Raw genomic sequence first — 115,139 nt, 5'->3', positions numbered from 1 at the left:
GGAGGCGGGGCCAGTCAGAGGTGGTATTTACCGGTTCTCCGAACTACTCAAAATTTCCACTACCGGTTCTCCAGAACTGGTCAGAACCTGCTGAATACCACCTCTGGTTCAACTCTTTGTGACCCCATGGACCAGAATACACCAGGCTCCCCTGTTCTTTACTGTCTCCTGGACTTCGCCCACATTCATGTTCAATGACATCAATGACAGTATCTAACCATCTCATCCTCTGCCATCCCCTTCTCTTTTTGCCTTCAATCTTTCCCAACTCAGAGTCTTTTCCAATGAGTCATCACTTCTCATTTAGTGGCCAAAGTATTTGGGGTTAAACTTCAGTATCTGTCCTTCCAAAGAACAGTCAGGGTTGATTTCCTTTAGGATCCATTGATTTGATCTTGCAGTCCAAGGACCCCTCAAGAATCTTCACTTGAATTCTAACCAATATTTATAGTCTAAATTATTGTCAACCTTTCCTAATTAGTACCTCATAGAAGAACAGATCCTGACCTAACTGATGGATTGGTGAAGCCTTATAAACTATAAAATCCCACTATGATAAGATACAGATGTCAGGGCAGAAAAGTTTCTGTTAGGAATTTTGTGTTGTTTCCCTTAGGTATATTTTAAAATGGGCATACAGGTGATCCTGGTATAATGATGCTAACTAGAACTGGAAACTCTTACATTAAGCAACATGATCTGATTTGAAACATTATTGCAATTGTTGTTATAATGTAACTTTTTGGAAGTGATACAAAAAATGATTGAATATACTGATGATTTAGTGTAAAATCCAAAACTACCAATGTTTATTCAAATGTTGATGTTGTTTCTATTTTTCTTTGTAAAAGTTGTGAGATTTGGGGGGACTACTTTCCCCCGCATGATGCTGTCAAAATTTTCTATACCTTTTTTTAACCCCTTTTCCCTGAAAAAATTTGTAAAAACCAATAAAAACTTGTTACAAAAAAAAGCAACATGATCATATGTTAAAAACCATATAACTGAATCACTTGGTGATGTCAGTTCCAGTTGCCATTGTTAAATGAGGACAACACAAATGTTAAGCAAGGACCTCAAGACTATGATTTTCCTGCAGGTTTCTCCATTGCCTTTGCTTGTGGGAAATTCACAGGGAAGGTTGCAGATCATGGTTACATGACTATATCCATAACCTCAAGGTCAGGTCATTTCTACTTGTTCAGTGATGTCACAAGTTTGAACAGTCACTGAATAAGTGATTGTTTCATTATTCTTTCTACAAATGAATTAGAGAAACATTACCTATATAAGTCAAATATATTATACATTTTATTATGTCTTAAACATTTTATTAGAATAAAGAAGTGGCAGTAGGAAGGTATTCTGCTGTTATAATATAGCAATAAAACACAGAATTCAGCAGAGACTATCATGTGTGAACCAATCGCGCTTCTGTCACTGCCTTGATGACAAAGAAAAAGGAAAAAGGGGAGGCATTTCTCTATGTGTTCATCAAATACACTCATGGAAGAATGACGGTGTCATACCCAGCAGATGGCTTGTGTAGTAGATTATCTTCACTATCTGCATTTCATTTTTTAAAACGCATATCCTCTTTTATTATTCCCTCTCATAGTCACATATTCTCTCTCTCTCTCTCTCTCTCTCTCTCTCTCTCTCTCTCTCTCTCTCACACACACACACACACACACACACACACACACACAGAGAGATTTGGTCTATTCTTTTCACTAAATCAGAATTTGAATGGCTGTATTTGACAATTGAATCTAATCACAGTGATTTCTAAACTCTAAGGTCTGAATCCAGTCAGTGTGAGTTTTTGAACAGACTTCAGTCTAAAAAATCCTCACACTACTTGCTCTCCAAGTATCTGATGGACTAGACTGCAGCCTTAAAAAGTTTATATATACAGATAGTTGGTATATGTTATTTCCTTAAAGATCTTGGCTATGCAAGTAGTTATGTTTTGTGTGAATTCACTTTATAAAAGATGAAAGAGGAATGCATAACTCAATTTTTTTTAATGTGGTACAGAGTGACTGAAAACAACATGACATAGATCTTTTGTTCTAAATCTTTTTTAAAAATGAGACTACATAGTTTACTGGCATAACAATATTGGATAGAAATTGTAACATTCCCTTTTTTATTCATAAAAACCACATGGTCAACTTTGCCTGTGTTTGAAACAATTTACATATTGTTGCCCAAAAAAATATATATTGTGTCCATAAAATTCTACGTGGAGACTTTATTTTTACATATTCACTAATACAATTTTGGCCTTAACAGATTTGTTTAGGCAGTTTGTTTTTCTTTATGGTTCTTAAAAATAAATCCATTGGTTTCTTTTGGATCTGTGCTGCTAAGAGGTAGTTATTATCAGAGTTTAATTTTCAAATAAACAGAAACAACTAAGCAAGATTATTAAAATATATATAAACAGAGATCACTGGAATATTTCCAGGCTAAAGCAACAAGACTTGGAATCCAGTAGACTGCATAATGGGATGACCTGCTGTTTCCACCGATTACATTTTGTTGCAGTGCATTCAAAACTAAAAATACCTAAAACCTGACAAAAAGCTAGAGGTGTCAACTGATTTGAGAAGAATGAATACAAATGCCATGCTAATTTCATACCAGTAGAAGGACTAGCTAGGAGGACTAGGTTCAAGGAGAGGTAGTTACAGCTATTCTGACCAACTCAAAAGAGTTATTCAAGAGCATACGCAATGAAAAGCAAATTGCAATCAAAAATGCTTGAACCATAAAATCTAGAATAATGTTGCAAGAAAATTCAACTAGTTTGAATTGGTAGTGCCCCAAACTTAAAACAAGTGAATACAAAATAATTAGTTATTTAGAATACAATAAATCTCTTTTAAGCATCTTGCATTCTTTTAGGCTCTCATCCATTTGGTAAAAGGATGTATCAATAAATTTGTTCATGTCTCTATAAATAAAATTATTTTAATTACCGTGATTGGCAATGTTCAGGAAGAGGAACATTCACATTGGAAGTCTCTGTATGTCAAAGTTGCAAAGTTGGTTCCTTTCCAGTTAGAAATTAGACCTAGGATGTCTTCCTCTTATTTAAATAATGAGCTAAACCTGAATTTCACAAGTCTTGTTTACATGAGATGCTTTAATCGTCATCATTTGGTGCATAAGAAAAACCCAGGAAAGCATTTGTTGCACTGGAACTGCTGGTAGCAAAATCAGTTTGAATGATGGAACTGGGAACAGTTTCCTGAGTGAATTCTGGGTCAAAATGTCGTAGATCAGCTGGCCCAGCCTTAAAAAAGAACAATATTTTTTTAAAGTTTCAGGCAATAGCAACAATAAAGTAAATAGTCAGTCTTAAAACCAGAGGGTGTAGAAGGAGACAAACACAGCACATGTTTTGGGATTATGCTGAATTCTACTAGTCCATTCAACTTGTTTTGGGACTTGCTGTTCTCTCTTATACTGAATTGAGTTTATATTAGGTTATGTTACTTTTTTTCACATCAAACATCTTCAAGTCAGTCAAACATTCCTGATTACAGATCATGTTTCTGAGACAAAGTGAGAGAAAGTCCCTGGGTTATTTGTCTGGGGAGAGATGTCCCAATTATTTTCCATTCACTGGTGGAGGGGAAGAGATCCGATAGAGGAAAGGAAGCTATTTTTTTGTTCTATTTTTTTGTGAAGAAAATTTATATTGCTTCCCAACTCACTCACAGTGACTTGGGGAATCTTGCAGGAATTAAAAGATTACTATTTGTTTTATTCTACTATTAAGTACATTTTTTCCTGAAACATACATTTAGCACGATATGTATTTAGATTTTTAAATAGTTCTAATAGGCAAACTGAGTAAACTGTGATTTCTCTAAGCCATCTTTACCTAACAACAATTTCCAGTTTTTCTTTAAAGGCAAATTGCAGTATCCCAAGACAAAATGTAAATCATGTGAAATGGCTCACTATTTTACATGTCAGGAAAATCCATAACAAATTATAAAATGTAGATCCATAATCCCTCAAAGCACCCAGAATGGTTAACTTTTTCTAATATTACTTCACAATTGCACAATGATTGCTTACAGCATAATAAACCACTTACCACCTTAGGATCAAATGGAGGAGTGATCTTCTTATTATACAAATCATCCCAGTTTATTGGAGCGAAGAACATATGGTTTTTTATTTCAAGCTGTAAAAAAGTAAAATAAAGTTGAGCTGCTATTTGCCAGAAGGATTTCCAAAACTGTGCTGTGCTTATGTTTATACCTAGCTGCAATGAATCATTGATCTAAATTTACTTACTGTAAATAGTTTCCTAAAATATGTTTGCTAATTGTAAAGATAAACAATTGTAAACAATTGTAAATTGTTATACAGAGGCTAATTGTACCAGACGTGTACACAATTAAACCCTGGAATGAATTCAGGCTCAAGCCTACTCAGTAACAATAAGGACAGCAAGCTGTCCGTGTTCCTCCCATAGGTTATCAAAAAGTCAGACCTCTGGGAAACCACAGAAATGCCCTCTCATCAAGTATTCTGTCTCTGTATTGCAAAGATGTATGAAGCAAAAGCTCAATGCTTCCAAATTGTCAGGAAAATCCCCAGTCAATTCCCAACCCTCAATCCCTTCAAATCCCCATCCTTCTGGTAACTCCCAGGTTCTAACAGGCTCCTAAAATGGACCATTCTACTAGGTCCCTTGCTTTGGCAGAGGTCTAGGAAAACTAAAATTCTCAGTCTGAATAGAAAGTGATCTGATCATGATAAAATAAAGACCATATCAAATATCTTATCTATCTATGTACCAGATCAAATATCTTTCTTTCTTCTTTCTTTCTCTTTCTTTCTTTCTTTCTTTCTTTCTTTCTTTCTTTCTTTCTTTCTTCCTTTGTATCTATCTATCATCTATCTATCTATCATCTATCTATCTATCTATCTATCTATCTATCTATCTATCTATCTATCTATCTATCTATCTATCTCAGAGCTGTAATTCACTGGAGGGTAGGGACTTACATCATTTTTTAGGTAATGGAAGTTGAAATCATCCTAAAACGTATTTCTTGAAACTGTCTCTCATCAGCCCTAAGGTCCAGGAGCTCACAAAGGGCCATTGAGGCAATCAGGACACCCAACTTGTGTCTGCAGCAGTAGGCCTACTTTGTGTCTGCAGCACAACCTAACATACAAGCACTTGGAACTAATCACCTCGCTGACTCAGAATTCTTTAGGGATTTCATAAGCTTCACCTTCTAACACCACCCAAAATTCTTTACTTTAAAAGTGGCACAACTTTCTGAGCACACATTTAACTCTTTGCACAAACTCTCAAACCAGTATATTAACAATAATTTAAGAAGAGCATAATGTACAAAGTTGTGCTGAAAAGTGCACTGAGATATCAATGTAGATGCAGAAGTACATTTAAGTGTGCAATGGAAATGACCATTAGTTTTCCTTGTTCTGTATACTGTATGCCCACCCTTAAAATTGATATAGCAAAAATATGAAAGTTTCCACTAATCTACTGAATATATAGCCCAATCTAGTCTGCTCTTTGCACTTCTTAAATTCCAAATTGTTTAGTTATTTAAGCTGTTTGTATTACATATTTATTAAGCAACAAACTATATTTGTAGCATTCCAAAATGCAGAAAGTACATTTTATAAAAATAAAAAAATTGTGCTTCGATGAAAGTGAAGATAGTGCTAAAGGAGTAGCAGTGATGGGACACGGTAAATAACAAAAATAGTACAAAGAGTTGTTAAATCTCACACACACACTGCTACAGATTTAAAAGTAGGATCACGTTTTTAGCAGGACAAGATGCCTAGGGTTCCAAGAATAAGCAGTTATCACATACAAAATCGGTCTTGGCTCCAAGCCTCTTCTTCTGATCTTTATGAAGAAGTCCTTGTAGGATATCACAAGCTGCTATGGTCTTGGTTCCTTGAATCTGAAGTGGTTTGTGCAGGATATTCTCATACATCTGTGACATATCCCGGCTGTAAAATGGAGGCTGACAATGAAAATAGGAAAAGGTCATTAGCATAAAGTACAATGTAAATTTGTATCATGTTTAGATAACATGCAATTCATGCTGTTTCTTGTATAGGTTTAATGGAAGAAATGTATGCTATTATAGTTTGTTTAAAATAAATTATTGAATGAACAATTCAAAACTTGGACTACCATATTTGTCTGAAATGGTATAGGGCTTCCTGCCTAAGTAGGGGGCTGGACTAGAAGACCTCCAAGGTCCCTTCCAAATTATATTCTATTCTATTCCTATTCCTGTTCCTTTTGCTTTTCTCTATTCTATTCTATTCCATTCCATTCTATTCTATTCTATTTTCATTGTAGGTGAAAAATGTAGGGCAACCACTAGATGGCAGCAAACGTTTACAGGAAAAGCACAAAAACTATATGTTCAGTTTAGCTTTAATAGTCCTAAAGAATAGCTAACGAAAGATTAAATGTGTGTGCTCCACAATCAGTTCAGTTGTATTTATATAATCCTGCTTCCAAACATACAATCATCAGCATGGCTGATATGCTGACAGACTTAACATATGCAAGAACTCAGGCACACTTTAATTAATTGATCAAGCACCTGACAAATGATTTGAAGACACTGTTATCCAAATTCCACCTATGCTGGAATATGATAAACTTGGCTAATTATACTAGCGTACAGGGATAAGCAACACAAGATAAGGTTCTAATAACACTCTAAGGCAACGTTTCTCAACCTTGGCAACATGAAGATGTGTGGACTTCAACTCCCAGAATTCTCTAGCTAGGTTGGTTAGAGAATCCTGGAAGCTGGAAGTCCAGACATCTTAAACTTCTAAGATTGACAAATAGCGTGCTATGGAATTGAGCATCATATATATTTTCCAATATTGCCATTCTAATTAAGACGACTGATAGGCTTTGATATTGCCTCCCAAACCTGATGATATTTCTTGTCCCTTTGTCCAAAGAAATCAGCTTTGTTTATACATTAGGATGAAAAGCCATTCCCAGATCATGTTAGCCTCCACTTCAGAAGTAAAACTTACCAAGCCAAATAGCATTTCATAAAGCACGGCTCCAAGGCACCACCAATCAACAGTTCGGTCATAAGGCTGCTTTTTAAGTACTTCTGGGGCCAAGTACTGTTAAATATGTAGAAATTTTAATAATGTCATTATATACACAAAACATCGGACAAAGGATTGCAATTACTTTTGCAAAAGCCAAATTTATTTTCTTTATTGGAAGTAATCATTCATCTATATGAGTATTTCTTAAAGTTTGTCCCCATGACCCCTAAGGATCTCTCCAAGACCCCCTCAGAGAGATAAAAATTTGAAGATATTTGCAAAAATTTTAAACAATGCCTCTCGTTGTTATTTTTTATTTGTAAAAAATATGAGCTTTTCATATTTTTTTTAAAAAAGTAATGTTAATATCTAATGGCTTGAATACTGCCATGTTTTCCCCAAAATAAGACCTGCTCTTATTTTATTTTGGGGGAAACACGATTTAAGGGTGATGAGCCTGGCTAGGTGCCCTGCCTACTGGCGCATATACAAGAGCCAGCAAATACACAGGAACTGACGGTATCCGGCAGCAACTGCAGCCCTCCAATCTCTTGGTAGGCGCACTCTGGGGCTGCGTAGAGCAGAAAGCGTGGAGCAGAAGGCAGGTGATCCCAATGTGCCACATGGACTGCAGGCAAGCTGAGAGACGCAAAGATGAACCTCCTTGCAGCTGGCTGTTGCTCTGGCCCACCACTGCTCAGTTTTCCTGTAGCCTACGCAGCAAGACCATATCACCTGCCCCTCCCCCATGCCTCTGCCTCTTCCTGCTACCAGTGTTGCCATGCCAAGGCAAGCCACCCGCAGTCACCCACTGCTCCAGCCATCCGCCGCTTGGCTTTTCCAAAGCCCACACAGCGCATCTGGATTGCCTGCCTCCCTCCGCCTCTGCTTCCACCTGCTGCTTGCACAGGTACTCAGCTCACCTGTGCTGCATGGGCTGCAACTACTGCTAAACACAGTCAACCCACTTGCATTCACTGCCTCCTATGATGGTCATGCCAACCCCCCTCACTAGGGCTTATTTTTAGGGTAGGGCTTATATTAGGTGCACATGTAAAAAACCCCAGGCTGGGGTTTATTTTTGGGGTACTTCATATTTTGGGGAAACATAGTATTAATTTACATGCTTCAATAAATAAATATTCTACATGCATCAGTTTTTATTTTTGATAGAATAAATATTAATAAATATAACCTACAGACACAAGCTCTTTTGGGATCCTCCCTAATTTTTAAAAGTGGGGCAGGTTCCTGAAAGTAAACAAATTAAGAAACACTATATCATACTTCTGGTGTGCCACAAAAAGTAGATGTTGTTTCTTCTGGCTCCATTCCTTCTTTGCAAAGTCCAAAATCTGTCAGAACAATGTGACCCTGAAGGATCAAAGAGAAATTTCAGTCTTCTTGGTGTATTTCAAAATAGACAACAAAACAAATAGGCTTTTCTATTCTGGAGCAGGTAATATTTTCCTTTGTTCTTTTAGTAATATTTTTATCAAAACATAACCCAGGCTGTGGGTCCTGAGCAGAAGTCCACAAGCAAAATATTAGTTACTAAAAACTAGCAGCTTCCACCGCAACTCAGAAGCAGTAACTCAAGAAAGCCTAGGCCACCACTTCACAAGTCACTTCTCACACGTGGCATCCTCTTAATTGTACATCTCTCATACTTGACACGGCATGCAAATGTTTCATCATAAACTACTGGAAACTACAGGAGGTAATTGTTAGACATTATTAAACCTGGTCGCTCTTAACAATGGCAATTGTAAATTACAATTGTAATTTTCTCCACACACCAACACTAATAACATACCTGAGAATCCAAAAGAATATTTTCAGGTTTCAAGTCCCTTTTTTTAAAAAAAAAGGAGAGAAAGAAATTGATGTTTATATGGTACAAGAGGGATAGACAGAAAACAGATCCATATCTCTTGCAGCAACATATAGATTCCCATTCAGCCATCCCAAATGCAGTGGTGCGACAAAAGAAACCTTAAGGCAGCCTGTCCTAGCTTTCAAACTTCTTGAGGACATCCTTAATGTATTCTTTCAATATGCTAGACTTCAATTCCCATAATTCCTATGCAACATAATCACATCATCTGAAGGGATACCAAACTGGGGAAGACAATGTTAAAATGATTGGTAAGTTCCAAATTATCATTTTCAACTAATGATTTCAATTGACTCAGATGTCCATCTTGTGGTAAAGTGATAGTGTCTCTTTCTCTCTGTATCTTTCTCTTTCTCCCTCTCTCTCCCTCTCTGTCAGATTTTTATTCCTGGTAATTGCCTAGACAAGTCCCATTGGGTTTTTGGCAAGATTTCAGAAATGGTTTGTCATTCCTTCTTCCTAGAACTGAGAAAGTCATTACCCCAAGGTCACTAAGCTGGTTCCATGCTTAAGACAGGAATAGAACTCCCAGTCTCCCAGATTCTGGTCTGATGCCTTAACCACTATACTAAACTGGCTCTGTATGGCATGCTCTTAGATATCCAATAAAGTAACACTTGGATTTGTCAGCTGGTCTTTGGGGCTTTTCTAGGACAAATATATTTCTAAATACATGCCAAAATCTCAGAGAAGCTAGCCCCATTTTATTTTGCTCACAAGCAGCCAAACCTACCTATTCTGTTAACATTGATACGTTTTTCAGAAATCCATAGGATCACTGCCTGCTCTGATGCCCAACATAATTTACCTGTATATGATATTCAATGAGTGAAGGTAGCCAACCGCACTGGCCATTTCTGCTGCATAGAAGCGAGCTCGAGGTTCACGGAAACAGCGCTCCCTTTGTAGGTGGAAGAATAACTAGAAACAGACAAATAAAAACTTAGGAAAGGAGCACAATGTTTCATAAACCCTCTTTTTATTTAACAGAATCGAGAGATAGCAATAGCACTTAGACTTATATACCACTTCCAGGGGTGAAATGCTACTGGTTCTGACTGGTTCGCCCGAACCAGTAGTAAAACAATGCTACCAGTTCGGGCGAACTGGTATTTCTGTGACGCACGATTTGTATTAGCTAGAAAGCAGGATTTCCTGCTTTCTAGCTAATCTAAATCACATGGCATAGCGGATCCCCCCCCCTTGCTGTTCGCTTACCTTTGCAGGCACGCTCGGTAGAAGGCTCTACCCACCCGCCCAGATGTCACCACATCCATTTTTGATGCTCTGTGCATGCTTGGAAGGTCCTGCGTATGTGTGGAGGTGGAAAGCACGCACACTCACATTTGCGAACCGGTGACAAAGGTAAGTAGATTTCACCCCTGATCGCTTCATAATGCTTTACAGCCCTCTCTAAGCAGTTTACAGAGTCAGCATATTGCCCCCAACAGTCTGGGTCCAGTATCATACACCCTGCTGAAACAAATTTAGCAGTTTCATTTAGGCATTCCCACTTGGAAAGTTGGAAGAATTGTTTTCCACACTTTTAAATGAACTGATTTTGCTTTCATTAGTAACTTTTAATATCCTGGGGAGTATCAATATTCATCAAGGGGAAGACTAGAGCCTAATTCCTAGTCCAGCACTTTAACCATTCTACCTTGATGGCTGCAATTTTAATGTATTCTTTATTATGAGTTTGGTTGTTGCTTTCATTGTAAACTGTTTCAAGATGCTTTAGGAACTAATACGCATATGTTGTAAATAATAATAATGAGTTATGTAAACAGATCACTGCCTAATTTTAACACAATTTCATAGGAAACTGCTCCAGTATTTTATAAAGGTAGTTGTCGACTTACGACTGATCGCTTGGTGACCTTTTGATGTTATGACAGACTCCCCAAAGATACTTACAACGTGGTTCTGAATGTCTGACAGCCACTCTCTCTTGCAATCATGTGACTGCATTTTGAGTGCTTGGCAACCAGTCCCCATTTATGGCTATTTTCAGCGTTGTGCAGTCATGTGACCATGATTTGTGACATTTTTGATGAAAACTGACATTTATTTCCAGGTTTTGGCAAAAAAAAACTATAGTGAACATTAGAGTCACTTAATGACCACAGCATTTGTTTGATGACTGAAGTGTTTGCTTCATGGCCATTTTATGACTGCTACAAAAAAGGAAGCAAAAGTTGCTGATCTGTTTTATGGCCGTCAAAACTTATGACCATAATTCTAGGATGAATTAAGGTTGTAAATCAAGGACTACCTTCAGTTTTAGTCTTCTGTCCAAGGTTGATTCAGTTATCATCCAGTCATGCACTGAATCATTCATAGGAGTGAAGGAGAACGTGTCAATGCAGTTTAGATTGTAAATGAAATCTTCCAATGTTTGTTTGTTTGTTTGTTTTATTGGATTTATATGCCGCCCTTCTCCCAAAGGACTCAGGGCGGCGTACAACATTAAAAAACACACATCCCAAAAGTTAAAAAGAAATTAAATACATATCCCAAAAAAAAAAAAAACAACAACCCGAATTTATAAGACAATACATTTAAAAATGAGTTAAAATTAACAGGCCAGGCCGGCTTGCTGGAAAAGCCAACTTTTTAGGGTGCGTCGGAAGGAGATGAAAAGTTGGGTATCATCAGCATATTGATGATACCATACCCCAAAACCATGGATGATCTCACCCAGCGGTTTCATGTATATGTTGAACAGGAGGGGTGACAGAACCGACCCCTGGGGCACCCCACAAGTGACGCGCCTCGGGGTCGATCTCTGCCCTCCAGTCAACACAAACTGCGACCAATCCGACAGGTAGGAGGAGAACCACCGTAAAACAGTGTCCCTCACTCCCAACCCCCCGAGTCGTCGCAGTAGGATACCATGGTCGATGGTATCGAAAGCCGCTGAGAGGTCTAATAGGACCAGGACAGACGAGCAGAGGAGATCATCGACCAACATGACCAATGCCGTCTCCGTGCTGTACCTGGGCCTGAAACCCGACTGAAACGGATCCAGGTACACGGCTTCATCCAGATACTGGGGAAGCTGACGTGCTACCACACTCTTGACAACCTTCGCTACAAACCGAAGGTTGGAGACCGGATGATAGTTGGCTAAAGAAGCTGGGTCCAGGGAAGGCTTCTTAAGGAGGGGCCTCACCACCGCCTCCTTCAAGGCGGTGGGAAAGAACCCCTCTCTCAATGAAGTGTTGGTAATCGCCTGGAGCCAGCCTCGTGTCACCTCCCGGGAAGCTGAAACTAACCAAGAGGTACATGAGTCCAGCACACAAGTGGCAGCACTGAGTCTCCCCATAATCCTGTCCATGCCTTCGGGGGTCACAGGGTCAAACTCATCCCAGATTGTCTCCTCAAGTTTCATCCCCGTCGGCTCGCCCGAATCTACCCAGTCAGAGTCCAAGCCTGTCCGGATGTGAGCGATTTTATCCTGCGGATACTGAACAAATTCTTCAGCCATACCCTGCAAGGGGTCTTCCCCAGTTCCTTGGTTAAGTAAGGAGCGGGTCACCCTAAACATGGCGTCTGGGCGGTTATCTGCGGACGCGATAAGAGCGGGAAAATATTGCCGTTTTGCCACTTCTATCACCACTAAGTAGGATTTAATATGAATTCTTACTAGTGTTCGATCAGATTCGGACTGGCTGGCCCTCCATCCGATCTCTAGGCGTCTTTTCCGGCGTTTCATCTCCCGGAGCTCTTCGGTAAACCAGGGAGCCACCCGGGATCGACACCGGGTCAGAGGCCGCAAAGGCACAATGCGATCCAAGGCCCCAGCAGCAGCCCCATCTCAGGCTTCCACTAGGGCTTCAGTCGAGTTGTGAGCAAGGGATTCAGGAAAAGTCCCAAGCTCCATCAGGAACCTTTCGGGGTCCATCAGGTGCCTGGGCGGAACCATCTAGTCGGTTCTGCCTCCCTGTGGCGAGGGGTAGCGATATGGAAGTCAAGCCTGATGAGGAAATGATCAGACCATGACAAGGGTTGAATAGAAATATCCCCTAAATCTAGATCATTCATCCACTGCCCAGAGACAAAAATCAGGTCGAGCGTGTGTCCCACATTATGGGTGGGGTCTTGAATTAACTGAGTTAGGTCCATAGCTGTCATGGAAGCCATGAACTCCCGAGCTGACTCGGATGTCTCGCCAATGGAAGGCAGATTGAAATCCCCCAGGACCATGAGCCTGGGGAAATCAACCGCCAATCCAGCTAACAAATCTAGCAGCTCCGGCAGGGCTGATGAAACGTAGCAGGGAGACAGGTACGTAACAAAAAGGCCCACCTGAGCTCCAAGGCCCCACTTCACAAAGAGGGACTCACACCTGCCTATCTGAAGCACAGTGACCTCCTGAGGTCTGAGACTTTCCCTAATAACTACCGCCATCCCCCGCCCCTGCCCTGGGCTCTCGGCTGGTGAAATGCCGGGAAGCCTGGTGGGCATAGTTCGCTAAGGGGCACACCCCCCTCATGGCCCAACCAGGTCTCCGTAATGCACGCCAGGTCCGCTCTACCCTCTTGTATGAGGTCGTATATCAGGGGAGCCTTATGTACCATGGACCTGGTGTTAAGCGACACCAGCCGGAGACCAGGGTCCTGTAATCCCGAGCACCCGGAGGTGCGAGAAGGGCAATGAGGGTCGGAATGCGCGATCGCTCTTAAACAGCAAACCCGCATCCTCCGAACATCATTTGGCCCTCGGCCCCCACCATATCTGCCTCCCACAAACAGTAGAGATGGTGAACCCCCCAATGGAATGGATTAATGTCTCCCCTGGAATCCCAACCCTTCCTAGCCCTCCCAACTCGCGCCCATTAGTTAGCTCTGGCCTGTGCCCTGGCAGACTCCCCCCCAAGCCTGTCTGAGCCATCCGAATCAACCCACCCCTCTCCCCCTTAAAATTTGGTTTAAAAGCCCCTGTAAAAAACCCTTAAGAAGTCTCTTCTTTGCATGCCACCTCTCGGGATCCCAAGATCCATCATTAAGGAAGCGTCTTGATAGATCCGAAGGCCATCCCCGAGAAAGGGGGAGTTCCCGAAGGGAGTAAAGTTCTGTCACAGTATAACATAGAGGAGAGTGTGGCATCAACCAAATGGGATGACATCATGGGGAGATGGAATGAGGAGATGACATGTCCATGGGGGGGGGGCAGCCGGCAGTGTTCGAGGGGGTAGCAGAAAGCTATGTCCATCATAAAAATAGTCGGTGTTGGGGACAATATGTAAGGGTAACGGACAGCTGTCCAAAATCGCAGCAGATGCTAGCTTGCGAGGTGGTAAAGCGGCCAGTGATGGCGGCAACGAGGACAGCAGCGGCATCGGCAGCTGCTCCAACTCCGACTCCAACAGCTAAGCTCCGCCCACACCAGCCGCACTCACATCCATCGCCAGGGCCTCACTCCGTTGACCCAGTCCATAATATCACAAAGGGGGGGGGGCAAATGGCCAAATGGCACAGTACGGTGGCCCAGGCAACAGCGGTAATACCGGGGGGGGGGGCACAATGAAGGACCCCCCACTCCAACCGCGCCCACGCCAACTCCCGAAGCCATCTTCCGCTGCCGTTTGTATCCATGCCAGCTGCCTCAGCCCCTCCCCGCTGATCTAATTTATCATGTTCATAAGCAAGGAGGAGGGGGGAGAGCAACCGGGATAACACCACGGCGTGGGGAGCGGCAGCTGTAGAGACCCCAGTCCGGGCATCCCGCCGCCACCACCGACCATACCCACGCCGGCTGCAGAGACCCCAGGCCGGGCGTCCCGCCCCAGCTGCTGACCACACCCACACCGGCAGCTGCCAACGCGCTCCATTCTCCTTTCATCGCTAACCGCCCCATTTCACTCACGATAGTCCGGCTATAAGGCAGGACATCGCAGCTCAAGGGTGTCCCCGAGGTCCCAGGAAGTTCTCATAACTGGACCTGGAACCAACAATGGAATAGGGTATCCCTGCAAGCCCCAAAAAGGACAATCATCTCCCCGAAGCTCTCCTCAAACCCGACAGGACACCATCTTGGGCATGCGTAGTAGAAGGATGCTAGGATTTTGAAAAACAGCACCAACAGGTACTTGCCTCTCCTCCATTTACATAATCCAGTACAAAGTAGAGTTTCTCCTTGGTCTGGAAAGAATAGTGGAGCCCCACAAGGAAAGGATGTTTCACATTCTTCAGGAGCACATTGCGTTCTGCCATTATGTGGTTTTGCTATCAAGAGGCAAGAAGGACAAAAAAAAGCAAATATGCAAGTTAAGGTTTTGTTTTTTTTAAAAAAAACAAAAAGAATTACAGAAATTGGGGGTGATTTGAAGGAGGGATCACTCAAAGGTTTTTCTTGCTATTTTCTGTCAAATAGCATTTTAGCAGAGTGGTTTTTTAAAAGAGACTGTAGAAAGGAAGAAGGAGTTAATGTAGTATACCTTCAATGGTTTTTTTCTTTTTTTGTTATAAATGGAATATATTAGAAGAATCCACTAAAGGCATACAAATGACATGGCTTTCAATCCAAGTACTGTGTACAATCTCCCAACTATTCATAAGGTTCTATATGCATAACTCACTTTTCCTCCATTTTGTTGTCAGCTTTACCTCAGTGCCTTAGAAACAGAACAGAAGAAAAGCATACAGGAAAGCCCATTCTTTCTGCTAGGGAGGGTTAAGAAGGAAGTGGAGGGCAAATCTGGTTTTCAGTGGTTGGGGTTTTTTTGGTGGTGGAGGGTGGGTGTTGCTTGCAATGCAGTGGTGGGATTCAAAAATGCCACCTCTGTTAGAATGAGCTTTCACTGGATGGTAGCATAAGAGCATGAGGGATCATTCCAGTAACAAATGCAGGAATTTTCTTATGCATGATAGACTTGATGGATAGATCAGGTTCCTAACTGGATCAGAAGACAGTAGTATAAAATAGTTCCTAAGGCCTAGAAACTATCATCATATATTGCTACTTAATTCTTTATAGAAATATACACATGCAAACTTAAATTTTATATGTCTACCAACATGACTGTTGCACATGCTAAAATATAATCAATATCTTTCATTTGGTTAAAAAACATGCTATAGAGGAAGGCAGAAGTGGCAAAATATTCTGTACTCAATGTAAACAAAATACAATATATTTCAAAATCTACCTCTTTTTTCTTAAGGATGGACTTTTTCTGCAAAACTTTTATAGCATAGAATCTTCCATCAGACTTGTGTTTGGACAAAAGGACCTGCAATAGAAATGAGAGCTCAAGAAGCTTCCACTGTAACAAAAAATTGAAGGCAAAACCCAATACTTAATTGAAAATATTTGAGATTATAATCTAGGAAAATAACACTAATTTATGACTGGTTAATCTATTCCATTTATAAGTGCTTATTGTTTTCAATAAGACAGGCTACACTGAGATATTCATTTTAAAAAGTAAAATAAATACTCTGGAATTTCTAAATAGAATTTAGGAAATGGGACTTTTAATATGGAACTATAACTATGTCAGCCAACTGCCTTTGCATACCTTCATCTGCTATGCTACCTGGGCCAGCTCTGCTGTGTCCTAGATTGGGAAGTATTTTGGATAATCTCTCACAACCTGTTCACCTTGCAGCTTGACTACCGCAATATACTCTACACGAGGCTGTCCTTGAGGACCATATAGAAGCTTCAGTTAGTCCAGAATTAGTATCAACAGTGATGGTCTGGATTCTTGATTAAACAATACAATCTATTGAAACCCCAGGAGTGCATCTTCTCTCTAGCAGTGCCTGCCCTCTGGAACAAGGTTCTCCCCAAGATCTGGATGGCCTTTACCCTATTGGTGTTTCAAAGAACCGTGAAGACTTAGCTCTTCACCCAGGCCTCTTGCAAGGGTAATTGAAGCTCCTTTCTGGGCAGAAAGTGGGAAACTAGAGTAATCTGGTAGACATTGTAGGAGGAAAGCTGAGTTAGCCTCTTGTGGCAAAAAACAAAAATCAGCAGTCTGGTAGCACCTTTTCTAACAAATTTTATTAAAAGGCATAAGCTTTTGTGAGATGCATCTGATGAAATGAACTGCTACTCATGAAAGCTTATGCCTTTTAATACATTTCATTAGCCAGAAAAGATGCGATCAGACCACTGATAATAATCTCAGTGAACCCAAGCTGGCAGCAACAATAAAATCATTTCACTGGAGTATTGATCTTCTAGTAGATCAATAATACTCTCAGAGAAATAGACGATTGAAATGTCTAGGTCAAACACCATCACCACTATTCCAAAAATGCCTGTCTGAGATATCAGAAGAGCTGATTTGAAATACAGAGCAAAGGATCTTAAACCAGAAAGCTCTCAGTGTTATTGTGCTTATGGATCTTTCCTGCTTTTTGTAGTCCTGAGCCAAATACAATTTGATCCTTTTTTCAAATCAAATCTTTATTGTGATGGTAGATCAGCTTAAGGTGGCTAGGATAGAAACAATTAATTTTTTAGAAGCGTTGGGGCGGAGCCTCCCGCCACCACCACTACCGGTTCGCCCAATCCGGCCCAAACCGGGAGCAACCCACCTCTGATACACACACATGCACCCACCCACCCACGCCCACACACAATCTTTTACCTTTTAAAATTACTAATTGTTTGAGTTCCACCCTGATTGTGTCCCATCCTTATTGGCAAATAAATTTAATAAATAAGTAAGCCAATGAAAGATGTCTTTAGGCAATTTCATCATCTAGGGATGAGAGAAGCAACATAATAAGAACATGTCCTTCAAAAATGATTGGTAAGGCATTTACACACCATTGCAAATAATATACAAGGATGAACCAAGAGATGCATTTCTAGACATTTTGAAATTCTTTGATGCTTTAAAGATATACTCTCATCTGAATTAATATAGTGGCAATTTGAAAGATTAGGAGCCGCAAATAGTGCCTTGTTATATGGAAAAGCTTCACTGAAATGCCAATCATCATAATCATTAGTAGCAGAAGCAAATTCACTGCTTTTTTTTTGTAAATATGGGAACAAGTTTGGCTTAAGGCAATTTGCTATGAGTAGTTGAAAAATAAATTACATTCCTGCCCATTCACTCTCATTATTTTTTACAACGTTTATATACTGTTCATACAGCTCTAGGTGTTGTGAGTTAAAATTGGTTTATTTTATTACTGAAGGAAAAAAAAATTCCCAGAAGCACTTTCTGCCCTGCTTTGCAAGGAATAATTTAATAGTAAGTATTTCTTATGAATAAATAATAAGAAGGTGCTATGTTTCACGCATACAAAATATATGGCCTAAGGCAGTGGTTGGCAAGCCGCGGCTCGCGAGCCACAAGCGGCTCTTTACACATTTTAATGCGGCTCTTCTGTGTGCTGGGCGCGCGCTCCCCTCCCTCCTCTCGGGCACTTCAAAACAAGCGCCCCTTTCCCTTTTTTCTTTTCGATCGACAATGATTAGGGAGGATCCTGAAGTCGGGCGGGGACGAGAAGCGAGGAGGCAGAAAAAGAAACGGAGGCTAAGGAGCTTCCCCCCCCCGCCTCCTCCGAGCAAAAATCTAACCGGGGAGCTGGGCAGGCAGTAGCAAATTAGCCGATCACGCCGCGTGATCAGCTAATTTGCTACTGCCCGCCGGCTCCCTGATAAGATTTTTGTGGGGGGGGGGAGAAGCTCCTTGCCTCCATCTCTTTTTCTCCCTCCTCGCTTCTTGGGGCTCCACCAATGGGGGAGCAAGGCCCGCCCAGCGCCAGGCTTTGGGCTAACACAGAGGTTTGCAAAGTTGGCTGTTTTAAGACTGGTGGACTTCAATTCTCAGAATTCTGGGAGTTGAAGTCCACCAGTCTTAAGAGCCAATTTTGCAGATCCCTGGGCTAATATGATTGATGCCCTTGGTGGACTTCAATTCTCAGAATTCTGGGAGTTGAAGTCCACAAGTCTTCAAGCTGTCAGGTTTGAAGACCCCTGGGGTTTTTTTTCCTAAAGGGTTAGGGATGCAAGGATCTTGTAACTTGACAGCTTTAAGACTTGCGTGCTTCAAATGCCAGAGTTTATTGAAACTAAAAACAGTGTACCATCCTATGTATTTTCGGTTTTAAAAATGTGGCTCTCAAAATAAATTTCAATCGTGGTTTTGGCGAGATTTGGCTCAGTTGAAAAAAAAGGTTGCCCACCACTGGCCTAAGGGATCCATCTCACTGTGCCTTATGATTGGACTATTCGGACTGGGAAAATAGCACGTGCAAATGCTACATTAATTCCCAAAGATCAAAAGCTATGAATGAAAAGCCATTTGGATCAACAAGAGGTCCACAAGAACACCTCAAACTAGAGTACTTACTTTCCCAAAGCTTCCTTTGCCAATTATTTTTAGGAAGTCAAAATCAGTTGGCTTGGCACTATTAGCAGGGGGGAAAAGAGACAAAATAAATACATGAAAGGCCTTCTTCAGTATCAGTTAGAACTTTCTCCTCTACCTCTAAATCAATCATAATACATTTTTGCAGCATGGATCAGAGGTGGTATTTAGCAGGTTCTGACCAGTTCTGGAGAACCAGCAACGGAAATTGAGTAGTTTGGAGAACTGGTAAATACCACCTCTGACTGGCCCTGCCCCCATCTATTCTCTGCCTCCCGAGTCCCAGCTGATCAGGAGGAAATGGGGAATTTCCAGTAAGCTTCCCCTGGAGTGGGGTTAGAATGGAGATTTTACAGTTTCCTTCCACTGAAGTGGGGTGGGAATGGAGATTTTACAGTATCCTTCCCCTGACATGCGCACTAAGCCATGCCATACCCACCAAGCCATGTCGAGAGAACCAGTAGTAAAAATATTTCAATCTCACCACTGCCGTGGATGATAAAATGAATCTACAAAGGCTGGCAAGTTTAGAGTTATATTTTACTTTATTTTGCGTCCCAGTGTCATTCATTCCATGAGGGCCTATTTAAGGGTCCAGGACTCAAGGCACATTAACTCTTTCTACTAACACATCCCCCCCACTCTCCAATAGTTTCTCACTTTCCCATAATCCGCTGCTCTAGTCTGACAAATGGTTACCCCGACATGGGTGCTCTCTTGCCCAAAAGCAAACAAAGAAATTCAGGACATAGAGACTTACTTTCAACTGTGAAAGCAAATGTTTATGTTTTATTGGCTGAAATGTATAAGTTTTGTCTGTGAACTATTACAATGCAATTCCAAGGGCAAAAATTAATAATGAAGCCCACTACTGGGTTTAAAGTAACCTTTGTGTAAAATATTAACACAGTTAACTTTTTCCTCAAGGCTGCAATTTCATTCTGCCTGTACCCCTTCCCATCATTAGGATGCACTGTGGTCCCTGCACGTATTTCTTGCTTGTCCTACCAATAAATTATTGGCAGCCTATAAGGGAACGTTTTGCTGGAGTTTGAAATAAGTAGCTTTATATTATGGAATGGAAGGGAAGGGAAGAGGAAGAGGGTAATAGAGTTGGAAGGGACCTTGGAGATCTTCTAATCCAACCCTCTGCTTAGGCAGGAAACCTTATACCAGCGATGGCGAACCTTTTTTGGCTCGCGTGCCAGAAGTGGGGGGAGCGCAGGGGGGTCATGTGCGGGCGTGCCGCACCCATAATGCAACGTGAGACCCACCCAATGCGCATGCGCGCACAATGCGCAACCCCCCATTTTTACATGCTTTTTTTGCCCTCCCCAGGCTCCAGAGCTTTATAGGAGCCTGGGGAGGGCGAAAAGAGCCTCCCCCGCCCCCCCGGAGGCCCTCTGGAGGCTTCAGGAATGGTCCGGAGGCTTCCCTAAAGCCTTCGGAATGCTTAAAACCACCCTCCGAGCAAACCGGAAGTGACTTCCCCCCCCCCCAGAGGCTTCAGGGACCGTCCGGAGGCTTCCCTGAAGCCTTCGGAACGCTTAAAACCACCCTCCGAGCAAACCGGAAGTGACTTCCGGGTTGCTCGGAGGGTTGTTTTAAGCGTTCCGAAGGCTTCAGGGACTGTCCGGAGGCTTCCCTGATGCCTTTGGAACGCTTAAAACCACCCTCCGAGCAAACCGGAAGGGATTTCTGGGTTGCTCGGAGGGTGGTTTTAAGCATTCCGAAGGCTTCAGGGACCGTCCGTAGGCTTCCCTGATGCCTTCGGAGTGCTTAAAACGACCCTCCGAGCAACCCGGAAGTCACTTCCGGTTTGCTCGGAGGGTGGTTTTAAGCGTTCCGAAGGCTTCAGGGAAGCCTCCGGACGGTTCCTGAAGCCTCCGGGGGGGGGGCAGGAGAGGCTCTTTTCACCCTCCCCAGGCTCCTATAAAGCCTCTGGAGCCTGGGGAAGGCGAAAAATAGCTTTTAAAAAGGTGAACTCTGTTTGACAAATGGCTCCGCTTGCCACTTGTGGCACGCGTGCCATAGGTTCGCCATCACTGCCTTATACTATTTTAGACAAATGGTTATATAATCTCTTCTTAAAACCTCCAGCGTTGGAGGATTCACAACTTCTGGAGGCAAGTTGTTCCACTGATTAATTGTTCTGTCAGAAAATTTCTCCTTAGTTCTAGGTTTTCCTTGATCAGTTTCCATCCATTGCTTCTTGTCCTGCCTTCAGGTGCTTTGGAGAATAGTTTGACTCCCTCTTCTTTGTGGCAGCCCCTGAGATATTGGAACACTGCTGTCATGTCACCCCTACTGCTTCTTTTCATTAAACTAGACTATAATTCTATAATATAGAAAGAAAAGCATCCATTTCTTTGTATTCCATAGTGCTATGAATGGTCTTTTCTGTGATCTTACTTGGGATTAGCAAAGGGTCCAAGGTTGATATTGTCACTTGGTGATGAATGCTGTAGATAGAAAACAAAAGTCATGAAGTTGAGTAAGAATTATTCACAGGCAGACCTTAACCAACAACCATTTGTTTAGCGACCATTTGAAGTTACAATAGCACTGAAAAAAGTGATTTACTACCGGTTGTCACACTTACAACCATCATAACATCCCCATGGTTGCATGAGCAAAATTTCTGTGCCTGGTATGTATTGCAGCATCCCAGAATCATGGGATTACTACCTTCCCAGCTAGCTTCTGGGAGCAAAGTCAATGGGCGAAGCTGGATTTGCTTAAGGACCACATTACTCACTTAACAACTGCAGTGTTGCTTAACAACCATGGCAAATAAAGGTCATAAAATCATTTAACCACTGCCTTGATAAGCAATGGAAATTCTGGTCCCAAATGTGGTCATAAATCGAGGACCACCTGAACACTGGCTAATGCTGCCACATCTATGAATAAAAGACAAAAGCTACCTAATTGCAAGGAATGGTAAATTTGCAGAAAAAACCGTAGCAGGATAACCCAGCAGCCTCCCCAATTTGATATTATCTAGATGGGTTGGGTCTCAGCTCCCATAATCACTAGCCAGCCAACAAATCGAAAGGGACTACATTTGGACAGATTGGCCTGTGATGGATGAAACTATGTAAATTGTAAATTGTTTTTCTCTTGGCTGATCTAAGACAGCTAAGAAACTTTGCCTTGTTTTCTCTTTGTTCAAAATGGTCCCATCTCCAATCCTTTTAAGGAAGAGCTCAGCCCTTACCTGGCTATTGTGCTCCGGGCTTCTAGAATGGTCCATTAAAACAGCTACTCTTTCAGCACTGAGGGTTAAAAAGACAATGATTAACTGAGGAAAGTGGAACAAAGCTGAGACACTGAGACGCCACCATTACGTCACAGTTCTCATTTAAACCCTGGGGGGTTAATTTGGCTGCCATGGTGAAGAAATAAAACTTCTTATTAAACCCATAACCCAACAAGGCCAGTACAGAGCTGTTATTTGTGATAACAGTTGGAATGGCATTTAGCCATTTCCTGTCCTATTTTAAGTGAGGATTAATTAAAACCTTGTCAGCAAATTAATCTATATTTTTCCTGCTTTTATCACAGAATACTTAGAATTGTAGGGGCAATTTGTATACTTTACACACTTTTACAATTAAAGCTGTAATTAGATCTTTCAATGTCTTTTTGAAGTTTTCAAAGCCATCTCTTTACTATTTTCCCCACCCAAAATCCACCTCCAAGTTGCAATTAGCCCTTAATAGATACTCCTGTTGTATATTTCTCCTCCTTGTTCTCTGTGAAATTATTAGCAGGCTACATTGAAAGAATGACATTTTGTAACAAGGAAACATTAAATATATCTGCATACTCGGATTCCTAACATTTTGGAGCAAACTCCCACAAACCAAACATGAGAGATTTTCAGACGTAATGCTCCCCAACTCTCTTAGCAAAGGCCAAAAAAAAAAAAAAAACATTTGGCAGCTCCACGCTGGCATATCTCCTTATTTCTTAAAAGCAAAGACATTAAATAAAAGCACCACATTTCAAAATACCCCCTACAAACCCTAGAGTAAAGTCTCATTTTCAGGTATCTTGGTTAAGTCCCTTACTTACATTTGCCGGATAAAAAGCTCTCTTTAGAAGCGGAGTAGTGTAACAAAGCCATATTGAGTAACAAATCCCAGTTTGTGCATATCGTGGTTGCCTCTGCCTCATGCCTGTGCCAGTCGGCTCAATTCACTGCTTATTCCTGGTAGGAGGGCATCCCGAGGCTGAGTTTTAAAGGAACAACACCCCATTGACGGAAAGAAACAGATACTCACTAGGAGCACAGCCTGGAACCGGAGGCCTTGATGGTCTGTTCCAATTTCTCTCGACCTTGTTTTATGAAATCTGCAGAAAAAGGGAGTGGGGAAGTAGGGAGGAGGAGTGGAACTTAGCAAACCAACTAAATGCTTCAGGTGGCAATGCAATCACAAGAAATATACACAGAGGCACATTTGTTCTGCAGTGACCTTGCCCTTCTCATGCATCTATCCATAAGTCAAAGTAAGCAGTCTTCATGCGAAGCAGAGGCAGATCTGTTTGCTCTAGGAAGGAGTTTCAACCTTACTCAGAGAACAATGCAGAAACAAATTCTGAAACCAGGAAGAGATGATGTCCTAGAATCAGTAGCCTCCCACCTCCCTGTTCCTGAATATTACCAGAACCAGCCTGCTTTTCTGAGTAATACATATCACACGATAGAAGAGCCACTCTTCTATATACACCATACCTGGCACATATCCTGTGCTTCTCAAACTTTCCAAGCATTTTGTGAACACAAATGGACCAATGTAAGACCACCAAAACAGTGGTGAAATCTAATTGTTTTTGCCACCGGTTCTGTGGATGTGGTTTGGTGGGGAGTGCTGGGTCAGACAAAGAGTGGGGAAGTGATTAACAGGAGGGGGGGAAGAGGGGAAGAATGTCAGAGCATCTTTTCAGATCATTAGGGGAGGGGCGAGCAGAATTGACAGAGCTCAAATCTGTGGCTGATGAAAAGCTCCAGAGATGCTATGGCTCTTCCAACCTTTGGATGCAGGCAAGAAAAGGGGGGATGTTGATACCTCCCCTCCCCAGGAGATTCACTTCCCTCTTGCCCTCCCCACCCCTTCCTAGAGTGGCAACTTTGCACCGCTACTGCTGCTGCTCCTAGTCTATCCAGCTCCTTACTTAGAGCCGAGAGCTGTTTCTCCCCCAGCCTGACACCTGCAACTTTGGAGGGAGAGAAATCCTCCCTGGAGCCTGGTGGCCAATCCGCTCCTCCCAAGACGGGCTCCCCCGCCACCCCCTCTGTAGCACCCACCTGCCTTGTCCAGCTGCTTGCCTCCCTTACAGAGAGGTTCCCCCTTGCAGCTGCCTCAGGATCCTGCATGGGCTCAGAATCCCAGCAACCACTGCCTGCCTCCTCACCCGCGTCTTCAGGCTGCTCTCTTCAGTGGCGGGGAGGGAAGAGGCGCAGGGAGCCGTCCGACCCACTTTGCTCGGCATGAGAAAAGGCAGCAGGAGGGGAAGGGACTCAGGCGGCCAGCCTGCCAGGGGTGGCACTGCCCGACTGGGCGCCAGGGAACGGGGCAGGACACGGGAAGGATTCCCCATTCAGCCTCGAGGGAAAAGAAGCGCATGCTTGCTCACTTTGAAAGCTTCCGCCAAATGGAAAAATGCCAGGAACAAGCGTGCACTTCTTTTCTCTTGAGGCTGAATGGGGGAATCCTTCCCACCAACCCCTGCAAACAGGAAGCAAGACACCCCCCACCCAGGCAAGTCAGGGAAGACCCTGAGGAGGTGCTAAAGAGCTGGTGAATCAACCCTGCCAAAGTTTTTAAAAAAGGTTCTGACGATCGTGCGACATTGTCACAGCTGATTGTTGGAACCTTTTTTCACTACCGGTTCGGGCAAACAATAGAATTTTTTGCTACCAGTTCGGGAGAGCCGGTCCGAACTGGCAGCATTTCACCCCTGCACCAATTCCTTTATCTGAAAAGGTGATAACAAGTCAGTGAACAATTCCCAAATCAGATAAGTTTTATTTTATTTCATTTAGTTTGTCAAACATGTGCAAGAAAACAGGTATAAGTATAAACATGGACATGAGCACAAATAAATGGGGACAGTAGGACAGGGATGGTAGGCACGCTGGTGCATGCACCCTTATGGAACTCTTAGGAATGGGGTCCAAGGTCGACAGTTTAAGGTTGAAGCTGTGGAGGTCAGAGGATGCAACAAATGAGTCAGGTAAAGCATTCCAAGCATTGGCCACTCCGTTGCTGAAGTCATATTTTTTGCAATCTAGTTTGGAGTAGTTTACCTTGAGTTTGTATTGTTTGCCTGAGTATTATTGAGGTTGAAGCTGAAGTAGTCGTTGAAAAGTAGGAAGTTGTAGCAGACAATTTTGTGTACTATGCTTAGGTCGGATCATAGGCTGCATAATTCCAGGTGGTATTGCTGGAATACAGATAGTCCTTGACTTAACGACTGTAATTGAGCGCAAAGTTTATGTCTCACTAAGTGAGACATTTAAGCAAGGTTTTCCCCATTTCATGATTTTTCTTGCCATAGTTAGGTGAATCATTGCAGTTGTTAAGTTAATAACCTGTTTGTGAAGTCAATCTGGCTTCCCTCATTGATTTTGCTTGACAAGCGGTTGCAAAAGTTGTTTACATAAGCGGGGGACACTGCAACCAGTTGCCAAGCATCCAAATTTTGGTCCTGTGAACATGGGGATGCCGCAATGGTCATAAGTGTGAAAATGGTCATAAATCACTTTTTCAGTGATGCTGTAACTTTGAACAGTCACTAAATGCGCTGTTGTAAGTTGAGGGCTATCTTTACACAGATTTTTCTAAGCTCCCTTTCAAGATAAAGACAGCCAACAATATCACAGACATTAGAAATAAGAAAATCGACAGTCTTGGTAATATACTGCCATGTTTTCATAAAAGCGGTCATTTCCAGTTTGCTATGACCACCATGTGTGCCTGTTGGATGGTATCTTGCATCTTCCATTCATGAATCTGGTTGGGGTTTGTTTTTGTTTTAAAGTTGGTTAGAAAATAAACAATAGGCATCGAACAAAATAAGCCACTGTCACAGATGTTGACAACAGATACACAGGGTTTGTGCAGAAACTCTCGAAAAAGGATTTGGGATATTGATTGGCTCTCTGGAAATAATCTAATCCAGTTTGGGCTGCTTCTGAGTAAGTCCCTTCTTCCTGGACCTTGAGCAAGATATTCTAAATATGGAACCTCATTGCCCCATTGCCTTATATAGCTGTCATGTTACTATTTTTTTTAAAGGAATAGGATGACCTTTACACAAAAGCTAGACTTTATAAGGAGATCAAGTGTGATAAATGTCATAGACAGTGCTAGCTGGAAGTCTCATCAATTCTAGAGAAGTTGGTTATAGACATTTGCCTCCAGAGTCACAGCTTTCATTTCCCTTGTGATAGCTGCAAATTTAAATTAATAGTGATGAACGTAGAAGGAGGAACAGGAAAACATTCTTGCTCCCTAAGAAAAGAAAAGCAGATATTTAAAAGGTTCTCCCAATCCTATATACAAGTATGCAATAAACCATGAAGAAGAATTTGAAAAGTAATACAAAGAGGAATTTCAGCTCTCTCTTTAAAGATGTGGTAATTGGCTGGTGGACCTGCCAGTCAAAGAATGGCAACATTGGTCACCGCCTCACAGATTATATTCCATCAGGAGAGGGAGCCATGAGAGAGGGTCTTGGAAAGTTATGTTCTGACCTAACCTTCCCCAGCAGCACGAAGCCAAGTCCTCATCCCGATAAACCCCTTTTATTTAATTTACAATGAATTCCTCTCCAGCAAAGTCATGGCCCACAGTCTTTCAAAATAGTTCATAACTGCCAACCTTTATCAGGCTTGGAGAGTGGTCAGGCCGATATCTTTCAGACATCAGAATACTTGGCAAGAATGCAGGAATTAACTAATTGTCTCCTGCAAACACTCCTCCCTCTTTTATTCCCTATGGGAGGGGCCATTCACCGTCCACCTGTGGCTTTACTCCCAAGTCGACCCTTGTCTGTTCTCTTCATCTGGCAACTTTGCCCATCCATGCGCATGCTGGGAACAGGCTCCAGCTATTCGTCTGCCTCACTGATGTCTGACTCCAAAGGCAGCTGATAACTGTCAGATGGCCCTGGTCCCATCTCTGCCTCCAACGCAGAGCACTCGTTAGAGCTTTCCCCAGACTCCAGGACTGTCCCATGTTCTTTCCCAACTTTCTCACTGTCCGAATCTGCTGCCAGCTCTGCTGGTGGGCCACAACAGGTTAATGGAAGGACAGATCTAAGGAAGGCTCAGAGGCTAAATCTGGAATTCCTGTTCCCTCAAATCAGGAAGCCCTTCTGTAGCTATTTGGCAAAAGACAAGCTGTCCTTTCTTCTTTTGCTAACTACACGACTGTTATGCTGTATATTCCCACATTCGACACAACTATGTGACTTTAAACAACACAAACACAAAAATTCTAAGCCCTCAAAAGCATTTTTCAATGTCAACAGGACAAAAGAATAATAAAGGAAAGACTTTACAGAGCAAAATATACATCCCACCAAGTCATAATAGAATCTCCAATTTGCATTATTCAACATCCTGGAAACTGGATTGGGTTTTTTGTGGGGGGAGGGGTGTTTAGTTCAATAGAATTTTTCCCAACATGATTCTTGGTAAGATAAATCTGGATCTAACCCATAAAAAGTGCAATGAATATTTAAGAAATATAACTTTTATAAGAAATAAAAATCTTCTTTAAAAAGCTTAAAGTACATCAGTTGTAGAATTCATGTTTAATAGAATATGTCTGCTGAGAGGGACAAAAGCCAGAAAAGCCATAACATACAGACACATTCAGATAACATGTATGCTTTGCTTGTCAACCTTGTCTCCTGAACAATGTGTCTGCATTCCTATTATTTATGTGAACCTTTGATATTTGTAAAAACAAAATGCATTTAATGTTTCATTTGTTTGCCCATCCTTTTCAAAATTAACTTGGAATTATATCATTATTTAAATGGCAACCAAATGTTTCAGGAAAGAAAAGACAAAAGAATGGATTTTGAGAGATATTCTAAAGGATTTCAGTCCACCCCAAAGAGTTGGTATTAGAATGAAAGAAGAACCATGCTTAATTTAATTTATAACATTTAAATTACCGTAAATGAAATCAACATGGTTACTTCCCCAATATTTAAATATTAAATTCCATCTTTCGGTCACAAACTGGTAGATTTTCCATGGTTCGGGAAAGATAAGTTTGATGAGTCCTTATGGGGTATACAATTAGTAATTGCTATAATTTAAACTTGCACACACATATACACTCCTCCTTCCAGGTTCAGCAACTCCTAGATATTTTGGGATTGTATTAGTTCCTTAATCCCCGTGATCTGATACTTAAGATAGCACTGGTAAGGTGAATCACTACATCTGTTATCCAAGCAATTGTATTTCTGTAAGTACTCTTACCATTATTATGTTTAAAAAAAAAACGCAACCAGAAAGATATGGAATCATTGAGGTGAAAAAATCTACCTGGTTTTCAAATGGGAAACCTCCCATTCAACAGTATTAGAACTGTATTGACTGACACTATTATTAACACTGTCGGTCAATAGAGAAAGGGCACAGGGGAAAAATCCAGGGAAATGTTTTATTGCCAAAGTTCTGCTGCATTCCTATGCAAAAAAAATTACATCAGAATGGCAATATCACAAAATAATAGTTTTGTCTAAACAGATCAAAATCAGGGACCAAATGCAAGGAAAACAAATGACTCTTAACTACAATAGTATTGTCTGATTCTTGGCTCTGATTTCATTTTTCATGGTCATGGCATGACGATGGGATTGCTCAAACTGTGACTAACATACACGTGACTTACCAATTTCCAAACAAATTGAAATGTTTGGCGCCAGTGACAAGAAGTCATCCGCAAGGAAGGCGCTGATCCATTTCAGTGGAATAAATTTGTGTCCAAAAACATGCAGTAAATAACTAGCAAACTCCCCTGAAGGAGAATACTGGGTAAACTTTGTTTAGATCAGTGGTTCCCAAACTTTTTCAGTCCACCGCCCCCTTGGTGCTACAAACTGATCCTCAGGGGCCCCCACCCAGTGGTGGAATTCAAATTTTTTTACGACCGGTTCTGTGGGCGTGGCTTGATGGGCGTGGCTGGGGGAGTCATGTGACTGGGCGGTTTGCATGAAGGAATAAAAACAGTAACAGTAAAATTCAAAACTGTAACAATTAATTGCACATTTATTCAAAATCCAATTTAAAAACCTTTGTAGTTAGTTAACTCAACAAAATTGTTGAACATGATCTAGTGATACCAGGTTTTCAAAGTCTGATAGTCATTTATCAAGAACCTTAGTAACTAGTAACTTAGTAAACTAAGTAAAATGTAGTAACTACTTCACTGTTCAGTAAATTCTTAATGTGATAGATGAGCTTGATGAAGTGATACCAGTTTCCCAATGTCTGGTTTTAAGTCAGCAGGAGTCTTAAATCACCACATTCAGTAATCTGGAGTCATTTTCTTTGCTTGGAGAGAAGTTGGATGACCACACTGAAGCCACGTTCCACCAAATATGATGTTGGAAATGCAACAAGGAGCTTCTAAACCATTATCCATAGTGCAGGATAGCGATCAGAAATTTCTTTCTGTAACCAAAACTCTTGGTACGATTTCTTGAACTTTGGCTTCAGCTCAATGTCACCAACATTTGCTTGAATTATTTGATGAGATTATTGCATGGTACCTAGAAATTCCCAATATGGAACATTTTAACAGATCTATATATTCTTGGGTTATAATTTTCACTAAAGAACCATGGGGATGGAAAGGGAAATATAGACAATGGAGTCCAATCCCCTTCCTCAACAGTTTGGAAGCAAAGAATAACTCTAGCAAAATGTAGCCTTTTGCCTCTTTGGGGAATTATTATTATTATTATTATTATTATTATTATTATTATTATTATTATTATTATTATTATTATTATTATTAATTTTTCCCAATACAACTCATGCAAAGGGTCATCCACAACTACATTACATTTTCCACACTCATATTTGTGATTCCTTATAACTTCTTTAAACTAAACATTTTTAGTACAAATCAACGCATTGACATATATATCACTAATCCAGTTTCCTATCTCTTCCATTGACATAATTAACACCTTATGTATTGAATACAAGTATATCAAGTATAGGTTAAATTGAATTGAAAAACATCTAATTCAAATGTATAAGATGTGAATTTATTATATAATCACAGGCAGACATTGCACTTATGCCTAAGTCCTCTACCCATGCACAAAACTATCTTAGCTGGCTGTTGTAAATATTACTCTGCTAATTCAACAAGAAATGCTACTGCATGAATCCTTAATGCAGAACACAGCTAAAAGTGATTTTAGCAATTTTCTTCCCAAGTTAATTCAAAATGTATATCCAAATGTTCCTCTTATTTTTTCCCCAAGCACTAGGGAGGATTATATTCAATACCAGACACTTTTGCTGTGTGTGTGTGTGTTTGCTTGCTTCTGGTCTCCAGAGTCAGAAGGGCCGGTTGGGACCCTCAGAGGTCATCTAGTCCAACCCCAGACAGCGCCCCCCCCCGCCCCACATTCCCCAGCTCCACCTCCTCTGGGAAGGCTCCAGTGGGGTGGAATGCGGAGCCCCCACCCCTTCTGCTGCTCTTCCCCACCCTTCACTCTTACTCCCTCCCTCTCTTCACAGGCCGGGCGGCCGCAGCGCTACTGGGACAGTGAGCATGGATGGGCCGTCGCCCTGGGGAGGGGAGGTCTGGCCGCCAGCAAAGGGCTTCCGCCGAGGCACCCCATGCAGGCAAAATAGCAAGTGAGCAAAGGAGGATCAGGCAGGGCACCGAGGCCCCTTCGCCTCCCACTTTGTCTTGATGAGGTCGCTGCAGCTTCCGGGTGCGGGTGGACGGAGGTAGCCAGAGCGGCCTGGGCGGGCAAGCGGGCAAGCGATGGAGGATCAGGCAGCTCTCTTGCTCGCTTGCTCACCCACCCCCCGGGTTTCCCCGCCGCTCTGGCTACCTCCATCTGTCCGTGCCCGCAGCAGCAGTGACCTCATCAAGACAAAATGGGAGTGAAGGAAGGCAAAGTGGCCTCCCTTTGATCACTCGCTCCCCCCGCCTGTCCGCACTATGCTACCCCTGTGCTCACTGATTGGATGGCTCACCAATCATCCCACCCACCTCTAAGAGCCCTATCTATAGAAAACCAAGCAGAAAAAAAGATAACTGGGTTTAGATAGGGCTCTTAGAGGCGGGCGGGGTGATTGGTGAGCCAGCCAATCAGTGAGTGGGCAGGGCTAGCCTAGTGCAGATGGGCGGGGGGAGCGATCGATCGAGCAGCTTCTGGATGGGCGGGGGTGAGTGAGCAAACTGGTTCTGAATGGCTTGCTAGAGGAGGCCACCTCCAGCAATACTTTGCCGCCCCCCTTACCTCTTACCACCCCCCTGCTGCCCCCCTTGCCTCTTACCACCCCCCTGCTGCCCCCCTTGCCTCTTACCACCCCCCTAAGCCATCTCACCGCCCCCTGGGGGGCGGTACCGCCCACTTTGGGAACCACTGGTTTAGATCAGCATGAATCATTTGGTGACACAGTGGTTAGAGTGCAGTATGGCAGGCTAATTCTGCTGTCTGTCAGCTGCCAGAAGTTCGGCAGTTCAAATCTCACCAGGCTCAAGTTTGACTCAGCCTTCCATCCTTCTGAGGTCGGTAAAATGAGGACCCAGGTTGTTAGGGGCAATACGCTGACTGTATAAACACTTAAGTGGTATATAAGTCTAAGTGCTATTGCTAAGGGGAATAACGTGACCCATGGCTGCATGCTATGAGCATCACAGAAGCTGCAGAAGAATAATTTCTCATGAATCACTGAACCTCACTTTCTCAGACTTCTCTAATTCACATCTGTTTAAGATTCCATCCCATTAAAAATCATCCCTATCACCAATTAGTCTCCTGTCATGCAGCTTTAGTACACCTAAGTATCTTTAGCCAAACAAATAATATTTTTTTCTATTAGATAAAAATCTTTAAAGCAACGGTCCCCAACCAGTACTGGTCTGTGGCCTGTTAGGAACTGGGACACACAGCTGGAGGTGAGTAGTGGGTGAGCAAGTTAACCCTAACCCTAGTCAAAAACCACCACCACCACCCCGTTCGTGAAAAAATGGTCTTCCACAAAATTGGTCTCTGGTGTCAAAAGGTTTGGGGGCCAACTTCTGCTTTCAAGTACATCCAATCTAGTTATTGATGAGATGAATAATCTTTTTGGGGGGAGGGTATCACCACCCACAGTCCTTCATTAATAATGCAATGGTTGGGGCTAAAGAAACAGTGAATAGAAGAAGAGGCAAAAGGAATGGGAACATCTATTCTCTTTCTGAATCTTCTTTTACCTTCTTTCCAGCACTCTTTTTTGTTCCAAGATGCACCAAAGGTCAGCAGTCTCAATTTGCAGAGTTTTTGAAATACGGTCAAGCGTTGTGTAAAATTAGCATAAGCACTGGATTTAGCATAAGGACAATGGGGCCCTGTCCTATGTAGAATCAATTCAAAATAGTTATGATTTGCAGCACAGAATGCAAGTAAGTCCAGATATCCTTTCTCTTTAGTTTTTTCTTTCTTTTTTTGGCAGGTTCATGAACCGGATAGGATGGGGGTGGACCAGTCTCACATGCTCCTGCCTAGTACTGCCAGCAATCATGTTGACACTGTCATCAGGCTGCTGCTGAATAGTTCAGTTTCAAATATGCCATGACTCAGAAGGAATTAGGAAGCAATGCTTTATGGTCAACCAAGACAAAGCAGTACAGGCTGTTCTGCAACATAACTAAATCACCAAAGACCCTTGTAAAAAAAAGAACCTTTTAATGATGGAAATAGCTCCCTCATTAACAACTTGCTCCCGTAATCATGCCACCTTTGTGACAATCTGAAATGGTCCATTTAGAGCTCTGGCAAAAGGAAAAATCTGTACCTGATCCACTGACCAGATTAGCAATCTTTAACAACAATAAAAATTAAGAGCCCCCATATGGGCTTTCTGTAATTCTGATTGTAAAGGGAATCTATATTGGTTTACACTTTGTGATATGGTTAGGGCTATAATGAAAATCAGGAAATAACACGTACAATAAATCCATGGCAGTACTACTACACCCATTCACTGTTTCATGTCATTCATGGGAATTTTTTTTTTATCGCTGGCTGCTGTAATAAATCCTGAAAATGTCCCTCTGAAGGTGCTGCTTTAGAGGGATTCCACAATTAGGGCTGCCTAGAATCCCTCTATTAGGCTGGACAAGACCTGGTAATTAGTCTCCTGGGAGAGAGGGGAATTCTTTATTTCTTCTATATTAGAGAAAACTGTTGCTGTTGTTCACCAACTTCTCCTTGTTTTAGCCTCTCTGGAAACCATCACTCCCCAGATTGTCTAGTCCAGTTTATGTGACTGGTCCATCTCCTTTCCCCAGTCAGCAATATTTGAATACCACGTGGCTTTTCATCTGCACTAATTTTTATTTATTTATTATTTAGTTAGTTTGTCAAACATGTACAAGATAACAGGTATAAGTATAAACATGGACATGAACAAAGGAAATGAATACAAATAAATGGGGACAGTAGGCCCGCTGTTGTGCTTATGCACACCCCTTTACGGACCTGTTAGGAGTTTTTGGTATATTTTTGATACGTTTTTGGTATACTGTTTAGCTGTGCTTATGGCTCCTTTGATAGGTGGCTTGCAGTTTGCCGTGGCAGGACTTGACTATCTCCTCTGTTCACTTCCTGAATCCTGTTCCTTAAAAAAATATTTTCTGTCCTTTATATGTAGCCATTGTGACAGTGTTCTCAAAAGCTGGGAAAGAAAAGGGAATGAATAAAATCAGGCAGTGGAGAAGCAGTTGGACATTTTAACCTTATCTCTTAAGCCTGGAGATTCAGACAGGAAATCTAGGAAAAAGAAATTCAGACAACTTAAGAAGTCTACTTTAAAGCTGATTTCTTTTGTTTGTTTGTTTGTTTCCAAGTTTCTGTATGCTAACCTCTTTTTCCTGACATTACATTTCATAACTGTGAGAGCATATGAATTTTGCTTCCTTGGACATACGTTGCTGTAAATAACATTATTAATGTTGGAAACCCAGTATAGTATTTTGTATTCTAGATCTAGATCATGGCAACTGACCCATAGGGAACACCGTTGAAGGCTGAACAGGTTACTAATAATCCTATACTCCCTCCTTCTTCCCAGAAGACAAAGCTAAAGGGTGATTGGATTGGATTTATTGGATTTATATGCCACCCTTCTTCCAAAGGACTCAGGGTGGCATACAACATTAAAAAACACATATCATAAAAGTTAAAAGGAAATTAGATAAGTATCCAAAAAAACAAAGCCAATTAATATAACAATAACATTTTAAAAATTAGATAAAATTAACAGGCCAGCTTGCTGGAAAAGCCAACCTTTTAGGGCGCGTCGGAAGGACCGGAGGTCGGGGATTATGCGAAGCTCCGGGGGCAGCTCATTCCAGAGGGAAAGCGCTCCCACAGAGAAGGCTCTCCCCCTGGGGGTCGCCAGCCAACACTGCAGATACTGAACAAATTCTTCAGCCCTACCCTGCAAGGGGTCTTTCCCAGTTCCTTGGTTAGGTAAGGAGTGGGTCACCCTAAACAGGGCGGCTGAGCAGTTATCTGCAGATGCGATAAGAGCGGAAACATTTTGCCGTTTTGCCGCTTTTATCGCCACTAAGTAGGATTTAATATGAATTCTTACTAGTGTTTGATCAAATTTGGACCGGCTGGCCCTCCAGCCATCTCTATGCGTCTTTTCCAGCGTTTCATCTCCTGGAGCTCCTCGGTAAACCAGGGAGACACCTGGGATCAACACGAGGTCAGAGGCCGCAAAGGCACAACGCAATCCAAGGCCCCAGTGGCCGCCCTATCCCAGGCTTCCACTAGGGCTTCAGTCGAGTTGTGAGCAAGGGATTCAGGAAAAGTCCCAAGCTCCATCTGGAACCTTTCAGGGTTCATCAGGCGCCTGGCGCGGAACCATCTAGTCGGTTCCGCCTCCCTGCGGTGAGGGGTAGAAGTATGGAAGTCAAGCCTGATGAGGAAATGATCAGACCATGACAAGGGTTGAATAGAAATATCCCCTAAATCTAGATCATTCATCCACTGCCCAGAGACAAAAATCAGGTTGAGCGTGTGTCCCCCATTATGGGTGGGGTCTTGAATTAACCGAGTTAGGTCCATAGCCGTCATGGAAGCCATGAACTCCCGAGCTGACTCGGAGGTCTCGCCAATGGAAGGCAGATTGAAATCCCCCATGATCATAAGCCTGGGGAAATCAACCGCCAACCCAGTTTACACATGCAGCAGCTCCAGCAGGGCCAATGAAACGTAGCAGGGAGACAGGTACATAACAAAAAGGCCCACCTGAACTCCAAGGCCCCATTTCACAAAAAGGGACTCATACCTGCCTATCTGAGGTAGTGACCTCCTGAGGTCCGAGACTTTCCCTAATAACCACCGCCCCCCACCCCCCACCCCTGCCCTGGGCTCTCGGCTGGTGAAATGCCCGGAAGCCTGGTGGGCATAGTTCACTAAGGGGAACACCCCCCTCATGGCCCAACCAGGTCTCTGTAATGCACGCCACGTCCACTCTACCCTCTTGTATGAGGTCGTATATGACGGGAGCCTTATGTACCACGGACCTGGCGTTAAGCGATACCAGCCGGAGACCAGGGTTGTGGAATCCCAAGCACCCGGGGGTGCGAGAAGGGTGATGAGGGTCGGAACGTGCGATCGCTCTTAAACAGCGAACCTGCGTCCCCGCCCTCGGCCCCCACCAAAGCTGCCTCTCCCACAAACAGTAGAGATGGTGAACCCCCCAATGGAATGGCTTAATGTCTCCCCCAGAATCCCAACCCTTCCCAGCACTCCCAACCCGCCCCCATTAGTTAGCTCTGGCCTGTGCCCTGGAAGACTCCTCCCCAAGCCTGTCTGAGCCATTCGAATCAACCCCCCCGCCCCCTTTTAAAATTTGATTTAAAAACCCCTGTAAGAAACCCCTAAGAAATCTCTTCTTCGCATGCCACCTCTCGGAATCCCAAGATCCGTCATTAAGGAAGCAACATGATAGGCAAGAAGGCCATCCCCGGGAAAGGGGGAGTTCCCGAAGGGAGTAAAGTTCTGTCGCAGTATAACATAGAGGAGAGTGTGGCATCAACCAAACAGGATGACATCATGGGGAGATGGAATGAGGAGATGACATGTCCATGGGGGGGGGGGCAGCCAACAGTGTTCAAGGGTGTAGCAGGAAGCTTATGTCCATCATAGAAATAGTCGGTGTTAAGGACAATATGTAAGAGTAATGGCCAGCTGTCAAAATCGCAGCAGATGCTAACTTGCGAGGTGGTGAAGCGGCCAGTGATGGCAGCAGCAAGGACAGCAGAGGCAGCAGCTGCTGCTCCAACTTCAATGACTCCAACAGCTGAGCTCTGTCCACGCCAGCCGCACTCATATCCATTGCCAGGGCCATACTCCATTGACCCAGTCCAGTGTCACAGGAGAAGGGTCCAAATGGCCAAATGGCATAGTACGGTGACCCAGGCAATGGCGGTGATACCGGAGGGGGCCACAATGAAGAACCCCCCCACTTCAACCGCGCCCACGCCAACTACTGAAGCCATCTTCCGCTGGCATCAATATACATGCCAGCTGCCTCAGCCACTCCCCGCTGATCCAATTTATCATATCCATAAGCAAGGTGGAGGGGGGAGCAACCGGGATAACACCACAGCGTGGGGAGCGGCAGCTGCAGAGACCCCAGGCCAGGTGTCCCACTGCCACCACCGACCACACCCACGCTGGCTGCAGAGACCACAGGCCGGGCGTCCTGCCGCAGCTGCTGACCACACCCATGCCAGCCGCCGCCAACGCTCTCCATTCTCCTTTCACTGCTAACCGCCTAATTTCACTCACGACGTTCCGGCTACAAGGCAGGACATCGCAGCTCAAGGGTATGCCTGAGGTCCCAGGAAGTTCTCATAGCTGGACCTGGAACCAACGATGGGATAGGGTACCCCCTGCAAGCCCCAAGAAGGACAATCATCTCCCCGAAGCTCTCCTCAAATGTGACAAGACACCATCTTGGGCATGCGTGGAGATAAGTTGTTAAGTGAAGAGTGAAGATTTTATTCTTAGGACAGAAAGAAGTCTTAAGCCCTGCCTTCTAACTAGAAAAGGTAGAGTTCCTAATAACACCATCTTCAGTGATCAAGAACAGAGTTTACATTTGTTCCCAAATATTCATGAATCCACATATGGGAAAGTTCTTTGGAACAATTCTGTTATTCGTATCTGATTATTTTGCAATAGTTTTAGCTTGCTGCTCAGACAAAGCTTTTTTTTCTTAAGTAATTATCCCAACTAACCCAACTCTTGAATATTTGAGTTATAAGAGATGCCATTCTGTTAATCACATTCATTATAGCTGCATGAAAGCCCCAATACTTTCCAGAAACTGCATGTAATGGTAAGAATTGATGGGTAAAACTATTCAAAATTTCTGCAGGAATTTTGACAAATGACAAATAAGCTTTACATTACAGATAGCAGAGTTAATAAGTGATATACTGAATGTAATCAAATAGATAGTATCTATCCTGGCATGAAATTAATTTTTACACTGCCTCAATTGCCATTTGAAAAGACAAGACCATCTTCTTGGTGCAATTTAATTCAATGTATGCATTTGCACAAGTCTCATATTAATAGTCTCATATTTCATCAACAGCAATTCACTACTGTGAAGAATATGAAATGTCTCTTTTTCCATCCACCCATCCATCATCCATCCATCCACAGGTAGTCCTCAGATAACAACCATTTGTTTAGCTACTGTTCACAAGTATGATGGTACTCAATAAGAGCACTTATGACTGGTCCTTGAAGTTGCAACTGTTAGGAGAATTCCGTAGCAATGTTATTGCAGTTGGTTGCAACCAACTCATAATTATGAGCCAGGGTGGTGCAGTGGTTAAAATGCAGTAGCATAGACTAATTCTGCTGACTGCCAGCTATCTGCAATCTGGCAGTTTGATTCTCACTGGCTCAAGGTTGATTCAGCCTTCCATCCTTCCAAGGTGGGTAAAGTGAGGACCTAGATTGTTGGGAGCAATATACCGATTCTGTAAACCACTTAGAGAGAGCTGTAAAGCACTGTAAAGTATTATATAAGTCTACATGCTATTGCTATTACAATGACAGTTGCTGCAGTCACATAATCACCATCTGCCAACTTCCAACAAGCAAAATCAATGGGGAAATTGGGAGGTAATTGAAAATGGTGATAATGTGATGTTCTTAACAACTATGCAGGATTTGCTTAATGGCAGCTGCAACTTTCATCATTAAGACAGCATAGTCATGTGATGTCACACATTATCACCGCTTTGCTTAGTAATGGAGTTTCAAATCCCAATTACTTCATTAAGTGATGACTAAGTGTATCTTTTTCCTATTTTTCACAAAGAGGTAGCACCTGAAGCTGATTTCCCAGTAGTCACATGTTCAATATTGTCCACCTCACTATGTCCTCTAAGCTTTATTGTAACTACAACCAGATGCATTTCATTAACAACTTACTAAAGAAGTAATAATTCTAACCTCCAGATGATAAGCAGGGAGACATTTCCCCTCTAATCCCAAAGGGAGCACAATCCATCCAAATTGTAACTGCAGGCAAGAGTCTTGTGACTATATATTTAAAGGCCAGGGGTAAAAAAATGTTCCAAAAGGCTCATGTTCCTGCAATCACATTTTTATGAAAATGATTGACCTTGAGCATCTTCAATGGTACATCAAATGACAAAGTTATCTCTTGCATTCCAGTTGTTATTAAGAAGAATATACAGCATGTATTTTCGCATCATTTTTATCTTGGTGTCAGGAACTTATGGGCAATGCGCAGCCTGAGTTTTTTTGCAAGATGAAAACACTGCTGATAAAGCAGGGCTACAGTTACTGTGTTTATAAATGACATACATCTACCACATGGTGTATAAAAGTCTGCATATCTCTGCCTGTTCTCATATCACTGTATCATTATTTTCCTTTTATTGTTTATTCTATTTCTCCTTTACTACCGTTATGTTTGCACTTCTTTTCATATCTTCATTTTTATTTGCGTAAGCCACCTAAAGTAGTCCCATGGCGAAATAGATGGCGAATAAATTTAACAAACAAATAAATAATCCTCTAAAACAATTAAATCTATATGTAACAGCCCAACCTAATACTGGCTTCGGTATGAAGTGGCCATGTACCAATTCATAAAATCACGATTAATAAAATCTTAATAATTTCATTAAAAGTTCCATGGAAGAAATTGGTGCTAGTAGCTCTCCTGAATACCACAAATTCCCATTTTAATTATATCATAAGAATAAAACATAATCAACAATAGTAACAATGTGTTTTTTCACTCCCCTGATGTTACATGGGATGGGTCATGTACTTCCAGTACCTCCATCCACACTTTATATCATTTCTTAGTTGCAGCCAACAAAAGGGAGACAAAGATTGAAGGTCAGACAATACCTCGACCAGGAGGACTTTCCTAAAGAAGCCATTTCCTGGATGGAGCCACTCACTCGCTCACCCAACCACTCATATATCCCATACACATACACACATACTACTGTATACATGTCAAAGAAGCCAGATGGAGCATGAATATAGCCCATTGTTAGGATAAAGTTTCAGCTTTTATTATAGGGGTCCCTAGATTAGAGGTCCCTAGACTAGGGATGCGGAGGCGCAGGGGCTAAGATGCTGAGCTTGTCGATCAGAAAAATCAGCAGTTCGGCAATTTCAATCCCTAGCGCTACATAACAAAGTGAGCTCCCATTACTTGTCCCAGCTTTTGCCAATCTAGCAATTCGAAAGCATGTAAAAATGCAAGTAGAAAAATAGGAACCACCTTTGGTGGGAAGGTAACGGCATTCCATATACCTTCGGCATTTAGTCACATGATCACGGAGACGTCTTCTGACAGCGTTGGCTCTTTGGCTTTGAAACAGTTATGAGCACTGCCCCCTAGAGTCGGAAACAACTAGCACAACCTTTACCTTTACGTTACCCTAGATCCGGGATGGCGAACAGGGCACGCATTTCAGCTGACTTCAGCCGTTTTTAAATCCATTTTTCGCCCTCCCCAGGCTCCACAGACTTTATTGGAGCCTGGCGAGGGCGAAAACAGCCTCCCCCTCCCCCCCGAGGCCCTCCGGAGGCTTCAGGAGCTTCCCTGAAGCCTCCCAAGTGCAAAAAAACAGCCCTATGGGCAAACCAAAAGTTTGGGAACGGATTTCCGGATTGCTCATAGGGCCAGTTTAAGCCCTCTGGAGCTGTCAGGAGCCTTCCAGAGTCTTACCTGAAGGCTCTGAAGGACTAAAAACGGCCATTTTTCATCCTCCGGAGCCTTCAGGGAAGCCCCCAGAAGGCCCCTGAAGGATCCAGAGGGCTTAAACCAGCCCTATGAGCAAACCGTAAGTCTGTTCCCGAACTTCCGGTTTGCCCGTAAGGACAGTTTTTTGCACTCTGGAGGCTTCAGGGAAGCTCCTGAAGACTCCGGAGGGCCTCCGGGGAGTGTGGGAGGCTGTTTTCGCCCTCCCCAGGCTCCAATAACACCTCCAGAGCCTGGGGAAGGCGAAAAAAGCATGCAAAAAATAAGGGGGAGTGCCTGTCATGTGTGCATGCGCGCATGCACGCTGGGGTGTGTGTCGTGCATTGCATTATGGGTGTGGCATGCTTGCACACGCCCCCCTGCGCTCCCCCCGCTTATGGCACGAGAGCCAAGAAAGGTTCGCCATCGCTGCCCTAGACTATAAGAGCATATTATCTAACAAAACTCAGTGGAAGACTCTTTGGGACTCTCTTTCATAGACTAGTCTTCTAAATATTGTATCTTTAAATCTTCAGAAATTGTCTTTTCATACTCCTTTCAATGATATTACTGTGAAATTCTACAACTTTAAACAAAACCTTGACATTTCTTACACAAAAAATGTAACAAATCTCTCTGAATCAACCCTTCTAGGCTAGTTTTTGGAAGATTCCGGAATTCCATTTAACAAAATCCATATTAGTGTTGAGGAGGACAAAGTTGAATTGAGGATATGCTTTTATGAGTCTTACCTTTTTTTTTTTCCTAATGGGAGAGTAAATAAATTAATTCCAGCAGGTAAATAAATATTTGAGCTGTTACTGCTATTCCTGTACACTTACTAAGGAAACTGTCCAATCAAACCTCATCTGAAGATTTACCACAGTGCGGAGAGTATTTTAGAATGCTGAACATTTTAAAATATTTCTTAATATTAGCTGCTGAGATATTTGGTAGGAGGAAAAGCTTCTGACTCCATGCTTTGTGATAGATTACTCAGAAGCATATTTTTGGACACAGTTCTAAAAACCAAAATAATTTATGCTGGGTTAGATCGGTGTAATTGAACGGAGCTACTGGTACAAGTAGGAGAGATTCTCAACTTGTAAATATAATTTATACAGATGCCTCTTTTCCATGATTTCCATCTGCACAGCTTGTTTGCTTCTTAGGAGAAAAAAAGTAAAAGAAGCCATTTTCCAAAGCAGTCACGCAAGCTGAAAAATGGGCTGCTGTAACAAGGTAGGAATGTCATACGTATTTGCATTACAAAACAAATCTTTTGAAGGCTCTGTGCAGCCCAAAGATATGATAACTGAATTCCTTGCAAACTAAGATATTGATAGAAGTTTAAAAAGCCTCTGATCTGCCCCCTTTCTTTTAATAGTCCCCTGATCTGGAGTCAGAGAAACCCATCTCCATTTATAAAATAGAATGTTTCCTTAAAGGCAATTGATCACCCACAGGCAGGAATCTAATGCTGGAACCAGAGGTGGGTTTCCGCCAGTTCACCCCAAATTGGGTGAACCGGTAGTGGCAGCAGCGGGAAGCTCCACCCACCTGGTCGCTTCTGCGCATGCATAGAAGTGTCGCACGCGCATGAGCAAACTGGTAGTAAAATAGATTGAAACCCACCACTGGCCGGAGCCAATCAACATTTCAAAGGCTTTGGAATTTAGCATCTCTGGCTGGCCAGGAAGATCTTTCCTGATGAAGGAAATGAGACAAAATATTTCCTACTTTCCTCTAATCATAAAAAAAGCCATGTGTTTTTCCCCCTCCTAGTCATAAAACCATATATTACACTCTATATCTTTCACCAAAGATTTGGAATCCTATAACAATCTTGCTGGCGTGCCAATTTAGTGTCAGCTTCCCTCAAAAGTAAACTTTGTATTGTTTTGGGAATAATTATAATAAAGAAACCTCCTTTCCAAAAACAGCCAGCCTCCTCATCTTGATTGCTACCTGGCTTGCAAGGGACCCAGGTAAATTCTCCCAGCAATATATAAAATATCTTCTTTTGTTGCTATGATAATTTTAATCAATATGATTTTTTCCTGGCTGGCTTTCTATGGACATGATCCCAGAAGAATATATGCTGGATATAAGCATATGACAACAGGGTGCAAAAAAGTGCTTTGGGGAAGGCCTAGGTATGCTATTAGGGTTCTCTTTAACCTACATAGTTATTTTACCACAATGATGCCTTCACCCTATGAGCCCCCCAAAAAAGCAACTTGCTAAAGTAGGTACTAATTCTTTGGTGTTCTCTAAGCTTGGTTGTTTTTGTGTTAGCACTGATGATGTTACCTAGTTTGGGTAGTGTAAATGTCTACAAGAAAACAACCAAGCTCAGAGACATCAAGGCCCCCTCACGAACAAGTATGGTGTGTGTACTCATAAAACTCCAATGCGGCTTTTCTGTTTTGTAACTGAAGTGCTTCACACCCCTATCCCCAGGGAATGCTTGTGCCCTAGGCCAGATTCAGAATCTGAAAGAAAACATACCAGAAGAAAACAACGGCAAGCCACTTTTGCATTCTTACCAAGAACTGTCTATCAAATTACCAGGAGTTGAGTTCAGCTCAAAGGCCACACTTACTTGCTGCTCTGACATTTCATCGTTAACTTACATTACTTAATAGGACATACTTGTTAAATGAACTGGATTTTAGGAAAATATTATGGGTATGTACATTGAATTTGGCTAAACTCCAGACTACAAAGAAAAACAATTCACATCCAAATGTTGGTGCACTAAAGTGGAAAAGATCAGTCTGAATTCTGGTCTTGATTAAATTCCGATAACGATTATACTTCCACAGCATTGGAATGTTTTTGAGATTTACATAAAGGCTATGGTGGATTGGAAAGACAAAGGATCACACCGCACATCAGGAGAAGTGGTAGGAAATAGCAAGATATAAAAAAGCTACCTTCTTTGTCAAATTATTGAATATTTTACAGAGCATAATTTTTATAGGGTTCTTTTTCAGGTTTGGGCACAAATTTTAAACTTCTCTACATTCATCCTCACAGTTGAAGTAAATAATAAATGGAATCCTTCCATGTCATTCTTTCGTGTTTTATTCTTTAAAAATCTATTTCCAAAACTTTCTTTTTAGCCACATATCTGTACATATTGTATATTCACCATGATAATAGCAAGAGCAATGCTAGGATTAATTTCCATTGTAAGTCACCAGAATTCAGCCTGGGGAATAACCCCAGCATGCTAAATGAAGCATAATATTCACTGTTTAGCACGATTCAAGGTCATGACATAAGGCTAAAAACAGTAGAACCTGACTAGCAACTTTTCTCAATATCTCAAAACCCATTCCAAGTCTAGTAGTTGGTAGTAGTTTTCCTTCCAATGTCATCCGGTACACAACAATATGAAAGAATTCTGATGGATACCAGGCATTATACTTCTAGGGAGGACTAGAAATGACCATTTAATTTGCAATTAAAAGAAATCATGAGTTCTCCACACAGACTTAGCAATTGATTGGATTAATGGTCACCAAAATTTATTGAGTTCTATTCAATGGCAGTAGCTACTTCTATGAATCATTTTTCTAGGGATACACTTAGAATGATGATCAAAATAAATGTGGAATTGTCCCTATGGACCTCTTTTCCAAAGGGGTATCAAATACTTTATTGTAAATTATTTGCGACTGGGGAAAGAACAGGAAAAATTCCATACTCAAAAATCTTCCCCAGCCCCCACACATTAATTTGCAACAATAAAATCAAGCTTGCTATAAAATGATGTTAAATTCATTAATAAGGGATTGTGAACTATTAGGTTCGTAGAAATAGGAGCCACATACTGGCCACATGTTTAACAGCTTCTGCTGGAAGATAAAATGAATAAAGTAGACTGAAATTTTGGTTGCCCAGAACACTGGACATAAGTAAATCAATACTATTAAGGGACAAAAAGATGAACATCTCAGATCAACCAGATGTACAACATTTCTACAAAGCAGCTAAGGAGGAATGCATGTAGCTAACTTTCTATCGTTGATTGTTACAGAATACCTTAGTTAACTGGACAGAGCTGAAACGTTTTATTTAAATATGCCATCAGTTTTTGATATGTTAGACACGGGATGGATAATCTACAGTTCGAGTGCAGACCATCCCAAATACTTTTTATGCAACCCTCAAGATAATACTGCTGAAAAGTGGCAGCAGAATTCTTTCCCAATGTCTCTTGGGGAATTAAAAAAAAGGTTTTGTAAAGTTATATGATACTATAAAACATGGCACTGACTTTTATTATACTGAATTCCTAAAGATTATTCTAGAACTACCTCTGTCACAGAGCATTAAGGAGAAAACAGATAGTCATTTAGCCAAACTAGCACGATCAACAGAACTTGGTGGGAACACCAATTTAATCCATTCATTCTTTCATGTCATGTCACTTTTTTTGCTGAAAGACACTAAGACTGTGTTCTAAAAATATTAAAACAGCAAGGTGCTGAAGATAATTCAACAAGACAAGTAAAAAGGTGCACACCGTGCTATAGACTTTTAAAAAGGTTTAAAGGTTTAAAAACGAAGACTAGAGACCTATCTTAGCTCTGAAGGCAGTGCATACAAGATGATGGGTTTATTATTTTATTAGATTTGTAAAGCCACCTAATCATCACATTACTCAAAGTGACATATCGGATGAGTTAAAAACTCATCCGATATGTCAGCTTGAGTAATGTGATGATTAGGTGGCTTCAGAAAAGTAAAAACAACAGTAAAACAGTAAAAAAACAAGTTTTTAAAAAAGTTTGGTTTACAAAACCAAAATGCATCAAATAAAATAGGTCTGTGAAAAATGCCTATCTAAAATAGTAAAACTGATAGTGGAGTTATTTTAAAAAGGGTTTTTTTAAGCAGCTATTAATTATTTTCATTATCTATGCATCTGTACTCTTAATAACTCAGAATAGAGTGAGTAGCAGGTAGAAATGCCTGCCTCTGTGTAAACTTTCTGCTGATTTTCTGCAGATAAAGCTATCTTTAAAAGCAAAGAGCAAGGCTAATAGGTTTTTTCCACACTGTTGCCACTTTACAAATCCTATCACTTTAATACCCCATTTAAATGCATTGGAGTTTAATTACCAGACTTTCTCTTATAAATTAAACCCTATTTCATTAATAAACTTATACTAAAATAGTAGAAATCAAGCCATTTTATCATTCTTAAGCATCTGTGAAAATAAATTATAAGGTAACTGTTAACCCAGCATTAAGTGCTTGAGATTAAAGATTATATCAGATAGTTCATCTTTCATTAGTGGATGGTGAAATCTGGTGTACTTTACCTTTTGTCTTTCCCAATGTTGTGAAGAGGGCTTGTGCCCCGGGTGAGTGCATGGAGTCAATCTGGGAGGGTGGATGTACAACTTGAAGAAATTCTTTGACAAGTTTGTCTGTTTGCCACTATCCTGTTAACTAGGAAGAGTGTTGTAGCATGAAGCTCCTTTAACTTAGGTCCTCTTGCAAATGTTAAGAACAGCTCTCCTTCAGTAGGAAATGAAGCAAGATGTTATTATGCATTGGCTAGATGCCAGCAACATTACCTCTACACAGGTGGACTTTCACTGCAATATTAGAACACCCATTTTAGGTAATTTACATATTTTTTTAATAAAGTCACCTTCTGCCATGCTTCATCCAGAGGCTGAGTTCCTGAAGAATCCTTAGGAATACAAGAGGTGCAGAAATTTGATCACATGGGAGTAAGTTGTTACTCATAAGTAATTCCTCTGACTGATTAACCCTGATAATAGCAATTGGTAGTCAGTGGTAACTTTGAAGTTAGATTTGTAGAACCACCCAGTGGGGCTTCTAGGATACCTGGCTTTTATATTCCTGATCTTGAACTTCTGTAGCCTCTTTGTCAAATCTCTTTAATAGAACATGCTGAGATCGTTCTTGTTACCTGTTGTGTCCTCATAGCAGGAGCTTTTTCTCATCCCAGCTGAAGAAGCTTAATGTTGTTTTCAGCTGTTCGGGTGTTAAAGGAAGGCTGTAATGAGAACAATCTTGAATACCTCATTGGTTATGCAGTTGCTCATGTAATGGATGGTATCTGACTACTTTCTATTGACCATTAGGCTGCTGCAAAGCTGCCCTTCCCCTTCAGGCATTGGGAACTGCCTTCCAGGGCCATTAAGGCTTAGGTTTGAAGATGGACTGGACACCTGACTTCCACAGCTGCATGACCTATAGAATACTGGCATTTTCTGAACTGCTTGTTAGGTCTCTCTTGAGAGCGAGCAAATCTTGTGTGATACTGAAGCCAGGAAAAGGAGCCAGAATTGATCATTACAGATGTCAATTCTGATACGTTTTCTACTTCTAGAAACATGGGACTTTATGTGGACACCTTTTGTATTGTTTATTACTTTAATGGTGTTGTTTGGGCCATTTTGGCTGTTCCTATGCCATTTTCATTACTTGACAATTTCTGGTACTGTCAGCCATAGAGATTCACCGCCAGCACTGCAGTTCCTTTTTTAGTGTCCTTACTATATTATCAATTGCTCCCTGTTATTTCACCTGTCCTCTGTGCTTGTGACCTGTCAGCTGGGCTATTTTTGGAGGCAGATTTAACAGTATTTCAGAAGAACACTAGGCCCTCGCTCAGAAATAGCTAACAATAATTGTCAATGGGGCACCTCTGCACCTGTTAATGTGATAGATTGCTAAACACACTGTTCTAAGATCTACTGATAATTTTTTTTTGTAACCAGCTGTTGAGGCTTGATGAGAAGGAAAGAAAACTGGAATCCATCAATTATATTCTGACTTATTCTGCATTAAAATTGTAAGGGCAGTGCCACTTACTAGCCTCATGACTAAGCTTCTATAGTTGCTGACTTGATTGAGGCCTAGAACAGGGGTCCCCAACTCTGAGCCATGGCTCACTACTGGGTTGTGACCTATTCGCAACTGGGCTGCGTGAGTGGCGGGCCAACTCAACTAGTGCGTGCAGCGGGCCAGCACATGAGTGTATGCACATGCAGCTCAACTTGTGAAGTCAAGCTGCGCACAGATGTGCATGCTCGCTGGCCTGCCGCTCCCATATTGAGCAGCAGGTGCTTGCGTGCTGGCCCATCGCTTATATGGCTCAGTTCGCCTCTCCCCCACCCGAGGACCGGGCAACCAAGGGGCAAAGGTTGGAGACCGCTCACTTAGAAGACCAAACTTTTTGTTTTGTCACTGGTTGGGTGAACTTGTCTGTTTCAGTTTTTTGTTCATTTGGTTTTTATTGTTAAGCCTTCATGGTTTAATTTCCACATCAGTCTGACATTTTTGAAACATTTTTCATAAAGATGATGAATTTTGTGCATATCTGTCTTAATGACCGTACGTATGTGCATTGTGCAAGCCAGTTATATAATATTTGTATTTTGTGAAAGCATTTCCTGTTCACACATTTTGGTCTTATTTCCTCATTTCTTCCTTAGCAATTTGTGGAGAGTTGAAATAAGAACTCAGGTTGACCCAATTAGTAATTATATTCAATTATATTGAATATAATTAAACATACGTATATAGTATTGTACTGTTTCTTTAGTCAGAGATATGTTTATAACTAATAAGTTGAGATTCATAACTATCATGGGTGTCTGTTGGAAGTTCTGTTGTGTATATCATGCATGTAACATCATTTCCCCCCTTGTAGATTCTTACCAGTGCTACACTGTTGTGCAAGTGCATGTTAGAATTTATCTTAGTAAATAAAATCAGCATATCCAGGCTAACCATCTGCCCTCACTGACAAAAAGAAATAAAGAATAGAATGTCCAACTACGAATCTTTCCTCCATCCTATTCCCAAATTCAAAGTTCAAAGCGCTCCCACTAATATAAATTACAAGGCCTCAAAAGCCAGTGAATATCAGGTTATTAGCACTAAAGGGAGAGGAAGAAAACCTTGCCAAACCAGTTCTACTAGTAAGGCGACTAAGTATGAAATAAAGTATTGTTAGTTTATCATTTATATATGCTATTGAGCTATATATTTGATTATTGAAATGTCATGGAGACAAAAATAAAATAGAAATATGCCTGGTCGATGAATGGAAGATAAATACGTAAACACAACTCAAGATTCAGTCTGATGTTGGCAAAAACCATAGGAATGGTAATGCCCTCATAGTATTGCAGATTGCTAAATTGCTGTTTAGCAAAAGTTTGACCTTTTTCCACACTAAATCTAGTGAAGTAACTGTCCGTATTTTCTAGGGCCTTGTAAAATAAGGAATGTTCTTCTATTGGAGATATATTAGGAGGTTTGCATTGCAAGAGATAAACTGCAGCCTATAACAAATTCCTTGTTTGCAAAAACTAAACAACATGCATTTTTCCCAGTACAAAGTGTGCTTTTAGTGCACAGTGTTATAACTAAGACTATGTTGTTACATTTTAAAAAAAATATTTGGACTTCCAGTGGTTTGGGGACAGATATATCTGCCTGCCCTCCCTGCCACTATGCAGAGTTTGGCGGATATTGTTGTTACTTGCCACTGAGATGTTTACTTTTTATTCATAAGAGCAAAAGAATAAGATATATCGAGTGAAGAGAAAGGGGGGGAAAAGCAACAGGAAGAAAAAGGAAACTACCAAAGAGTTCTATTCCATCAAATCTAGGCTAGAAGTTAACTCCGAGTGCCAAATAAAACATGTTCACTAAGTATGTTTATACATTGGAGCAAACATTGGTGCATGTTTCTGCATTGGTGCTTGACTTTTGAACGGCACACCAGGTAACTACAGTCCTCAAAATAGGGGACAAAGAACCAGATAGCCAGGACCAGACGGAAAAAAAACAAAGGAACATTGGTGAAATTAAAACTAAATCAAATTCAGCTATTACGATTATTTCTCAGGCAATATGAAACCCCTTCTGTCAGAGTAACATTTCAAATTGTATTTAGGGCTTCCACTGTTTATAGGCAATCTTAATCCTTCACGTTGGGTTTGCACACTAGCCACAAGTGTTCTCACATATCCTGGAATAAAAATGCAGGTTTGACCTCATTCCAGGTTCCTTTTTTTTTGGCAGTTGTGTCAGAAGCACCAAGGCATTTCTGGGTTGAAAGGATTAACCAATGACATCACCATTGCCCAGGGGCGGTCAGTTGGTGGCTCCCTTCATATGCCCGGCAGGAGCTGGAGCAAAGGACAAGAACTCACCCTGCCCCATGGCAACACTCAGGTCTCAAACATGGGCACGCTAACCTCCAACCTAGCACCCTACCCACGAGAGCCCCTGTGATCTCAACACCGACTGTCTTATCTATATACATTAAAATTAGCGATGGGAGAATTCTCAATATAGAAAATAAGCTTGAAAAGTGACTATACAAGTTATGTCAAGAAGATTTAGATTACAATTCCATTTGTATTTACCAAGAAGGAAAGGCACAATTCCGTAGATCACAGCACAGGTAGTCCTTGACTTACAACAATTTATTTAGTAACCGTTCAAAGTTACAACGGCCCTGAAAAAATGATTTATGACCATTTTTCCAAGTTATGACCTTTGCAACATCCACATGATCATGTGATCAAATTTCAGATGCTTGGCAACTGGTTCATATTTATGACCATTGCTATGTCCATGGTCATGTGATTACCTTTTGCCACCTTCTGACAAGCAAAATCAATGGGGAAGCCAAATCCACTTAACAACTGGGCTACTAACTTAACAACTGTGGCAGGAAAGATCATAAATTGTTTCACTTATCTACAGAAATGTTGGGCTCAATTGTGATTGTAAGTTGAGGACTACCTGTATAGATTAAAATCCATGCTGGTGCAGTTCTGCTCTTAGGATAGCCAACAAGAGGCAGAGAGATGAGAGGATTCCATCATATCAAGTTTAAGCCCTAAGCAAAATGCAGGGATGAGGAGTTGGGGAGTCCTGTTGTTCAAATAAATGGACATGAAATCCAAAAAAATCATATTGTCAGATCTAGGTGACATTACAGATAGTCTTCGCTTACTGACTGCCAAGTTCAGCCACCACTGAAACTTACAGAAGAGCTGAAAAAAGAGATTGATTGGTCTTCAAAGTCATTGCAGCATACCCATCATCACTTGGCCACTGATATGTATTTACCACAATTGCAGCATTCTGCGTTCACATGATCATTATTTGCAAATTTCACAGCCAGCTTTTGATAAGCAAAGTCAACGGGAAGCCAGCAGGAAGTCCCAAACTGCAATCATGTGAAATCGCACTCAACTATCACTAGCGCACTGCTGATTTGCTTAATGACTACAACATAACTGATGTCACAAGTCAGGCACGGTCATAGGTTGCTTCACTTGACAAGTGCATCCATTAGTGACATAGTTGCTGGTCCCAATTGCGCTTACTAAGTGAGGACTCTTGTTTTCCATTTGTTACACTATTGAATTGTCCATAACTTTTGTTCCTTTTTTTTAATGTAAATGCTGCAACAGTATATTTTGATGCCTAATGCTGGAAACAGCATTAAACTGCATAGCAGAATATAACTCTCTTGAGATCTAAAACCAGTTTATTAAATTGTGGAACAGTTATCAGAATTACAATCTGAATTCAAGCAGCTCAGTTCTAAGTAACTGCTTTCCATGATTTTAGAATTAGTTTTTCCAGACCTATTACTTTCTTAGATCTTCCTCCAAAATACATAAATATGAAATAGAGATAAATCCAAACCTTACCTGCTTATGGAGATACTGCCAGAAGGCTGGTTTCTCTGTGCTTTGCTTTCTAAAAGCAAAATAATTCCATCTAACTATTGTGCTCTGGTTGTGTCCTCCTTTCGTCATGTTTTTGTTTTTATAAATTAGTCTGAAGGTCAGGAGAGTATGAGGAGTGGCTTATGCTGGGAAGTCAATTATTACCCTGCTATTGGCTCTGAAGGGGATGAAAATTGAAGATAATGGTGATGGAGGAGGATAGCTGTTCTCACTGTAAGATTACAGGACAACTCATTTTATTTCCTGGGGAAATGAAAAATATTTATGGAAAGTTTGTTTTCTAGAAGCAATTCATATCATGAAGCTGAGCTATTAAGATATGTGCTTCTTTTTAAATGCCACATAATGGCAGTCTAGAGCAATGTTTCTCAATCTTGGCAACTTTCAGATGTGTGAAAGTTCAGAATTCCCTGGCCTGGAATTGAAATCCACACAAATTGAAAATTGCCAAGTTTAGAAATACTGGTCTAATATTATAGGTCAGCGATGGCGAACCTTTTTTTGCTCGCGTGCCATAAGTGGGGGGAGCGCAAGGGGGTTGTGTGCAGGTGTGCCGCACCCATAATGCAATGTGTGACCCCCCCCCTGCGCGACCTCCCATTTTTACATGCTTTTTTCGCCCTCCCCAGGCTCCAGAGGCTTTATAGGAGCCTGGGGAGGGCAAAAACAGCCTCCCCCGACCCCCCGGACGCCCTCTGGAGCCTGGGGAGGGTGAAAAATGGCTTTAAAAAAGGGTGAACTCAGCTGGCCAACACGCACATGTGTGCTGGCCAGCTGACAGGGCAGCGCCTCGCGTGCCCTGACAACTGGCTCCGCGTACCACCTGTGCACGCGTGCCATAGGTTCGCCATCACTGTTATAGGTTTTGAGACCATGATTGGTATAAAGCAGGGGTGTCCAAACTTGGGAACTTTAAGACTTGTGGACTTCAACTCCCAGAATTTCCCAGCCAGCTCTGCTGGCTGGGGAACTCTGCGAGTTGAAGTCCACAAGTCTTAAAGTTCCAAGTTTGGACACCCCTGGTATAAAGGCTGTACTACACACTATAAGCAGAAATACGTTATTGTCTTGATAAGCAATGATAAATTATGCAAGCTGAACTAGCTTTATAATGTGTTTGTGATAAAATTGAGTTCAGGTAAAAAAGAAAGAAAAATACTTTCTGCCTCAGGTAAAAATAGCTACTGGTTACACAATATCTAGAAAGACCTATGTACATTTTGAGGAAACTTTGACAGTATGCTGTACTTCAATGTTCTAAACAAATGGCTTAACTAAAACAGAACAATATGAGGGGATTTTTGAATAGAACAGAAATGTCAAGTCCACGTTTAAGAATGAATTTGCAAATACTAGTAAAAGGTTATCTGTATTCTATTGTCATTTGCTCTTCTTTCAATTCCTTACTTGCAAGACGTACTATGCAAGGTGTACTACAAATACTTGCAAGACTTGGGGCAAGTGAAGCCAGCAGTTCCAGGCCAGATATGTGTATTACACAAACATGTAACAATTGTTTATTCTGAAAAATAACTAAGAAACATTTTGCTATGTACTGTATCCATTAATTTGGAAGAGCAGAAGGAAGAAATCTCATAATTTAAACCCTCAGAATATACTGTGTCTACATTTTTGCAATAGCAATGGACATTCAACTGTCCTATATGACTTCATTCTTTTTTTCTGATTCGAGCTGAAGACCTGGTTACAATTCCCAGCTATTCTCTTCATTATCTTTATATAGTTGTACATCCTTACATGCCCCCAATTTGTGATTCTGCCTTTTTATCCCAATAGTTTCCCATTGTAGATATATTTCATGTCCCCTCTCAATTTTTCAATACCTTGGATTAGATTACCCTTAATTATCTCTAGATGGCAATCTTCATTGTTCAATGTTTGTTACACTTCCCTTAATGTATTATGTAAAGTAAGAAGCGGTAAACATCTCACTTTGTTCATCATCTTAGAGGTTCTATATATGTCCATGTTTCATAAATTTTGACCCATGCTTAGTTGTCCTTCTATTGTCATATTTACTCAATTTGCAACTCAATTTAATTATCTTTTAAAAAGTGAATCACAAACCTCTGCCTTACAAACTCCCCATATCAGTTTCATATTTATCCATATTCCATATATTTTAACTTTTATTTAGTTATTTTTCCATTATCATATTCAACCAATTAGCAACTCCATTTTATTATCATATTTAGGAATAAAGCCCTTATCTTAACTTTATATTTTCCCATATAGTAGTTTCTAGTTATCTGGTTTTTTCCTAGTAAGTCTTTTGTCCCACTTCTCTGTTCCTGTCTTCTCCCTTTTCTTTATTTTGACACATCCACTCCCTTCAAATTTCCCCAGGTCACCATCAAAATAATATTTTATATTTCTATTTGTTGGGGCATAACCTCCTGCTTCAATTTTCCTTATACCACTAACAGAATCCAAGACCGCTTTTGTCTGCTTTCTTTTCCCCTTTGTTGGGACACCTCCCCTTTTCACCATTTTCCCTACACCATTGCTGGGACCAAAGGAGTTTTTTGTTCTGCTTTTTATTTTCCTCTGCTTCTACCCCTTCAATGTCTCGCCCCTTTCTTCTTTGAGTTCTTCTATAGCTATCTGCTTCTCTAGATTCAAAATTCTAATTAGGCTTGATTTTACTGATTTATGTATATTTTTTTATAATTTCACATAGTTCTTCAAATTCCCAGTTTTCCATGATGTTCAGTTCCAATGTTACAGTTAATTATACAGTTATGCAGTTCTGTCCCGTGATTCCAATGAATATGCAGACCCAGGCTTGACTGTGTGCCACGACTAATTACATAGATAAAGCCACCCCTTGGCTGGGAGCCTAGAAAGTTATCTTCATGAACACAAGATATAACTTACAGAAGGCTTTCACAACGGCTCGAATATGGACTGTTGTTTCCTGTAAAGATTCCCCTCCCGTCGCTCCACTTATAAACTCTTTGGGAGGGGCCACACCCTTAACCAGCTGTCCCTACTTCCTTCTATGACGTCTTCTCCACAGCTGTTCCTTTCTCCTATCAATTCGACACCTACACACATCAGGGACAACCTCCCTTAGTTCCTTCTCACTGCTCCCTGATTCAGATGCCACCTGGTGGCCAACAGGTTTCTCTAGTTCCTGCTCTGACTCCAAACACCCTCCAGAGTCTTCCTCATCCTCCCGAGCAGTCCCATAATGGTCTGAGCTGTCAGAGTCCACCAACAGCTCAGCCAGCCGCGGCTGGGCCACAAGTAGTTCTTATTTCAGAGTTCTGTTCCACCTTAAGATTATCTGCTTCAATTGCTGTGGGAGAAAATGATGGTGGCCATCTTAGTCTTTTGTTCCACCTTAATGTCTAGATCCAAAATTGCAGTTAGTTATATAAATCCACCTTAAATTCAAACCGGAAGAGAAGCTGGGGCCATCTTACTCTTTTGCCGAGCGAAAAAAAAGGAAGAAGAAAACAAAGCAAAGCAAAACAAAACAACTCCTTCGTATTTCCCAGTTTGGATTCCGTTATTATTCTGTTATTATTCTTTTCCTTACCGGGTCCAGTCTCTTGTAGCTGCTCACAATAAATCACTTGGAACAAGCTTGCGACCAGCCAGATTCTGGCACTCCTCTTCACCTCCTACTTTTCAAAGTTCTTATTTATAGCAGTTGGTTAATTAAAGCTTCCCGCACAGTCAGAATTAGATTATCAGTTATCAGTAAGAAGAAGTGCTTCTTTTCTTTTGGAGTTTAGATATATTAGTTGGAAAAAGTTCAAACAGAATAAATCTTTCAAAGTGTTTGGTTTCTTTTTCAAATCCAAAACCAAATTTAAAGTTTATATTTGAGTGGTTTTGTCATTTCTCTGCTTTCTCCTTTTGTCCAAAATTGTTTCGAGTAAATAACTTTGGGGGTGGTGGTGGTGTTTCAAACCTACGTTTTCCTTCCTCCTTCCTTCCTTCCTTCCTTCCTTCCTTCCTTCCTTCCTTCCTTCCTTCCTTCCTTCCTTCCTTTTTGGAAAAGTCACGATCTGACCATTATTTATGTTCTCAAGATTTCTTTGCCCTTTCCAGGTTTGATTTATAGCTGTGGGTTAGATAAATTTTCTTACCGGCCTTTCATCTCTCCCGTACCCTCCTGTTCCTTTTGCTTTGACAAGATGACTTCATTCTTGTAGGCAATAAAGTCTGAAGAAATACTGAAGGAAGTTTTTAACCAAGTGAAATAAAGAAATCAAGTTAAGGTATCATGTGGCAGATTCATGATTTACTACCAAATTTAGATCAGGAAGCCTGACAGTATCTCATGGGGATTAATAAGTAAATCATATGAAAATATGGTTGTAATTCTCTACTATGCTTTTTGATTTGAATGTGTGTGTGTGTACATGCTTGTGAGAGTATACATGTTAGAAGTAAATAGCACTTCATTTTCACTTTATACATGTTATCAGCAATTCAATTCTCAAGTAATGAGAGATGAATTATTAACACAAATAAACCCTGAGAATTTCATCTGGATCAGAATGTCGTAAATTAAAACTGAATGTAACTGGGGGTTGGTTATCCATCAGTAAACTTTCCATCCTTCTATTATGCTCTAACATTGCCTATGAAAATAAGTGCAAATAGAACTGAAACATGATTTTTTTTTTTTATTTGCAGGTCTAATTCCACCTAGTACTTATAATATACACTTCATTTAGCATTTCTTTACCAGATATAGTCCTTGGATTAAAGCTATGTCATTTCAAATCATATGATGATCAGATATCACATGTATTATTTGATCATCCCTAGATTAATAATAATTTCAAGAATAAAAGTACAGTGGTGTGTTTTAACTGACAAGAAAGCCTGCAGCATATTACCTGATCCTCTAGGAATCATGTTAAGCCACATTTTGGCAGTAATAAATGTTTTCAGTAGCTGATTTTCAGGCAGTCATTGACATTAATTCTTCCAATATTACTGCTGCTTTAGATTGTAAATGTATATTGAAAATGCTATCATGCATGCAAATATTCTGATATCCTCAGACTGATTGTATAGTCTGATGGGGGCTGGCTGTCAAAACGTAACGGTCTAAGACACCTGCATGTTGGTACTGCCTCTGAAGAGTCAAACTGCTGTCACCATTTAATTTATGTATGAATATAATCTTTCTAACCCTCACACATTATTGTTAAAACCACTGTGAAGTAGATTAGGCTGAAATGGTAGTTGATTAAAATGAGCTTCACATCTGGGCCAGTGGTGGGATATGACTGGTACGCCCCTGTACAGGTGTACTGGTGCCTGCTGGCAGCACCAGGTACCGTTCCAGTACGGTGCTCCGGAGGGCCCACCCGTCCGCCTGGTCTCCTTACCGATCGGGGCTTATGTGCACGGAGTGTACGGCGCCTGTGCGATGCTTGGCCGAGCAGCTGGAGTTTCATGGATGGTAAGTATGCATGCGCGCTGCACGTGTGCATGTGGTGGACGCCCGGCCCCATTGCACCGTACCGGTTGCAAAGGGATCCGTAGCCCACCACTGATCTGGGCTCATTTTAGAGGTTTTCTCAACCCAAGTACACTTATATTTGGCCTTAAAGTACTGCTTGCTGGAATTCTTAAGTTGATTTTCATTCTGTAAATTATCTTCAGTGAAAGCAATGAAGGCTTAGTTTCAACCAAGGGCAGAACAAACTCAGTGTGCAGGAGCGCTCCAGCCTTGGATTTATTTTTATTTCTAGATTATAGTTCCAAAAGGAAAAAGCAAACAATGTAACAAAATAATAGTATGGAAATAAGCATTGTTTCCAAAAACATAAGACATGTGAAAAAGAGAGGGTATTCTAAAACTATAAAATTTATGTATTATGTACTTTAATTTGTTAACTGATCAAACTTTGGAATTGCCACAAGTCTTCAAATGCATAGTAGTCAACATCAAATGTTCAAGGATTTCACTTTGAGTGTATATAGAGATTCACAGAGTAAGAAAGTTTAAGAAAAAAAGAGTATCTTATATTTTTGTTCTTTTATCTTGTTTTGTTTAGGAAAAAAAACTTTCTCTGAAAAAATCCTGAACATGTTCCCTGTTTTCTTGTTCTTTCTGGCTCTTTGTAACTACTGTTCTTAATTCTCGGTTACAGCTTCAGCATTTTGGCCTCCAAGAGGGAACATAGCAATTGAAAAACCATAACATTACAGCCTCCCCCAATCTAATGACCTCAAAGTGTTCTTTCTACAACCAAAACTCCCATCTTTTCAGACTAGCATATTTGGAGGTCGCTTGAAGAAGGATGACATACTGCCGTGATGGTGAACCTATGAAACATGTGCCACTGGAGTCCTCTCTGCGGGCATGCGAGCTGTTGCCCAGCTCAGGTTCACAGCGCATGCACGTGCACCTCCTGCCGGCCAGCTACTTTTTGGGTCTGTCGCGCATGTGGGTGGCGGGGTGGGGGGAGCATGGGTGTGTGTGATGCATCCCCCTCACGGTCCATTTTTGGTGCCAGGAGGCTTCAGGGAGGGCCTCCGGAGCCCAGGGAGAATGTTTTCACCCTCCCGGAGGCTCGAGAAAAGCCTCTGGAGCCTGGGGAGAGCGAAAAATGGCACTCCCGGAAGTTTCAGAAATCCAGAAACAGACCTGTTTCCAGCCTCCGGAGCTTGGGGGCGGCTGTTTTCGCTCTCCCAGAGGCTCGAGGAACACCTCCAGAACCTGGGGAAGGCAAAAACTACCCCCCCACTCCACAGAGTGGGAGTGCAGGAGGCCGAGTAGGCCGTGCAGGGGGGGGGGGACATGTGCGCATGGGTCACGTGCACATGCACGGGGGAGCGCATTGCATTGTGGGCGTGGACATGCACACATGCAATAGCACGCATGCGCATGATTCGGCACGCGAGGAGAAAAGAGTTAGGCATCACTGACATAATGCATGAACTCGCAATCACATTTCACTTCAAGTAACTCAAGCACATTTGCAACATACGTATCTATTGCTAAGCTTGCCCCACCAGATCTGGCATGGAAGGTATGCTTTGAGTCCCTTCTATCACTGTCAGCTTACTGGACCCAGGAGCTCTGCCTGTTCTATAGTGGCACCACCCCCATAGAGGTGCTTCTATTGCTCCAGTAAGCTGAAATCTACCCTTTTAAACATGTAATAATTCTATTCATTGTATTCATTTTGTTCATTTTATTTTACATACATTATTAAATAAATGATTCATAAAATCAGAACAACAAAAACATCCATTCGACATCATTTGAATAATTCCATAATAACAATAACATAATAAATTATTGTTATTGTAATACACTGACAAAACATATCACATCTTGCTTTTTTCTTTTAGATTAACCTTCTGCATAATCAGGACACAGTGTTCCAGAATAGCTGCACTAGATACAATTGTAGTATTTCCATTAATGAAAACACAAAAGTGCAAATATCAAAAGACAAACCGAACAAGTGCAAATGAATGAAAGTGCAAAAAAGCTTCAAAGTTATGAGAACTTTTTTTTTTCTAACAACATTATATTTGCCTATTATAAAGGCTACTGCCTTAAATAAAGGACTTCTTTGCAGGATTTGCCATACAGTGACTGCCACCTATCTGATATTTCCATCTCTCATCTTTACAATCATTCAACAGCCCAAGAAACATGAGAGAGAAAGAAGGTAAAAAACTTTAAAAAAAACATTTCTGTTTTCCATTGCACTCAAGCCCAAAATAAGCCTAGATAGAGTAGTAAACTCACTTTGCAACTGGAATTTGGATTTCTCATTTTAAAAGTGCTTAAGTTAGAGGGCCAAGACTGGATTGAAGGGATGGAAATAATGTAAATTGCAGGAGAAATATTTGTCCCCTATCTGGGATTCATATATTATATGACTCGGTTAAAGAAACCAACGAATCATATGGTTAAAACAGGAGTCTGTATACTCTAATGCATTATGATTCATCAAGCTTTAGTGGAAATGTAAATATCATTATGATTTTTGCTATGCGAAATAAGTCTTAGCTGCCTCATATTTAAGATAAGTGTCTGATATCCAGATAAAGACCTATAAAGGAATGTCAGTGCGGAAGCAGTAATAAGATAATTGCTCTTAAGAACAGCTTCCGATTATATCAGTTTTCTATACAGGTAATACATTTCTCACAATTTATCAATCTATCAAAACATTTTTAGAGTGTTTAAAGTAATTTTTTGTGGCTGATAACATTTACTTAAGGCATTTAAGCCCCATTTTTCTGTTGTTAATGCATTTTTGGGCCCATCTCATCTAGTGAATAACAATTATGAATAGAGTCAAGTCCCTGCACACTAGCTTGAGAAGGAAAGACACGAGTAAATAAGCACCGTGAAAGGTTGATAGCCCAATTTTGTAACTGAACAGCTCAAGTACTGATTTGGATAGAAAGCAGTAGATTGAATGTAAACTTTCTATACTTGCCACATGTACTGTAAATAGGGTGAAACAATTGCAAGGGCACATACATGCTGTAATTTTTGACAATTACAGATAAGTAATACCATCACTTCAACATATGCTGAAACATTCACCATGTAGCGAAGAATTTATAGTTACCTCTGGAACCTGTGCTACTCCCTGTTATTATTACTTCTATGCCATTAACTGGAGTGTTGTATTACCATGCGGTATAAAATCAATCCATTAAGTTTTAGCAGCTCTCTCTTTAATTTATAATTTCTCAATAATTTAGCTGGGAAATTGATGCAATTTGTGTTTGTACATGTCCAATTATATACGTAATTAGTTAAGGTAATTTGATCCCTGTTATTTCCTGATAAGCAAAAAAAAGAAAGAAATCGAACTGTAATAAATAATTCCACCAGTGGCAAAGCAATGAAATAACAAATAAGTAAACAAGGTCGTTATGAAGCCTCCTAATGAAATCAGTCAAACTGTTATCATCAACACATATGGAAGATGGTCTCAGGCTCTTGTGCCTGATGTTTGCTTGATTGTCATGCTTGATGTTAGAACATATGATCCAAAGCTTACAATGGAAGCACAGTTAGCAAACAATCATAGAATCTCAGGTTGCTGCGGAGTTACTTAGCTCAGGAGACATTTTAGCTGCCATAAGCTCCTTTGGAAAAAAAACAGAAGCCATTATTAAGATGCTTGAGACAAAATAACTCCTAAGGTGCCTGATGCCGAGGAAAACATGGTCTATTGGAATGAGGTTTTTAAGAATTAGCCTGACACTTTGGTAGTATCTGAATCTGAGGACATCTCTTGATGCCTAACTAAATTCAACTGTCCAATGCTATTCAAGAAAAGAGTATGAAGAGAATGTTATTTAAGAAAAGAGTATGCCAGACCAGTGATCAAACCAACCTGTACAAGCTATTCAGAGTAGCAGAAGCTCTCCAAAATTTTTCGAAGGAGTCTTCATTGACCTTGCTCTTTGGCAAAAGCAAAGAGCCTTGCTTGGTGAGGCCAAGCTACTTTTTTTTACTGACATCTGCTATCTTTTAGAACTAATCCTTGCTCACATCTATAGCGTAAGCGAGGAATCTTTTTGGACTGGGCGATATATTTGGAATTTTGAGAAATGTGATATATACACTCAAAATCACTCAAATATACTTGTGTATTCACAAAACTGCTTCCACAGCTAACATGACTAGTTACAAAAATCCATTTACCAGAAGCAAAAGATCCTCCAAGATACTCTCTACAATGCTGGCAGCATCCTGAATGCCATAATATTACCTGTCTTGCTTAATAGTGCTCACCTTCCTATCAATTACAGTCATTTTCTCTCTCCTCTACAATCATTCATGAAGAAAAGCACGACCACCTGTTAATTAAACAAAAATATTTCAGAATGTCAAAGAGGAAATACAGAGTTTGACATCTAAGGACCTTTTCCCTGAATCCAAACTACAAGATGAAGATTGTTTTGTTCCAAAAACCATTAACCATATACTGCAATTGTTTATATACGTAAGATCCATCAGAAGCTGATTTCAGCTGAAAAAAAATTAGACTTCAGGGGGAAGAATGGCAGTTTAAAGACAGCTCTATGAAAAGCAGGCCTGATGACACAGTGAAATCAGAGTCAGTAAGTAGACGGGCTGTTCAAAACCTCTGTGGAGAAGGAGAGGACAGGAGATTGCCCACATGTGCTCTGAACAGTTGCTCCTCATGAAGAAACTGCAGGACAGCAGTTTCCAGTGGGCTTTTAGAAGTGGGAGATGACAGGAATAACCATTTTGCTTGTAATCAGTTAGTGCATTTTAAAAGTCCTAACTTTGAAAGCTTCCTTTAGTAGTCACAATGAAGTCACAAATGAGAAATCACTTGTTAAAAGCAATTGCTTGTTAAAATGTCGCTATCAGCGACATTTGGATTAACAGGTCTGAAAAAACCAGGTGATTCCTTCAATTCTTAATGAAAGTAAATTAATCATAAAATTAAGATTTTAATTTTAAAAAGTTGAAATAAACAGCAAAAAAGCTAAATAAGACTTTGATCCCAGAATATTATAAACAGATTAAGGCTCCAGATAAATGTGGAACAAGATTTTGGAATTGATTATGAAGAATAATTCCCACTGGAAATAGATTTGTTTGGACTTTGCAGGACAAAATAAAAATACACAATTTTAAAAATTGGACATAAAAGGGAACTAAAGATTTTAATTAAAGGAGAAAATAAACAAGCCTTATGAACCACGAATCAACTGGGATGTATAAAATGGTGAAAAACATTTCAACATTAAAAATACTGAAGCATACTTTTGAAAATTGGAATCAGACGTTAGTATCACTGAAGTCAATAGTGATGTTTGCTTTTATGGATAGGCTGTGTCCTGAAAATATTATGGAAGAAATGGCTGACGAAGAACATGTTTTATTTGACAAGTCAGAGATGCTATTGAAAATGAATCTACAAACCACAGATCTCAGTATTAGATTTTACTATTATAATTAAAATTCTTAATAAAAAGCATATATATGCTGAGAGAGAGAGGGGGAGAGAGAGAGAGGGAGGGAGAGAGCACGCTAATTTCAACTGAGTCAAATATAGGAATCTAAAATTGTTGAAGCAAAGTTAGAGTACCTACATCTTTCAACAACAGCACTTTTAGTAGGACTATGATAGTAGTACCAACTCAATTAAAAAGGGTCTTAGCATTACCCAAGCATTTTTGAAATGGCATCCTTTTCCTCAGTTTCAGGTTTAATGATGAATCCTTTGTCATTCTCAATAGGCCACTTATAGAGTCCTAAAGTTGTATTGTACTGTCAAATTCAGGAGAAATGCACTTAGAAATTTAACAAAAGTTACTAAGAACAGACTAATTGCTTTTTTCTTCTTTGAAGGATTTACTTCCTACAAATGACTGCCTTATGTAATTGCACAGCAAACAAGACTTATGATTATGTAAAAAACAGGACTTTAAAGTCCACATCCTTTGTCAAGAATCATCTGGGTATTCTAGGATTCCCCCCACCCGCAATGGATAAAACTATATCTCTTTGGATATAGAAAGAGTTTGGCACATTCACCGTTGGCATTTTTTAAGAAGGCTTTGATAAGAAATGCAAAACCTCTTTCTTCTTGGCCCCATACCTCTTAGGAACTACACATGATATTCATAGAGAACGCAAAAAATATATATATTAGGAGACCACTTATTAGGAAAGAGGAAAATCAAGATACACATTTGTTTCAAAGAGCAAGTAGCTAATACTTAAAAGAAAAAAGCCAAAGATATCTTAAGTATTTCATAAGTTAAAATGCTGCATTTTCATAGGTATTTTCTGTGGAAATTAAGAAACAGATTTCGGAGACCGTGTTAATATGAAGCCTGTTGATTAAAGGAAGTCATCCTTGCTTCATAAACTGAAGTGGAAAGAAATGGAAAAAAGTGTGTTCTTAAGGAGCTCAATCACTTTACAAGTTAGATCTAAGAAGACATAAGAGATCTTACTTTGGCCACTAAAGCCTTAGTTCAGCCATCATAATCAATTCAATGATTCTATTATCCAGGATCACTTCATACAAGAGATGAAAAATTGAAAGGAAAAAAAAATCCCCAAACACATCAAATTGACTGAAATTAGAAGAAATCCCACAGGAAAATTCCAAGATGGGGGTGTCAAACTCACGGCCCACGGCCCGGATGTGTCACATGTGTGCCACACCCATGCCTGGTTTAGCAAAGGGGAAAAATATCCTCATATATCATGTGATGCCATCATGACGCTGCGAGTTTTACATCTCTGTTCCAAGGTATTTGGTCATCTGACATAGCAAATTCATATGGCTTTCTAACCTTCTTCACAAAAGTAAATGCAACAACAATAAATTAATATACTGTATTTTGATGAAATTTAAACTCTACTTTCTCAGGCCATCTTTTCCATTGCCTAAATGGGAGGCAGACTGGCATTACAACTCCTGCCTATCTTCTTAAGTCCATTCGTGAGCACAGCATAAATGGCCCAAAAGAATGCCATATGTTAGTCATTATCAAGAGGATGTAGGGAAAATTCTATGCAATTAGCAACATAATTATTGATTAATTGAACGTTTGCAACACACTGTATACTGTTAAGGTGAAACTATAAAAGATTTAAATAAGAATAGTTTCTAATATGTTGTGAAACAACAAAATATAAATATTTTGGCACATGTTGAACTGAATAGAGACTGATAGGACAAAATTGATGCAATCAAAGAATCTGAAAACAGCGTTGCACAACATTTTTTCTTCATTTCATGTATCTATCTCATAACCAATATGACAGGATAACGTTAGCTAGCTCTGCATAACAATTAGTTATTTTTTGACTGAGAGGAATGTTTTTACTTAATGTAAAGTGTTAATATTGTTACTTTGCTAATTTTGTTTTCTATAGCCCAAAGTAAAAATTTCTGATAATTTAAGAAACTGACTTTTGCCCAGAAAAATCTGATTTCAAAATTGCTTCCAAATACTGTACATGGCAGCAGTATATCCAAAGCAGTGGATATATTGCAAAATAATAAATACTAATCCAGACACACTGTAGTGTAAGAATTCAAGCAGTCAGAGATGATAGGTGAAAGCCACAGCAGGTTAAAATTCAGTAGCAAATCTGATCTCAAACCCATGTTGTGTGCCATCATAACCAACAGGAGAACTTAGCAGGATTTCTGACATCAAGCAAGTTATTCCTGGAATTTTTCAATTAAACATTATCAGGACAGAATTCAAAAAGGTTGAGATAAGAAGGAAGGGAGAAAGGAAGGAGTTTTGCATGTAAACAAAAATGAAGACTCAGAGAGCAGGTTGGCAGGATTTTACAACTGCAGCAGTTAAGAAGGTCTCAATTCATCCAAGACAGACAGACAAAAGAGTCTGGCAGTTTCTGTGTGGAGGAAAGTCAAAAGCTGTCCTGGCTAGTTCATTTTAAGGTGTCATCAGCATTTTTGAACATAAGAATGGCATTGTAGATTTTAAGTGCTGGGCCAAGCTTTACGCTCATGATCTTCACAATGTCAGCCTGAGTCAGCAAAAGGAAGGCCTCACCATCAATCATCTGTGGAAGAGATGTCTGTTTAAGTAGAATGCATATACAGCAACAGATTAAACATCCAATGATTTAATCTCATTGTACTGTTAGCAGAAGATGCAAAATAAGACAATTCAGAAAGGTTGAGAAGTCCAAAAACTTTACTGCATTCAGATTTACTGTACAGATGGAACGGTAACAGTACGATTTCTTTAATGCATGCTTCAAAAGGGATTCAATAGGGAAATTTTATGTTTATTCAAGATCACATCATAAAAAGTTAAAAATAACCAAACTCAATCTGAGAATATAGCAACATTTCATTAAGTGAATACTTCTGTTTCCATGTTTGAACACATCAAAACTTTATTCTTGTGCACAGATTAACTTACGGAGTAAATAGGTGATTGCAGGTGGCTTATCTTTTAGGAAAAATTATTAATATAGATAATCCTCACTTATCAACCACTTGTTCAGCAACCGTTTAAAGTTGCAATGGTGGTAAATGAGTGATACCTATAGCTGATCCTCAATGTTCTGGTCACTGCAGTACCCATGCAGTCACATGATCACAATTCAGTTACCGTACTTGGCAATCAGTTTGTATTGGCAACCATGGTTGCAGCATCCTACAGGCATGTTACTAATATTAGTGACATTCCCTGCTGGCTTTCCTCAAGCAAAGTCAATGAGGAAGACAACAGGAAAGACTGCAAGCCATTTATGAGACTGTAGGGCACTTAGTGTAGTGCTAAGGCATCAGGCTAGAAACAGTTCCTCTGAAGTTATCGGATAGACCTTGGCCCAGTTACTCTCTCTCAACCCTAGGAAGGTGGCTATGGCAAACTACTTCTGAAATCTTGCCAAGAAAACTTCAGGAACTAGCCCAGGCAAGGAGTCAAAAACTGATTTGAGGATACACATACACATACACACACACAAAATAGTCCACTACTCTACCTCATCTCTGAAGAGTTTTGCTTGATCCTCACAACCTGTTAACGTCTGTACAAAGCTGAAAACCTTTGGAGAAAAGACATAAAGGCAATAATTAAGGAACAGAAAAAAAGGGAACAGCAGTTTTCTCTATACCAACAATTCCTAAACCTTTCTGTAATATGACCTATTTCACCATCAGAAGCACCTGAATCTGATCTATTAACCGAGAATTGGCAATACACTATCCCACTTCTAATAGCATCTGGAAGATACTGAACAATGTTGAATACAAAATTATTTAAATGTATTACATTAAAATAAGGTTAAGATTGCTTAAACGATTTTTGGGACACTCTTACCTCATCAATTGTCCATTTGGCCACTGTGGATGCTGTGATCCCAGCTACTCCAGGCAGAAGCTTACAATGCTGATCCCAGCAGAGGGATAAGGAACGGTCAGGATGTGCTGACAAAGCTGACATAAACAGAGACTGGTGCATACTTTCCGATGAAATGGCTGATAACAAGATTTATCACACGTCAAATTATAGATTTGGAAATAGAAAAAAAACTCAAAAAAGGCAGAAGCAAACTTCTTCTATAGCACTCTCAAGAAAATGTGTGGATGCAATAATTGGGAGCTGAATTCAGCTCATAGATACATCATCATTCTGGAAAAATTGGCTTCTTCTCCAAGCTCTATGAGAACTTTCCCCTGTCCGATATTCCTGGCCCTCCTATATCTCTTGGTGATGTGTTATGTCTGACTTTTGATGGGATTATCCCAAACAGAGCAGATGAACAATTTTGTCTGCCTCCTGCTCAATAAGCTGATGGTAGTCATGAGTGGGGAATATCTGTACAGATTTACCAACTGCACCAATTCCTGAAATGGGAAACCTTGCTCACAGTCACCCATGTCTTACTCACTTTCTACTGGATTTCTTTAAAATGCTGTACATGACACTCATCTTGACGACTACCCAGAAAACCCATCTGATCCAGAATATCATACACACAGTGTTGAATACCATTCAGTTTGCCTATATTATACCAGAGTATACGAGATGCACTGGTTCCCAATTTCTTTCCAGATGCCAATCGAAGATGCTAATTATGACTTTTAAAGCCCTGCATGACACAGAATCTGGTTATTTGCATGATTACCCTTCCCTGCCTATTCCATCCATTTGGGTAGGGTGGATATGCTCCGGGACCCCTTCTTGAAATGTCTTAACTCGTCTGCAATTTCTAAGGCACTGGCTTAGAAGCTGCAAACTGTGAGTTCTAGTCTCACTTTAGGCGCAAGGCTATCTGGGTGACTTTGGTCCAATCCACTCTCTTTCAGCCCTAGGAATGAGGCAATGGGAAACTACTTCTGACATCTTGCCAAGAAAACTGTAGGGACTAAGCCAGGCAGTCACCAGTCAGCACTGACTTGAAGGCACACAAAAAATCAAAGTGGGCCCTAGAAAGAATATGCCTTTTCAATAGCAGCTTCTGTCCTATGGAATCCCCTTTCCTGTAGGATCTGGCAGGGACCACAAACTCTCCCTACCCAGCAGGTAAAGGGAAAGAAATGGGATCTCTCATCAAAGATCAAAATGGGATTACCTTCTACAAACTCTTGAAACTAGTCAATACTCCAGGTTGTCCAATTCTATTACAAAACTATTTTAGCAGCATCAACACTTTTTACATAAACAGTATCATTATCTCTTCCACATCACATCCGAATAGGATTTCCATCTCTACAGATACATAACATTAATGCCGAAAAGCACAGATCACATTTTAACAAAGATGCTATTTAAAACATAATTTAGAATTCTATCAAGTTAGTCAGCTCGTTTTACCTTTTATATGTGAAGACCTACACAATAATTATTTTGCTGCTCTTGTAATATTGTTCTTATAGGATAAGCCCTTTTTCGCTTATGGAAAAAACAAACTAACATACACTTACTTTGGAAATCTTCCTGCTGGATTTTCCGATATTTAGGAGGTCGCCCTCTAGAGAAATAAAAAATGCTTTACGTAAGTCATAGGATATTGATTGGAAAATGCGCTATAGTAAATCCTACTAACTAAACCTTAAATCAGGGGTGTCAAATTCAAGGCCCGATCTGGCCTGGGGGGTACTTAGATCTGGCTCACCGGACTGCTCTCCTGCAACCTTCTGCCTGTGAAAACAGAACTCGAGAGCTTGTTTTCGCTGGCAAGCGCTCGGGCCACCACAGGTGCCCCTGATAGGAGTGACGTTGAACTGGCCATACCCACCCTGGCCACGCCCCCGCCTTTCCTAGGACAAACACAGCCCTGATGTGGCCCTCAATGAAATTGAGTTTGACACCCCTGCCTTAAATCATATATTGGTGGGGGCAGAATCATGTGAAACAGACACCAGTGGAATAAAAGCAGCTTAGAAAAGTGCTAGACAGGTAGTCTTCACTTATTGACTGAAATTGGGATAGACAAATCCATTGCTAAGTACTGTACAGTCTTTAAGTAAAATTCATATGACTACATGGATTTATAATGTCCATTCTGGCTGCAGTTGTGAACCAAATCACTAAGGTAACTTACTGCTGGCTTCTCCATTGACTTTACTTGTTAGAAACTGGCAATTACATGACTATGAGATGCTGCAATCGTCATAAATGTGTGCTTGGATGCCAAACACACAAACTGAATCACATGACCGCAGTGCAATGGCTGCAACTTCAAGGTTGTTCTTCAGTGCCACTGTAACTTTGAATAGTCACTGAATGAGTGGTCAGTAATCAAGAACTACTTATACTCGCAATTGTACTCCCAAGAACAAGTAAAGAAAAGATGCATATATTTCAAGAATATATGTCTTATTAAAAACATCTTTCTGAATGAATCCACAAGAGAAGAATGTTTTGTTTGTTTTAAAGGCCATAAATCAAATATCATGTTCAGAAATTTTCATGGAGTATCTAGCCAATATTTTTTTTATTGAATTGAATTTATTGCATTTATATCCTGTCGGTCAGGGATAGTGGAAGTATTAGCTGACTATGGTTAATCTTGAAAAAATATTGGATTTGGATAATAGTTGGGTGGGAGATAACAAAGGAATAGACTGGGATGTCAAAAAAAGGAAATACAAAGGTAAATTTGCGGGATCGTATCCTGCCCCATACATCCCTGCGACCAATTCGCTCTCACAGGGAGGGACTTCTCCGGGTGCCATCCACCAAGCAATGCCAGAGGGCGGCGCCGAAGGGCAGGGCCTTCTCTGTGATGGGCCCAGCCCTCTGGAATGACCTCCCCCCCGACATTAGGACAACAACCGATTTCCGCTCCTTCCGCACGAAACTCAAGACCCACCTGTTCCAACTAGCCGGCCTAGCCTGAATTATAGCTATTCTAATCCCTCTGGATAAAATTTTAAATTAGGTTTGACTTTGGGTGTTTTAATTGTTTTTAACTGCTTTTTGCTGTTTTAATTAATTGATTATTTATTTATTATGTGTTGTATAATGCTTTTTGTATATCTCCTCCTTGTTATTTATTTGTTATGTAGTAAATTGTACGCCGCCCCGAGTCCCTTGGTGGAGAGGGTGCGGCATATAAAATGGATTAATAAATAAATAAATCAATAAATCAATGTCATGTTATGACAAGAAAATTAGCGCAACTACTATAAGTTGAGCTTGATTTGAGTGACTTTTTCTTTTTTTCTTTTGAGAGCTTAAGATGTATACACCGATGGGAGTTCTCCCCTCATTTTCTCTTCAGAGCAACCTACAGTATGAGGTGGGTTGGATTGTTTCAGCCCTACTAGGTAAATCAAATCAAGAAACTAATTCCACAGGAAGACTAAAACTATTTTTATCGAGAGTAGCTACAGTTACAGAACCTTGCAAATCTGATTGCTTGGTACTTCCTCTTCCTTCAGTGAATAAAGGAAGAGTCTGTTTGTGGACAACCAAGAAAAAAACAAGCCCAAATGGATTATCAAACAAATCAAATCAGAGTTCTCACTTGAGGTACAAATGATCCAGTTCAAATTAATCAAAACTTTGGACACATTATGCAAAAAACTAGCTCTTTCTGCTGAGAAAGGCAGAAGGAAAGAGAAGAAAAGGATGACCAGCAGCAAGACAAATAGATTCAGTTGCAGTGGAAATGGGTGCACCATTGAAAAGCCTGAAATATTGGTTAGGGACAGATAGTCGTGGGAAAATCTATTTATGTGATTGCTAACAGTCAACAATGATTTTATGACCCATATTTAATCACACTGAGAACAAACCCTGTGGTCAAATGAGAACTTGAACCTAGATTTCCATGTAATTCAACCCCTTAACCACTATTATATTTCCATTGGCCATGCCAAATATGTGGTGGATGGGGTATATATTCTTTCATCAAATCCAGTGTGGTTCTTTCCAAACATGCCACAATAAGATTTATGGAGCTAAATCAATCCCTTTGTACGACGCATTTCCTTGTATACAGCTTTAAGAGAAAGTCCCATGCCTGTTAACGTTCATTTTAAAAATCTATTCCCCCACATATATGGATCATCTGCTGCTTTCTATCTAGCCTCTCCTGGACTAAGATATGCTTAGCTTTAACATGACGATGTACTACATCACTTCAAAATTATGCCATGAGATGTTATATTTTAATTTCTAATGCCACAGTTGATTAGGACCCACAGATCTCTGCACTCAGAAGAAGCAAGTTATTCTGCATAATATTAATAAGAACAGATTATAAAAATAGGGAACAGATTAGTTTAGAAGATGACTCAGGATCCAAGGGAATAATATATAAAAATAGATATAATGCCTGGAGAAGCATAGGATTAGCAACAAATCATGCATAAGCTATGAGGAACAGCCATAAACCAAATATTTGAAAATGAACTGGTTGTAAATTACAATGGCACCCCTAAATTTGATAAGCCCAACAGATTAACACAGGCTGTTCCTTTACCTTCCATGATGGCGAGACTTCTTCTTCTGGGAATAAGCAATTAGGTTCCTCTTTCGAACAGAGTTTTCAGTGTCTGAAAGTTCAGCCTTTACCCTTCCCTGGTTTTTCTCTGCCAGGGGACACCCTGAGATGCAGTAATGAGCTGTAAATCTCCCAGTCACATGGCCCGAGCCATCACAACCAGGTGTTGGACACTTTCTGGAAAATGGAAATTAAAAAATCATTTGGTTTTGTGTGTTACCGTGTGCATAATAATAATAATAATAATAATAATAATAATAATAATAATAATAATAATAATAATAATAATAATAGGCCCCTGGGTGGGGCCCGACTAGTAATTAATGCCAAATCCGGCGAAACAACTGGCCGCTGTGATACACTTCTGTTGATGCAGCAATAATAATAATAATAATAATAATAATAATAATAATAATAATAATAATAATAATAATAATAATAATAATAATAATAATAATAATAATTGGAACATAAGCCTGAAAAAGTCACTGAAAATCAGATGGTCAAGATCCTGTGGGATTTTCGTATACAAACAGACAAAATACTAGCGCGTAACACACCAGACATCACACTGGTTGAGAAAAAGAAGGTTATAATCATAGACATCGCAATACCAGGTGATAGCAGAGTTGAGGAGAAGGAACATGAAAAAGTCGCGAAATACCAGGACTTAAAAATTGAAATCCAACGATTATGGCACAAACCAGCAGTGGTAATTCCAGTGGTAATCGGCACACTGGGTGCTATTCCAAAAGCACTGGAATTACATTTAAAACAGTTAAAACTTGACAAAATCACCACCAGTCAAATGCAAAAAGCTGCACTGCTTGGATCTGCACGTATATTACGAAAATACGTTACGACGTCCTAGGCCCCTGGGTGGGGCCCGACTAGTAATCAATGCCAAATCCAGCGAAACAACTGGCCGCTGTGATACAATCGTATAATAATAATAACAACAATAACAACAATAATAATAATAATATCTTGCTCAATATGTATCTTCCAAGCCAAATGAAATTTAGCAGCTGTGAACTGAACCTGCTCAATTTTAAAAGTTTCAACTCCTTTTTCATTGGTTGCAATGTTCTATTGCAACCAACAATAAAAACATAAATTGCCACAAAAGACTAGTAGCTGAAATGATCTTGATGAGGATACAGGATTCACATAGTATGTTACGTTGATTTATTCCAATACAAGTCGCATAGACACTGGAATAGCAGTTGTTCCTCAACAACTCTTAGTGGGGCCTTAAGTCCATGCTGCCTATAGCAGCATAATCAGCAGGGTATTGTAACTTATTATGAGTGCTCACCTATGAAAGCTATATTTGGAACTCTTGGTAGCTGGGAGCGTCTTACAGGCCAAGGTTGGACAGCTTCCATTGGTAGAGGAGACGGCTTCCTTTGGCCCTGCTCAAAAGGGAAGAAATAATTTGAATCTCAGGCGCTTTGATTTAAGACATAGGCAATTTCCATCTATATGAAGTTATAATTAATTTTCATACTTTAAACCAAACATGCATATACTATCAGTTTCTCTCCTCCCCTCTCCAACAAATATAGTTCAAAATCTGAATTCTAATTAGTAAAATTTGCCTCTCTATTTCTATGTTGCCTATTAAAAATATTTTACAGTTGAATTTCAGAAATACCCAACTACACCAACATTCAAAATTGTTCAATAGATATTTCTCAAAAGCAGGAAGTATTTATTTATTATGTATTTGGTTTAATGTTTGAAAGCCATTCTTACAATGTGGCTTATGTAAACATATTAAAGTACACTAAATATTTAGTTAAAACAATGAGTTAAAACAGTTAAAACAGCATCCCAATTCATTGGTGATTTAGCATTAAAAAGCATCAGAATTATCTAAAATAACATCCATCTAGAACCATCCTAAACCTTTGAAGAAAGACTACTTGAAATAAATAGAAGTTTTTAGAAGTTTTCATAAAGCTTAAATTGAGTGGAATTTATAAACAACTGTTAGAAGTCTTCCTACAAATTTTGTACAGTGATAATATAATAAACTGGAAAGTCACAGCACTCTTTCTTTTGGAAACAAAGCAACTTTATAGATTCATAACTGCAAATATATATATGAAGGTCAAGTCTACCAGAGACACAGAAACCAAAGGAAGCCTTGAACAAGATTTTTAGGGGTCATGTTCTTATGTCTTTTTGGAGAACTAAAAGATCCCTCACATGTAAGCACTGTAGTTTTCAGGGCAAAATAATTAACACAATAGAAGGTGTTTGTGTTACTTTTTCATCATGTTATAATTATAAGCTAAAAGATGCCCCCCTGTCTATTGTTTCATGGAATCTGTGCTGTCTGTTTCTACTGTCCCTAGATAATCATGAGAATGTGGCAAGTATTTGTGCAACATGTAGTTACTGTTCTTACTAAGAGGAGGTTGCAATGGATGTCCAGTTTTTGAGCACCATCCTACAGGATGAATGTCTGGGTGATCTGAGTCAATCCAGAAATCATAGATATGGCTCCAGCCATCAAAATGAATCTACAGGCAAACATCAACAGAATGTAGTTAGATTTTAGAAATCATCCTTGGAGCATCCAACCAGCAGAGACAAAGGTGCATTTTCTCTAATCAATGCATAAAAGAAGTTTCACATGGCACAGAAGGAGATGGTTTTCCATATTTTCACTTCAAACTGATCAATGATTTGAACAGCTGAAGGCACACAGTCAACAGCTGGAGGCCCTTAAGTCATCCCAGCTTTGATATATATATAAGATACCTCTAACACACCATACCTCACAAGTGGAAGTATGAACCTTTTAGGTGCATGCAACACTCTAAAAAAAGACAGAGGATGAAAGCTACGGAATCCCCACATCTCACTACAAGTCCACCAATATGCAGGCAAAACTAGTATAGATGGAATTCTGTTCATTCCTGAGTCTGTTTGGTCCATGGCAGCGTGGAATCCATGGGCAAGCTCAGGGGAAAAAAAATTATAAACTTCTAAATAACTGCTCCTCCTCGATTTACAGAGGCCACATTTCTATTGTCTGAGGATGGAAACTGAACCCATATCTTCTCTTTCCCACGTTACTGTACTTTCTATTCACCCATAAGTGAATGATGATGCACTTTTATAATTATGCCACTATATTTTACCTTTTGGCTTGTTCATTTGACCTCATCTCTTCCCTTGACAAATGCTTTTTCTTCTGATATCTAAATAAAAAGTACTGGGGGATAGTATTATGAACACTATTTGTGGGAAAACAGTGGATCCCACTGAGAATAGAAAATTTTACTGAGTATAAAATGAACAATTCTTAATCAGAGTGGATGGAAACATATCAGCTATCCATGACAGCATGCCAATGCGCTGTGCACAGGAATAGACATTACTACAGTTGTTTGGCTATTGCCAAATCTTTCTGCATTATCTTCTGTACCTTCCATATTGGATTTACTATTAGGTGCTGACAACATTATTACTTGATACTATTTTTTCCATTTTTGTAAGTACCTGAGAAGTAACAACCATTAGCACAGAAGAACTTTAGAATTGGTGTGTCTACATACATTGATATTTGTTGCTATAATAAATTAAGTGGATGCTATAGTATGGTATTTGGCAATATTGGCCCTGAAATAAGGGGGAAAGTGCCCTCAAAGTTGAAACAGCCACTCTTCGAAAGTGACTGGCCAATTACCCCAAGATGCTTTTTGCAAAAGGCAATTGGATTTTCTTGGTTTTTTTTTCCCTTTGAAAATGTTTCACTTCTCATCCAAGAAGCTTCTTCAGTTCTTTTTTCAAAGACAAAAACCAAGAAAGTCTAGTTGTCTTTTGGAAAAAGCACCTTGAGACACACCATGACCTGAATGACTAAGAATCTCCATAGACACTGGCCAATTATGACTCCTTGCTGCCACCATTCCTTCACTATAAAATGCCAAACCCTGACTGAACATCTGGCTGACTGTGCAATGAATAATAATAACAACAACAACAACAACAACAACTCAGTTGACTGAGTTTCATGTTTAATGAATAAAGTAGAATACCCTAATGCAATTCTATCTAAACCAATTTTCAGCTTCGCCTGAGGTAAACACCTCATCCAACATTCCAGCCAACTCTTTCACCCCAAATTCTTACTGCCAAATTGACAAACCTAACCAAATTCCCTTCTTTTGTTTTCTTTGCTCTCAGGGCTCAGGGGATGTGCTCTGGGCACATCAGATTGGCTTTTAATTTAAATAACCAGCCACTGCCCATTACAGGCTCTGCATGTTCCGATCTGAAACAATCATAGTTATACATTAAGGAAAGCTATATTTTATACACAGATAACAATTATAGTAAGCAAACAAAGCGGCTTATTGTTCTTGTTAAAAAGTTTGTCCTGCTTTTGCTTGTTGTAAGAGCCAACAATGAAGTATACATTAAATTCTCAGATTTCAGCCAGCATCAGAAGTTATAGGTTTTCTTTATAACTATAGGGCTATAAATACTTTCTATAATCTTAAGAATGCAGAATTTAAATCCAGTGTATGATTTCTTTTAGTGCATAATTGTAGAATACAAAAACAAAGCCCAGGCTTTCCCAAGCTATAAAGGCATAATTAAGTGATAAACAAGGGTTTGTACATCATGCAATCATCGTAATATGGCTTGTTTAATTTTGACTTAAATCTGTTGTATGCTTTAGTCAGCAAATTGTGACTTAGTACGGTGTATCAATTCAGTCAAACTGTTGCTTATACGAAACCCCCAATCCATTAGAAGGTGTAACTTCATTTGACCAATTCAGGGTTATAAAATAGCATTTATACTCTTGCATTGTATTTTTTTTAAAATCACAAATAAGACTTTGGGTGATTTTTCCCAATACATTTCATTTAGCATAAGGAAGCACATAAATTACTGGGCAATACCATGAAAAAGAAAGGCATAAACACAGAGCAGAAAAAGCCCACCTTTATCCTGTAGTCTTCTACATCCTCTACACTACCAACTCTGATTAGAGAGGGGGTCCTTCGATCCACTGCCTCCAATTTCATGTTCATCAGAAAGCTGTGAGGCTGCCTCTAGAGTGAAGCCAAACAAAAAGGTAAGGAAAACAAGGTAAGAAAGATGGTGCTTATGAGGCGAAATCACATCCTGCACAGCTAATTTTCCCCTGGTCTGATTCATCTTTTTATATGAGAGAGAAATAATGGCTGGTTTTTTTTTCTTATACTAGCATCGAAAACTTTCACCATTTCTAGATTCACAAACTGCACATTGCCAAAATAGCTTCCCCTGTAAAGGGTGATCAGAGGAAGAATCGCTGTTTTCTGAACATTGACTTAAGCATATATATGGTTTCCCTCCTCCCCTCTATACTTCTGGAAAATATTGAGGCGATTTGGAAAACATACAAACTACTCACCACCTTAAAGGCCCACGTTGGCGCTGCAGAAGCACCTGTTTCTGACAAATATTTTTCCCAACAGAAGTTCTCAGGGTCAGGATAGTCTGGAAATGAAAATATCTGGGAGATGAAAAGGTTTTGCTGGAGTGGATCTATTTAGAATAATTCAGTAGTAGCAATAGGCTCTTGGGAACTCAAATTGACCATCAGTGTTAGTTACTGCTAGATACAAATCAATGGTCAATTTAAAACAGGGATTCATTATGCCTAGCGTATAAAAAAAATCAATGTCTTACACCATAAATGTCTTCTCCAATACAGATGCCTCGAAATGCAAAGACTTCAACTTCCATAAGACTCAAAAATGGTCACTGTGCAAACCTCTAGAGGTTTCTAGGTTGGGGAAGACTAAGCTACAAGTTTATGCCTGATTTATAAAACATACTTCTACAGGAAAGTTGAATGCTATTTGGGGTCTATATTTCAAAAAGTGGGCAAACCTAGGGTAAAGAAGTGGGAGAAAGAAGGACAAAACCCTTTTATGTTTTATGTAAGTTAAGTAAAATATTACATTTTCATGATGTCATTTTTATTTCAGCATTTAGTTTTGAAACTTCGCTTCAGGAAATCATGCACTGACATCTATTTTAACATAAATCCTTCCCATGATTTTATGGTACTTGTTTATTATTGTATCTAAAAGGGCTTATATTTTAAGAGTAAATAGGACTGTGAATTCCTATCTGATCACAAAGCAGTATCTGTGATGGAAGGAATATTCAACTAGATGGCGCATAGTATTTCCTGTATTGGAAATGCCCTGCATGCATTCCTGTATCTTTTTCCTTTGGCAGTAGACAACACTTAGGCATTATTCACCTTGTGGAGGAGTGAGAGGTTTTCCATGTTCCTGACACCAACCAACAGGATGAATGTAGGGGCTACTGGGATCACACCTGCAATAAAAATATGTGATTATGTAGTCTCTCTAAAGGTTGCAGGAGGGAGTGGGGGAATCAAGCATTGCTTTAATTATGTGCAAGTTTATTATATGTTTAAAAATAATAAGCAAGGATAGGATTATTTTTTTATAAAGTCACATAGGATAAGATTTAATTTCCAACACAATCCGGGCAAAATGCCCATTCTTGCCCTCCACGTAACAAGTAAAAATAGGAAAAAGTCTTCTTTGGAGCCCATGATAACTTCCCCCACTGCTTGACTGGTAGAAAGAATTATCAAGATGTCAGCATTCTTCGTGTGAAATATCCTTCTCAGAGTGAAAATTCAGTGAAACAAGGATTATGACACACTGGGTGACATAATCACCGCTTCAACAATTCCTGAGATTTTTTTTACTAGATAAATTTTTATCTTCTTCATGAAGAAGCTTTAAAATCAGCTTTCATGTCATCATCCCATGACTTTCAATGATTGGCCACAGTAGGTAGAGTAATATTATTGGCGTTCATCTCTCACCTACCAGTAGTCATATGTGTCATCCCAGTTGTCAAAGTGCACCAAAAAGCGATTGTCTACCACATCTGTCACTGTGGCCACGCAAATCAAAGAAGGATTCATACGGTCCACTGCTTCAAGCTTCATCCCTATTTGGAATCCTATGGGAACATCATTCTGAGGAATGAGAAGACAGAACCTCAGGCATTTGTTTGTTTGTTTGTTTGTTTATTGGATTTATCTGCCGCCCTTCTCCCCCAAAAAAAATAAACATTAAAAAAAACACATATTACAAAAGTTAAAAAGGAAATTAGATAGAGTATCCAAAAACAAACCCAATTAATATTAACAATAATATTTTAAAAATTAGACTAAAATTAACAATTAAATCAATCATTTATTTTATTTTGTTCAGGCCAGGCCAGCTTGCTGCAAAAGCCAACTTTTTAGGACACGTCGGAAGGACCGGAAGTCGGGGATTATGTGAAGCTCCTGGGGCAGCTCATTCCAGAGGGAAGGCACTCCCACAGAGAAGGCCCTCGCCCTGGGGGTCGCTAGCCGACACTGTGTGGTCGACAGCACCCTGGGGAGGCCAACTCTGTGGGTTCATACTGGACGGTGGGAGGCTACTGGTGGCAGTAGGTGGTCTCGCAGGTACCCTGGGCCTACGCCATGGAGCGCTTTAAAGGTCATAATTAGTACCTTGAATCGCACCCGGAAAACAACCGGCAACCAGTGCAGGCCGCCTAAAAGGAGTGTAACATGGGAGCACCTAGGTACCCCCATGATAACCCACGCGGCCACATTCTGGACCAGCTGAAGCCTCCGGGTGCTCTTCAAGGGCAGCCCCATGTAGAGAGTGTTGCAGTAGTCCAGGTGAGAAAGGGCAAGGCCATGAGTGACTGTGCACAGAGCATCCCAATCCAGGAAGGGGAGCAACTGATGTAATAGGTGAACCTGGTAAAAAGACCCCATGGTCACGGCCGTCAGGTGTTCTTCTAAACTAAGCCGCATATCCAGGAGGACTCCCAGATTGCGGGCCGTCTCTGAGGGTGCTAAAATTTCTGGGCAGTTGTCTGCGGAAGCGATAAGAGCGGAAAAATGTTGCCGTTTTGCCGCTTTTATCGACACTAAGTAGGATTTAATATGAATTCTTACTAGTGTTCGATCAGATTCGGATCGGCTGGCCCTCCAACCACTCTCTAGGTGTCTTTTCCGGCGTTTCATCTCCCAGAGCTCCTTGGAGCTACCCGGGATCGACACCGAGTCAGAGGCCGCAAAGGCACAATGCGATCCAAGGCCCCAGTGGCTGCCCTATCCCAGGCTTCCACTAGGGCTTCGGTCGAGTTATGAGCAAGGGATTCAGGAAAAGTCCCAAGCTCCATCAGGATTCTTTCAGGGTCCATCAGGCTCCTGGGGCGGAACCATCTAGTCGGTTCTGCCTCCCTGCGGTGAGGGGTAGCAGTATGGAAGTCAAGCCTGATGAGGAAATGATCAGACCATGACAAGGGTTGGATAGAAATATCCCCTAAATCTACATCATTCATCCACTGCCCAGACACAAAAATCAGGTCGAGCGTGTGTCTCCTATTATGGGTGGGGTCTTGAATTAACTGAGTTAGGTCCATAGCCGTCATGGAAGCCATGAACTCCCAAGCTGATTCGGATGTCTCGCCAATAGAAGGCAGATTGAAATCCCCCAGGATCATAACTCCAAGTTCTCTCAATTTTTGCAAGCAAGATATGTCAGTTTTAAGAGGTACCGGTAGTTTTGATCCAGAAATTAATCAGTTATAATCCTTACTATTAATCCAATGAAATTATTTAATTGGCTGATAACTTTAATTATGATTGCAGGTGTGTCCAAATTATTTATTTTTTGAATCCTGATTCTAAAGATCAAGTTGTCAGGCCTGCAGTCATATTCCTTTTAGGATCTTTGGCCTGGCACACTTTCTATTATTTTACTATGCTGTTTCAATAGTGGGGTAATTGGGAGGGGGAATAATAATGAGTAGAATTGTAGATTGTGTTGTTGTCAAAATAAAACATTCCTTTCTAGAAGCCCAAGGTCATCTTTTGTCTCCGCACCTGATTGGAACTAGATGGGTGAAAATGCCAGCAAGGCAGAGGAAGATTGAACTATGTGATGGACTTGTGGATGTGGGGCAAGATCATGAACTTTCAAGTGGGTGGAAAACCCAGGAAGTTTTCAGATTTGGGTTTTCCACAGATGTACCAACATGTCTCTCTTATTACATTGGAACTCTGATTTAATTCTGGATGATATTTGGAACGCTGACATCAAGTGAAGTATTATTGTGGAATACAAGTCAGGCTCTCTTTCTACTGTTTCAAGAGTGAACAAAAGGGATTGATTTGTAAAATAAAGCAGCAGCCACTCACACTGTCTGGACTTGCAAAGAGATGCTTGGGAGCTGCCTGAGCTTTGGTAATCTTCAGGTAATTGGCCCAGCTGAATTCATCTTCCTTGTAACCTAAACCCCATACATAAAGGAGACATAAGAGGAGACATGGCAACAGAAGTCCATAGTGCTTCATTTTAGATACAGCAGGAATCACCATCCCTTTTCAAGTGCCAAGCAATACTGCCTTATGGCATAAAATGGCACTAAGATCATTTTTTTCAGTGACTAAAATCTTGTGAAATTTCAGCAATTTCACAAGCTGTTCATGTTCTCACTTGAAAATCGATAATATTTCTGGTGAGAGCTTGAACATCTGAGATTGCCATTTTTATTCTGGAATTAATCTTTCATTGTGCCCTTTTATGGATGTGAACTGGAGGTCTTGCAAGTACCATATCATGCCACCTTTGTTCTACAGCAATGAAGATAGTTGTCTCTGTTGTCTCTGAAGGCAATGTCAGTATATTGACTTTCTTTATAATACTGAGAACCCCGGAAGAGACAGTTTTACACTAGTAAGATATCCCAAACAAGACCACCCTGTCCTTAAATGGCTGGGTGGATTGGACATTAACATTTGACCCACTATAAGTCCATGTATTTGCCATACGCTAAATAAATAAATCCAAAACAAGTCTTGATGTCTCTCACAAAATTAGGCTTAGGATTCTTCTGATACACGTATATATAGCTTGCAATGATATGGATGCATACTTGCGATGTGTACAGCTTTCTTGATGAAGAGTTACAACAAAATTGAGCGTGTGTAGCTACTATAACAATGATGGCAAACCTATGGCATGTGTGCCAGAAGTGGCAAGCAGAGCCATCTCTCCGGGCATGCGAGCTGTCGCCTGTTGCTCTTCCGGGTTCCGGCGCACCAGCCAGCTGTTCTTCACATACACACAGGAGCGCCGGAAACCGGAAGATCGTCTTCCCAGCATGCGCATGCACACCGGCCGGCTGCTCTTCTGGTTTCCAGCACGGGTGTGCACGCACGTATGCACACTCCCATTTCGGCACTCAGTGCCAAAAAGGTTCGCCAATACTGTACTATAACATCTCAGTTATCCTAATAAGGATATTGCCTTTGTTGAATTTGTATTTTTGCTTCTCACGGGTAACACAGTTATAACTTTGTTTTATATAGCACTGTGAATTCTATTTAATTTCATCTCAAGAATCTGAAGAATCAAAATGAGGATATATTTCCTTATTTGTTCTTATCTCTTATTCTGGGCTGCAATTCTCCAGTCAAATTAACTATATTCCCAATAGATGTTTAATCAAACTTAAACAAGAATGGCTCCCATATATACAATATATCATACAGCATGACAGATTTATAGTTTGGCTTCTAAGGGGGCTTAAATGTTGATAAATGCCGTAAATTAGCTGAAGCATCATAAAAGGGAAATTAAAAACCAAGCAGCTTTTATTTTCTATTATTTTTCTTTTTTTTAAATTTCTGTTGCCTATTTTTCTTTGACTTTTTTGTTTTCTCAACATGCCTAAACAAGTAACAATACAATGGAGACTTTAGTATTTTGTAATCAACTGAAGACAAAAATCTTTATCGTACAACAAATATCTTGTTGTAATATGCAGCTGATTCTTAATGCTATATCCAGTTTCAATTGTAAATGCTAAATTATCTTATGTTTATTAATATCAACATTTTAAATCAGTTTACATTAATTTTTTTTATTTATTTATATCCCGGCTTTATTGTTTTTACAAATAACTCAAGGTGGGGAACATATATAATACACTTTCTATTTTCCCCAAAACAGTAATTCTGTGAGGTGCATTGGGCTGAGAGAGAGTGACTGGCTGAAGGTCACACAGCTGACTTCCATGGCTATGTCAGCACTTGAACTCACTGATATTGATGTAACACCTTTTCTTTTTAAAATTATTAATGGTTTAAGTTTCCTAAACATTAGAGTATTAATAGTTTCTTGTCAGCACTGTTGTAAGCACTGTATAAATACCACTGTGTCAAAAAACCACAAGGTATTATGCATGTCTTATAACAATGTATTTTTTTTAAATTGCAGAATACAGAATGACAGAGTTGGAAGGGACCTTGGAGGTCTTCTTCTTCGCGGGGGGCGGGCGGGGGGCGGGCTATACCATCGGACAACCATTCGTCCGATCGCTTCTTAAAAATTTCCAGTGCTGGAGCATTCACAACTTCTGGATTCAAGTTGTTTCCACTGATTAACTGGCAGGAAATTTCTCTTTAGTTCTAGGTGGCTTCTCTCCTTGATCATATTGCTTGCAAAATATGTTGGAAAATGTACTTATGGGCTTTTAAAAGAGTTACATAGTGATATAAAAACAGAATGAAATTGACTTAGCAACTTAGCTTTGGAAAAACTAGACACCGAAACCTAGAGATTTGTCCACCTCACCATTGTCTCCATTCCTCTGAAAGCATTTCATTCACTCACTCCTTCATTCACTTTGCCATCAGACAACAAAAGCTTTTGGAAGTGAGCTTCTAAATGCACTGTCCTAATCTCCCTACCTTTGGGAGGTTGAAGTTTGTGTCCTGTTTTCTCAAACCAGCCAGCAGGATGAATATTGGGAGAGTCAGCATTCAGCCAAAAATCATGGCATTCAGAATAGCCATCAAAATGAAGCCGCATCCTATAGCCACATACCTGCATGCAGAAAAAGCAACAGAAACACATGGCCTATCCTGTTAAATCATAATGTGCTGCTTTCCACTGATAGTGTATGCTATTTTATGATGACATCCTTTTTGCCCCTATTTTTAGTTTTAGTACTTCTTGCAACTAGGTTGCATATTCACCCTAAAATGAATGGCGAGCTTTAAATTACGTAAATGAAAGAAACTAGGGGCAAACAAGAGAACAGCTGAGCTAGAACAATATGCAACAGTATAAACTCATCTCACCTCTGCTACAGTGAGAATAAAATACATTGAGGGATGCTGAGGATCTATGCCTTCCAGTTTCATTCCCACCTTGAAACCATTCTTATTTGGGGTAATCGACTGGTGCTGAAAAGAACAAATCAAAATGTAAGAAATATATAATTTCTTCTAATGATACATTTAAATGGAAACTACTGCAATAAGACATTAACCAGGATGGCAGCTCCCATATGATTACACATTTTGCCTCCTGTTTCTGCTTCTATTAGAAACAGAAGTTCAGTACACATATTTTGAAGTCTTGAAATATGTCAAAATAATAAACCTATCTCTGCACTTTAATTCTCCGTCGTGAAAGGTCCCCCTTTCACAATGGGTGAAATTCAGCAGGTTCTGGAGAACCTGTAGCGGAAATTTAGAGTAGTTCGGAGAACTGGAAAATACCATCTCTGGCTGGCCCCAGAGTGAGGAAGGAATGGAAATTTTGCAGTATCCTTCCCCTGCCCTGCCCACCAAACCACGCCCACAGAACCGGTAGTAAAAAACAATTGAATTTCACCACTGCTCCCCCCTGGTATATGTAGTTCTCAACTTATGATCACAGTTGGGGCCAGAATTTCCCTTGCTAAGCACGGTGGCTGTTGAAGGAGTTGTGCCTGATTTTACAAGGTTTTTTTAAAAATGGTTGTAAGCAAATCACAGCAGTTGTTAAGTGAATCATAATCATTAAGCCAACTGGGCTTCCATCATTGACTTTGCTTGCTGGAAGCCAGCTGGGAAGATGGCAAATGGTGATCACATGATCCCAAAATGCTGCAATCATTGTAAATACATGTCAGTTGCTAAGCACCCAAGTTGTAATCACGTAAAAAGGAGATGTTGCAATAGTTGTAAGTGCAAGGACTGGTGGTAAATCACCATTTTCAGTGGTGATTAACCAACTATAATTTTGGTTACTAAATGAATGATTGATTGTAAGTTGAGGACTACCTGTAAAAGAAGAGTATCTGATTTCATTTTTGTTTCTTCCACAACAAAATAACTTTATTTGCTACATTTAAATTTCACTTGACTTTCCAAAGCTTAATGGCCCTAAAAAAAGTACCATATTGTATCCATATCCCAGAATGTATTTTCTCTTTTCCAAATTCATTATTTTTTTTTCTTTTTTGATGAACATTACCATTAATGTTTGCTTTTTCTTTCCTTATCTTTGCTTGAGATTGAAATTTGAGAAATACGTATGTGTTATGGAATGAATCTCTCAGGTAAAAAGAAGTTCCTACAGTACAGCAACCATAAAAAACAGGAACCAGAAACAAGAATCAGATTCTCTTAAAGAAAGGAATCAATGATTATAGAATAAATGTCAAAGCTCCATAAAGATAGCAGGTAAAAAAAATAACTCACTTCTTGGAACAAATTTAAAGGAGCAGCTGTGGCTTTTTGTTCTTCCAAGTATGATGCCCAGGTCCAACTTTCTGCCTTTTCACTGGAAACTAAAAATATCAGAAAATGGAACAAATGAAATTTCCAAAACATTATGTTAAGTGACATTTTAGACATCTAGAGCAAAGTTTAGGATACTCCTCTTTCCAAAAATTATAGCCATCATCTGCTTTTAGTTGTTGAGGACTGAACATTGCATTTTACTCAAAAGCACTAGGTTCTTCCTTTTATTCTGCCCTTGTACTTTCTGGGTGCAGATGGGACAGACATAGCCAGACTGCATCTCAGAATGAACAAATAGGAAAAGCATAACCTCTGACAGAACGTACCATTTCATATTTGGGGATTATTAAAGATTACATTATAGTTGCTCAAACAAGTAAGCCATGCTATATGCTTACCAAACTGATCGGCATTCCATTCTTCATTACTATTATTAACAGCAGGAAGTTCTCCTCCTGAACCATTTATCTCCTCCTGCTTTAGTTCCTAAGGCACACAAACAAAATCTCTTACATACATACATACATACACACATACATACATACACATTATTCCTCATGAATTTTCAGAGATACAATATACTATTTGGCACCAATTTTTAAACACCTCTGTAGTCACTCCCAGGGTTTGGATGATGGGTTACCTGCAATCTTGGGGTTTCAGATTATGTCCCCTAGCTTTCTATGATCAATTTCAGGTTACCTTTTGTAATACATCAAAGAATTTTGTAGCACTCTAAATTTAGACAAACAATATTTGTAATATAAGCTAGGCATAATATAATAATAGGCATAAGTTTTCAAAATTCCCTTCATCAGATCTACAAAGTGTTATAAATGTCTGTGATGGATGACAGAGACTGCAAAGAGAGGTCAGTGGAAAATAAAACACAGATGTGAGAATAACCTTATTACACTGGCATTCTCAAAATATTTGCTGCATATGACACAGACATTCTCACATTAGTGAATTGATTAACACAATGCAAAGTGCGAAAAAATATCTCAATTCCTCTTTGAGCCACAGGAGAGAAAGACTTGTACCTCTTGATAACTGCAAAAAGCTTTGAAGGCACCAAAAAGAACGTTGTTGATTTAGTGGTGTCTACAAGCTCCAGGTTGGTGATCCAGGACTTATCATACATTTGCTGTCTTTATGCTACAAGAATCTTTGCTTCCATAAGATCAGTTCCACAGTGTTGATACATACCGTAACAAAAAATTGTACTCCAGAAATCCTTAGAACATTAAGTTACTGTAAAAGATAGGTAGGAATACAGCTAAAACCAAAGCTGAATTGTTCCTTGAGGGAACTTGCAACTTAAGGCAAATACAAATGCGATATAGGAGATCTGGGCATATCTTTAATAGCAATAGCACTTAGACTTACGTACTACTTCACAGTGTTTTACAGTTTTACAGCTCTAAGCAGTTTACAGAGTCAGCATATTGCCCCCAACAATCTGGGTACTCAGATTAAGCTATTTTTAACTTGAAATCAGTCCGATCAAAAAGAGACTTTTATTTTTTTGCTGGTCTATAGAGTAAAAATTGTTTAGAGAATAGGGGTATAGTAATGCTGCACCATTCCAAAATTCCACTATCCCAGTTTTTACCAGCCATACTCCTGGAAAGAGATGTACCAGAATTATGATCAGATTTTATACCCTGTGAGGATAACTGCAACTTTGGCTCTGGATGCTGCTGCACTTATGCAATGGAATGAATGTGGGAGTATGATTTCAATTCAGAAAACAAAATAGTAATCCTGCTATTAATTAATGCTGTTTGCAGTACTTTAATGAAGAAGAAAGAACTAAGGGGCAATATTTGGTTCCAGATTCCTTGCAACATGTTAGTTTAGCCATGTGCTGCATTTACAATTTAGGAATGCTTCTAGAAAGCATTTACAAATAATAACAATTTCTAAACAAGCAGTGATGATATAGTGATACCTGAAGTGAAAAATCCACAGGTGGGGAATACTTTATTAAAAAAGGGAAGAGGGGAGAGAAGAGGCTCAATCAAGATGCATAAGCTACTGCTTTTGACTTATCCCGCAGATAGCTGTGGTTTTGTAATATATTCAAAGATAAAAGCTAGTTTAATAGAGCATTGCATTAGGATTAAATTAGCAATGCCCTCCAGATGTTTTGAACTACAGCTCCTTTCAGCTCACACCATCATATTCAATAATACAGATTATAAATTATTTAATACAAAACATCTGGAGGGTACTGGACTTGTAGAATGTGGGGTTTTCAATGGGTAAGACAGTGTAGATTAATAATTCTGCAGTGTAATGAATATGCATTCTGAATATGCAGGAGTCACTCCTCGTGAGATGAACAGCCAAATAAATTTGATAAATAAATAGGGTTATAAGGTTTACATTTGTAAGTTTAAAAAGTTAAGCAATTGTCAAGTAATAAATTATTTCAAAACCAAAAATTATAGGTAGACTCTTTCAAATGACGACTGGCTTTGACCATGTCCAAAATTACCAGCACTATTTTTATTTATGCGCAATGCAGCCTGACTGTCCCGACCTTCTCCCCTTAATCTTTCAGAGCGCTGCCCTGCTGGCCAAAGAAAATTATATGAAATGGCCTCCACCTAGCACTCTGCCTTGTTTTCCCCGTTTTGTGAAGAATGAACATACAACCACAAAGAGAAACCAACAAAAGCTGATGTATCTGGTGCAGCAAAGATACTTCTCAAACCATCCTGTGGAAAGTAGGGGAACAATGGTAAGGTAACATGGGACATTCAACTTAGGAAAAGAATGGATACCCCACTATTCAGTACCATCCTTGTATGTAGAAGAACCTATATTTAGAATATAAGAGTCACTTAGAAGCGAAATCTTGATCACTGAGGGAATAGAGGACAGATATGACATCTCTTTCCTCTCTAGGTCCTATAGGTCACAGGTGCAAATATGTGTCAGATGGAAACCTGACAATATGCATATGTTACATTGTGGCCTATAGACCATTCCTTTATATCTGTGGGTCACCAAAGAATTTAAAGCAGCTGCACCATCCTCCTGCACTAAAAAAAAATAGTTGCCCATCCCTACTTTGGAGTGTCCACTGGTTAAAACTATGGCTCCATGGTCTGACTGGCTCTAATTTAGGCCAGTCCAGTGAATGAGCGAGCATGCATACCAGGAAAAAAAATGCTGCTATCAGATTCTACTGCAAATACATGCAAGAACATCCCAGTCACACCATTTGCTCTGATTCTTCCTCTTCCTCCTCTGAAGGGCTTTGATAATCTTTCCTCTTCCGTTTCTTTACTGGCTTGAGAAGTTCAGTAGTGTTAGTGATGCCAGCAGAATTCTCCACAATGACAGACCTGCAAAAACAACACCCAAACTTGCAGATTCTCCAGATAAATTTGCTCAAGCAATGAGAGTTGGGTTTAATAATAGAACTGCAACAACATTGACAAAATATAATAAACGGTTTTTTTAAACATTCAGAAATACTACACCTTACCTACAGCATTTCCACCAGAGGACACTGCAATAAAACCTTAAATGAAATTGATTCATGCAATTTAATTCTGTTTGTCAACCATCATTTTAGTTGGGAATTCAAGACTAATCAACGTTGATAATAAGTCTGTGCTTGACATTCATAGCTACAAAGCAATTTTGACATCATATTCTTATCCTCTCCTAAATAAAAAAAAAGAAACCAAAATGCCTCAATCTAGATGAATTTTTTTTTTGAAATCGGGAACATTCATTCTGGTGAAATTATAAGAAAATGTAAAATCCTCAGGCCAAAAGATTACCTACGGAGAAAGTCCACTTAATATACCTATGTGTAGGTGGTGCTTCTCTACAATGTTCACTATCGTCTGGAAGTTGAAATCCATACATCTTAAAGCAATAATATTGAGAAACATTGATGTAACCTATGTTCAGAGGTGGTATTTAGCCGGTTTGGATCGGTTTGCCCGAACTGGTAGTGGAAATCGCGGGTAAGCCTGCCCACCTGCCCCAGCTCTATGCCATCCTATTTAGGCACATTTTCAAGCCAAAGCGCATGGCGGAAAGCCAATTGCATGCGCCCCCACATTTGCAAACCAGTAAGGAAATTAAGTGAATACCACCCCTGCCTATGTTACATAAATTTATCTATATTAGTTATTCAACATTAATGGATGCTCTTTTGCCCAAGTGCTTCTTTAAAACAAGATTTACAGTATTTCTTTCTGTCCATGGAAGAAATGGAAAAAAACAGCAGGAACAAGACATAAAAAGTGTATTAATTTTTCTTCTCTCCCTACCTCCTCTCCCCACCTCCTTTAAAGGCAATCTCTTTATTACCTTTCTTTGAACTGCCGGTGACAGTTCTCACTGCAAAATGCCCGGCCTTCCTGGGTTGACCCAGAAATATTTCTTCGGCCACAGGTATTGCAGTGGCATAGGTTGTCCACCGTTGGAAGTTTAAGAGGCTCTGGAATATTTGATTCTACAGAAATCAGAATGTGAAAAGCTCAAATAAGTCACATCAATGTTATCATAATGAGAAGATTTTCTGGGTCAGGCCAAATTGCAGAATGATAATCCAGCGGGCTGGGCTCCGGGTATGTTTTATGTGCCAATTTTACATATTTTAGGTCAAGGGTACAAAATGAAAATATAATAGCCTATCTTTCAGACCATGACAGAGTCGCAGCAGCTCAACATTTGAAACATCTCTTTTATATTTTTCAGTGTTTTTTTGGGGGGGAGGGGGTTAAGTAGCGGAATGACACTTTACACTTTGCAAAGGTTTAAGGAATTAATTTGATCACTGACATCACTAGAATTCCTCTCCACAAATGGGCCTTGGAATCATCCATTTTGAAATGCAGCCCTTTACATTTTGCACAAGGCCTGGCAAAGCCTCAAACACAAAAATATATGGGCCTATGATTAATAGCTACCAAAATTGCCATATAGAGAAAGTATAAATATTATGGATTCTGGAATACAGTCCAACTCTTTAATAGCAGCTCCAACTTGATTATGAGAGATGAAGAAGAGGGGGGGCATTAAGAATGAAGCAATTAGCAGCATTCTGAGCTACTGTTTGATTGCATCTTTCCTAACATTTTTACATTATGCAAATTTTTATGGATTTTATTTCTCTGCCATCCCTTGCTGAATCGAAACTGTTTTTAAAGTCAATCCTCTTCTGCCATAACAGTTGGGTACATTTTTCTTCATTTTTCAGAGGGTAATCCTGCTGACCAATAAAATAAGGAATAGGTTATCTGAGACCTACACAAAATTTATTTGCAACATTACTTTGGGACTGGAAAGAATTAAATGACACACAAACACATTTTATCCTGGGTAACATAGAATGATCAGGACTAGAGGAAAAGAGTGCTTGAGGAATTCACATTTCCAGGGAAATCAGGACATCTATAAAATTCATGAAGTATTAAGAGCAATTAGTCATGGCGTTTAACATTCTCTATATTGCCATGGTTTAGTAGAACCTATCTTGTGGAAACGAGTATATAAAGGTTTGTATGCTTCCCCTCTCCAAATCCTCACCTGGAGTCCTGATTGGATTGCCCTTGCAGGTAAGTACCCCTCCATCATCCCCATTTCTTTCCGGCTGACATTCCTGTATGGGTTCTGCAGGTGAAGGTTTATCAGCGCTAACTACTTTCACTGTCCCATATTCGTTTATTCGAAACTGTGTCAATACAAGATGGAAAGAAAAAGTCAACAGGGGAGCAAGCAGCCAATTTGGGACATGACAATATTATGATGGAGTGAAAACAAATTGCCCTTCTTTCACTGAGCCTAGGAAAACACACCTACAATCATCTTGGTTTACCTTCACAGACACTTTGTGAGGTAAGCTCCAAACAGCAGCTGACCCAATGCGTGCTTTGGGCATGTTCATAGGACACACTAATATGCATGACATCAGGAGTTCATGGACAAAGGGAATACTTGCAAGAATATAGCTTTAGTAAAAGAATGTGGTAATGGATTATCACTTAAGAGGCTGGCCTAAATTCCTTTAAAAAAATGTCAATGATCGATTCTAGATCTCTATTAAATAATCATCTCAAATTGGAACTGCAGATTTAATTAAGTATATAAATGCAATTGAGGGTACCTAGGGATAAGTGTCATGCTTCAACAAAAGACCTGAATGCTAGAGCCAGGTTCTCATCCTGTTTTCCTTTTGTGTCTGCTGTTGAAAGGCCCAGTATAGGTAGTTCTCAACTTATGAATATAACTGACCCCAGAATTACAGTCTTAAATTTTTGCGGTCGTTAAATCAGCCATTTTATGACTTCTTCTTTGCTGCTCATTAAGTGAACATTACTGTTGATAAGCAAACGCAGTGTTCATGAAGGAAATCCATTTTATCCAGAAGACTTTTCCCCCCCACCATATATCAGAAGTAAACACCAGAAACTGGAAAAATAAAAGTTAAAACTTGCACTTGGGTGACAGTGGCAATCAGCCATAAAAGTGAGATAGTTACCAAGTGCCCAAATTGCAATCACATGATGGCAGGGGTGTGTGTGTGTGTGTGTGTGTGTGTGTGTGGTCATCTTCTATAAATTCAAAATTAGATTATAAGTAGCTTTTGGGGAGGTATGTCATAATTTTGAATGGTTGGTGGGTGGGTGGGTGGTCGTAAATTGAGGACTAATCTGTGTATTATGTATCAATCCTGAAATTTGCCCAATGGTATGCACACCTAAGAACAACAACAAAAAAAGAGTCTTCATTGATTTACCCTTAGGTTGCTCCCAGGCAAAGTGGCAATCCCATCTTTCCATTCCAGATCCCGGATGGTGTTGCAAATCTGCACTCCACTGATCTGAGGGATGACTGCTGCTGTGATGGGCTCGTTCCCCACGCCCTCTCTTGGCCTCTCTGTCCCCATGTTTTTCTGGACTTCTCGGGGGAATCGCTGAATTTCTAAGGTGTTCACTGGAAGGTTTATAGTAGTTGTGGTTGCTGATGAAGAAGAAAAGCAGTACAGTGTAAGCATACTGATATGCATGCAGGTAAATAATTACCTTTGAGCAAAGGTCACCCAATTTCATTACAGAGCAATATAATCCAGAGATAGCTGAGTGCTGAACGGAATGTGAATAGAAGTGGAAGATCCCTAAGGTTTACAAGTAGTGTAAAATCAGTGAGTTGCAAATCTGTACCTTGAATATTCCCAGGGTGTCCCGTTTTGGCCCAGAGTCATCCTGCAGTGAGGACAACACTTTTGCCTACTGTTTGGCATTTGGAGAGAGGTGGGGGGAGTGATTATCCCTTAACAACCCCTCTCCCTGGCCAAATAGGAATGATTTCCCTCCAACATTTTCTCACTGCCAGTTTCCATGTGTTATGATATCACAGGCCATCAAAATGCTGCTAAGGTTCTTGTAATGCCATGATAAATGCACATATAAAATAAAATGTAAGTTCTTCCCTTCTTTTTTATTCAAAAAAAAAATCCCATTACTGTTTTAAGGGATAGAATACATTTTAAAACCTCAGCATCTTATTTGAATGCTCAGTTCAACCTTCTCTACATCTGGTATCTTCCAGATGTCCTAGACCAGTGATGGCAAGCCTATGACACATGTATGACTTGTCGTGTTATTTTTAATGACACATCTAGAAGCCACACGAGAAGATGGTGTGTTCTTGTACATTCTTGCATGATTTTCAGAGACTCCAGAGCAGTGGTTCCCAACATGGGGCTCACCCCCCACAGGGAGGCAATTTGATTTTTAATGGGGGCAATTTGAACCTTGTTTAAACCAAGTTAATGGCCTTTTAGGCTTCCTCCGTATGAGTAGAGTTCACTGTTTGAGTAAAGTAAGAATTATATGTCACAGGGAGGGCATCAGGATTTTAGAGATGCTTAGGTGGGGCATGGCTAAAAAAAGGTTGGGAACCACTGTTCCAGAGGCTGTGCGAAACAGGGCCCTCTTGTGTGACTTTCAGAGGGTACAGAGCACACAACATTCTAGTATGGCCTCTGCACTCTCCAAAAATTCCAGGAAGTTCTTGTGTGATTTTTGGAGGCTCCAGAGGCATGAAAATATGTGGTATGCTCTCACGTGACCTCCACACCTCCCGGAAGTTGTGTGAAACGACCCTGATCTCATGTGGCTCTGAAACCTTTGAAAATCGTGCAACACGAGGCATACTTTTCTGTTCTTTTCAGGTTGCAAGGCCGTGCAAGATCATTCTCCAAAGTTTCCAGGCCTTTTGCAACCCAAAACTGCCTTGGATAGTTGGCTTTTGTTCCTGAGAGATAACGCCAAATCAAAAAAAAAATATTCATGTAAGCTTGCAAGCTATGCAAGCTTTCTTATTTATTAAACTTTTATGTTGCCCATCTCACTATCCCAAATGACTCTTTGTTATAAATTGTTTTTCTTTTGTCTGGAGTGGGATGATAGGGCAGCATAGACAAGTTAAGTCCACATTTTTGACACATCACACGCTATTACTGTTCTAGAATATAACCTCAAGATCTGTGATAGCTAGAAAGGATGGGAGTTGTAGTCCAACATCCCTGAAGATTTTAAGTTGCTTAAAATCAAGGTATGTAAATACAACATCCTTCCTTCTCATAAGAATGCTATAATCTTTAGCTTCGAAAGCAAATGTTAGTAATATAATTTTTCTAGTGTAATTGTGATACCCACTGTTTTAAAATTTATTTGCAGTTTGCAATTGCATTAATTCTGTGTACTTTATGTCCTCATATATCGGGGGGGGGGGGTGGAGTTATGAAAAGATCAACCTTCAAGCAAAATATAGTGTTGCAACATCTTACAACTTTCCAGAAATGTCTTTTATTAATGTATGATATCAACTTGAAAAATATAGAACCAACTAAATGAGGAAAAGTGACTCAGCTGTGTTTGTGATCTGATACTAAAGGCATAAAAATGGGGGAGGGGGCGACTGCAAAAGAATTGAAGGCAGAAAAGTAACAAACTTCAGCATTTGAGCACTCACCTGGTATGATGAAGGTAGTTGCTGGTAAGTGGGCATTTTGCACAGTATTTTCACTGGCTACCAAATGGACACTGACCTCCCCAGTTGCATTTCCTTTTGTGCTTCTTATCACCTCCATCTCTGCTCGCCCGTCCATTACTTTACCTAAAAGACACAAAATATAATTGGAATCAGCCAGTATAGATTCCATGAAACCACAAGAGAATTAGTACCATACCTTATGCCAACTTCTCTAATTTTGTGACCTCCACTTTATTAAGACTGCAGATCCTAAAATTTTGAGCCAAAATAGGCAACAGAGAACTTCTCTATTACAAAAATAGCTGCAAAGGTGACCATTGTCAATCATGATAATCAGGGGGAGGGGTGCTTCGCTACTCCTTCTAGTTCCATATCTCTCCTTGCCGCCTTAGTTTTGTGTCTCCTGGACAGATGAGCATAATTTTAAATAAAAAAGTAGGCTACAGCCCACCCACTACTTTTGCTTTCTGTCAGTGCCTATAAAGCCATACTTGGAAATGAGGCTGAAGCCTAGGACTTTGTAGCATACCAACTTTCAACTATTTTTAAGCATCTAAATAAATACAAGCATAAATAAAATTGGAGGTAGGGATAGAGTGCCTGGATGGGGCACTCTGGGGGCATGGCATTGCTTTACTCCTATCATAAACTGTCTCCATACGTATGCATAAATTACTGAGTGTGACAACCTTATTTTTTTCAGTGAAACAAGACTGCTCTTTGAAGCTTCTGAGAAATTGAGAGACTTAAATAGATGCAATGCAGGTTTTATTTTTCAAAGCACTTCTTCCATTTATTCAATGGTACAACTTTTGTTGCTCTTGTAGCGTTACTGTACAGTTGCTTATTTGTTTCTAACTCCTCATAACCTACTGAATTGGGAGCCCCCAGTTTGCTAAATTGTCTCTTTGTAACTATTATGAATTCTTGTAAGCTTCTTCTTATGTCAACAGTAATACCTACGTAACTAAAACCAAATTGTGCCTTTATCATTCCAGCAAGGATCATTAAGAAGGGTTTAATTACCACTTAGTATCTGATTAAGACATAGCACATCAGAGATTTTCCATGACAGGGCAAAGCAACAATGAGTCTCTTCAAAAAGGCTGCCTTTCACTTCCATTTTATATTCTGTTACCCTGAACATAGTTCTGAAAACAGAAAAATATTCAGGCAGAAAGTCCAGATGTTCACTTTCCTGCTATCCTTTCTCCACCTTGATTATGGGCTAAATCAAAGCCTTTATTTAAAGAGGTAATAAGTAATGACTTTAGCTAGGATAATTGTATTGATTTGGAAATCTCTTCATGTGACAGCTGCCCTCTTTGTTTTTCCTTTCCTTCAAAAAATTCCATTTTTATATTTAGTGATTTGGCTTCATTTGCCAAAGGAATTTCTCATTAAAAGGATGTCTATATGCAAGATTGCAGGAATATTCATCTTTTGTGTTTCAAGACTGGCACAAGGTTGATTAAATTCTATATTGCTCAGAATTACTGCTCACAAGGTTCAAAGTCCACTCTTTCTTAGGACTGGGTTGAAGGGAAAAGTCCTAGATGAAAGGGCTAAAAACACTTTCTGGAGAAACCTGGATAGCAATAGCAATAGCACTTAGACTTATATACTGCTTCATAGTGCTTTACAGCCCACTCTAGGGGTTTACAGAGTCGGCATATTGCCCTCAACAATCTGGTTCTCATTTTATCCACCTCAGAAGGATGGAAGGCTGAGTCAACCTTTGAACTGCCAAATTGCAGGCAGCCGGCAGGCAGCAGAATAGCCTGCAGTACAGCATCACCGCAGCTCATGTTGTGGATATTATGGAAAAGTTCAACTCACCTATTGGCAGCCCATTTTAAGTATCTTCCACCACAGAATTCTTGGACAAAAGGATCTTCAAGTACTTTTTTTTTATACACTCCCACATTCCAATTTCTTACACCCATATCCCTAAATATTTTTTTGTAAATTAGACTGGTTAAAAGAAAATGCCAGCATTCCCTACTGTGTTCCAATCAGAGGTGCGTTGCTCCCGGTTTGGCCAAAATGGTAGCGGTGACGGCGCTACTGTGTTGCACGCGTGCAAGCACGAGCGAACCGGTAATAAACCCACCACTGGTTCCAATGTCTGGAATTTGATATTCAGAACACAGTTCAAAATCCTGAAGGGCTCATTGTTTTAAAGAATACTCAAATCAACAAGCAGATTTAAAAGCATATGACTGACAGACAACAGAAACCAGGAAAGTTCAGTTGGAAAGATGTAAATAACAAGTTTCCTAACATTTAGGACAAAAGCTCTATTGATAACTTGTGCAATGGACAGAACAACAGGTTGTAAATTGAAATAAATGAAATAATACCATTGGACTTTTTTATATCAGGAACACACAAAGAATAAATCATGATCACCAATATTATAGGTTTTTTTAAAATTTCTGTGTTCTATACAATAATTAAGCTATGTTCTGTTGATGCTGGAATTCTCGTTTGTTTGGGTGTTTTTAACATCATTTTATTAAGAGATTTTTTTACATGAATAAAAGATAAACAAATAATTCAGAAAAAGGAAGAAAAGAAAGAATAGAAAAAAGTACAGAAAATAAAGAAAAAGATATTTTGAAAAGCAACTTCTGATCTTCTTTACAACAGTTACAAACTTATCACTTCAACTCCTTTAAATATATACCGGTACATTGTACAGTTTCTTTAATTTATTGTTGACATTGATTTGGATTATCATCCCATAATTTGGATTTGAAAAGAGAAATATATAAACACAAACTAGCCTAAACCATCTCTTAAGTCGGAGGCAACAAACTGCTTATGTGTGCAGAGCTGCAATTGCCTGACTTTAATTAAGAGTGTTTGATTTTAGAAATGTAAACAGAATCAAACTTCCTGTAGTACCCTAACTATAAATGCTACATATCTGGATTTAAGAGTGCTACAATCATTATTATTATTAACTCCTCTTAAATCTCGGCCAAACATGCTCCTGCATGAAACATAGAATGAGGTTCTGAGGTTTTTAAATTTCTCAGAAGCAGGGGCCAAGCCCATATGTGGGTGTCATATCAAGTGCTTTAGTAAAAATCTCACAGGTATATGTATCACTCAATGAACTTTTTTGCAGGAGCTTCATAAAAGCAGCTATTTTGATATTTTTTATACACCCATCTGTTAGTAGGCTCTAGATCCTGAAAAATCTGTTTTATTTATCAAACTGATTTAAAATTAATATACAACATCTGACTTATTTCCAAATAGATGTTTAGATGGAGCCCAAATATTGTCTAGATCGGGGGTGTCAAACTCATGTCACAGCGGCATCACGTGATGTATTGGGGCTTTTCCCCCTTTCACTAAACTGGGCGTGGCCAGCACGTGACGCATCCAGCCCACAGGCCACGAATTTGACAGCCCTGGTCTAGATGGAAGAAGACCGCCACAGAGTAGATTCAGTTTAGTAATACTGTCACTTGTATTCTTCATTCCTTGCTGTTCTATATAGACACTTTCCAAGAAGATATTGTGTCAATATTTGTTCCTTCAAAGATATATTAGTTGGTTATATATATATATGATTATATATTGGATAATCTTGTTTATTCTGAATATTGTAATTGGTTTTGTTGATTATTATTTACCATTGATGTTTTAAAAATTGATTTATGATTGCAATAACCAACATTCCTCATAGATTTGGTGTTATACAAGTGGTTGAAGAAAACAAGCTAACCAATACATTATATTGTGACTCCATAACAAATTAGGAATAATTATGTGTATGATTCATATAGCATCATAGGGCACTCAAAATGGTTAACAAGAATCCACAATATAAAGTAAAACATCTAAATTATCACAAACACAGTAAAATGACTTATTGTGAATAAAGTGCCCTTTCAGCTCAGACACTCTATACATCCATAAGTGTGATGATCTGGCAGGAAAGTAGCCTTTTCCATTGGAAAATGAACAAGACCTCCTGTGTTATCAAGCCTGTCCCTGCCATCCAGCTGTGATTTTCTATGCCTCCAAGGCTACTGCTGCTTTGACAGCTCATACTAAAAGAACTGGAGAAGCTTTTGGGAAGAGAAGTTAAACACCTTCAAGGAAAAAAACAAGGTCCAGTTGCCTTTTGAAATCACACCTTTGGCACAACCATGACTGAGAAACTACACAGATGCTCACATTAAAAGATACCTGCAAATTCATTAGCACCCACTTTCCTACTACAAAAGAAAGTTCCCAAACTGGCAAAATTTTATTCACCACAAGCTGCTCATTTTATTTATTTTTCAAATTTAGAAACCTCCCATCTCCCTCACAGAGGGACTCTGGGCAGCGTACAAATAAAATGTTAAATCTTAAAACCTGTACATGTAATTTAAAAAGAGAGAAAGTTGGCTAAAATTCAATATTAAAAGTTATTTAAAAGGAGGGGGGAGAGTCTTCAGGATGGTAAGCAAGACTGCATGCTCCTCTATGAGCCCCAAACAATACGGCAGAGCCATATTGTCAAGCCTTCCTGAAAGGCCAGGGGAGGACTGGAGGTCTGCCTCACCTCTGGGAGGGAGGGGGAGAATATTCCAAAGGGAGGGGGCAACAGCTGAGAAAGCTCTCTTCCTGTTGCCAAATATTCCTTGTACGATGGCCAACTGGCAAGGAAAAGCACTGGATTCTAGCCTGGAGTCCACCAATATGTACAGACAAAATGGTAGGAACTGTGCCAGTGAAGCTCTTCAAAAGACACCCGCACCCGTTCATCCCAAAGCCACTGCAGCCCCCGATATAAGCAGCAGCAGCAGCAGCAACAACCACTTCCCTCACACAGTGACTATTAGCTTCGTTCCGGAGAGGTGGTATGAAGAGTGTTGTGGATGTTTTCAGATATGTCAGATATGACAGCCTCACACCATACAATACAATAATACAATACAATAGCAGAGTTGGAAGGGACTTTGGAGGTCTTCTAGTCCAACCCCCTGCCTAGGCAGGAAACCCTATACTGTTTCAGACAGATGGCTATCCAGCATTCTTAAAGACTTCTAGTGTTGGGGCATTCACAACTTCTGGAGGCAAGCTGTTCCACTGATTAATTGTTCTAACTGTCAGGAAGGTTCTCCTCAGTTCTAAGGTGCTTCTCTCCTTGATTAATTTCTACCCATTGCTTCTTGTTCTACCCTCAGGTGCCTTGGACCACAGGGTGTGCATTACTATTCTGTCTTTCTTTCAAAACTCTTCTACCTCACCATCTCAATCCTCTTTGCATGGCATCTGAATACTTTCTGTGGACAGAAATTCTCCATTACTCATGGTCATCTTTGACAGAAAGACAAGACCAGGAGGCATAACTTTCATAATTATCTTGGTTCCTTTAGGGCAGGTTATGTTCAAAGTCTGGCCCAGGGGCCAAATGCGGCCCGTTTTCAAATTTCAAGCAGCCCGCAGCCTCTTCTCTCCGCCGGAGTTATTTGTTTAGTCTTTCATAAAATAGTTCATTTGCATTTAATGTTAATGGTTCAAAGAATGTCAGGCTGAATGGTCGGCCCACCAAATCTGTCCCTCCTTGCAAAACATTTGGACATTCCTGCCTTAGGGCTTAGGGCAGTGATGGCGAACCTTTTTTGGCTTGCGTGCCAAAAGTGGGGGGAGTGCAGGGGGGTCGAGTGCGGGCGTGCCGCACCCATAATGCAACGCGCGACCCCCAGTGCGCATGCGCGCAAAACGCCCAACCCCCCCATTTTTACATGGTTTTTTTGCCTTCCCCAGGCTCCAGGGGCTTTATAGGAGCCTGGGGAGGGCGAAAAGAACCTCCCCCGACCCCCCGGGAGCCCTTCGGAGGCTTCAGGGACTGTCCGGAGGCTTCCCTGAAGCCTTCGGAGCGCTTAAAACCACCCTCCGAGCAAACCAGAAGTGACTTCCGGGTTGCTCGGAGGGTCGTTTTAAGCGCTCCGAAGGCATCAGGGAAGCCTCGGACGGTCCCTGAAGCCTTTGGAACGCTTAAAACGACCCTCCGAGCAACCCGGAAGTCACTTCCGGTTTGCTCGGAGGGTGGTTTTAAGCGTTCTGAAGGCTTCAGGGACAGTCCCTGAAGCCTCCGGGGGGGGGGCTCTTTTCGCCCTCCCCAGGCTCCTATAAAGCCTTTGGAGCCTGGGGAAGGCGAAAAATAGCTTTTAAAAAGGTGAACTCAGCTGGCCAGTGCGCGCATGCGCGCTGGCCAGCTGACAGAGCAGAGCCTCGCGTGCCCTGACAAATGGCTCCGCGTGCCACTTGTGGCACGCGTGCCATAGGTTCGCCATCACGGGCTTAGGCTATAGTTTGGTTTTTAACATACAAATATGATGAAACCTGATTATCAAACTTGTTTCATAAAAATCAATTATCCCAACATATTATACTGCTTGAATGTACTGGGCCCAAGAAGTCATTCTTACTGAACTTCTGATATCTCTATTGCCTTTGTTTTTTTCCAGAATTGGCCTGCACACAACTTCAGGTGCAATTCTAAGTGTGTTTATGTGGGAACAAATCCCACTAAAATCATTAGGACATATTTTCTTCCTAACGTTAAACTGTCAGTTAGCCCCTTATGAGGTTGCTGCCATCTAAGCAGCGAGCTAAAAACTAGCAATTTGGATAAAAAGGGAAGTGGAACATAATCTGCTTTAAAAATTACAATTTGTATGTCTATCATAATGCTAAGATCTAGAACATTCCATTTTGGTCTCATTTTTTTAATGTTTTGTCTTGCCTACTTTAAACAACTCTCCAGGTCACCTTTTCCCTTGCAATCAATGCTTTGTAGTGAACAAAAAAGGAAAATTATCCATTTGCTCTCAACATATTTATGAGCTAGCATTTTGGGTAGCATGGGTTGGACACAACTTCATGACTAACAACATTCTGCCATAGGGCACAGCAGCACATAACCAGCTCATTACCCTTTAGTAAAGTGCCAAACACACTGAGTGTGAAGCCGCTAGAAATTCTGGGCAATTCCCACAACAGGAATTCTGCATATTTAATATTATGTCCTACTTTATACACAGAACAGTCCTAGCTGGAGGATTGTCCAGTTTCCCCTCCCGCCAAAAAAAAAAAAAAACCATGGGGGAGGGGGAGGGAAAGTACCTTGAAATTGTTCCATTAATTGTTAGGAATAAATAAAGCGAACATAAAGATAATTGTCTTCTTTATACTAACTGGATTCATATGTCCTACCAAGCCCTATGTAATCAATAAACCATAAATAGCGAGTTCACACAACATGCTACAGTAGAAGCAATCCCATCATATACACTACTTGGCTTAGTGTGAAGTGCAAAACAGGTCCTTTTAGCCAATTTCTACATGAATTACATAATTCAAATGTCTAAATGTGCAACTATATTTCACTGATATTTATACATCTGTATTATTATTTTTGTCTTCTTTTGAGAATGCCTAATTCTAGCAGAGGAATAGTGATTACAGAATAGGCTATGTGTGCCTGGTTTTGCCTATTTCAAGGCAAACAAACTACCCAGTAATCCTGCCCTTTCAAGAAAATAACAAAAATTACAAGTCAACACATACACAAATAAATATTAAATATCTTCCTCATCCCCTAAAAAGCCATGTTTGCAGAAATGCAGAGATATTTCAAAACCAGAGGTATGAAATGTAAAGTTGTTTTGTTTCATCTGTATTCTTGTTTTATTTTTATCCTCTCATTAGGCTAGCCTAGGCATTTTGTAAAATAAATAATAAAGTCCAGCTATATTGCATCTGCCCCAGGTCCCTTGAGTTTGATTCTCACTGAAAATGTCCATAACTTTGTCCTTCTTAAATTGGGGCAGTATTGCATATTGGCTTTCATAAAAGGCAACATGTTATTTATTACTTCTGTAGGATTTTTATTATAAAAATTAGAAGAAGTGCTCCAAGAAGTTGCTGTCCCAAATAAGTTGCCTTACATGAGTTTTATGCAAAGTTCCTAATCCTGGGAAATATGTAATGTGTTTCGGATGGTGAAGAATGTTAATTGCTGCTTTACTACCTGAAGTACTACACAGGTAGTCCTCAACTTAAGACTGTACTGGAGCACAGAATTGTGATCATAAGTCCTGCTGGTTGTTAAGCAGGCCGTATTATGATCTGCTTAATAATGTCATGAAATCACTGACTGATTTTATGACATTTCTTTGCGGTGGTCATAAAGAATATCCTCCTGGTCATTACAAGAATCCATTTTATCCAATGGTCACTTTTTGCTGGAAACCAAAAGTAAATGCTGGTTTCCAGCTAAAACAAGTAATAAATAAAATCATAAAGCATGATTGCTTTATTCCCTGACTGTGGAATACTACAAAAAGCAGTAAATGTTGGGCTGGTTGCCAAGCACCCAAAATACAATCATGTAACCATGTGACGGGGGCAGCCATCAGAACTTCGAATCTGGATCATAAGTACCTATTTGGGGGTCAGTTGTAACTTTGAATGGTTGCTAAGCAACTAGTCATAAATGGAAGACTGTCTCTATGCCATATTTAGACAGCTGGGACTGCTGCTGAAGTGCTGCTCTTCTTTCTAATCATGCCTCTTATTCCATACCATGTGTTAAAAGAGCTTTAACACTATATGTGGGATTCCAAGAAATCACAACTGAAGCATTCTTTTAAAAACATTCCTTGAAATGAAAGATTCCCACCACCATTTTTCATATCAATTGAATGTTTTGAAATTTACATTCTACATCTTAAACATATTTATTTAAAGACCCGTACTGCTGATTACACCAAGATTCACTTTCAAGCAATAACATCGGCACTGTGACATTTACAGTTCCTCTCTCTCATGTTCATTATGAATTACTGATCTTTTGCTGTTTTAATGCTACTCTAAAAATTAAAACATGTACTATGAATTATCCTTTTTACTATTTGCTGCTAAACTGCTTTATTAAATCCCAAGTGATTAATTTTATTATTACAGATACCCAATTAGTTATGTCAGTTTACCTTTGACGTATGAGTGACAAGTCTGGATGCCTTACAAGCTTTGGAGCTACTTCTTTGGTAAACCTCACAATGATTGTGTGAATCAAACATTATTTTTACACAGTTCACCCTATAAGTCTTGTGAACTTTCTTGAAGAGTGTCCACACTACCTCGGTGAAGAAATAAATTCTGTACATCATTTTCAGACATGGCAAAACTTCATGCTCCTTCTCCCTGCTTCAAGGTAAGATTGTGGTACTTTATCTATTTTCACTTACTTAGGATACCACTGTACTCTAGTAAAAAAAAATTCTGCCAAGTTCTCCTAATGTTGTTTTCATCTCGTTCCCAGTCCATGAATGAGGCAGGCATAAATTCCCCTTTGGTGTACAATTTAAAGTATTATCTTTTAAAGTACTATCTTTTTCACTTTTCTGACACTTTCCAAGGGCACCTTCACGGTATACAAAATTTTAAGTTTAGAACAGTTAAATCAGGTGACACCAAGATTTGAAATAGAGGCAAAAGAGCAGAGAAGGGATTGGAATTAGAAATAGCAAATTTCATGCTTCTATGATTTTATGCCAACCCAAGGATGGGCAGAGAACAGTTCCACTCAGAAGTGGGGAAAGCTGCTGTCTCTTTAGTTTTGAGAAAGGTAGAGTCTGGTCATGGGAGCTTTCAAATATTTCAGAGAAGATCACACAGTCGGATTCAAATTCTGCATCTATTGGCAACCATTTGTGTACCATTAGTACACGTATAATCCAATTATTATATATTCAAAGCAACTGAAATTCAAAATAACAACAGTCTCCATATAAAATGATGATGAAAAAGGGGCATATACGTTAATTGAAATGGAACAATGGCACCTGAAGGATTGTAAGACTTTTTATATAACCAGAATACCTAAAAGTATCTTTTAAAAAGACAACACATGCTTTCTCATATTTCTAAAAATACAGACTTGCTTCTCTTTTTTCCCATACCCTTTCCTGAATCACATTCTAGTAGAATGAACATTGAATCCGGATGCTTCCCCCACCTAATTCTCATCCATCTGGGTTTCCATCTGTTTGGAAGTCACATCCTCTCTGATCTTGAAGCTTTTAATTTCCAAATCCAGAGGTGTGAGACTTGGTTATACTAAATTCTCAATAATTAGAGAAAGCTATATTCCTCTGTACATGCTCAAAGGTTCTTTTCTTTATTATGTCACACTTCTGAATATGTAAAATAATCAGCATTGAGTGTCCATCTATTTTTCATTCCCAGTTCAAAAAATCAAGCCAGTTCAATTTTAACAACACAACCTGATTAAGTCTCATGCAGCCTAAGGCTATAACAGTATCTGTCTTGCAAATTTTCAGATTTTTCTCTTTCAAAAGAAACGTCTGCTTTTCTACTTTATTCTCAAGAAGCTTGAGAATTCGTTTTCAATTCTCTTGATGTTGTTTTCAGTTTAGCATGTGGGTAAATATGGCACAACTTTTGGTTATTCTGATTTAACTAGTGTGGAAAGCCAGAAAGGTGCAGAAAGATGACTGCATGATAACACACAGCACATTCACATGAACCCTGACCCAACTATCTAATAGAAAAGTTGGAACAATGCATGCTGCACATGAGAATTTTACAGAAAGTCTGAAAAGTTAGAAAACTACTATTCTATATTATATTTACAATGGCAAGGTGCAAAATGTGAATGGAGTCTTAGTCTACTAATTTCTGCTCTCTATTTGTTCCATAATGCCTTGCAAAATAGAACTATGCTTATACTGGATGGTACAATATATGACAGGTAATAAATTCAAATTATCAAAACATTGAAAGGCATCTTCAGCTATAAATTACCTTAAAAGGCATACAGAAATCTATTTTCCAAAATACTGAAAAAGTTGGGTGTGAAATAATACATAGCTGCATCTTTTTTGCTATAAGTGTAACTATCACTATCCATATAGAAACCCAATTATTTTTAAAAAAATATTTGGGGAAAAGAAAACCAACTAAGACACTTCTTAAAAATAGTTGCAACAGTCACATCCATTAAAACTCTCTTGCAGGGACATCCCTAGGCGAAGGTTAAAAAAATGAAGTGGTGTCCAAACTGTGCAATAATGGCCACCATCTTAATTTTTTTGAATCTTCCACACTTCTATCAGTGGACTTTGTAGATGCATTATTAATCTAATAATTTATGTCATATTTACACCATTTCCCTTGACTGAGTTATGCACATAAAGTGTCTTTAAATGTCACTGCACTAAAATCATACAACTGAGCATTATACTTAGGTTTGTGATTTATTTATTTATTTATTTATTTATTCTTCGCATTTCTAAACCGCCCCCTCTCCCAAAAAGGGACATATATTTGTGTTATATAATTTAATACATAATTCCCAATTATTAGACATTTCTTAGCTTATGCATGCAGACAGAAGTGACACAAATGAAAATATTACAGTTGGGGCGAAGTAGATTATTTCTATAGATTGGGGATTTTTAAAAACTTAAACTCTGGCACTTTTGTTTTGCGTAAATTGGGTACTAATGTCCTCATTACATTCTTATCAATTTCAGAAACTATATCATCATCAAATTAATTTGGAACTGTTCTGTAATTATTTTTAAGTATAAAAATAATGAATATCTTTAATTGGCTTTTTAGTTTCCAAAAGCTTTCTAACAATTATATATATATATATATTATATTCTAAACTTAAAACTTACACAATTAGTATTGTAATAGTAATCCCAAAATCTGAGTGGGATTTTTTAAAGTTTAAAAGTGTCACTGCTATAAGCAACAAACCCTTTTTATTTCATACAAAGGGATGTTTGTGTTCGAACATGCTATTTTACCATTCAAACCACCAGCATCAATATGTTTTGGGTACAACATATTTTACCATTTTAAGATAAATCTCATATGGCTCATTTCCTTCCTTAGCTCACCATAAAGGGATATATTAGGGGACAGATTAAAAAGCAGGAAAGGGATGGAGGATGGAGTCAAGTGGGTTAAAATTGCACAATATAATGGATCCATCTGCTGGAAAGAATACAGTACAGGCACATACATTTCCAAATGCAAACACATAGGCAAACAAAACTTGGACAGACACTTTTAATCAAGCCCATCCTTTATGATCCCAAGTAGAATCCTATTACAACTATTTGTATTAAACCATAATAAAGTACTGGACTCTATATGAGCATCCTTATAACGCACCAGAATCAAAATCCTGAATAACCAGGTGGGAAAGAAACTGCTTTTTTTTTTACTTCGCTGCACACCAACACACACACTGATAAAGCGTGAGTTCCGGCCGCCAGTAATAAGGAGACTACTATAAATCCCTCAAGCCACAAAATCCTTACTTTTAAAAAAACATCAAAATGGCGGAATCCTGTTTTTATTCTGTTGCTCTATCAGATATTCCCTTTATTTGAAGAAAAGAGAGCATGTCAATTAGACGAAGGAGAAAGTTTGCGAATACGATCTCCTTTCCTTCCCTCTTCCGTTGTACGATGATTGTATACAGCTACTATCTCACCCCCATCTCTTTTTCCCCTTGCATCGCTTCGTTCCAACTCTTGCATGTCATCTGTTTATGAAAAAGGGGGCTTCAAATTCCTCTCCCCCACCTCCAAAGACCATGGAAACTTCAAGAAAAAAAATAGAGATATTTAAAAAGATCTTGGGATTTCGCACTGCCTGAGCGAAATTCCAGGGACCAACTGTTTGGATTCCATCCCCCGCCTTTTCTCTTTTTCTCTCCCTTACCTAATCCTCTCTCCCGACTTGCTTTATTTATTTATTTTAATTGCAACGTTCACTGTCAAAACACAAAACGGGGGGGGGGGGGAAATGAGTGGATGTGTGGTCCTCGCGGAGGAAAAAAAGAAAACCCCCAAACGCTGGCACATCTACTTGCGAAAGCAGGCTGGCACAATTTTTAATGAATGCCCGGCATGCAAAGGAGAGCAAAGGTCTGCAGAACAGGGGAGCAGAACCTTTCTCAGTTGCGTTTTTGATGATTTAAAGAGGTTTATAAATTACTTTCTTATCTGATTCCTTACCTACAATAATCAGCCTGTGGTCACTGAATGCTGAGCCTGCGGGAACCTAAGGCTGGCCGCGCCTGCGCGCAGAGGGGGCGGGGCTGTTTCCCTGCAGAAATGCACAGGGCGATGAAATTGACAAGCAAAGCATATTTAATATACAGCGAGAGAGAGGGAGGGGGGAGAGACAGACGTACTATATTATACGCGCTGCAAACCCCATATTTATATAAACATATGATTAAAACAACAATTAACCCTTCTATTCCCCCCCCCCCCCCAGTTGGCTGCACAGCAGATTTTGTGGGTGCGGGGAGGGGGTGCTTCCATATTTTCTTTTTCCTTCCATGCAGACCCTCGCCAAAATAAAGCAAAACAGGGCGATTTGAATATGCTTAAGGTTTTTAATAAATCTTCCCGACAGCAATATATATATTTCCCCTGCTCGGGCAGAGGAGAGAGAGAGAGAGAAAAGAAGGAATGAAATACGAATGCTGCTGCTGAATAAACCCAGAACTGGACAGGTTCTGATCCCCCCCCCCTCACTTTTCAACTAAGCCTTTGAATTCCACCCTCCAGATTGAAGTCGTTGCCTCAAGGTATTTTACTGTAATCTTTCTTCTGTCCGTGGAAGCCTTCCTCTCTTGAGGGGGGGCGGGCTTGCACACTTTTTACCGCATCGCCATTCTCCTGCTGCGCCCCCCCCCCCCAACCAAATGCTATCCTATGGCTCTCGGGTTGCCTTTTTTTCTGCTCCCGCCTGGCGTTGCAGGAGGGGAAACCTGTGCAAGGAAAGGTCTGAGATGCTGAAGCATCTAGAAGTCTTTCCAGAGGTTTGGTGTAAACACGAGTAGATATTCTTAGGCGAAGGGAGGAGTTGCTCTTCTCCATGCTCTCGGACAAGAGTCGTTTCTTGCACGGATCGGAACAAAAGAACCAATCACGTGCATTATTTCGCGTAAGGATGGCTCCGGCTGCGCGTCTCGCCTAAGGAAGCCAGCTCTATTTGCCTGGCACGGAACCAACCAGGCATCTACTCGCCAAAGATGCAGAGTCTTGTGTTCATCCCAATATTTCTAAGCAGGAAAAATCACTCCCTATCGGACACTCTGGCACTGGGGTTCTTAGCAGGGCTTTTCTGGACGTGCCCAGACCAACGTGTCCCATGGAGATTGTCCTCAGATCTCGCCAACATTCATGCACGAACTGATTGTTGTTTTTAATCTCACTCACTTTTTGTTAATGTTAATTTTTTGCCTCCATAATGGCAGGCAGCTTGGTGTTTACAGCTCTCTCAAATTGCAAATTTAGCAAAAAAATTACTAGCAAAAAGGTGGGGATACTTTTTTAAATGCTTGGTAAAAATAGTATCTATCATAGAGATATGAGATATAAATCAACAGCAATCTGTGGTCCAATTCTAAGGAACACTTTAAGGACAGAAATGCTCATTTGACCATCTTCACTGTATGCTTTGTCAACCTTTGTTTTGTTTTGTCTTGCTGTTTTCTTCATTTGAAGGTCCACTTCAAAGGATCTTTTGAGGATTCCCAAAATATTGAAATATGGAGTGTACACTTTAACTGGTAATTTTATATGCTAGAATGGAAAATATTAGACCTTAATCATTTCAGATATTTAATAATATTTTGGATGCCTTCTACATGGCTGGGTTTAAACAACCTACTAAATACAGGTTAATAAAATATAATTCCTATGGCCAAACAAGTAATACTGTGACAGTATGATAGCCTGCTTTGCACTAAGGAAATGATTGCTGGGTTTACACATGCATCATTAACTATTAAATTATCATTATTAGATTATTATTATGACTGAATCACTAATGATTAGTTTGCATTTTAGCTTTAGAGTGTGTACAAGTTCAGCCAATGTGTAAGTTTCAGGCGGTTTCACTCCTTTGCATCACCAAAAAATCTCTGGGTATCCTAGCTTACTTCTGAATCTTTCTAGCTAGGTGCTTGCTAAGAAAGAGCCATAAAGTGAGTTTCTACTTTTTACTGTGCTTCTGTCTTTTTAAAGAGGTGAGGTCTTACTTGAATTGTCAGATGAAGGCATGAGTCTAACACTCTGAAGTTATTTCTACATACTTTCTCTATTGCCTTTTCTTAGTAGCACCATTTTTTCCAGCAAGTAAATTTTAAAATTGTGTGAAAATACATTTTACTTAAACTTTTAAAAAACATTTTTGAGACACACAATAGTTCCTGAATTAAGAAGTGCTTTGGCCCAGATTAAATATTAAGTACATACACAAAGTGTTATACATGCTGCCTTTTGGCCTCATTATAATATTGTTCACAAGCGACCTGAAAAAACAGCTGTTGAAGGAAGAATTTAATAGCATATATGTGAGGAAAGATAGAAAAATGTCCTATGATTGTTGTTTTATTAGTATATTTTAATTCTAAAGTGGATAGTTTATTTTTATATATAATATTTCACATAAGCCACTAAAAGCCTTTGGGTTGCAGCTTGATATAAATTTAATACATACATACATATCTCATATCAAAGTGGGAATTGTTAAAACATGGTACATAAGTGAATTGTTTACTTGCCCAATGACTAAATTAAATTCATGAGTGGACAAAGAACAGTAAAATGAACATAATTGCCCCCCTTCCACCCATGGTCCATTATAAATCTGCCTGTAAGTGATAGAAGAATAGGAATCAAGCAGAACTGCAAACTGTCCATTAGCATATGCATTTAGTGTTTACAAATCTCAATCCCTACTTACAAATTCATGTTTATTAGAAACATACGTACAAACTACAAAATGATTATCTAAAACTTTTTTTTCAAAATAAATTTTATCAAATAAATATACTTATAGTCTTAACAACTTTTAAATGCTCATTCCTATTCCTGTATCCTGGGAAATTTTTAAAAAATACTTATTATTTCAGTTATATGAGTTATCTGAGCATATTGTAAGCATAAATGAACAAAAAGAGAGTAAAGTAATCCTAATAGCACATGAAAGAAAAAGAAATGCAATGAAGAGTTGTTTTTAAAATCCTGTTGTCTAGCACTGGTTTTATAATGCAATAAAAATTAAAGTTTCATTTACCCCCATTCATCATAACTCTTTTTTAAAATTGTGTGAAAGTTTTGATCTACTGGGTAAGAAGTGTCCCTGCTTTGTTTTGGTTTTTGTGTTTTATCGTTTGCTTATCAAGCAGATTCCATGCAACTTTCAATGTACTGAATTTTCAAAAGAAAACAATTCTGAATAGAAGATCTGTTCCTCACCTCTCCCAAAATAAGATCAAGCATCTACTTTCTTTATCCTATGCTTGGCAAACTGAAGAAAACCTTCCCATTTTAAAGAAACACATGTGTAAAATGGTAAATCTTTTCAAGCAAATGCATGCAATAGAGAAGATAAATGGTGCAATTCAAAAGACAAGCACGGAGCATTTATTTTACAAATTCATATTCTGCCTTATTCACCAACATTAAAACCTCTGAAAACTAAGTGGCTTGGATAACCCTGTCGTCCTTAATTGTAATAAAAATGAAATGCCATGAGATGTTTTACAATAAAGAGCTCTCCAGATAAAAATAATGTTTACTGTTATCGTTTGATGAATCCATGGTGGGGCTGCAAAATGTGCCCCCTTAAAAATCTGAGAGCATAAATATCTGGTAAAAGTCATAAAATGTTATGATTGCATAATACAAATGCAATTCATTTGTACATTGATGTCAAGGCATACAAAATATCAATTAGTTCCCCTTCTCCCATTCAGACTTCGGTATCTGACATTCTGATCCAATTGTATTAGAGAAGTTCTAAAAATATTAGGTGCAGGATGTGTGTGTGTCTATGTGTGTGTAAGTTTTGTTTGTTTTGGGTCCTCAAGTCAATCTTGATTCCTGGCAATTGCCTTGAGTTTTTTGGCAAGATTTCAGAAGCGATTTGCTATTGGTGCGTAAGACAGAACTGAGACTCATGGTCTCCCAATTTCTAGCCTGATACCTTAAACACTACACCAAAAAGTTTCTCATTAGGTATGTACACCATATAAAAATGTGTATATCAGAAAGCAATGGAAAACCAGTGGAGTTTTTAAATCAGAGAGATGATGAAGCATCTATGAGAAATGCCACTCACCATTTATACTGCTATATTCTGCACAGGCTGCAGTTTCCAGATTATCTTCAAATTTTATTCTATAAACACATTGTATAATCCAGTGGATATGTTTACTGTCATGTCTATGAAATGTATATGCCCCCTTCTCCATTTTACTAAGGATGCTATGTGATTTTCCAGGATTAATGTAGATCTAAAAGGAGTTCCATTCTGTGGATCTGCTTTTTAGGGACTGTGCAGAATGGATGTGTGACACTGAATTGGTTTCATCCCCTGGAATCATCAGCTATTCTACTTGTCTGAGTAGCTGATAATTCCTTCATCTTTTTCCCCTATATCTGGCCTCTTACAATTCAAAGATACATAAAGCATCTTGAAACACCCAACTTTGATTTTGCTGGAAAAGAGAATTTCAGGTAGCATGCAAATATTCTGACCTAGGTTTTGTTGGAAATATTAAAAACAAACTAGACAGTGGTAGTTTTATAGGACCACATGTAAACATAAGAATCTGAGTTCAACTCAAAGGATTGTGCTTTTTGTATTTAATTTTTCTACCTTATATACAAATGAACTTTACAAAAACCTGAAGTCTAAGGTCTTTACAGTGTTAAATGAAAAGCAAGACGTGGCACCACTTGGATTAATTTAAACTAAAGCAGCTATGTCACCTTTTTATCCATCATGTAAAGTGTACACATTATGATTTGCTAAATAATAAACATCCAAGAAAAGCTTAGTATTACAAAGGGAATAAGATTTCTGCACAGCTTTTCTCCCCCATATCCCATAAAGATGTTAATTATATGTTTAGATTCAACTCCACAAAAGCCAAGGAATATTAAAATACCCCTCATCATATTAATAGATGCTACATTTAGATCACTGTGTAGAGTGATATTGATATACAGTATATGATTTTTCACTCTTGACAAAGGGCAGTAGTAATCCTAATGAATATCAAACCTTAGTTTTAGAAACATCCTGTGTACTTTATATTTTCATGGAGTAAATATCATGTTTTTCTCACAATAGTATGTCAGGTGAGTTTGAATGGCACATATTAACTGGTTCAGCAATTGTTAAAGTTCAGCAAAAAAATAATTCAGCAATTAACTTGTCACAAATGTGGGTAACCAGGGATGCTTATGCATCCATTACGTCATTTGGACATGCATCATTTTCAGACGCTTAAAAAGAAGGTAAACAAAAGATAAAGTGCAGAGGTGTGGTCTGTGCCTACTGCCTTGTTTCCCAGCCAATGTCCAGTGGAAAAGGGAGTAGCCTTATTTTAATCTTGTTCAGTGAAGATGCTGGATGCTAGGAATTTTCTCCTAATCCAACAATTCTACCAACATCAGCAGAGAAAGCATACAGTTAACACCTACGGAAGCTTGGCAAAAAGTAGTGGGACTTTAGCAGAGGACAGGATATGAGACATATGGGCTACAGCAAGAACCAAACTATCTTGCCAATCATAACCCACAAGATTTAGACCTGACATTATAAGCCCCAACTATATGCACTAGCAAATACTTTAGGTAAGAGGAAGAATCTGCTTGTGTTACCAACTCCCTTCCACTTGTGTTTGTAAGACCTATTATTTTATGAACTGTGATTTCATTAATCTAAACCTCAGGCAAATAAAAGTCACCCACTCTCCTTTGATTAAATTGGTTTGCTAATCTGCAATTGCGGCTATAATTTATACAGGAGTTTAATTTTTAAGACCTTGTACATTTTGCTAGAGGAAGCTGACAGTTTCATTAAGGAGAGGCAGAATTGGAGTTTTAGATGCCACTTGTGGTGCTTCAATTCGTTTGGATCTTCTGAAAGATCCCTACAGGAGGAAGAGGAAACAGAAATATCCTCACAAATAAACTGTAAAATATTTTTGGCCTAGATATTTACAAAGATAATCAGTGAATGGCAAAAAAGCTTTGGAGTAAAGGACATCGTCTCAAATTTTACTTTTTGTGTTATTGCTTTTTTTCTAGTCACAATATGCAAACGGTTTTAAATATAATGTCATGATGTACAAGACTGTGAGGGAAAAAAATTCTTTGGGACCCTGTTTGTTAATATAATGATCAGTCAAGGCAGATGTGTTTTCCTAAAATGACTTTGTTCATTGTCAGCCAGGGGAGGAATTTTTTTAAAAAGCGGAGGGGGGGGAGAATGATGGCTATAGCTGAATGAGTGAAGGGCCACTTTTTCTTATATTGATTACGAATGTGACTGCCATTTTTATTTTTAGCCCTTCCTTAAAGGTCTTAAGGACTGTTGGTTTTATACTGGTATATATTTCCCTGAAATATACAGCCAAGAGAGAAGGCCTGTGTGAGGCTCCAATTTCCTGCTAAAAGCCCATATAAAGTGAGCATGTACCCCAGGACATATAAACATAATTCATAATGCAATACATAAAGTTATTTTGTAGACTAACAGCCTGAAAAGAATTTTACCAGTACAGAAATCTTGAAAACAAGTTAGAGACTAAGGTCCATAACTTTTATTAGGTGGGAAAAATCATTTTTTATCTAGCTCTCCAATGGTGTTTGCTCAGATGGGATCAAAAGATGGCTGCTATGTGTATGTATAATCCAAGCTCCACAATTTTTATGTGCATTGTATGGGAGAAATAATTCTACTGGATGATTTGAATCAATGCATGGAAACAAAATAAGGTAAGGAAAATTGATTGGGCTGTTGGAGTCCGAACAATTAATGAAAATGGTAAGTAGTGAGTATCAGCAGAGAAAAAAATAAAGTTTATTTCAAATGCATGATTTAAACAAAAGTCCATTGTCACTCATGGCAAAGGGATGATGATAATTCTAAAGGTATATGTTTAATTGTTTACGATGAAAGATTAAGAAAATAAACAAACATTTTGTTGTGTCAAGAACATTTTTCATTTCTACATTCCACCTTTCAAAATGTAAGAGATTTATATGCATTCTGGTATTTTTTTTTCAAACAGGACTTTTACTTCCTGCAGTCACTCTGCTTCAGAATGGATATAAAGGCAATGAGAAGTTCAGACCAGAATAATGTCAAGAATAGATTTTTGAGAAGCAAATGAACATGGAAGAAAAGGAAAAATGTGAAAAAAACTAGAGGGGAAACAGAGTAAGGAGGAAGTAAAAGCCCTGTTTGAAAAAAAATCAGAATGCAGATAAATCTCTTACATTATGAAAGGTGGAACGTAGAAGTGAAAAATGTTCTTGACACAACAAAATGTTTGCTGCAAAAAAATTAGAGTTACTGGATCATATCCACAGAGAGAAAAAATAGTTCCAGGAATGTAGTAAAAGAAAGCAAGGAAGTGTTATGATTAAAAATGACAGAAAATGCAGCATGGTGTTGATAGAAATAATTGTTTGGAAATGGACAAAAAGGACTCGTCAAGGAATCTCCAGCAGACTGAACAGAGCTAAAAATAAAACAATGAAATAATTTGGGCTTAATGTATTGTGTCCATGCAGATGACGTCAGGGAATTCCCCCTGACAGCCGGCATCTGCACTAGCAACAGCCAGGTCGCGTCTGATTCGCTAAGACGCGACCTGGCTGAGAGCGGGGAAACTCTGGCTTGGGGATTGGCTTGCTTCTCTCCTGTATATTTGTTGAGTCTGTTCGTGTTCAATAAAGACTGGTTAATTCTCCTCACGACTCCGATCGCCTTTTGTGCCAACTTAACACTGGCGACGAAGGTGGGATTCAGCCGCCGCTAACCCACCGAACGCTCCACCTCCACCTCCACAACTGTACTGGCGACCTATTCCGTTCCTGCCTAGCTCGAAACCTGAGGAGACCATGTCGGCGATGCCAACTTTCGTCCCCTTCGGCTGCGACGGCGAGACATGGGAAGCGTTCCTGGAGCGCTTCGAGTGCTACCTGATAGCCAACGGCCGTCGCGATGTGCCGGACGATGAGAAGTGCAGCTTCTTCCTGAGCTGCTGCGGCACGCCAATGTTTAGCGCCACTCGCTCGCTAGCCGCTCCTCAGCCAGTCCACTCACTGGACTGGGCCACCTTAACGGAGCGTCTTCAGCGCCACTACGCCCCTACACCATCCTGGGTGGCGAGGCACTACGCTTTCAGACGCTGTGTGCAGAA

The 115,139-nt window shown here is 39.8% G+C and overlaps 2 protein-coding genes across 11 annotated transcripts; both read right to left on the bottom strand.

Annotated features, from left to right (window-relative positions):
- Window positions 1-1,315: 1,315 nt before the first annotated feature.
- SGK2 (serum/glucocorticoid regulated kinase 2) lies at window positions 1,316-51,772 on the bottom strand. Of its 9 annotated transcripts, none has more exons than XM_081946994.1 (15): window positions 51,633-51,651; window positions 46,233-46,362; window positions 23,639-23,708; window positions 22,570-22,627; window positions 21,762-21,811; window positions 19,332-19,389; window positions 16,161-16,244; window positions 15,106-15,237; window positions 9,816-9,928; window positions 8,927-8,963; window positions 8,398-8,484; window positions 7,087-7,182; window positions 5,886-6,041; window positions 4,118-4,207; window positions 1,316-3,304 (listed from the first exon to the last, which is right to left on the bottom strand). In XM_081946994.1, the coding sequence occupies exons 2-15, from the start codon at window positions 46,282-46,284 to the stop codon at window positions 3,155-3,157; spliced, it is 1,233 nt and encodes a 410-aa protein (XP_081803120.1). In that variant the 5' UTR covers window positions 46,285-46,362; window positions 51,633-51,651; the 3' UTR covers window positions 1,316-3,154. The 9 variants fall into 9 exon arrangements, with proteins under 9 accessions (XP_081803120.1, XP_081803118.1, XP_081803116.1 ...); XM_081946992.1 differs by lacking the exon at window positions 51,633-51,651 and adding an exon at window positions 46,853-47,034; XM_081946990.1 differs by lacking the exon at window positions 51,633-51,651 and adding an exon at window positions 46,568-46,761 and having other exon boundaries at window positions 46,233-46,431.
- Window positions 51,773-59,366: 7,594 nt separating this feature from the next.
- L3MBTL1 (L3MBTL histone methyl-lysine binding protein 1) lies at window positions 59,367-106,947 on the bottom strand. Of its 2 annotated transcripts, none has more exons than XM_081949357.1 (22): window positions 106,912-106,947; window positions 93,812-93,955; window positions 91,572-91,795; window positions 90,362-90,506; window positions 89,141-89,285; window positions 88,032-88,158; window positions 85,198-85,285; window positions 84,758-84,846; window positions 83,369-83,473; window positions 82,976-83,111; window positions 80,420-80,511; window positions 78,039-78,190; window positions 77,435-77,511; window positions 76,574-76,659; window positions 76,119-76,229; window positions 73,565-73,679; window positions 72,467-72,566; window positions 71,128-71,325; window positions 68,120-68,166; window positions 66,513-66,670; window positions 66,175-66,237; window positions 59,367-65,241 (listed from the first exon to the last, which is right to left on the bottom strand). In XM_081949357.1, exons 2-22 carry the CDS (start codon window positions 93,945-93,947, stop codon window positions 65,107-65,109), a joined length of 2,529 nt encoding a protein of 842 aa, XP_081805483.1. In that variant the 5' UTR covers window positions 93,948-93,955; window positions 106,912-106,947; the 3' UTR covers window positions 59,367-65,106. The 2 variants fall into 2 exon arrangements, with proteins under 2 accessions (XP_081805483.1, XP_081805484.1); XM_081949358.1 differs by having other exon boundaries at window positions 72,467-72,563.
- Between the last annotated feature and the right edge of the window lie 8,192 nt (window positions 106,948-115,139).

The sequence above is a fragment of the Natrix helvetica genome (assembly GCF_964273705.1).
Source record: "Natrix helvetica genome assembly, chromosome: 3".
NCBI lineage: Eukaryota > Metazoa > Chordata > Lepidosauria > Squamata > Natricidae > Natrix > Natrix helvetica.
The sequence above is the reverse complement of the archived record's forward strand: the minus strand, read 5'-3'. Positions and strand labels throughout refer to the sequence as shown.

What these genes read in the sequence shown, in the direction of transcription:
- SGK2 (XM_081946994.1), bottom strand. Translation starts at nt 46,284, where the DNA reads ATGCACTCACCCGGGGCACAAGCCCTCTTCACAACATTGGGAAAGACA. An exon ending in AACATTGGGAAAGACAAAAG is followed by an intron (nt 23,709 to 46,232) that starts GTAAAGTACACC and finishes CTTTTTCTGCAG; the next exon opens with ATTTCATAAAACAAGGTCGA. An exon ending in TCATTGAATATCATATACAG is followed by an intron (nt 8,964 to 9,815) that starts GTAAATTATGTT and finishes TTTTAAAAAAAG; the next exon opens with GGACTTGAAACCTGAAAATA.
- L3MBTL1 (XM_081949357.1), bottom strand. Translation starts at nt 93,947, where the DNA reads ATGGACGGGCGAGCAGAGATGGAGGTGATAAGAAGCACAAAAGGAAAT. An exon ending in CAATCCAATCAGGACTCCAG is followed by an intron (nt 89,286 to 90,361) that starts GTGAGGATTTGG and finishes TGATTTCTGTAG; the next exon opens with AATCAAATATTCCAGAGCCT. An exon ending in CAAAACTCTTCAGAGATGAG is followed by an intron (nt 65,242 to 66,174) that starts GTAGAGTAGTGG and finishes TCTCTTCCACAG; the next exon opens with ATGATTGATGGTGAGGCCTT.